The sequence below is a fragment of the Rhipicephalus sanguineus genome, chromosome 8 (genome assembly GCF_013339695.2).
Source record: "Rhipicephalus sanguineus isolate Rsan-2018 chromosome 8, BIME_Rsan_1.4, whole genome shotgun sequence".
NCBI lineage: Eukaryota > Metazoa > Arthropoda > Arachnida > Ixodida > Ixodidae > Rhipicephalus > Rhipicephalus sanguineus.
This window is the reverse complement of record NC_051183.1, coordinates 13,342,181-13,464,076: the sequence shown is the minus strand read 5'-3', so window position 1 is coordinate 13,464,076 and position 121,896 is coordinate 13,342,181. Positions and strand designations below refer to the sequence as shown.

The 121,896-nt window shown below is 47.2% G+C and overlaps 1 protein-coding gene across 1 annotated transcript; it reads right to left on the bottom strand.

The window, feature by feature from the left end:
- Positions 1 to 12,353: 12,353 nt before the first annotated feature.
- Positions 12,354 to 98,145, bottom strand: LOC125759701 (motor neuron and pancreas homeobox protein 1-like). Its single transcript, XM_049418762.1, has 3 exons — positions 97,697 to 98,145; positions 17,719 to 17,879; positions 12,354 to 13,656 (listed from the first exon to the last, which is right to left on the bottom strand). Exons 1-3 carry the CDS (start codon positions 98,136 to 98,138, stop codon positions 13,192 to 13,194), a joined length of 1,068 nt encoding a protein of 355 aa, XP_049274719.1. The 5' UTR covers positions 98,139 to 98,145; the 3' UTR covers positions 12,354 to 13,191.
- Between the last annotated feature and the right edge of the window lie 23,751 nt (positions 98,146 to 121,896).

The window sequence follows — 121,896 nt, the reverse complement described above, 5'->3', positions numbered from 1 at the left end:
CTATAGCCTTTTGAAATCTTGTATTTTTCGATGGCAAGCCATATAGCCTTCGAAAATCTTGTATTTTTCGATTTTTCATAGTGTGCTCATTCTTTGGTGCATTCGACTTTGGGACCACTTCAGCCTAAATGGCAAGCTGTAAGCCTTCGAGACCTTGTATCTTTCGATTTTTCATAGTGTGGTCATTTTTTGGGGCATTCGACTTTGTTACCACTGCAAACTAAATGGCAAGCCTTTTGAAATCTGGTATGTTTCGATGGCAAGAAATATAGCCTGTGAAAATCTTGTATTTGTCGACTTTTTATAGTGTGATCGTTTTTTGATGGATTCGAATTTGGGACCATATTCAGCCTAAATATCAAGCCTATAGCCTTTTGAAATCTTGTATTTTCGATTTTTCACAGAGCGGTTGTTTTTTTATGCATTCGGCTTTGGGACCATTTCAACCAATATGGCAAACCTATAGTCCTTGAAAATCTTGTATTTTTCAATTTTTCATAGTCCGGTCGTTTCTTGATGAAACGCCTTTGTGGGAACGACAGCGTGGGACCGCCTGGCCTTACGGTCCCATGTCGTTAGTTACGTGTCCCCTGCTTTTATTCAAAAAAGACGTTTGGTTTTTATAAAAAAAAGAGGCCCGCCATACCTTTAGGCCTTCATCTATACACGGAATATTTTCTTTGAAGTATTCACTAGCAGGCTTTATATCTACATCTTCATTACGGACAGCCATTCGTGTTTTCCACACGCTGTGCCTACAGAGTAGCATCACCACGTCGTAGGGCACACTTCCTGTATCTTCAAACCGTGAAAACCGGATTCCGAATAATGTTAATGGGAATTCTTTTTTAAGTGTCCTTTGCAGGTTATCCCAAAGGAAGACAGAGTCCCAGAAATCCAGGAAAGTACGCTCAATTGTTCGAGGTTTTTTGCAGATGTAACATTTTTCTCCTCAAGGTAGAAATATGCCCTTCTCTTTTAGCCATGGTTTGATACAGGAAGCGTGCCCGTATGTAACATGAAGAAAAAGTTTTTGTGGTAGCCCTCACTGGCATTCCTTTCACCCTCTTGAAAACATTCTTTTCATTCCCCCGGCATCTTGGAACAGGGCCCGGCATCTTGGAACAGGGCAGATAGCATCCACCAAATATCTGTACAACCGCTTTTCTTGTGTGACAGAACTCAAATATTCTAAAGAAAAGTGGCCTTTTAGGAGCCGATAAGCACTTATCTCAAACCAAAAACCTTTCTCTGACACTTCTGGTCCAGCGAATGACGTAACTACATAATCTAGCAGCGCATCACCCGGTCGCGTCTGGATGACACATCACAAGAAACCATTCTCGTCCCGCAGGAACATGAATCAAGCCACTATCTGTTTGAAAAATAGATTCAATAATCCAAGGCCACCCTTTTTCACCGAATGAAACAAATTCAAACGACTTGTACAGACGGAATCACACTTGTCGAGAGCGCCCATAGGGCCGCTTCAGCTGCCGTTTTCTGCAGAAATATACAAAAACCGACGCCGTAATGATATCTAGCATAGTCAGACTACATGCTGGGTCATTATCCTATAATTCAAGCATGAACGGAAGCTTGTAGCTAAAAGAGGTAGCAGCTGCGGACAACAACAGCGCCCATGCACAGCCACGCGCTCCGCCGCTCTACAGACAAGTGTGGTTCCGCCTGTACGCTCCTATTTACATCCCCGCACGAAAACAGCAAAAGTTCGGTGCATCTTCTGCACACTCATTCGGGACATACACAATACTTGCAACATTACACACAGTAGCTTTCGCAAATATTGAGAGGCTCCTGCCTCCGCACGTGGTTGTTTGTGCTTTTTTGAATCCGGTCAGCTTGTTCTGTCCACTGCGTCTTCGTGTCTTGGCAATGTCGTAAAGGCACGCCAAGATAACTTGCTGGGGTGTCGGTGAACGCTATACCTTCGAAAACTGATTGCCGACTGCTCCACTGGCCGTGCCAGGAGCCTAAGCTTTTTTGCCAGTTTATGGCACTAAAGAATTGTCAAACACATTTAAGCAGATTTAAGTGCCTCCCGAATGCTCTCATGATCTGTACAAAATAAGGCGATGTCGTCTGCGTAGGTTAGTATTTTCGCCTCTTGAGTTGAAAGACTATAGCCCTGGACGTTTTGGTTTTCACGTATCTTCAAACAGAAAGGCTTAAGAAAAATAGGAAAGGGGACACCCTTGTCGCACTCCCGATATCGCTCAGTCTTTTATTCATTATTAGTTGAGCGGAACATTTTTCATAAGCCATGGCGACACCACAATGAATGATTCCACCTGCGCTGATGTATTCTAACGTGGCCAGAAGAATGCTGTGAGAAACTGTCGAAAGCTTTTTCCAAATCAATCTGGACCATTGCTACGCGCCTGAGGCTCGCGTCGCAACACTCCAGTATACTTCTAGCGACGTGAATGTTAGTGAATACTGTTCGTTTCTTTATTCCGGAGGTTTGGCGAGGATCAACTGTTGTCTTAATAACAGACTGTAGTCTTTTCCCTGGTACCTTCATGTATATTTTGTAATCTACATTCCTGAGACTTATAGGCCTACATGCCTTCACTGACTGTAGCTTAATTGGGTCATTTGTTTTAGGTATTAGCACAACGTGGCTTCTTCTAAATGAGGGTGGCAGCTGTTCGTATGCTTCTGCTATAACACTATGAAGCATTTCTGCAACTTCCGTCTTAAACGTTTTGTAGAAGAGTGCTTCCAGCCCATCCGGTCCCGGCGACTTCCCGCCACCAAGGTGTTCTGTTGCGTCTAAAATTTCAGTAACTGAGGTAGGCCTTTCGAGTCCCTCTTTCACTTCGTCATCAACCTTTGGTAGAAGCGCCAGAAAGGTATCTTCGAACTCTTCGGATACCTTGACCTGTCTGCCTAACAATGTCTTGTAATGCTCAACAAAAGCTGTCTCGATTGTACCTTTGTCTGCCGAAAAAGTGTCGTCGAACAAGATTTCTTTACGGTTACTTGATGCATAACCGTTCTCTTCACTGAGCGCACGTTTTGTTGGCGCTTCCCCATGCCGTAATCGCTCCATTCGTGCCCTTACCTCTGCGCCTTGATAACGCTCCGCGTCCATCGCTTCAAGTTCGCTTTTGATCGTTCTTATTTCTGTACTAAATAATTCCGGTACAGTGCACTCGGCGTTTAGAAAGTAATCGAGCATGTTTTGTAATTCTTTTTCTCTTTGTTTTGCTTTGCGGCGTATCACCGTTGTCCTCTCGATAGCAAGCAGTTCAACTTGGTTTTTAAAATTCTCCCATACCTCCGCTATGTTTGATACAGCATCTTTTCTTATTGTTTGGATTTTTTCCATTATGGTTTTCACGAAGCATTCGCCTTTTAAGATATTAGAATTCCTTTGCCAGAGTTCGCAGGTAAACTTCGACCCATTGTACTTTTTCCCGACCGAACACATCACTATGCTGTGGTCGCTAAAGCTCGCATGTTTCACTGCGTAGTTCGTGACCATTGGCACAAGACCCGCTAACCCGGTCTAACCCAGCAAAGCTCTCCCCTTGGAAGTGAGTGTAAAAAAACTTTATTTCCACTTAAGATGTTTTCGACGTCAGCTAATTCAAAATTCGACATGATTTCGTGAAGCCCCATTGCACTGATATCCCTCGCATTCTGCACTCGGTTTTCCGGCATGTAAACACAATTACAACCTCCTAGAAGAACCACATTTCTGTCAGGTGTCAAAATTAAGGGTTAGCCACATAATCAAAAATGCATTTCTTTCCTGTACGATGTTTAAGCATATACACATATTATTCGCCAACATACATCATATAAATAAAAATCGCACAGTACAAACCGCTTATCCTGGGTTGTTAACACACTTTGTTCAACGATACCGACAGCATTACGCAGCATTATTAAACACCCCCCTGGCCTGCCCAGCGCATGACTTATACAAACATTATACCGGGATTTAAACATAGCAACCATTTTCGCTGTTTGCTCTTCACTCTCAATTTTTGTTTCTTTGACAGCAAGAACAGCTATGTCGTTTTCCAACAATAGGCGACTTAATTGCACATGTCGCTGCCGGGCCGTTAACCCTCGAACATTAAGCGGGGCAATACGAAGTGCTACATCTTGATTATTTGCCACGGCAAGGGAAGAGCAAGCTCAAAGCACATTCGCATAACGAATTATACTGCTGACAAACTTACATCATTCTGCTCTCCCTTCATGGTTGACGCATAGTTTGTAGGCCCAACGGTTGCGTTGCAAACTAACACTGGGGTCAGGAAGTTTTGCACGAAGGCCGTCCACAACCGTAGGTCGGCAAAAAATGTGGAGCTCCCCGAGACTCACTCATGGAATATATTTTGCCCTCAGGGCTCATTGGGTCTCAGAATCACCAAAATTTTCCTCAACTGGACTCACTCGGACTCAGACTCACTAAAATTTTTCTCAACCGGACTCACTGTGACTCAAGCTCACCAGAATATTGCTCACTCGGACTCACTCAGACACAGACTTACGGCTCGATCTGAGTCATCATCATCGTCATCAGCAGCCACATTATCAACAACGTGCATTCACGTAGTTACGTGTGCTGCCTGACAGGAGCGTGGTGTATATGCTTCGCTGCTTCGAGAAATATTGAATTAAGTCGTAGCGGGTACTTCGCAACTGTACTTGCATTATCGTCCCATATCGAGTGTTTACAGCGGTGCATGTCACGCACACAGACGCTCCTTCCCTTTTAACACGGTTGAGATGCTCACCCAGAAGCGAAGCATGGCAATCGAATGAGAAGGCGATGAGAACGGTAACGCTTTGCATTCCATTCTTCAGTGAAACATTCGACTTACGAACGAAGACATGGACAGGATAAGAAGACACATAACGACATCTGGCGTTGTGTGTCTCGCTATCCTGTCCACGTCCTTGTTCGGCGGTAGAACGTTTCACAGTATTCACCATAACCAACTAGCCCATACGTAAAAGCTTAGCGATATTCTACTGTTCAGGTCTCCTAGGTTTCGGAATGTTTCGTTCATCTCTAAAATTGGCCATGCGTGTATGTCTATCAAAAATAGTAGGCTCATAGCGTTGGGAAATCTCGAATAATGCGGTTTCGGAACGTTTCGTCCATATTTGTGGAAATTCGGGAAGACAGTCTTTTTTTTTCCACGAAATATTGCAAGCCTATTATAGCCTACGGGAAATATCGAATATTTTGGTTTCGGAATGCTTTGTCCATAATTGTTAGAATTCGTGAAGCGTGTACGTTTCACAAAATATTGCAAGCATGTAGCCGGTTCTCGTTCCTCGTAAGCATAACCGTACCAAGGATTCCGCCATCATTAAATATCTCTCCGCCTTTCCACCCCGTGAGAGAGAGAGAGAACAACTTTATTGGTTCGATCCGGCAAAACAGGGGAGGGGATAGGGATGGAGACTCTTGCGTGCCCGCTTGCCCTACGGAGGCGGGGGCCGTACTACAAGCCCGAAGGCGAGCACTGGCCGCCTAGCGCTCCAAGGGGAACGTGGCACGTGCTGGATCTTGTCTCTGTGGGTAATCTTGCCTTCGTTGTGATGCTCCGTATCTTCTTCCTAGACCTTGTGTCCACCCTTATACGTTGCCCCGCGAGCGAGACGACGTTTCGGGTTTCGGCCGGTCTAGGAGCTCGAGGACGTGCTGGACGACGGCCCGTTGAGTCTCGAGGTCTGTGCTGGTAATCTTATTGCCGATCTTGTCTGGCATCTCGATGTCTTGCGTGTTGGGTGCGGGAGGCGAGCATTCCCAGAGTATATGGCTCTGGGTGGCCCGTGCCTTCTTACACCGTTGGCAGCGCCGCACGCAAAATCCTACAAGCTTGCGGGGTGCTCATCCAAGCTGCGTACTTTAGGACTTATTGGAGATGCCGACCACACAGCCAAATAATGCCTCGTGAAAGCCGAAGCAATCTGATGCGATGCGATTTGATCGAAGGTCGATTGCCTCCACCAGGAGGTGCCCACCGGACCCGAGCCCCCCCCCCCCCCCCCCCGACTCGAAATTAAAGAGCACAAAATGACACTCGACCACACTTACCAGCCTGGATCCCATATCGGATCGAGGACGTGCCCCCCCCCCCGCCCCTGAAACAAATATCTGCCTACGCCACTGCCTCCACGTTTCAAAGCGCCGACTCATGCGCCTTGACACTTAGTAATAAAGTCAGCAGTTTCCTTCCTTTACGATTTTATATGCGTCAAATGAGCGACGCGGGAAACGTGCTTTACTTTCGGGAAGGTGATAGGACAAAAGAAAAAAAAGCAAAAAAAAAAAGCGCGCGAGCCACGATGTCCGTGTACGATCACTCTGCAGTGTTTGTGGAAAGCGCGTAGCTCGCGCACGCGCAGTGTACTTTATATATATATATATATATATATATATATATATATATATATATATATATATATATATATATATATATATATATATATATATATATATATATATATATATATATATATATATATATATATATATATATATATTAGATTCATGCTCGCGAAGCGGGCCTCCCTCTCGGGCGCTGGGAGGAAGCAAATGGGTCGCGTAATTTTATGCTCAGCGGCAATTTGTTGCGGATCCCGACGGGAGGGAAGGCAGGCAATCAACCTAATGGCCGATGTATGCCGGCTTTGCGTCTCTGTGACGATGCTGCTGGCAGGGCGGCTGGCGGTGCACTGTGTACACTTTGCCCAAGCATGACGTCACGAGCGAGCATCTTTTTCTTTCGCCCGCTCGCTCTCATCTGCGTCATTTCTTCTTTCGCCGCAGATATTGCGGACGCCAATCGTTTCTCTTCGGAAGGAGGTCATAAAAATGGGGTCGGGATTTTTGATGTTTTTTCGTGGCACGGAACGCACAATTTCTTTCGTCAGTAAGTGCGGTATATATGCAGTTGCTTTAGGCACCAGTCTTCTTAAACGCGACAGCGTTAAGGAGCTTGTGTCGCAGAAAAATCGTTAGCAGTGGTGAAAACTTGTGATCAGTGGTGCCAGCACATCTAGTACTGGCTACTGGCTGAACATCGTCCATAATGTCGGCCAGTGTTGCCAAATGACGGGTAAATGGCAGCTAGCGCTAGCGATAGAGTGGTATCTTGGACAGTGTCGAATTTCGCCATGTTGTCAAATTCGTCATCTTCTCCCCTCTGATTGTCCAGGAAGACTGCTACGGCCATTCTTATTGGCTTAAAATACCGCGATTACATAAATTGGTAACATGGCGAAATTTGACAGTGTCCGGAATAATATCCCTCGATACATACGACTGTATGATTGCTAATGACTGCTAAATGCTGTATAACGGCGGCTGGTGTTCGCTACAAAATGGCCAACGTCACCTAGTGTTGCCATATTATTCGTTAAACTATGGAATTAGAAATCATCATGTGACGTCACTATGACGTCACGCCACGCGATGACGTGATCACATGACATCTTCGCTTGGTCAAAGGTGGGCCGATCACGGAGGCAGTGCATAACCAGCTGAGGTGCAGAAAGCTTACAGTTACTCCACTTTTTGAGGCAGTAAGAAACCACGTGCAGAAATATGTCGGAGCGGTGCGAGGGATGTTCAATACATCGTCTGGGAAGAAGATGGGTTTCGCCTTCAAGTTGTCTTAGGTGAATTCATAAGGGACCCTGTGAGTTGTTCCTTCACTTTGCTGCACACGTAACGTGTTCGCGTTCTGCCCCACTTTCTTTAACCATAGAAAATTTTCGGTTGCCCGACGAAATGCATCTCCATGGCTTTTAAAATGGTCTTTAGTCTCAGGTTATGTACAGGTGCAGAGTGCCACACTCCCACAATGCTAATTTTTATGTGTTCGACATTCATCAAACTATCTCACTGTATGCGTCCTCGTTGTCAAGAGTGCCGGCTCTCGCTATAGCCAACACTTATAGACCACCAATAGTTGCGGAAGCGTACTATTCAATTAGTAATTTGGGCAAGTTGGTGATCACTGAACTTGTGCATCTTAGCAAAAGCAAAGCAACAATCGCAGAGACGTAAACAGGACTGGCGCCAGTGATGCAAAACGATGGCAATGCACATGCATGCGCAGAACCCACAGAGCGTTGTGGACAGCGCTGCTAACGCAGATAATTGCAATGTCTCTTAATATAAGTCTTTTCCTTTGCATGCAAAACTAGTGAAGCTGAGCTCACACATTTATCTGCTTCTAGACTGACGCAGAGAGGCTAATTAATTTCGTGAGCTTGCTGGGCAGCAAAGCTGTGCAAGATACAGCTGCCCTTAATGTCAGCAAGCTACTCAGCAAGCTCGCTGTTGCTCAGCTGCGAGCTCAGCAAGCGCGTCAAATCTATGAGGCTTCCTGAACTATAGTACAGAAGCATTTAAATCTGTGAGCTCACCTTCGCTGGTTTTGCATGCCAAGGAAAAAGCTCATCTGAAGCGACATTGCAGGCATATCAGCGCCGTCTGCACCTCCTTGCGGGTTCTGCCTATGTATGAGCATTGTCATCGCTTCACGTCAGTAAGCTTTCAGTTGATGTCTCGCGCCCGTCATGTTTACGAGCTCTTCTGTGATTGCTGCAGTGGCTACGGTGCTCGGCTGCTGACCCGAAGGTCGTGGTTTCGATCCCGGCCGCGGCGGTCGCATTTCGGTGGAAGCGAAATGGTAGAGGACCGTGTACTGGTCGATGCCACTGTACGTTAAAGAACACCAGATGGTCGAAATTTCCGGAGCCCTCCACTACGGCGTTCCTCGTAATCATATCGTGATTGACATGTGCAAGCCCAAATAATATTATTAAGATGCTCAAGTTCAGTTGCGAAACTCCGTTCCGAAACGCGGACATGCCATGAACAAAGTCGCGGATTACCTTGCAATGAGCTTTCCTGCTTCTACTTTGTCTATAGATAGAATTCATATATAGTGCGCAACGCGCTCAACAGTAGCACGTGGTTTGAAGATAGGAAATACTTATTTCTGCAACCTAGAGTTACTCTATATTCATCATGAGAATTTCAGCAAAAGACAAGGGCACAGTGTAGCGGACAAACGAGCGCTTAATGGTCCCCCATATACAATGCGTCTTTTGTGCCCGCTGAAATATGAAGCAACTCGCCCAACGCTCAGTTTTATTGCTCTGTATTCTACTGCAACCAATAAGGGAGCGCGGCGTAGCTTCGTTGGAGAGAGGGAATTGAAATAAAAGAGCGGAAAGGAGAGGCTCGAGAAATGAGTACCCGCAACACCGAGCGTCAGAATGGGGTACCTTTCTTCCTATTAGATAAACTAATGAGTACCTGATGGCGTTGGGAAACATCGCATTGCAGGCGGACATTCGACCGGCGCTCCTGCTTTTTCTTCCCTCCACGGTTTTAAGAATAAATAGCATTTGAAAAATACACCTTCAAAAGGTGCAGCCCGCGTGAGACTGTTGCCAGGCGTACACATACCTTAGTGCAAAAGGATGCAAGATTGGGCAAGTTGGTTCATAGTTTAAAGTAATGCAAAATACGGAAGCACAAGACAAAGAAGACCACAGGACAGGGCGCTTAACTAACAGCTGCTGCAACAGTTGTTACAGTTACAGTAAACTAACAACTACAACAGTTTTTGCAGTAACAGTGCACTAAGAACTACAACAGTTGTTACAGGACAAGGCGCTGAACTATACAACTAAGAACAGTTGTTAGTTTAGCGCCTTCTCCTGTGGTCTTCTTTGTCGTGTGCTTCCGTCTTTTGCCCTGCTTTAAACTAAAAAAAAAAAAAACTATAAAACTACATACCTTACGGTTGGTGCCGTCTCCATGACGGCCAATAGGTGTCTGGCGTGTTTTGCTTGTCGTACGCAAAAGCGAACTCTTTGAGATAAGAGTTTCTTCCTTAAAGGAAATTGTTGCGGGGGCGTCAGCTCGGGCAGCAGTCGCGCCCCACAAGTGAAGGAAACTGAAACACGAACGTCCCTATAGATGAATTTTTAATGAACAGGTTTATGCACAGTATGAGGTATATTAAAGGAAACTGAGTGTGTTCGTACTCGTCATTTTTTTTTTTCCAGAAACGATGACTCCGAGCACATTCGCTGAAACCACAGCCTACAAGGCGCCATCAGAGATCAGACATTCCGCTCAGTGCTTCAGGCTTTTTTTTTGTTTCTTTCTTCAATACAGGCCTACGTTTAAACAAAAAGACATACTTGCAACATCTGCTTGTAAAAAGGCTGTCGAAAACGAAGTTGGCAGTTCGCATTGTCCCATCATTAGCACTACGTGGCGAATATTGCACCGAAAGTGGCAGCGAACGCCAACTCTTTATCGATCAGTACGTCTACATAGTTTGCCTCGCTCTTAGTTCAGGAGATCACCGTTCAACACGTTTCTGGGTCGATCAAGGTGCGAAACAATTGCAGCTACAAAGTCGGTTACAATCTAAGAATGAATACAAGCCCCGCCCACCGAACTGCGGCACGCTTGCCATTCATCCGTACAAAAGAGTCGTATTAAGTGGTTTCCTTTCAAACCGTAAGTTCGTTTTCGCTGCTAATGTAAACACTACGCATACGAGAAATTAACAGTTTGTCATCCCTACTTAAAATAATACGTTTCCCGAGAAGTGATGTAGGAATCGTTGCTGAAATTTTCCAGGAAGTTCAAGTTTTTCGACCGAAAACCATGCAGCAACACGAACATGTGTCTGTACGTGAAAATTACCGACCTGTAATACGCGAAAGGAGCGTGACGTCACGGAAATGAGCAAGTACGATTGGACGGGGCATCATTGAAAATTCTCTCCGGGTGGGGCAGTGATGGCGGGGGCGAGGCTCACATTTTTTCTAAGGTTGTAGCCGACTATAGTATTGTCGCGCTGGAAATATATTTGATATTCTCCTGTGTTTGTGGCATATACGAGAATAAGGAATTCAAATCTTGGCAAAAAGGAAAAGCTGAAGGGAACAAATAAGCGACATTACATTTGATAGTTTTGTCAATATGCGAAGACACTGCTCCTATGCTTCAATGGTTGTCATGCAAGTCGTAATACAAAATTTTGCACATAAGCTTGTTTCGTACGTTGAGCGTTCTAAGAGTAAAATTATACTCCATGCAGAAATAACAGCCATCACGCAAACCCTGCATCATATTTTCTAACGTGACCTGTGTAATGAAAAGAAAGCTTATTCACTAATATTTGTCAGTTGTTTTCCCAGTAAGTGGCGTTACGTCGTTTACGTTCATTTAGGGACGCGAAATTGAAGCGCGCTATACTTCTTATTGCTCAGTCATTCATGCGCAGTGCTCATGTACCTAAACGAAGCGGTTACCTTATACCGATACCTGCAAACATGCATCTCGTCTCGTGGTACGAAAGCAACCTCATCCTGTTTCACTTCACATCAATTCGGGACAAGAACTCCACAACAGCACCGGCGGAATGCAGAAAGATCCAAAAAATGCATTAAAAGTGATGATCGAATAAATTATTTCTTTTCTACGCTACATTCGATCTTCGTTATACGCTCATCTGAATGGGCGTTCGCTCCTTGACGGAAGGAACAGGACGCGACTTCGGTGACACTTCAGGCCAACGCAAGCACGCACGTCAGGTCAAAGGTCATCTCCATGAGTTCAGTGTCGATGACACTGCAAAACGTGTCGTCGTTATGGGACGCAACGACTGTATCGTGACTTATGTGATTGGCCCAGCAAGCCCCGTTTGAAATTTGCAGCTCTCCCCTGCTTCTTCGACGCGGTTATGACTGTTCCGCGTATGCAGTTTCTCACAAGCCGAACACACGCGTACCCTCTCGGCGAGTTTAAAAGCCGTTTCGCACCATGCAGCTCTCTACAAAAATTTACAGGGCGAAACCAAGATCGGCGACTGCCCAGTTAGCACGCGAATTATGGGCAGTTGTGCACCGTTTCTAATTGTAAAAAATAATCGTAGGCGTGCGCACGGAGTAGGAGCAGGGGGTGCGGGGGGTGCGGCCCTTAATTATCAGAGGTGCGCCAACTCTGCACCTTACCTTAACTCAGATTTGTACCTTTACTGTTTAAAGTGCAGTGCTATGGACATGCAAGTTTTTGACGATAATGTCAGTCGAGGACCCTTCACACTGCATACCAAGAACTGTTCACTTCCCACCTTTATTCTCAGAAACTCGGGAACCAAAGGCAGGCCTTTCTTTATTATGTGGTTCGGAGATGTTAGCGCTTTTGTATAGCACCGGCTACACCTTTCACAGATAATAGCATACGTGATAATCACAGCAGCGAAAATACCGTTGTTAGAAGCACATCATAACTTCATTTTTTATTTTTGCTTTCATTGTGAAGCTTGTTTCCTTTCGGACTCGAAGAAACAAGAAAAGGGGGTGGGTGGGGGGACGGCGCTTCAGTGAAATTTTGACTCGCCTAATCGAGGACCCTGCGCACGCCTATAGGTGTAACGCGAGGAAATCTGGAAAACTCATGTTCCTGTACTCGTTGGAAAAGCAGTCCTGGACTTGTACGCCTCACAACAGTTTGGGCTCGGTGTCATAAGCACCTATACACACCAATTATACCGTGTAGTCTAAAAACACCATATGTCACTGTCATGATCGACGAGATAGGGAGAGTATAGAAACGACTAGAACCAAGGCAGCACTCAGCGTGGTGAAAAAAAAAAAAAACACAAACTTGGTCGTAACCTCGGCTGGCCGGACCAGGCGAAACTTTGCGCGCGACTAGTAACTTACCGAATGGGCGGCCTGTCGCTCGTTGCATTGACCAGGCGAACATTCCACCGCATTTAACGGTATGAGTGACCCAATCTTTCTTAAGCACTGGAAACGTTTCGATCAGCGACGCCTACGGTGTAGCACGACTCTTGACTATTCAGAGACAGTGCGCACCTTGCTGGGTGGACGTTCGCTAACTCATAACAGACTCGGAAATATAGGCTTAAACGCGGCCGCCAAAGTATTCCGTGGTGTCATAGTCCGTAATGAAAGCTTCAGGACATTTGTGAAAGACGGCGCCACCAGCCTCTCCAGACATAGCAGCGCCCTGTGAGATCGCGATGCCCTCTTCCGTGTACCTAGCCAGAGGGCTTGCACTTATATTTTTGCGTGTCGTGCTTAACGGCGACGCACTTTACGTTTCTCGCCGCCAGAGGCCTAGCGTCACACAACGTAAGGCCGGTAGATGAGGTCCGTGCTACGGCCCGTGGGCTGGGAACATAGCGACAGCGCCATATTGGAGTCCGCCATTCCCGGCGACAAATCAACGTCCGGCTCGACGTCACTGTTGGCGCCGCGCGACGACACACTCTCACTGTCCTGCTGATGGTGATGCGGCTGTTGCTGCTGGAGTCGAAGGTGGAGGTCTCGCGCCACGGGAGAGTCCGGGTAATCGACGCCGCTATTCAGAGGTAGCCGGTGCTGGGGAGGGGCGTGCTGCGGGTGCCGGTGCGGCTGCTGCGACGGCTGTTGTGATGTGGGCGGCTGGGCAGTTGCACTGCCCGTGGACGGTGCCGGGCTCTGTCGGCACTGGTCGGCGCCTTTCTCGGCTGCTCGTGCCTTGGCCTCCTGCTGCGCCTTCTTGCTCCGTTTCCACTTCATGCGCCGGTTCTGGAACCAGATTTTCACCTGAAACAGAGGAAACGGTGGCATTGAAGGTTGCCAAATCGTTTGGACGTTGTGTTTGTTGTATTAACGCTTAGGTGCCTTCATATACACATGCCGAAAGTTTATTAAGCGGGACGGCTATTGATATTAGCACTAAATGTGCGTGCTATATACGGACAGTGCAGTAAAAACAGATATTTCATGCGACAACAAAAAGTCACCGTTTCGCCCAAAATACGAAGAACAGATAGCGAGAGCAGCGCATTAAACAGCTATGCAATACAGGTTCCGTAGTTTGGCCGGTCCTCCCCGCCACGGTGGTCTAGTGGTTATGGCGCTCGACTGCTGACCCGAAGGTCGCGGGATCGAATCCCGGCCGCGGCGGCTGCATTTTCGATGGAGGCAAAAATGTTTGAGGCCCGTGTACTTAGATTTAGGTGCACGTTAAAGAACCCCAGGTGGTCGAAATTTCCGGAGCCCTCCACTATACGGCGTCTCTCATAATCATATCGTGGTTTTGGGACGTTAAACCCCAGACATTATTATTATTAGTTTGGTTGGTCCTCTCCACTGCAGTAAACACTGCTCTACCGATACATTAAACGAGGCCTCGGGGCCATGGCTACGGGCCTGCGGCCGCGAGTTCCGCGCAAGCGCAGTGAGTACCGTGCTGTTCGCGAACGGCTTGCTTCGCGATAATTCGAAGCAAGCACAGAAGTGAGCAAACGCATCGCGTTGCATCTCGCTCCTTCGAGATGACTCGAGCTGCAACATGATGAGCGTGGATACACGGGGCTCAGGCGGAGGCTGCGCACACAAAGCAACCTGCTATATCGGCTCGCATAGACTTTAGAACCGCCGCAGATTACTTGCAAGATAGGACGCCGCCATTTACGACTGTTGCTGCGAGGAGCAATGGTCTGGCCGCTCCCGACCGGGTTGACTATAGAAGCGAAGCCGCACGCTTAAGGCAACATTATCTTCATTTGATATCAATGTCAGTGCAGTAATGCTGTCGATTTCACTGTTGCAAATATGTGCTGCGCGGACGCCGTGTAGGTTGCACACACCAAATCGTTCGCTCGTACAACCGGCCGTTGACGTCGTTGCCTTTCTGCGGCGCTTAGTGCAGCAGTCTCTTTATTTGGTGTTGTCCGAAGAGAAACAATGAAATGCTTTCTTTTATTAAATGTGTCCATGAGAGGCTGGCATATCAAACGATGCCCGCTACTTCACTCTTAAGCGGCCAATACATAGCAAAGATAGCCTGCCTTAAAAAAACTTGGACCATCATCCCGAAGGGAACCCTGATGGGATGCGAAGCAGCAGCGGTGGGCACGGCGTTGACCCGGTTGAAACGGGCGTCGACGCGGGTGCTGGAAGAACGGTTTGAAGCGAAACTCGGTGTAGCGTTTACTCGAGTAAACGTTTATTTGAAACGCAAAGACACGGGAGGCTGGTTGGGTTTCGTGTAAGTTTGGCAAGACTTCGTAGTCGTTGTTTCTTCAGAGTCGAGACACGGGCGCTGGACCGGAGCAGGCGCGCGTTTCGCCTTGACTACCACGGGTGAAGCGAGAGAGAAGTGACACGTTCAGAGGTGTTGCGAGCGGGCGGAGCAGCCGGCAGCTGCGGGCGCTACGGCGAGCATGCTGCGGGTGAGGGAGAGAGTGACGTCAGCGCGCACATGCGAGGGAAGCGTGCGAGGGGAGCGTGACGTCAACGCAAAGCTGTGGCGTGACCTACTTGGCAACGGTCCAACACCTACGGCGAGGGGAACGCGTTGCGGCGCATTCGTACGGACGCACGTAACGTACGGCGTTACAAACGTGAGTCAAAGAGCTGCTTCGCATCTAAAACAAACAAACAATAAAAAAATCCAACCAGCTCCACTTCGCGAACTCTGTCGAAACAGCGAAGCTTATGCCCGTCCTTCATCAGGCTATATCGTACACTTATGTTTTTCAAGTCTTCCGTTCGTTGGCGCTTAGCTTCGGCTAGAGCACTGCACGGGCCGATTTTTCCGGCCCGGGCCCGGCCCGGCCCGAAAACGCCATGCACCGGCCCGCCCGAGCCCGGCCCGGTGTTCTTAAATGTGGCCCGTATACCCGGCCCGGGCCCGAAAGGTTTGGGCCCGGCCCGGCCCGGCCCGTTTCAGCTAGTTATGCCTTGAGCATAAAGGAGGCACTGTCCAACCTTCGGTTATTGTGAAGATACCTGCCGCACACAAGATATTTTTTAGAGATTGTTTTAGGAACTTCTTTCAGTGTCACGACTTTCACTGGTACTGTGCATACTTTCGGTTAATTACGCCCGTAACAGTCTTGCGAAATAATTGCAGAGCAATATAAAATATAATTAGAGTCATAGCTGGCTGTTTCATGTACGCACGCAGTGCTAACCACGCAATCTTATTTTTGCATTTCAAACGACTACAAAATATATTACCTCCATAAAGTGGGGAAAAAAAACATGGTAGACATCCTAGTTTGAGCCTACATCAATTGCATACGAGCTAGGGCTGTTGAGTAAAGTAGCAAGTCTCCTGCAAACTTTATCTATTGCACAATGTAATGAAAAAAACAAAAACAAAAAAGAACGGAGTGCCCTGACTGCCAGAAGATGGCTTGGTTATCGGAATATGCCTGGGGCTTACCCTGAAGGCAAATTTTGAAGCGGTTTCTCAGATAGAAGTGCTTTCATTCATGCATAGCCAGTGCCTAAGCGAAACGAGGTCCCCGCCATCTTTTACGTGAAAATTTGTTTTCATTGCGAAGTTATTTAAAACAAAACACTCGTGTAAGACGTGTGTACAGTAACGGTGTGTTGAATAAAGGGCGGTTTAAATAAAACTGATCAGTCTGTGTGTGTTTGTGTGTGTGTTGGTTATTCCCAGAATCCCGGATCGCTTCTCTAGCCTCATCACTCCAGTTGTGAGCCACACTCGGGGAAACGAGTGTCGCTATGGTCTGGCACCTTACCACTAGTAATGGGAAAATCAACAACGGTGTTCGCCCTGTCATAAGAGTCGCTCCGCATCTTGCACTTAAACTGCACGAAAAACAGCTCCTGAGATATTAATGGCTCACAAGTCACGTTGACCAGTCCACGGAGTCAGGCAGGCGGAAACAGGCGCCGCGGGCCTGCGAGCGTAGCTGCATACTCGAAAACATCGAAATGTTTCCCTACATACAAACGCGCGCATCTTATATACACTATCTAGGCAGTTTACCGTTGCTTTCCTTACACGGTACCCAAGAACGTCTTTCACTCACTATAATGGTGGAAACTTATATTAGGCGTTTCTTGAAATTACGTGCAGCATACAAACTGGAGCAAAATTGTCTTGTACTGTGCAATTTCTGTGCACGCCAATGCACTCCAGGTGGTTTTAAATTACCCGGAGCCCTCAACGACGGCGTCTCACATAGCCTGGGTCGCTTCGGGAAGTTAAACCCCACAAAACAACAAAAACAGCCAAACAACGTACACACGCAATTAATTATACAGATACGTACGAGACCCGGGCCTAATACGGGCCTGGCTCAGGCCCGAGCCCGGCCCGAGCCCGAAGGTCACGGGCCCGAGCCCGGCCCGGGCCCGATCCAACAATCTCTTACCCGGCCCGGCCCGGCCCGCGGGCCGGGCCCGTGCAGTGCTCTAGCTTCGGCCTCTCTTGCGCGAACGTCGCGGTTGGCTCGGCGACGACATGCCCGTTCTCGCGTCAGCTATCGCTGACGCTCTTGTCGGGTGGCTTCTTCATCTGGAGAATGCGAAACGTTCGTCATTTTGAAAGCGCAAACTCCGGAACACTGACACTGACAAGCTATTTTAAACTGCACTGCGCCTCACTGTCACCCCATCTTGGCGCGTTTCTTGAAGGTTCACGTCTCGACATTTTCCGCCCTCGCCTCTCGCAGCACACGCAGCTCTCCCCTTCCTACCAAGCCTCACTTTCGACACACTGCGAGGCCACGTAGTCAGCGCTACCACAACGTCGGGCACGAAAGCCTCGACTAAGAACAGCTTCGCTTACCAAAAAAGAGACAGTCGAGTATTCGTCGTGTACTTATTCATCATACTTACCTGTGTCTCGGTGAGCATAAGGTTGGTGGCCACCTCGAACCTCTTGGGCCTGGAAAGGTACTTGTTCATGCGAAACTGGTTCTCCAGCTCCAGGAGCTGCTGGCTAGTGAACGCCGTCCGCGGACGCCGCGTCTTGCCCAACAGCGCCGCCTGCGGCTGGCCTGCGCGTAAATAGAGTGTACATTACTGGAGTTAGGCGTCTTTCGCGTCATAGTCTTCAGCTTACTAGTAAGCTAGTAGTTGTAAGTAGTATAAGCTTGATAGCCTTCAACTTACTAGTCTCTCTTCTCGTCGTCACGTTGAATCTGTGAAGTCTCTTTATACTCTGATTCACTCAACACGATTTCCCGTGCTAAGTAACTACATCACACCCGCTAGGCAAACATCCACCAGACAACATCATGAGCTGAATATGCTATACACACCAAACTGTTGTGTATAAATACAGTTTTTTTTTGTCCGCACTGTAGAACTATGGAATGCTTTACCCGGCCATGTTAGATCTTTATCAATTGCTGAATTTATCATTTGTATAGCGCAGCAATTTCCGTATTTGGTGTTGACGCGCCGAGAGAAACAGTACGCGCGTAAACACTGTTGAAGCATGTCGAAGCGGCGCTACGCAGGCGACGAGGCGCCACGGGCTAATCCCACGCGAAAGACAAAGCACGCGCGAAAACTGCTGCGTCACCGAAGCAGAAGGCCTACACCACGTTGCAAAGGGAGCCTCCACGCTATACCGAAGCACTCACTGTCACTACTCGTTGGTGTCATGATGCACTACTTCGCTTCACCGCTCCTAAATGGCAGCACGACCCCTATCAAGAACAGAGTAAGAGTGAGGAGGCGTTAAGAAACAAGATAAGGCGCGTTCGTGACGCTTTCGCTGTATAGTACTTGTGTTGGTGGTGCAATAGAATAGTTATAGCGGCCGGCGCTTGCGGACCGTGAAGTTGCATGCAGGTTCGATAGCCGGACGAGCGCGTCGGCATAAAATTGGAAGTTTTCTTCATGACCTGTTAGCTTGCATTTTTACTGACGCATTTTCCGTGACGGAAATGATGTCATTGAAATCTTGGTGGACTCCGTCAGAGAACACTTTTATTTTAAAAGGAAGTGTGCAGCTTATATTGTTACGGGGAGACGTTCGATAAATTGCTTTATTTGCATTACACAAGAGAAAGTAAGCGGTATCACCACAACAAAGTTGGCGGACAGGGACACATCTCTCTTGCCTGCTACACACTTCAACAGCTTCTGATAACAGGCCATAACACTGTTGTGGCGAAATCTGCGACTCGCTGTAGGCGAATTTTCGACAACTTGGCGAGAAGTCCGCAAGACTGCTTGCCTATTTCGAATTCCATCCCGACGTCTGAAGCTGGAAAGCGAACTAAATAAAGCGTATACGGGACAACTGCTTGGCGGGGTGAAAACCTGCTTTCGTTCGAAGTTGCTGTATGCTGTTGAGTCGTCGTCGTCGCCTTGCAGCAGCATCTCTGTCCGGCCGGCGTGTACTTTGCTTCGACACGGTCCGAATTCTCGAGCACCGCTAGCGGCGGTGTATTATTGTCACGTATCGCCGCGGTCAGCAGCAAATGGTCCTGTATCCAGAACGAATCGCCCAACTTGAAGCGTCAGGGAAATTTAACACGCCGTCGTCAGTTTTTCCGTTTGACATGGTTTCGTTGGTAGAAAATTTCATCACCGCCCGCTCTGCAGACGGCAACTTGTGGGTGGGTGCTGCGATTGCGAGTTCTGGCGTAGCGTCCGCGCGAATACGGCGACGTGGGCAGCCTGCCTGATGTTATAAGTTGTGCTGCGACACCGCGAAAGCATCCTATATGAACAAACATCTACACTGAGCAGATGTAGAGGACGACTAAAAGACACCATACTTTATGTATTTTATGTTCTCATACGCAAGAAAAGAGCGCTTGTAGCCTTGAAGAAGTATCCCGAAGAAAAAAAAAATATTTTGTGAAAATATTGAAGATACACTTGATCCTGAGTCCTTCACTGGAAAAGCCCTCATCAGAAGACTCAGAGCCAGGCACAATTCTCATCTCTCTGCGGCGCTATATACCTTAAATATCCTGGGTGTTAAAAGCCCCCAAAGACGGCAACAAAGTGACCCGCCTTGGATGCTTGAAGTCGTTATCTGCGACCTCAGTATACTTGGACTGCAATCCAAGCGATCGACACCTACTGAAGCGTGCTGCCTGGTGCTCGAGCATTTGGAGGTGAAGTATACACGGACGATTCCGTCACAATAGACAATAACAGCTGTGCTGCGGCATATTTGATTCCATCTATTGGAGCGGCATGGTCTGGCCGCTTGGACCACCTAGTCTCTTCGACAGTCGCAGAGAGCGCATCTATTGCTGCTGCTCTTCGCAAACTGAAGAATGGACCCGCCCAACAAGCTGTAATTCTCTCGGACTGTAAGTCGGCAATGCAAAACTTTGTCGAGGTACTCCCACAAAGAAGTTCTACTGCCAGTCGCTATAGCATCACTGAAAGTCGCTACCAAAAAAGGCATCAAGGTAACGTTCCAGTGGACACCTTCACTTGTTGGTGCCAGCGGCACGAAAGAGAAGATGCCCTCGCCAATGAAGCATTTTAAAGACAACCGACAGTCAGAGCTCTTGCGAATCAGCAACTACCAAAACAGACAATTCGATGCGATTTTCGCTCTTTCTTTATGGAATTCGCCCCATCAGCCCCGTGTCTCAAGAGGCCTGCTGTACAGAAAAACACGATCGGCCTACACGCCTGCATGGTTATTTAAAGTAAAGGGTGCTTCTCCCTCGCTGTGCACTGAATGCAATGTAGTTGCGTATATACATCACTGCATCTGTATCGTCACGTCCAGCAAACCAAACATGCTGCGCCGGGCAAAACAAAACGGGCTTTATTGCACACGAGTATATACATATACAGGATTTCGAAGGGGCGTGTCTTTATGCCGTTAACAGATAAGCTCTTCGAGTAGAACGTTGAACAGATACGATGCGCTTTCGTGGCACACGTGTAGCGCTCGGCGCCCAAAATACGATACAGCATCTGGTCGTGTAAGCGTTTTTGTTCTGAAAGAGAGAGACAAATGGACAGTATGAAGAAAAGGGGGTTTCCACATGGATGCTGCGAACACATTGTGTTTCCGGCAGGTGTGCGGGTGATACGCAAGAAAGTGGCTTCTGTACTTTTACATCTTCTACGAGAGACAGGTTCAAGCGATATATGGTGAGCCGTGCTACATGGAAAGAGTCGCTCAGGCGGAGCAATTGCCGGCCAGGTCTGCCGGCCAGGTCTGCCTGTGGCAACACCACCACCACCACCACCACCTTTATCCCGAAAGCAAAATGCGTAACATTATTATTTTGTGTTCATAATTGCATGATGTTGTGATCGTGTTCTTTAGTTTATGTCTTTTTGTCTTTTGTGTTTTTCCTGTTCATGCCAAGTCATACAGAACAACTGAATTTGTACGTGTACATGGGAACTTATTTTGCTTACTCGTGCTGGAACATTTGTGACTCATGTGCTGTTGGATTGTATTGTGTTTGCAAATATCATGTCCTACTGTGTAATAGCTTTTGTGCCCTCTTTATTATTTTTTATATATTGAACATTTCGTTTGCTAAGCGAGAAGGAGTAACCGGTGCCGCTATAAAAGCAGCAACCTCTCCTATTTATCATTTCAAAAAAAAAAAAAAAAAAAACGTACAGAAGTATTGGATATACAGCTATGACCACCGTGGAAAGAACCTTACGGACCGGAACATGTGTGGTCTATACAAGATCTCGATAACAGAGCCTTGGGGTGCTATGCAGGATGACCCGAGTTTGGCGAAACTCGGTATCTTTCCGAGCTCTGGCGACACCCCCTTTTGAACAAGCTAATACAGTAAAACCTCGGTGATACGATCACGGCTCCTACGAATTTCGGGGTGATACGAATTTTTCTGTGGTCCTGGCCAAGGCCCATTAGCCTGCAATGTATTGGAGTACGGTTGTTGTGATACGAACGTACGCTAGCGCACAGGTACGAACAGGTGCTGCTCGCGCTGTCGCGGAAGACCCGGCAGTCACACGCGGGCGCGGGCATGCGCGCTGCGCGACCATCAACGGTGTGTCGTTGCCTCCGAGATAGTGCGCGCGAATCTTGGAGGCCTTTAGGCGCTTTCACGTTTAGATTACAGATGACGTTAAGGGCGCGTTTTTTTTTTTTTTTTTTTCGGACACGTTGACGCGTGCTCCTATGCTCGAGGCAGCAGATTCTTTGTACTGCGTTAACACGTGCCTGCCACGTCGATGCAAGCCATGTCCCCGCAATCAGACGTTGTATGAAACAAGACTGAAACTTGGGCTGCGGGTCCGTCATGAAGTCCCATGAAAGGTGGACGAAGACCCCAAGAGACAAAGCGGATGGTCTTGGCGAAGGGGGTGGCCTCTATCTATCGTGTGCAAAGCACTTCTTAAGTCACTTTCGCCGCAGTAGTCTGTTGTCATGCAGAAAAGCGTAGTAAGATTAGGAAGGGGCTACTAGCAGTCACGGGGCACAACACATCTGGTTCATTACTTACACACGCGCGCATACACCGTATATTTACGAGTACAAGTATGATCGTTGACGTCTAAAAACTTTACTGGCAATCATTCAGAGCTGTTCATGACGTCGCTGCGGCCCTGAGAAACACTAAACCAAAACGTATGCCAACTTTCTTTTCCCACATACTAATTTTCCATGTGTTCTGGTGACATGAATTTCGGATGATACGAATATTTTTGGTAACCCCGCGATATTAGTATCACCGAGGTTTTACTGTAGTACGATAAGGTGAAATCCGTCCCTCAGCGCGCGCTCCGTTCCATTGGTTACGATGGAACGCGGCGTCACGTCAAGGGCGGTCGAGAAGGTTGGGTGGTGTCGTAAAACTAGAGGCACCTTCTTTCGTCTGTTTGTCGTTCCCCTGAGTGCAGACGTGCACCCATGCGGGAAAAGTGGCAGAAAGCTCTACTAACTATATTTTTTATGTGTGCGCGGGCTGTTTGAATTCATTTTCAAGCGTTTAATGTCTGCAGCAAGTATCGTTTAGAATAATCAGCACTGTGGCCTCCGAGACTAGTTCCGACCGAGCGCCTTATACAACACCGCGGCTAGAGCTAATCGCCGAGGCCACGTGTATAATCACCATGGTCGGCCTGTACATTATAGCGCGTTGCTAGGCCGGCGCGCGCCCTCGTCGTTCTCTTCATCGTCTGCTCGGTCCCAGAGCACGTGCGCCCGGCTGATTAGCTAAATGGCTGGGCGGTATACCTAGCTAAGTCAGGACGTGCTATGACGAAGCTGATTAGGCCAAGTCTTGCTAAGGTCGAGCTAACTAAGCCACGTCTGACTAAGACCATGCTAATGAAGTCGTGTAAAGCTAACAAGGTAATTGAGATCATGATAAATAACATGACGCTAATTAGGAGCGTGTAATTAAAGCCAAGATAATCAGGACCTTACTCGCCGAGATCGTGTTAATTAGGATCGTCCTAATTACGATTATGCTAATGACCTCTGTACTATTCAGGACCTTGCAAATTAAACCTGTGTAATTAATACCGTGGCAATTAATACATTATTACTGTTAATTAACATGACGCTAATTATGAGCGTGCTAATTAGGATCATGTTCATTGGGATTACGCTAATTACCTCTGTACTATTGAGGACCTTGCGAATTAAACCTGAGTAATTAATGGCGCGGGAAAACATTATCAATTAATGCTAATTAACACGAAGATAATTAGGAGTGTGTAATTAAAACAAAGATAATCAAGACCCTACTCCCCGAGGACGTGTTAATTGGAATCGTGCTAAATATTAATATGCTAATTACCTATGTACTTAATTAATGTCGTGGTAATTAAAACATCAACAATTAAGAAAGGACTATTCACTATCATGTTAGTTAGGACCTTCCTAAGCAATAGCACCAATATTGAAACTGAACTGACGGTGATTACACCGAAGCAGACCAAGCAGACTGAGTAGACGAGCCACGTAAAAAGGTGGAAGAAGCTATGTGATCACAAGCTCCACCGATGGCCCAAGCCCTGCACAAGCACTGCAAGCTGAACAAATTATGCTATATGCAAAGAAGCTGCTGAGTAGCGTCCACCGCATGAAACACTTGACAGGCACACCGGCACTATGACAGTCACGAGTTGAACTGGGGCCTTTTTCAGAATCAACGAGTTTGTGCCCGAGTTCGCGCGTAAATCAATTTGATTGACAGACGCCCGCGGCGAAGAGCGGGTCCGCCCACCGCGTTTCCTTTTGCCGAGGAGCAGTACTCACGCAACAACGCCAGCGAGCGGCACGATTCATCTATGAGCTTAATCGCACAGACTATGCACACACGCACGAAGAACTAAAGGTTATATCATCACGTGACTACGGTGCCTCGCATTCAATTTCACCGCTCTCACGACGTACCACTCATCTATGAAGCAAGTGCCCCTGGTGGGATTTGCGGCGAGAAATGTTACTATTACTTGTTTGCGGAGACACTGTTTCTACCGATTCGCTAATACAAAAAAATGTTCGTACGTGTAATGTAAGTATAGCAGTAACCTGTCCATTTATTTATCTGTAATATTCCAGAGAAGCGAAACGAGCTGCACCAGAGAGCTGCGTGGTCGCCCTTGTTGCCTTCGAGAGTGGAAATTTTCATGCACTAGGTGGAACGAAAGAATATGCCGAAAGAGGACAAACGCCCACGAACACGCCCGTGGGAGGCGCGATCATCAGTTGGCAAAAAGATAGCGCGACAATCACGCTGACGTCGCTGCACTGTCAAAATGTTGACTGAGTGGCGGCGCTGACGCGTTAGCACGCGGTATTCCTTTGAAAACCGCCGCAAATGCCGCGCATGCGTTTGTGACGCCATTCTCGTTCTTTTAGCCGTTTTTATCAACGCTTCTATCGCGCGCTCCGCACTGTCTTCCTCATGACCGTCGTAGGGCGGGCTCGGAGCAAACTCGTGTGCCCGAGAAGCTCGGGCCATCCTGCATAGCACCACAGACAATTTCAGGTCGGTTCTCAAAAACGTGCGACATAAAGGAACGAAAGCGACAACACAAGTTCGGACTATCAACTGAAAGGTGAGGTAGTGACGTAAAAGAGATAGACACGAAACTTGCTGTAGAATCGATCTGTACATATTGTTAGCAAGTACTATAGCAGTCGTCAACGTCGTCGTTATCAGTTCAGCAGTCATCATTACAACCATTGCTATCATCGTCGCAATGCATAGCCGAGGGCTTTGGCCGGTCTTATCTGTACAGCACGCTCTCGAGTTGGCGTATATGCATTGTGCAAGCTTTCAGATTGTTTCTGGTGGGCTAATATCTTTAGCACAATCTTCGAACAACGCTTTCCGGTTGATTCTAAGTAAAAGGCGTCGCAAGTTGAATCACTGTCATAATTGTTGGGGTTTAACGTCCCAAAACCACGATATGATTATGAGGGAGGCCGTAGGGGAGGGCTCCGGAAATTTCGACCACCTGGAGTTATTTAACGTGCATTTAAATCTAAGTACACGGGCCTCAAGCATTTTAGCCTCCTTCGAAAATGCGGTCGTCGCGGCCGGGATTCGATCCCGCGACCTTCGGGTCAGCAGTCGAGCGCCATAACCACAAGACCACCGTGGCGGGTAGTTGAACGACTATCGTCGTATGGTAAAGGTGGGTAAAGGCCTTCAAGTTTAGCTTCGAAACATTAATAATTCGCAACGGTCGGCCAGTAACTACATAATGAATGGTTTTATCGGTGAGAAAACACTCAGACGCGATAAGTACAAATTTATCGCACAGTTTAGCGGCGCGATTCAGCTTGCCCGATCTATCTCGACTATTAGTCGTCATCGATACGCGAGTGAAGTACATGCAACCTGGATGGTTTTAGAACGAACTGCAGCAAAATGAGTAGATGCTCCGATATAAGATGATATGAGAGCCACGAAAGTATCGAGGAAGAATAATTTCATCGGAGGCTTATTTCCGAGAACAAAACTGAAAGCAAAAATATCGCCTAATCATCGCGGCGTTCGGAAGAACTGTACCTGCGGCTCCGCAATATGTGTACCTTCATCATAGTTTCCCGTACTTCTTCCAAGCGGATTGTTGAGCTCTGCACGGTTGGCCAACACACGAAGGCGCGTTTAAACGTTGTTCTTCGTTGTAGTCGCAGTCCACGCAAGAACTGAACACGGACCAGTGGAGCCTTCAAAGCGCGATGAAGAGCCTGCAGACTCGTCTGTAAGAGAAATGGCCCTGAGGAAGGTTACAGGAATACGACGTAAAAACTAAGAGCCGCAATGTTTCCAATCTTTTCCCGTACCGTAGTCGAATCAGCCTCGCCGAGCTAGGTTTCCCCTCCCGGGAATAAGAATGAGGAACTGAGGCAGAGAGGGTCACCACCGTACCCAAGCAGTGTATACCTGTTTCGCGAGCGATTGGATGCAAAGCGAAAGTGCAAACAGTGGTGCGCCCTCTCTGCGTGTGTGTGAAACACCGTAATGCTGTTCACCGGAAAGTTTCGTTCTGCTCGTCCGCTATCTACATTCTTTATTTCGGGCTGCACGTAGTCGCATCGCTGTACGCGCTTTCGTTTCAAAAGGACAGGAGAAAGACAGTTGGTTTGGAGCGGGTCCTGGTACATAACAAGACAAAGCGACGCAAGCACGAAAGAGAGGGAACAAGAAGTGGGTTTCCGGTGAGACGCGGACGACGTCGAAAGGGAAACGGGCCGAGGAAATCGCATTAGGTAATGATTACGTCCCCTTCCACGACAGAAAAGGGGACATTGAGGAAAGGAGTGCACGAAGGACGCCTACGGACCGACAGATATAGACGAATGTTCAGAGCCGTACAACAGTGGGAACAACACGTACAGAGCTACAGGGGGATATTGCGACGGTTTCTCTCGGTCTGTAATATGGGACTCCGTAGAGGGGACCTGGAAAATCGTAAACTCTCGCGAATAACGCGGCGAGCGCACAAGCTGAGGCAAGAGATAGAAAAAGAAGGTCGGGAGAAAACGCAAGGAACAACGCCACCGCAGCAGAGTTGTGTATATACGAAACTGTGGAAGAAGGCCCTTGGCAGAGCGACGCAAGACCGGAACAAAAGAGGACCCAAAGCAGCGCACGCGCAGAGAGAATAACATTGATGGCTTTAACACAACGAAGCAGAAAAGGGAAAAGGACGTCGGATGGGGAGAGAGTGAGTGAAGGTGGAAAGGGCGCTGAAGGAAGAAATAAAAAGAGGCGCCCCTGGCGAGCGCGGTAAACACAACCAAAGGTGCTTGAGCAAACAACGGATGATTGGAAGTCCCGAGGGAAGCTCGGGGGAGAAGAACTCGCCGAGCATTTTTTTTTGTTCCCCACTCTCATCTCTACTGTTCCCGTTTTCTGCACATAAATCGCTACCCACTTTCCCCATCCATTCCCTACACCGCTTCCCCATTTTCCCTCTCGCCTCCATCTTCCCTTAAGAAACAAGAAAAAAACTGCATTTTATTATTTCCAGTCGAGGCCTCTGTATGGAACGCGGGCGCCACCTAGGCGGCCGTATACCTCGAGCTGTGTCGTTCGAAAGCAACGAAAAGCTGAATGACGTTGTGCACATTGTACGCGCGCTTTGAGATTGCGTATAGGGCATGCTGTGTGTGGCGCCAATAAGAAATGGAAGAAGGCAGGGCGAAGCATGGCTCGCAGAGCTCCGTAGCTTATGTTCGGTTCGTAAAGAGCGGCTCTCTTTTTGAACTACAGAAAGTGCGTATTGCTACCGCGTCAGGTCGGATATCCGTATACGCAATTCTCCGGCTGTACTAAACATCGAGTGTTCCTCCCAGCGAACCTGTTAAGTATCAGGCTGAACTGTACGGGTGCACAGATCTTTCATGGTCGCCTTTTGTTGGTCTCTACAGCTGGAGGACAGAGTGAGGGTGCGCGAAGCACCAGGAACGAAACGCACAAAAATAGAAACAGATGAAGTGTGGAGAGTAACATAGTAGGCGAATAAAAGCAAGAGCGACGACGAGGACGACAAAAAAGTCGACGCGAGCGCCTCCTCGCCATTTCGCCGCCAAGTTATGGGTCGCTCGGGAGATTCGCGTAGATTTCCGCTGCCAGGCAAGAGCTTTCCGGCCCCACATTTCTTGGCTCTGTTCGCGAATCGGCTTCTTTCCTGCTTGGAATGTAAGCACTTTCGCGAAGCAATAGCTTTTTTCTTACTGCTATAGCTACTATCATCGCCTCATCTTTTATTTACTTGTCCTTTTCTTTCAGCGTCACTGTAAACAAGACGTCGTATATTTGTTGGGTTTAATGCCACATAAAGAACTCAGACTACCATGCGCAAGACACAAGATGTCGTACATGAAACATGACATATTTGCAAATGGTTGTTAAAAATCGGCTTGACTTTCTCTTCATCACTTGTTTCCTGCTGCTACAAAATCCTGCAGCCCCCTGATAAAAAGGCACTACGGTTTTATCGTTGGTTATTTACAGGTATGACAAAATTACGGTATTAGGCTCTTTATTTTTCCTAATATACATTAACGACTAACCTTTACACGTTTCATGTCACATTCATATGTTCGCTGAAGACTGCGTCATTTATCATACTGTTACTAATCCACCTGAGCAGCAAGCACTAAAACATGATCTTAACTCATGAGCATGGTGTAACCAGTGGCAGTGACACTTAACCCAACTAAATGCTATCCTTCTCGCGTCGTCAAAACCCTTTAACCTTTCCTTTCACAGTCGTTAACGTTGACTTGGGCAGAGTCGAATCCTATAAGTGCTTAGGTGTAACATTGTCATATGAACTATATATATATATATATATATATATATATATATATATATATATATATATATATATATATATATGGGGCGCATGTCACTAACATAATAGTGGGTGCTAACAAATCACTCGGATTGCTAAAACGACATTTACGTCACGCTCACAAATACTTAAATTTGCTAGCCTGCAAATCCATTATCAGACCAAAGCTTGAGTGTGACGCCGCCATTCGGAGCCCACCCCAGGCTTTTCTAACGACGCGGTACGATTTATTCATTCATCATAACCATGTCAGTGTGTCATTGTTCAAAGAAGAATAATCTTTATTAACTCTTGCACTTGGTCGCCGAATTGCCAACCTAACTCTGTTGAATAAGTTCAATTACAGCTGATATAACCGCCTAGACTTTATCACTGCTCCAGCCTGCATATCTCATCGCACCGGTCATGGCTCTCAAGTGACCCGTCCACGCAGCCGCACCAAGACATTTCCTGCCTCCTTCTTTTCCACGTGCGTCATCTGAATGTTTCAACCTTTCTCACTGCACTGCCGCCATTACCTGCCCGACTTTATTTCTACATTAGCTGTCGCGCAATTAACATATGTGGTTACCATTTGTATAAGTTATGCATATCCACCCCTTATGTAACACCCCCTAGAGGGGTCTTTAAAGAAATAAAGTGAAAATGAAAATAATTACTCTTAAAGAGTAATTAAGTTACGTTACAAATTCCTGTAATAAATTTTGAAGTATATAAATTACATTACAAATTAGAGGTGGACGAAAGTAATCATATTAAATTACTGCTATTTTTGAAAAGTACTGAAACTACTTTGGAAATACATTAACAAAATATACGTCATTCACACCCGACTCATGTTATTTACAGCACATATACATTGATATCTCAGAGATTACGAACACTGGCACCGGGAAAATTAACGTGCCTTTGTTATCTGTTATTTCCTGTCTTGGTCAATTTCTTACGCCATAGGACCCGCCTAGTCAAGAGTAATTGGGAAAGTAATTAGTAACTTTCTTGAAATTACTCGCTTCAGGTAATTCATCACATTACTAAATTACCAGCTCACAAAGGTAATTTATTACACGACATATTACTGCGCAAAAAAAAATCTAATTTCTGATAAGTGCAGTTAGCTATTTCAGCAGCAACTAATATAAAGGGGCGATGAAATCTTGCAAGTTAGCCATGTGATGGGTGAACTATACAAGTGCCAAGCCATCATTCACTAAAGCAAAGGAAGACATCCCAAAACTAAATAGCTAAAATGCGTTTCATATCATACGGCACACTATTTTTGTTGAGATTCTCGATAATGTGTGAGGGAGGACAGAATAAACACGACCATATCATCTGTGCTATGCTAGGGCGCAACATACCCATGTCGCGTGGTGCTTGACGGTACCTTCTATCTTGTGAAAGACGCAATTTGCAGCAAATTGGGAGAAAAATGAAATAACACGTGCAAAACGACACACGTTCCCTTATGCATTTGCCGAAAACGACTCGAAGGCGAAAACCTCCTCTTCCTTCTCAGTCGATCGTAATGCAAAGTGTGAATGATTATAAAACAAGGTTTACAACTATGAGTTGGCAATATTTTCCCCAGAATTGATTTTGACTACGATTACAGAAAGGCAGAAAGCTGGGCCAGTTGGAATGAATGCACACTTCAATCAGCGCGCAAAACGACGGAAGGCAGAGGACAAAGCTTAGGTGTCCTCCGTCTTTTCCCCCGCCAAATCAAAGGTATGCAACGATTACAATTTCCACTTTAGACTTATTTACGTAAATATTGAATGACGCACAAAATTATAAATAAACCTCACGTCCAGCTTAATAACTGCGGTACGTTGATTGTGCTAAAAAAAAAAGCATTTGCCCTCGATATACATGACGCATAGACAAACGCCAACCTCTTGCTAATGGTCGCAAATGCTTTCCCTAGCGTGTCTTCTGTGACTACGTTTAGCGAGCCCGATCCGAAGGTCAAACAGTGACGTAACGAACCGTACCAAAACTGCCGCATTCGCGCGTTTTACGACGCAATTTGTCTATACGCGCCACGGGGCTTGCAGCTCAACGATATAGTGCGTGCGCCGAAGCTTCACCGAGGCGTACGCGCCGATTTGCAACCGGCCTGCAGCAGCGTGGGTGGGAGGGGGCAGAAACGCATGACGTAGGGTGTTAGGTGAGGACGGCCGGGCGGTCCGGTGATTTTATCCCATTAGCTCTCCACTCGGCACCAATTAAAGCAGCCCGGACGTGTTTCCCTCGTCCCCGTCTGCTCCCCTCCGGTGGCCGCCATTCATCGCGCCGTCTGCCCCCGCTGCCGACCACGCGAATAAAACGCTTCATCGATGCACGAGCGTGCGCGACGCGTGCAGATTTTTCGCACCAGAGGGCGCGCGTGGCGCTTAACGAAGCGGGGGGCACCGCTCGGCAAACACAGATGTCGCCCCGCGGCGCGACGGTCGCGTTGGTGGTTGCGCCGTCTGGTGGCCACTCAGTGAAGTAGTAGTATAAGGGGGCTGTGACTCCACGCGGCTTTTCTGGACGCTGCCGCGCTTCAGCCCATGGCGTTACTTAATTTAAAATTTGCTTGTGCCCTGGCCGACAAAAAGTGCACGGTTTTTATGGGAATTAAGAATTTTACGGTGAGTCGGTTTCAGAAGCAGTCAAAGTGTAACATAAGGAGTATAATATAAAACTGCCATAACTACGAAAAATAAGCTTGAAGATTAACTAGTCTGAAAGAAAGCTCCATTACTGGAAGCCATTACGGCCATTATATTGAGGAATGAAGCCTCTTAACCAGCACTGGTTAACGATCGCTAGCACTGTATGAAGCTTGGCAACTGTTGCCCATACTTAAAGGGGGCATGACACCCAATTTTCGATCATAATCTGTGTTATGTGGATTAATCCTTGTGCATTCACAAATAAGCTGGTGAAATTTTAGCGCATTTGGTCGAACACTTAATTTATAATCGAATGTTTTTATAAACACGCGAGCGGCCCGAGAGTGAGGCAACACTGGTGCACTCGCGAGCCGTGACGTAACTAGCTGTGCAAGCGTCTGCATCTCGGCGAACGATATTGTTCCGTGGTCAGCTGCACGTGATATCGAGGTGCTTTAGCTTTCTTCAGCTTGGCACTGAAACTGAACGATTTGCTAAAAGAACTTGTTGTTGGGCTAGTTGGTAGATCATTTCCAAAACTTAGAGCGCAACCACACGACACATTCACACAACCACACACCCAGACGTACAGAGCGCTGTACGTGGTTGATGTCTGGGTGTGTGGGTGTGTGAATGTGTCGTGTCGTTGCGCTCTAATTAAGTTTTGGAAATGATCTACCAACTAGCCCAACAACAAGTTCTTTTAGAGTACATTTCTAGTACAGTGGGCCTGTCTTGTTATCCGTTAGAGCGCTGTACGTGGTTGATGTCTGGGTGTGTGGGTATGTGAATGTGTCGTGTGGTTGCGCTCTAATTAAGTTTTGGAAATGAACGATTTGCAGCGGCTGAAACTTTGGTAGGTGGTTCCGTGCTGCACATGACGTCACACGCGCCATTGCAAAATGGCGGTCGCCGGCGGTGGGCGGGGTTTACAGCCGGCGACTTCTAGGGCTTGTTTTGCACTGAAATATTCTTTTAGGGTCCACTTTTGAAATCTGTATAGGCATAATAGACCCTCTACTTCTAGTTTTCGCTGAAAACCGCAAATCTTTGGGCGACCGTTTCATGGCCCCTTTATGTTGGTTAGTGTTGCTGGAGCGTGACATGAACAGCTAATAATTGGTAGACGCGGCAGTTTCTCTTAGGAAAATCTGCCTCATTTTCCTTTAAGTTAGATTAAGTGGAAGTTTACCAAGAAAATTGGTTCCGTATTATAGAACTTGCAGAATTATATGAATCGCAGTTTCATATTTCATGACCACATTCAACGAAGAATCGGTATGACTAGGGCATAGAATATGATACAACGGATACAATCCACGATTTTTGTAAGCTTTTTAGTGGCAGTGGAGTTCTCTTGCACTGCCGCTTCACGAATACACCTCACCTCATTTTATAAGCCGTTGGAACTGGTATCTGACGTGTCGTTCTGATGATGATGGTTATTATTATTATTATTATTATTATTATTATTATTATTATTATTATTATTATTATTATTATTATTATTATTATTATTATTATTATTATTTTAAATGGACCGACAACTGATTTTTCTCGACCCAGTTTTTTACGGCGCGACAGGAAGCTCATCCTTCGTAGCGTTTGTAGCTGCAGTGGTTTATCCGAAAAGCACGTAGTTATTTTATAAGCAGTATTTTTCGATCTGAAAGGCTCCAAACACGCATGGAGGCTTGCTCCAGCAACGCTGAGAATTGACAGCGATGCCGCTAGCCCTTGTGAAAGATGTCGTTCTCCTTTCGCAGGAGTTACTGTAACTATACTTAACCACCTTTATTTTGAGCTTTCCAACCATTTTTGAAAATAGCAAGCTGTTACAATGAGATGTGTGGCTTTATACACCTTCCCGGTATTTGTACAGCGTTGTGTGCGCCTGCGCCCAAGGTTGGCTGCGCCTGTGTCATGGATGGCTTGTCCCGGCGTCGTTACTCTCTCGATACACAAGCCAAGCCAAGTAATCGAAAACGTAACTGTGCATATGCACGGCCGCACCGAGTAGCAGCGCGCGTCATTTCTGAGACGAAGTGTAGGTAGCAAAACTATGTCGCTCCAAAATCCTAGCGACCTGGAAACTGCGTGGACGGTTGCATGAGCACGCTGAAAAGTTGCTCAAGACGCGCTGACGAGCATGGGATCATTACGTCACGCGAAGGCAGCGCCACTTTAATGCATACTACTAACGCAGGTCTATATGTACATTATTATGGTGTAATACTTTTTAATATAAAGAAACGAACAATATTTCAATACTAACAAAAAAATCGTCGACCGCGTACAGCAATCAACGGTCACGTAGCCGTCTTCATCGGATGATTCATGTTTTTGCCGCCAGAGGCGCCACGGGTCATTTTTCGCGACTTTCAATTAAGAAATAAAAATATAAATCCATCTCTCACGAAAAAAACAGGGTTGGTTTGAGTAAGTGCAACTGACAATCTTTACATCAGTGGAGTCAACTCATTTCATATTCTGGGCACTTGTCGGTCCCTTTAATCATTTGTGAGCCATCGCTTTCGTATCTTTGTCGATGAAAATGGCCAGAAAGGTTTGGATAGAGCTGCAGTTCTTGATCGAGCTTTCCTTGGGTTCAACAACCTCTGGGGTTCTTCACACAGGCAATATAAAGACTATAGGAACCTTCGCCACTCGTGAAGAATGATCTGACTATGCCTTACCCCGCGCATGACACATGTTCGTTTATGAGCAGCAAGGTATGTGACCGTGGATGGCAACCGTTTCCCACCAGCAAGTAGTTATTCGGCGCTTTTAACGACCATTAGGCCATAGCACTCTAACCGCATTCGCATCGGAACGCGGGCAAAAACGTATAACTTGTCTTTTCTACAATCACCGAGGAAACACCTCCGTGACCATATATCGTGACGAAAATACCCCGTTTGTATACAAGTGAAATGTTTTCGTCACGATATCGTCGCCCGGCCGGCGCTTCTACCGCTTCTACATCGACTGCAGAAGTGGCACCTTGCGCAGTCCACAGCGTTCGCGCACGCTGGTGTAGCGATCGAACGATGAGACTGGCAGCTAGAAAAAGACGCGCATGCGCTGTACACGCTCTCGAAGTTGGCCGTTAAGCCGTCAGAAGGCTCAGCGATGCAAATTGACACGCGCTGTCGTTGTCTCTTAAAATTTTGCTCGCGAATGCAGGTGCTAAACAAAAACATTTTTATAGTGACCACCGACTTCATGTGTTCTTTAGATTTTTGTATGTGAAAAAGGGAACTACAACAATTTTTGTACCGTTATTTATACACGGCGGTGAACTTCGCTTGAGATGGACCTGTTCCGACGGCCCGAAGGTCAACCTTGGATAACGAGATATAGCTTTTGGCCGAAGAGCGCTATATCTCGCTGAAGCCGATACGGTCTTTGACAGGTTAACACACTTCGTGTCGGTGCTGGCCGTATACATATACATACACCCCTAACCCCGTGGAGATTATCTCGGACTCGGTTCACCCGCTGCTGCGACAGCCGGTCGGTGCTCTTTTTAAGTCGCACTCGGTTCGAGGCCCCATCTGGCACACACAGAGCGGGCTTTCGGGGTAGGCTTTCGCACCCGGTCTTATGCAGCTTATGCGAGCGTATGTGTTATCTGCTTGTCGCCCAGAAAATAGAGTAGTCGCGGTTGACAGACTCGTTTGCGACCTAACGGCACTTGCAGCAATATGGCCGTTCCGATAAAGCCGTTGTTGATCCGCGATAACGGTGGTATATATATTGACGGGTCGCGAATTAAGTGGCCGCTAAGGAAAAAGCGGTTGTTCATGATGGCCAGTGCAATAACAGGCTGGCCAACGCAGTAACAGGTTGCTCTACTCTCCAGCCAATAACGTATACTATAGCGTGAAGTATTTTCTGGGGCTGTTATACGCCGCCGGTAAAAGATTAAAAGTTTTAGTCTGCGCCCAAACAGTACCTTAGTCATTTTAATGCCTATGAGTTTGTGACGACAGCACGCGACAAAATACAACAACAACAACAAAAAACGAAGTCATAACCGCAGTCCAAGTACTACACAGCAACATTTTCTTCCAGCAGTCACGGTTTGACATTGAGTCCGGTTGCTTGGAGAAACCGCAACAACGCCCTCAGAGCGGCTCGTGCTGAAGACCGGGTAGGCCAGGGCCCTAGGATTTTGTTCTCCGTGAGAGGGCGGTTGTCCAGCTGGCCTAATGCGGCTGAGAGTCCCCTTTCCCCTTCCCACGTACAGGGTAGCAAACCGGAGACTGCTTCTGGTTAACCTCCCTGTCTTTCCTTTCTACCTCTTCTCTCTCTCTCTCTCTCTTTAATGCCTATAATATCTCAGCATTTTAATGTATCGATGCGGTGTGTAAAGAACATGGGCGAAAAAGAGGCCGAAAGAAGGGAGAGCAGCGCTCAGAAAATTTCGGGGGTGTTAGTTATGACCATAGGCGCTCGCAGGGTTCCCCATTAGGAGGGGGGGGGGGGGGGCTGGTTTCGCCGCAGTACCTCCCTATATGTGCGGAGTGAAGATTTTCACTCAGCACATATTAGGCATGAAATAACGTAAGTTTGGGCGTGTTGGTATTCCGTTGCAGCTTCTAGCGCACAACACAGGACAATGATGCAGGCGGTTGTCTTAGCGCGTTTTCACCCGATCCTTTTCTTGTGTTGTGCGCTAGATGCTGCAAAGATATCAAGCACTCGCAAATTGTCTCTTGGTGCTGTTTAGTGCAGCGTAGCCCAGGGTGCTGCTAAATGGCACAGATGGACCTCTCCTATAGAAATGTGTACAGTCTCGGTGTCACGTGAATATTCCATTAGCGGCCCAGCGGCGTTCACTTGTCGACGGAAGTGGTGCACTCGTTCTAATCGTCGGCGGCCGATCGAGGCATGCAGCTAATCAGCTCGCGTAGCTGCATGAGAAAATGGGGGGGGGGGGGGGGGAGCTCCGGCTGTGCCCCCTCGCGGCGGAAGGGCACGCCATTTCTCCCAGGAACAGGTACTCGAAACTGTCAAGCGAGAACAAACACTGCCGCGCTCGCTCCATAGGCGCCGACGACCTAGTGGTGGCTGGGGATCGCGCGATTTACGGCAGTCGAGACAAGTCGGACCGAGGCAAAGGCGAAGGTCGCGGTTGTTTGAAGCCGTATACGAAAACAACGCTTCCGTGTGCCGATCGCTTTCAGGGATGGGGTCGTTTCGTTCTTGGTGCAAACGGACTGCCGCCTGTTGGTATACAGTGATCAGGCAAAAGACTTCAAAAACTCAGAGGGTCCCTTATCCATCCGTCCAAGACGACTCGAAGGCGAAAGCCGTATTCTTTTTCTTCTAAGTCGATGTATTGATCCTGCCGCGCCTTCTGCAACTGTTTTGCAATGCCTCCAGGATTGGAGGCGTTGTAAACTTTCTGCACCTCATGCACCTTGTTTTGCACTGCCTCCGGGATCGGCCCACCTTTGAACAAGCAGCGGTGTCGTGTGATGACGTCATCATGTGACGTCATCGCATGTTTTTTTTTTTCATCACTCGGTGTGAAACTGGCGCCGCGGAATGCCGGTGGTCCATTTTCGTGTTTAATGAGGCATTTAAGGTTTCCGCCTTAACATGATAGGCGACACATGCAACGTATTACACTTCGTTTCTATTAGCAGTTATAGAAGCAAGAGCGTTACAACATGACCTGTGATCCTCGGTACAACATTCTGTGTGATCCTCAGTCACAATTTTTTGGAATTTACGACGTCATGATGACGTCATATGGTGACGTCATCCCGTGATGACGGTTTTCTGCATCACTTGTTGTGCTGGCCTCGCGGTGACTTTTCCAACGGAATCAGAAAAGTCGCGTAACTAGCCAGCCAGATAACGGGTCGAATACAATTAACTTCTTTAAACCAAAACTTTTTAATTAGGTCACTGGGTTATACAAAGCAATGGCAAAGTTTAGTTGAGAAAAGCACTCGACACCGTAAAAAGCGGTGCGAATTCTTGGGCTGAATAAGGCAGACTGAGGCGTGAAGTCCGGGCCTTCTTCGCGCCCTGGCACAAGGAGGAGGAGGAGGAGCGGTTCGTGGCTTCTCGCGCGGCGTCGCCTCGCACGTGGCGAGGGGTCAGCCCACAGTTCTCGGAACCATTAGTGACACCGAAGGCACCCCGCTGTTCGAGAAGGACGTCGCACACAGCACTAAACACACACTCACACACACAAACGCGCACACACACAAAGCCCCGCACTGTTCAGTGGGGCAAGGCAGGCAGCGCTTCAATACACTGCGCGCTCTGCGCGCAGAACACTCCCCGTCTGGTGTCAGCTCCCGTTGTACACCACTGTCACTGTATATCATGGCGACACAAGAAGCACAACCTCCGTGACGGGTCTGCAAAACGTCTTCACAGCTCCATTTCTAACTGCCTTGACCTCTATTCTTCGCACTCTTCCATCCGTGCTAGGAAAACTTTGTGTCACGACTCCCACAGGCCAGTCGCTGCGGGCGGCCTGGCTATCTTTTAACAAGATGACATCGCCTTTCTTTAGGTTAGGCTTTGCTTGTTGCCACTTGCGCCGTTGCTGCAAAGTTGAGAGGAAGGCAGTGCGCCAGCGCTTCCAAAAACCATTAGCGAGGCCCTGCACTTGTTGCCAGTGCCGCTTGTATAGGTTGCCTGTGTCCAATTTTCCAGGAGCTGGCGCGTTGTTCCCCTGTTTTTGTGTCAGGAGAGTTGCTGGAGTGAGAAGATAGGGATCTTCGGGGTCATATGATACGGGGGCTAAGGGCCTGGCATTGATGATGGCGGACACTTCCGCCATGAAGGTCGCAAGCATGTCGTGCGTAAGGTGATGGTGCCTGTTCTGAATGAGCATAGAGTCAAGGATGCGGCGTGTGATTCCAATCATCCGCTCCCACGCTCCGCCCATATGAGAAGCATGTGGTGGGTTGAATGCCCACGTGCAGCCGTTTTCGCTAAGGAAGTTGCCAACATCTGAACTATCGAGGCTCTTGGCGTTGATTCCTAGTTCCCTGCACGCTCCGACGAAGTTTGTTCCGCAGTCAGAACGTATCAGCTTGACAGGTCCTCGTATTGCCAAGAACCTACGAAGGGCATTGATGAAGGCTGTCGTGTCGAGTGATTCGATAACTTCAATGTGCACGGCGCGAATGCTGAGGCAAGTAAATATGACTGCCCAGCGCTTGCTGTTGGCTATTCCACCTCTTGTTCGGCGGGCAGCGATGGTCCATGGACCAAATACGTCAATGCCAACGTTTGTGAAGGGAGGATCCTCGCTGAGCCGGTATTTTGGAAGGTCGGCCATTTTCTGCTCTTGGAAGCGTCCCCTGAGCTTCTTGCATAAAACGCAACCGGACAGCACTGAGCAGATGCACCTCTTGCCTCCGATTAGCCAGAAACCAGCCGACCGAATGGCGCCCTCTGTAAAGTGTCTGCCTTGGTGTTGCACACGCTCATGGTAGTGACGCACAAGGAGTGTCGCGACATGGTGCCGGCCCGGGATTATCAGGGGGTTTCTTTCGTCATCCGGAAAGTCGCCTTTGTTCAAGCGGCCGCCGACGCGAAGCAAACCGCGTGCGTCGAGAAACGGATCGAGTTTTCGGAGTGGGCTATTTCTAGGAAGTGACTTTTGCTCACGAATGCAGTGTATCTCCTCGGAGAAAGCATCCTGCTGCACTGCCCCAATTGCGACAGTCTTGGCCCTCAGTAGCAGCTGCACAGCATCTGCCTCTGGCTGGGGCTCTTTTCCCCGCTGCCGTACTACGCGGATCAGACTGGCGACAGCGCGTTGTAGTGATTGCCAGCTTGAAAACCTACTGAAGCGGTTGGATCCGAGTCGTTCGTTTACGTTCACCTTGGTAACAAACGTGCTGGCCTCGGGCCTCAGTTCTTTGTCATGATCAGGATCCACGAGGACGAAATCCTGTGTTGCGGGATCTGTCTCATGCCGCGAAAGGAAGTCTGGTGCCGTGAACCAGTTCGTGCCCTTGAGCCGCGTCGCTGGCACCATTCTCGTGGCGTGGTCCGCCGGATTTTCGTCCGTGCGGACGTACTTCCACTGCTCCGGTCGCGTGCTCTTGTGAATGCGCTGGACTCTGTTGGCTACGTACACGTGGAACCGCCTGGTCTCGTTGAAAATATATCCCAAAACCACCTTGCTGTCTGTGTAGAATACAACTGAGTCCGGCCGAAAGTCTAACTCTCGTAGGATGAAATCAGTCATTTCAACCGCAAGCACCGCTGCACACAACTCAAGCCTTGGTATGGTGTGTTCTGGCTGAGGGGTCAGTTTGGCCTTTCCCATAACAAATCCAATGTGTTTGCCCCCGTCTACGTCGATCACACGCAGATATGCTACTGCTGCTACCGCTTTCGTGGACGCGTCCGAGAAGACGTGAAGTTCTTTGCATCGGGCCTCGCGTAGCGACATTGGTGCATACGATCGTGCGATTCGGAGATCATGTAATGCGTGAAGCGAGGTTTTCCAGTCGTCCCACTGTCGCCGCTTGTCCTCCGAGAGAGGAGTGTCCCAGTCGTAGCCTTCTGCAGTCAGCTCGCGAAGCAGATGTTTTCCTTGCACCGTGACTAGAGCTACAAAACCCAGCGGGTCGTATAGGCTATTGACAGTCGATAATACCCCTCTCCGAGTGTATGGCTTGTCCTGAAGTGGGGCCCGGAAAACGAAGCTGTCGTCGCGTACGTCCCAAAGCAAGCCAAGGCTTCTCTGTGTGGGCAATGGGTCAGCGCTGAAGTCGAGGTTTTGCAAACCTTTCGCGTGGTCCTCGGATGGGAACGCAAGCAAAACGTTCTGCCTGTTTGAGGCTATTTTGTGCAGCCGAATGTTAGCAGATGCAAGCATTTGTTGCGTCGTCTTTAACAGGCCAATGGCATCCTCTTCGGTTGGAAACGACTTCAGGGCATCGTCCACGTAGAAGTCTCTTTCGACAAACTTCTTTGCGTCCTCTCCGAACTGCTGAACAGCCTCTCGAGCTGTTCGTCGAAGCCCGTAGGTAGCTACGGCGGGCGATGGGCTGTTGCCGAAAACATGCACTTTCATTCGGCACTCAATTATCTCTCTGTTCAAGTCGTTGTCTCTGAACCAGAGAAACCTCAGGAAGTCTCGATGGTCCTCTCGAACCGTGAAACTGTAAAACATTTGTTGGACATCTGCCATTACTCCCACCGGTTCTTCCCGGAAGCGCACCAAGATTCCGACAAGATTGTTTGTCATGTCAGGACCAGTCAGTAGGGCGCTGTTTAGAGAGACCCCTTCGTGCTGAGCGCTTGAATCGAAAACTACCCTTATCTGATCGGGCTTTTGTGGGTGGCACACGCCGAATATCGGCAGATACCAGCGCTCGTCGTTCTCACAAAGTGGGGGAGCTTCCTCGGCGTGTCCGCTCACAAACAATTCCTCCATGAACCTCATAAAACGCTCCCTCGTCTCTGGGTTCCTTAGCAACGTTCTGCGTAATGAAAACAGACGAGAGAGAGCTTGCTGTCTGTTGTTCGGAAGCTTGCATCTCGGGGTGCGGAATGGAAGTGGTGCGACCCAGCTGTTGGTTTCGTTTCGAGCGAAATCCCTGTCCATCATTTCAATAAATTTTCTGTCCTCGATAGAGAGAGCACGCTGCTCATCTGAATTAGTGGTTTCAAATAGCCGATGGGAATGGATGCCTTTTGTGTCTGCCGTTACGGTTGAGCCTTGAGGAGGCGGAAGTTCGTCAGCCTTGGGGACCGGTGTTTCTTTAACGAAGAAATGATTGGAGCATGGCTCGAAGAGCGAAGGCCGTCCGTTTTCCAGCACGTGAGTCTTGAACACGTTAACGCTCGTTGCCTTCCGCGTGCGGTTGGCGCAGACGTCGCCCACGATGACCCAACCCAGGTCGAGTTTCTGAGCGTAAGGAGCGTCGTGCGGCCCGTTGAGAGTCCGGCGCACCTTGTGGGCTCTTAGTATGTCTCGTCCCAGGAGAAGCTGTATGTTGGCTTCTGAGTCAATGGGCGGAATCTCATTCGCGATCTTTCTTAAATGAGGGTAGCTCTGCGCAGCGTCCGGAGTTGGAATTTCGCTCCTGTTATCAGGGATCTCGTTGCACTCGAGCAAAGGTGGAAGCTGCAGCTTCACATCGCCGGCTAAGCTGTGTACACTGTAAACGAAAATGTACCCAGCTGGGAGGTCTTGGGGCATGATGCTCCCGCCTAACTCCGGTGACCTCTCCCCAACTCGAACACATCGGAATTTGCCGGAGTATATACGTTCTTTCACCGCCGTTCTCCTCCCGCGGCCGATGGATGGGAGGAAAAAGGCGCCCATTCCCTGAATATACTCCGGTGCACGTGCCGCAAATACGTCGGCGGCATCGCTCAGCGACGTTCATTGGCTGCTGGAGGAGTGACGTAGGCAGCCTCGCCGGCCGACCGGTTTCCACCAACACCTCCTAGGCAGGTTTTCAGGCCTGCGAGCAAGAATTTGACGACACAAGCCGCCGGCCGTCCAACCCGTCCGACGAGTTCGCTTGCCTTGCATTCCAATCCCCTGTCTCCCTAGTGACCCGGCCTGAAGCGCGTGTGTCCGCGTCATAGTGCAGCGAGGATTGTCCGAAGCCTTCGGCCGCGTTCGGAAAAAGGAAATCGTTCCATGCACCTTGCGGACATTACAAGCGACTACAAGCGTCAACGAAGGTTGTCATCTCATCGACAGCAGCAAGTTGCGGTGCCCTAATCGCGTGATGGTGCCGTGCAGCAAACGACACATTGTGATCTCGCGAGTGGCGAACAAGCGGACGGTCGCGGGTGCGGCGCAAACCTGGTGAGTGAGCTCTTGTTGAATTATCTGCGTCATTTTTCTCGAAAAGTGCTAAGATTGGGTACTGTTATGTTGATAACCAAAGAGATTACGAAGACTAGGTTGGCATTACAGGATGGCAGTAAAAAAAACCAGCGGAAATTTAGAAAACGCATTATTTGGACTAGGTGTTCTTTTTTTTTTAATATGGATAACTGCGGTAACTTAAACACAGCACTGTAATATTCGGAGCGCGGAGTGACCCTAGCGATATGCATTCATGGAAAACATCATAGTTGTGGGTTAATTCAATAAAGAGTTATTAAGTGATAAGTAAATCTAATTGGTAAAGAGATATTGTTGGCCTGGTTAGTATAAATAAAGGGTAATTTTTGTCCGCTTTCGATATTAATATACGCCAGGTCAGGGTCTATCATTAAGTGTTAATATTATTGATCTTTCATATAAACGGAACTAATAGGACATGGAAAACTGAAACCAGTATTAATTTTTTATATATTTAGCGAATACAGCTAGAGAAATGTGTTTGGTACAGATTTTTAGAACGCATATACGTGCTCATTTTGGCGAAAAATTATTTCATATGATAAGTGGCATCCGAAATATCAATGTAGGAATGTAATTGACACTTCGGAGAATGTGGTCCGTCCATAAAAGAAAGGGAGAGAGGGGTGTCGAGACCAGTTTGTGGGTATCGGGGAATGCGAAAGGAAGGCAGGGGTCGCTTGGCACAGAAACGGGTTGGGGGTGGAGGCGCGTACTAATGGCATGTGAGTGCCAGAAAGGAGCAGGCGCTAGCTACGGGGACGCGGTGCTGGATGTTGGCTGCGCTTGATTGTGCTCTCGTCGCTTGTGTCCTGCGCTGCCGAAAGGCCCCGGGAACCAAGCCCGAGCAGACAGGCTGAACTGCAGACGGCACAAACAGCTATGCAAACAGGGATAAAGCTGGGGAGTAGATCTAGTTCCATCGGTTACCGTCTGCAATCGCCGTCGCCGACGGCCTTGTTCGCGCACCGGCCGCCAAAGACGGCCCTCGTTGCATCAAGCTACATGAAATACATAGACTGAAGATAGCTGTTGAAATATTAGAATCCGCGACGCATCGAAAAGAAAATGAAAGCAAAACGGGAACGGGAGTTTGCGCGATGTACACCGGAGGAACAACATGTGCGATCGGCGAAGCATTGCGTAAAGAAAGCCGAAGATCGAATAAGAGACGTAGGGTATCCTTTTCAAATGTTGGGAGACAATGTTAACATGTAGACAGAATAACAAGGTTTTTAATATTCGGCAGATCCCACGCCTTGTGGGAATCGGTTTCATGCGAAGCAGTGAGCGAGGCTGCATTTTTTTTTTTGTTGGGCCAAGCGTTACGAGGTGGATCGACGTGTTTTTCTAAGTGCAGTAGTTGTGTACACATCGTCGTCTTACCAGGCAATAACTATTTTGAAAAATGTCCGTTACGAAAATTTTCATGACAGAGCGGGAGCAGCAAATTAAGAAAGGAAGGTACAACACCAACTTGCCTCGAAGCCTGTTTTGGAAAGCAGAATAGAGGAACGCTTTTCTTATGGAGCGGTCGTAAGCATAAAAACTGGAAGCGCCTAATATGCGGGAAGTAGGACGATAAGAACAGACTGAAATGCAACTGTAATAACCAGTAATGATATTTTATAAAATTAGCAAGTTAATCGGGAGAGGCATTCGTGATACTTTCATCGAGAGTACTGAAATTCGCTCATTACAGTGAAAAAGAAAGTTTTGAAAGACTGAGCAGAAGTAGAGGTATCGATTTATAATTGTATGGAAAAGTTTCGCGCGTTTTGCACTTTGTTCGCGGCGCGGAGGTGTGTTTTTATCATAGAGCGGCTGGCTGACACCAGAGTACGTGTGATGTGCTTCTTTATATTGACTTCTTTGTGATATTGTGTACTTTGTGTGGTCCGTTTAATTAGTGCTGCTCTGTCAAACTTTGTCGTTAATTTTAGTATTGACTATGCTGTAAGAACCTGGGTGTTCTCATGGACTGCCACCCTGCATTTAATTTAATGAGTATCTGTGGCTTCAGTGTCCTCAGTTTTCGTGTTTGTGGCATGACTTAGTTCTCATGTACTACTTTTTTGCTAAATTATGCAGGAAGAAATCAGCTGAATCCTTGCGTCGTCAATGAATCTGATGGATGGTTTCCGGCGACTACGCTTCCTTCGTTTGTTGTGCATTCTTTTGCAGCATTCTGGGCTTCATTTCGACACGCTGCGCTTAAAACTTGAGCGCTGTTGGTTTCACGTGATCTGACTTCTGCTTTGTATTTTGGTGGCCTTTTGCATATTTGTTTCTTGTATTGCTTTCCCAAATGCTGGCTCATGAACAGAAGACTGCAGCTTATTGTGAATAAATGAACTAAAAAGAACTCACGTGTTCTCTTGACTTTCATCAGCTAGAGGTGGATAAAAGTACACAGTGACTCTGCAGTGTTTTGATGAGAATTCCCTTATGTAACCAACGCGTGACATGATCAGCATAGAGTGAAGAAACTGTAGCAGCGAAGCAAAGAGAAGAATAAACCCGATGCATCTCGCTGAAATTCCGTCCGGACGGAGTAAGGAGATTCGTAAAATACTCCGGAGGTGACACGAAAAAACGCCGGATAGCCGGAGTGAAACAACGGCGAAAAATACTCCGAAGGTGCCACGCAGTCACTCCGGCCAGCCGGAGTGAAAGAACGGCAAAAAATATTCCGGAGGTGCCGCGCAAAAACTCCGGCCAGCCGGAGTAAAAGAACAGTGAAAAATACTCCGAAGATGCCACGCAATAACTCCGGCCAGCCGGAGTGAAGGAGCGGCAGAAACACTCCGGAGGCGCCACGCAATAACTCCGGCCAGCCGGAGTAAATGCTTTACTCCGGAAGTCCGGAGTATAAAAAACTCCGAATGGGGGGGTCGCTAGAGGACAAGCATTTTACTCCCACCTGGGAGTAATTTTTTTTTACAGTGTACGGAGAAGCCGTTGGCTGATCTTCCAGCTACCGCAGTGTTGCCTGAACAGGTGCGCAATGTGTACTGGACAGGAGTTCCGTTCACCCGGAAGTAATCAAGGAGTTCTGACTTGACCAGTGAGCGGTTACTTTGCTCATCCAGGATTACGTATGCTCTAAGCGTCTTGCTGGGATCAGAGTCGTGAGCCACATCCACCAGGCAAAGCTTTGCGCACGACTTGCTGTCATCGCTTCCACTCGCAACATGAGTACGTGTAGATGTTACCCGTCTCTCGGAACTCTCTGCTGCGCTCACGTTGGAGGCGGTTACACTCGAGAGTGATGAACTTGGCGATGCAACGTGTAAGGCTGTAGCGTGGTCGCCACTCTCGCATACGCGGCACCTCAAGATCGCCTGGCATTGCGCTTTGATGTGACTGTGCGACAAACAGCAGCGCATGCAGATTCCTTGCTGCCTGAGAAATTCCGTTCGTTCTTCCTGATTCTTCTCCCGGAAGGCGCGACACTTCTCTAAGGGGTGAGGCTTCTTATGGAGAGGGCACCATTTGTCCACCGAGTTCTTTGCCTGAGCTGGCTGCCCGTTTGGGATAGTGTCCTGACATGTATTCGCTGAAGTGGAGTCTATTTCAGTTTTCTTTGTGGAGACGGTTGCTTTCGGCCTTGTTTTAGAGTTCTCTTGTTTCCTTGCGCTGAATTCAGCTGGCGTATCGCGCGAAAGCTTAAAACTTGGGTCGTTCCTCATACCGGCTTCATCCATTATGAATTTTGAGAAGAAGGAAAACGGCGGAAATGCAGTCTGATGTTCTTTTTTGTATTTTGACCCTGCCGACATCCATTTCTCCTGCAGACCGGGAGGGAGCTTTGCGACGATAGCATTCACCCCTCTTGCAGTGTCAAGGTACCTGAGACCTGCCAAATGTGGGTCCGCCTTTGCAACTTCAAGTTCAAGGAGAAGATCGCTAAGCTCCTGAAGTTTAAAGGCATCCCGGTGAGACACCCTCGGGAAATCTTCGAGTCTTTTTAGCAAAGAGTCCTCCACCACCTCAGGGCAACCATAGGTGCCGTCTAGCCTCTTCCACACGGTGTTCAAACCCGCTGCAAAATCTTCCACGTGCACAGACTTGAGCCTTTGTGCCTGTGTCGCAGACCTTGGGCCGAGCCACTTGATAAGTAGATCTAACTCCTCCTGAGGGGAGAGACCCAGATCACGAGTGACACCTTTGAAGGACGATTTCCAGGCGCGATAATTTTCGGGCTGGTCATCAAACTTGGTGAGGCCACCCGAAACAAGATCCCTTCGGCACAAGAATTTCAGGACACCAGCCAGCTCCGGGCTTGAACCGTCGGGCGCTACCTCATGAATAGGCGGAGGTTGAATGACACGAACGCCCGTCGGACCGTTGTGAGCTACAGCAGCTCCTGAAAGGACGCTGTCATTCTCATCGCGGTTTGTCATAGAGACAACAGGTGGATGAGGCGACGGAAACCTCCCGACATTTAATTCTTCCTGTTGGGCTACATAGCTCGCAGTCCGTAAGGTTGGATCAATGGAAGGCATCACTCGTGACCTCTCCCCGCCATCCTGCTCCGCAGCTGCCTCCAAAGCATTTGCTTGAGCTTCGGCGACGGCTACTTCTTTTTCGTGATGCAGGATTTCTAGTTCGGCATCAATCTTCGCTTTCTCGAGGCGCATAGCAGCTTCTCTACGGCTGAAGGTTGCCCTGACTCTGACGGCGTCTGCCTGCGCACGCGCCTGTGCTGCAGCTATGCTCATGGTCGAGGAACGCGAGCGTCGTGACACTGACGAAGCTCTTGAACTGACCGATAGCGAGCGCTTCGACGCAGTTTCCTCTCTGAGGTTGCGCGCTTGCTCCGTGGTCTCTCGAAGCCTCTCTTTCACTATCATGTCTCGATCCGCGTCTATCGCACTTAACATGTCGAGCTCTTTCCGACTTGCCTGCGTCTCCGTAGCGGTCAAGAAAGCAGTGTACTTGTCGGAGATCTTCTTGTATCGCTCATAGCTTGAACGAAGCTGCGCAGCGATAATGTCGACAGCCTCTTCGTGCGCGTTGGATAGCTTGAGGATGGCCGCCTCGACGCACTCCCATGCAGCGTCTGTTCTACGGCGATGCTGTTCGCAGCTCGCTTCATAATTCTCTGTAGCTTTTGCTGAGAGTGTAGTTACTCTGCGCGGACGAACGTTGATCGCCGCAGGTTCGTGCTCTAATGCGGTGCAGTTCTCTGCGGTCTGCTCTGTCAGCTTGTCCTGTTCCATGCTTCCTTCACAACGTGTCTCGTGCGGAGCGGACGTATGTTGTCAACGAAGCTAAGCTGATAGATGTCATGGAATGAGCCTACCTTGTCGTTGCCCTTTGTGCCGTCAGCAGGTCATCACTGGAGCGATGCCGTGTCCTTGCAGTACGTGGTGGTCTTGAGCAAGCCGATGGTCTTGCTGTAGCGACGTATGCACTGCCGGCGGACGTGATGCTGGCGGCCGATGGGAGAAGACTTCGCTTTTTACTGTGCTGGCCTCGCGGTGACTTTTCCAACGGAATCAGAAAAGTCGCGTAACTAGCCAGCCAGATAACGGGTCGAATACAATTAACTTCTTTAAACCAAAACTTTTTAATTAGGTCACTGGGTTATACAAAGCAATGGCAAAGTTTAGTTGAGAAAAGCACTCGACACCGTAAAAAGCGGTGCGAATTCTTGGGCTGAATAAGGCAGACTGAGGCGTGAAGTCCGGGCCTTCTTCGCGCCCTGGCACAAGGAGGAGGAGGAGGAGGAGCGGTTCGTGGCTTCTCGCGCGGCGTCGCCTCGCACGTGGCGAGGGGTCAGCCCACAGTTCTCGGAACCATTAGTGACACCGAAGGCACCCCGCTGTTCGAGAAGGACGTCGCACACAGCACTAAACACACACTCACACACACAAACGCGCACACACACAAAGCCCCGCACTGTTCAGTGGGGCAAGGCAGGCAGCGCTTCAATACACTGCGCGCTCTGCGCGCAGAACACTTGTGTTGACGCCGCCAATGGGGGACGCCGACGTGGGATGCCGGTCAATTTTCGCGTTTGGTGAGGCATCTAAGGCTTTCGCCTCAAAAAAAAAAAAAAGGCTTCAAATATAGTCCTACAGAATCGACTTTTGTTCAGGCGAAAGCCTTAAAGGGGGCCTGCAACACAAATTAAGCGTGTCGTTTTCATCGCTGCTTCTGGAACTGTAGAAGGCACCTATATCATTGCGCAAGCGGCAACTCCGAAAACAAAGCGGTTTTAATTTTATTTCAACTGAGAAACCACTTAGATTTTGGACAATAGCGACACGCAAAGCATATATTTGTGATCGGAAGTGACGCTTGATCACGTCCCAGTGACGACTATGGCTGGCCGCTTTGATTTGCTTGAGACGACAAGTCGCGTGTAATATTCATATAGTCCCAGCTAGGTCGCCCTACTGTGCGCTAATAATGATAAACACATTTTTATACTTCCTCAGATACAAAAGGATTTCTGTTTTTAATATTAAAATTTGAAAACGATTGAAAAACGACGCTAGGTGCGCTGCGCAATGGCCACCATGAGGCGAGACTTCCGGTATGTTTCTATAATAGGTGCGCGATGGCTGGAGCCTGCCACTGACATCGGCGGCATAGTGAAATGCGAAAGGCAACGTTTTTTTCTCGTCGTCTGCTGGAATTTTAAAATTTGAAGACCAATAACTGCCGTTCCCACGCACATCTCAGTATTCAACACTACAAACACTCCAATGCTACAGAAAGCAGAAGAAAAAAATTGCAGGGCCCTTTTAAGTAGCTCGTTGCACGATGACCTTCACGAGAAGTGGGTGTCCGGCGAGCGAAAAAAAAGAAGCACGTGCGCTTTCTTTGAGCGAGCGAATAACGAATTATCTGTTATAACGAAGTAAATGAAAAAAAAAAAGTTTCGCCATTGACACAGTATGACAAATATACGTTTATAACGAATTTTCGAGCATAAAGAACTCACTTTCATGTCAGGTGCGACTTTGTTGTAAAGAGGTTTCACGGTATATGTACAGTGCTCAAGGATTAAAAGGGGGGGGATAAGTACTGCCCTTATGAAAATGAGTCTTGAGTGTCTAATGTCGACTAAGTGCGCTCCTAATGAGTCACTAGACAGACATTAGACCTGCAAAGCCTAATGTCGTTTAACATTAAGTGTACATCAGAGAGTCAAAGGACCATGTGCATTTTAATATCTGGTGACTGAAGTGTTCAGACTTTCAGTTGCCGTTCCTAATGTCAAAACGCGCACCACAACAAAGAAGTTAAATAGCCTTAATTGCCACCGTAAAATCAGTTTATCACAATAGACAAGTTCGTCTTTCAGAGACTACACGCAATAAACAATTTGTGTTGCAATGTACACAAATATCGTGTTTCAGTAGAATGCGTAAATATTTTACATATATCGCCCATGCACCGGCGATCGAAGAATTGCTGACGACTGCAGCAAGGTTTATTATATTACCTGCCGTATATATAGAAGTAAGCATTTCCTTATTTTTAAAAAGCATGAGTCGATCGCACATGCAAATGTGAACAGATATGATCAAGTGACACTGCGAACACTAGCTCAGGGGCCCGTGTTGCCCATTTGTCCAGTAGAAATTAACGGAGGAGAGTGGGGATTACCCGCACGGCGTCGCGAAGGATTTTAGGGGGCGGAGAAGAATTTGAACTGTGGACAATTGGTGACGTGCAGAAAAAAAGTTCGTTATTGTTGTGATAAAAATTAGGGACTGTTCTTATGCATGGTTCGTATTCATGGTGCACTTACATATATGTCCAAAACAGAATGTTGTTACGAATCAGAATGACGGTGGCCAATATGTTTTTGAATGACATTAGAGCGTCAAATGATTGATATGTCAAAAGTCATTAGACTTTCTTTTTGAACTTGTCTCACATTTTCATAAGGGTGCACGCACAATCGTTTCCACCGTCTTCATTTCGCGTCATATCGGCGAAATTTCGTCTGGAACACTTACACGATAGACAACAACCTTTAGCGGCCAGATTAGTTGCGACGTGACGTGGTTGCATTGATCGATTGAGCATACCGGTCGTCTTTGTCAAAGCTTTGATGTCGCGTTTCAACCCTTGAGAGCTGTACAGGCGAAGATGTCATGTTCGTGTCGTCTGCTGTAGTACTACTGCCACCTAATTCCAAAGAAGTACTGCGACGTCTAAATCTTGCATGTTTCTTCCCTTTAAAAGGACACAAAAAGCAAATAATAACTCTACCTGAATTGTTGAAATAGCCTTACGGAAACGTCGTAGTGCTTGTTTTGCGCCAAGGAAATGCTTAGTTTAGAATAAAATCACATTTTGGCGGTTCTCATACCGTTAGCGCAATTGAAACCACCCGCCTCCGAGAACGGTCTTCTGACGTAGCCATGGCCGCCCTTTACTGACCGGCGCAGCGGAGCGAGGGGCTTTAACGGATCCTAGCCCGCTGAAAACGGAAGTGGCGTCACTCTCAAGGGTAAAGCCAAGAAGTTCTCTTTTGCATGAATCAGATTGAGGTGCACTAATTGCATTTTATTCTGCCATGTACTGCACTGAAATGCTATTTTTTGCCATGAGTAGCTTGAGTACTTGCGATTAAATATACAGAGGCCCCACTACCTCATCGGGCTTGTACTCCACAAGTACCACTGCTGACACAATTATTGTCCTACATTTACCTTAATTTCTCGATTACTAAAACCCTGCTGTGTATAACATTGACGTTTTAGACATTGTCAAGCAATTGACCATTCACTCTGACACAAAATGTTATTTGCCTTTAGTGTCCTCCCCAGACGCCTCACCATCACCCACACGGCTCGTGAATTCACGTTGACCTCAGTAGGGATCCTTTGACAACCTTCCATGAGATTACGTCTAGCTACAAGTTGATTAGTAGGCGTTTTTCCCTTTCTAATGCTGGGCTCAACAGAGCCTAAGGAATCACTTTTAGACTCCTATACAGACAGGTACATATCTCTGCCCGCGAACGTATCGAAGGATAGAGCCGGACTTTCCAGACGAGTGTCTTCGTTGTGGCCTCGAGAGTTGCTCGCTAACTCACATGCTCTGGCAGTGCCCCGCGAATTGGGAGGGGGGGTGGGGCGGATTTATGTGACGAGGACTCGTGGCGGCGGAGTTTACACATCCCGGACCTAGGTCTGCAACTACTGGCTGTCCGGAGGGCTCGGGCCATCGCGGAGGGTCTTCACCTTCCGGTGCCGACCTGGGTGGAGCCGCCGACTGGTTGAGGGGGCCTTAGGACTTCCTTACACTAGTCTCTCTGGTCTTTGAATAAAGTTCTTTGCATGTAGGTATGTGTGCCTTTAGTGTCCCTTTAATAAAACGCTCAACACTGCTTCGTACGTTAGCTCTTATTTCACAGCAACTCGCTATGCTATGATATACTACGTTAGCTCTTATTTTCACAGCTACTCGCCATACTATACTATACTATACTATACTATACTATACTATACTATACTATACTATACTATACTATACTATACTATACTATACTATACTATACTATACTATACTATACTATACTATACCACGCTGACTCACGTTTTAACAGCAACTCCTTATGCTGTGCTATACTACGTTGGCCCTTATTTCACAGCAACTTCTATGCTATGTGATACTACGTTGGCTCTTATTTTCACGGCAGCTCGCTATGCTATGCAATACTACGTTGGCTCTTGTTTTCACAGCAACTCGCTATGCTGTGCTATTCTACGTTGGCTCTTATCGTTGGCGCTTATTTTCACAACAACCCGCTATGCTATACTATGCTAAGTTGGCTGCTGTCGTCAGCGCTTATTTTCACAGCAACTCGCTATGCTATGCTATATTACGTTGGCTCTTATCGTTGGCGCTTATTTTCACAACAACCCGCTATGCTATACTATACTACGTTGGCTCTTGTCGTTGGCGCTTATTTTCACAGCAACTCGCTATGCTATACTATGCTACGTTGGCTCTTGTCGTTGGCGCTTATTTTCACAGCAACTCGCTATGCTATGCTATGCTATGCTATGCTATGCTATGCTATGATACTGCGTTGGCTCTTATCGTTGCCGCTTATTTTCACAACAACCCGCTATGCTATACTATACTACGTTAATCTTATTTTCACAGCAACTCGTTATGCTGTGCTTTTCGATGTTGGCTCTTATTTTCCCAGCAGCTCGCTATGCTATGATATACTACGTTGGCTCTTATCGTTGGCGCTTATTTTCACAGCAACTCGCTATGCTATGCTATACTACGTTGGCTCTTATCGTTGGCGCTTATTTTCACAACAACCCGCTATGACGTTGGCTCTTATTTTCCCAGCAACTCACTATGCTATGCTATACTACGATGGCTCTTATTTTCACAACTCGCTATGCTGTGCTATTCTACGTTGGCTCTTATTTTCACAGCAACTCGCTGTGCTATGCTATATTACGTTGGCTCTTATTTTCACAGCAACTCGCTATGCGCTGCCGTACTATGTTGGCTCTTATCGTTGGCGCTTATTTTCGCAGCAACTCGCTATGCTATTCTATGCTATACTAAGTTGGCTCTTATATTCATAGCAACTCGCTATGCTGTGCTATTCTACGCTGGCTCTTATTTTCACAGCACCTCGCTATGCCGTGCTATTCTACGTTGGCTTTATCGTTGGCGCTTATTTTCACAGTAACTCTCTACGCTATGCTATACTACGTTGACTATTATCTTTGAGGCTTATTTTCACAGCAACTCGCTCTGCTATGCTATACTACGTTGGCTGTTATCGTTGGCTATTATTTTCACAGCAGCTCGCTATGCTATGCTATACTACTGTGGCTGTTATCGCTGGCGCTTATTTTCACAGCAACTCGCTACGCTATGCTATACTACGTTGGCTCTTATTAAGTGCGGAGCACTTTAGGGGCTCGGGCTGTCGTATGCTGTCATAGCTTGGCGTAAAGCAGGCACAACCACGCATAGCCATTTGTAACATATTGAGCGCGCGGCCCGCGCCAAGGAAAATGCTTCTTTCTCTAGTTCTTTGAGTGTCTTGATGATGATATTAAGTGCGGGGCACTTTAGGGGTCCATGCCGTCGTATGCTGTTGTCGCTTGGCGTAACGCAGGCAAAACCACGCATAAAAACAGAAAAAGAAGGAAGCAAGCGAGAAATAGAGAGAAAGAAAGAAAAAAATAGGAAGAAAAATAGAAATAAGTAGAAATAAAGAGAGAGAAAGAAAGGCAGAAACTGGGAAAGAGAAAAAGAAAGACAGAGAGGAGGAAAGAAAGAGAAAACCGAAGAGAAACAAAGAAGCCTGCCCAACTCCGCACTTCCTTCAGGCTTGGCACCACTGGTACGAGGCTGCCTTAACTTTTTTAAGGACGATAGTCTTTCTTGGAGAACTTAAAGGGGTGTTGCCATCAAATTTCGAGGCTATAACAAGCCTGTTGTGGGTTTCCTCTGTATGCAAGGACACTCCACACGAAGGGTCGGACACAGCAAACGTTTAGAATATATTTTAATTCACTTCCAAAGTGTACCTAAATGCCCATTCTCCTGATCGAAACCCATCGCTAGCGCGCCACCACTGACGTAGATCTGTAGGATGGGCAACGAAAGTTGTAGTGACACACCAAATCTGCTGTAGTAACGTGAGTGACCTCCGAACCTCCGCCACTTCCGCAACGTACGTACCGGCTTTAGTGAACTAGAATATATTCTAATTCACTATAGTACCGGCAAAGTATCGGTTGCTGCATCACTCGCCGAGTTTCGATCGCTTCCTGGCTAAGTGCGTCACAGCCTTGTTGGTTACGTGACCACGCCTCCTACACTTCTACGTCACTGCTCAACCTCGGCGCCCAGAAACCGAAACCGAAAGTTGTCCACATCAAAAGGCGATATTAAATTATTTAGCGAGAATACATGAATCTTAGTGCGTGCATCATGCTTCCTGGAGCTACACGAAACGCTTACAGCAAAGAACGCGCAAGACACAAATTTGGTGGCACCACCCCTTTAAACGCAGAAATTTTGGTCTGTCTTTCTGTTTGTCTGTCACCCGATTCAACCACCCGGCCAAAGTTTAACTACTTTCTGAACGCCCAGCCATCTTGAACTGGTATGGCCGTTCATACTTGTGAACACTGTCGATCAAAAAGCAAATATTACGCATATCTGAAGTGTAACATCAATACGTTAATATTAGGTGGTGGTAGCTAGAAAATGCACAGATGCGTAATTCTAAAGACTGTATTGTTTCTTATGTTCCGCTGAAAATGCCAGTGTTTCATAGGCTGTGCTGAAAATGCGAGGCTATGAGCCAGATGCGGCGGTTCAACATAGATGAGCAGGACTCGTATAGTACGGCCGGTACAAGGCTGTCGTCTTTCAACGACATTTGCAGCGAAGCACGCAGATACGCGGCCAATTTTTTCCACAGCAACTCGCTATGCCGTGCTATACTACGTTGGCTGTTATCGTTGGTTCTTATGATCACAGAAACTTGCTATGCTATGCTATATTACGTTATGAAGAATTCGTAAACGGTGGGAGCGCTGGAGCCGACGTTTCGACAAGTGGGCTTGTCATCTTCAATATTACATTAGTCCTTACTTAAGAGCATTTCGCTATGCTATGCTATACTACGTTGGCTCTTATTTGATTCTTCATAATATAGGTGTCTTTTCCGAGCTCGTCTCATTCACCGAGTTTACCGTATATACGTCAAACCGTCTGCTGTGTCCCATTCGGCTCGCAACAGACGGACAGGTCCCGTATATATACCGCTTTGCGCCTCCCCGTTGTGCACGCGCCTCGAGTTTCAGGGAATCACGGGGAAAGCTTTCCGCGACGCGTCCCAGCGGACGAATCAACAAGCGTCGGCGGCCGGAGAGACAAGAATGCCACCGCCGACGCGAGAAGAAGGCAAACGCGCCCGGCATTCCGCATTTATTCGGGATGCAGGAAAAACACTCCGGCCTCGTCGAGAGACACACACGACGCAGCAAAAGCATCAAAAGACGAAAACCTGCTAGACGAAAGTAACGCCTTTGGACCGAGCTCACCGCGGAGATGAACGCCTTTTTTCTTCTGTCTCACCCTTCCACCCAGCCTTCCTTCTTGGGGCCTCTCCCTAGGGCAGCCTTCGTCGCATGGGACGAGTGCCCGGTTAGCTCTCCCGTTTTCCCTTCCCTGTTCCCGAGACCGCGCGAAACCCAAGCGCGAATACATGCATGCGTAATACGGCCGTGACGGGAGAGATGCGCAGTGTTCACCGAGCAACGCGGCTTCGGTGTTTTTCGCTGACGCTGTTCGAGACGCCTTTTGGTTGCACGCGTTTGTCTCGCTTTTCGGTAGCCAGAAGAGTGCCCGAACAACGCTGCTGATTAAGCGACTTCACCGCGATTCATTCGCTCACGCGTGCGTGACGCATTTTGCGCCATTGCCCTAATATGGCGGTTAGCAATGATGGTAGAAGCGTGGCCTTCGCTATCAGCTCCCGCATCTAGCCATAACAACGGGAGAATGAGCTTTCGGCTGACCGCCGGTGCACGAATTGGGCTCTTGGGAACAATGTCGATGCGCTCGTGTTTAAAAACGTATACGAGCTATACTGTCTTCTAGGACGTCATGTTTGACGGCTTCGCCTGCTGGAACGAACTGAGTAACATTTCATGTACACCGAAGATCACCGTAATTTGCCAACAGATCCAGGGGGTGTACATGAGGTCACGTTCATATTTTTGCTGCACTGCACGTGCACGCGTTAACAGTGCACACCCAAGCTCGCCATTAGCAGCCTGTTCGCTGACCTACACCCCCCCCCCCCTTTTTTTTTTTCTTCCGCTTGCTCGAACGAAGCCGACCTATGTGCCGTATATCGACAGACGTCCGCACGCACCCACGGCCTAGCTTCTCGCACTCAATTTCTGCTCTACTCTGCTCCCCTTCATCTCCCCATGCCTCTACCACAACCTCGAGCATCGCGCTCGTAAACGCCGAGTGATCACAGAAGCATAAAAGAGCCCGCTCGAGTCGCGTGCCGGCAATCAGGCTCGGCATAACGGGCCCGTTTACATGGCCCATCTGTCAGGTCGATGAAATTTTGGGTCGCTGGGGGGATGGGGAAGGAGGCTCCCCGTCGTCCTTCTTTTCACCCTCCACCTGTGCCGTAAGGCCGAAGCGGGGCTTTCTTTCGTCACCCACCGGGCCGTCAGCATACAAGGGTGTAGCCGAGAGCGCGAACAACTGCGGTCTAGGCAGCCCCGCCCAGCCTCTCGCTATTCCTATTAAATAGTTAAATCAGCGGCTAACAGCGAAGGGTGCATGCGTTTGTGGTGGTGGTGGTGGTGGGGGGGGGGGGGGGGACCCGCTGATAGGATCCTGTGACTACTCTGGCACCCTCTCCGGGCGGAGGAGAGGGCGCAATAACTATTCCCCTCCCCTACTCCTCCCCCCCCCCCCCGTCGCTGCTGCGAGGGGGCGCCCCTTACCACATCGGAGCGCATCCCCTACGTTGGACGCCACTACTGGCTCATGAATTCCAATCGCTAAAGCAAGGCTGAGGAACAACGGGGTTGGACGGGGGAGGGTAAGTGGACAAGCGACTGAGATAGGTGGAGGGGGGGGGGGGGGAGGCGCAGCAAAAGCGCAGCCAAGCGTCGGAGCAAAAACCCCGCCGCAAATTCATTAGGCGCGCACCCCAGGCCCTGCTCAGTAACCCACACCACGCGTCACAACCCCTCCGCCACCTCGGTTTCCTAAGGGGGATCGAGGGAGTAGAGACGGTGGTGGTGGGCTTGCAGCGTTTCACCCAGCCGCTCGGTGGCGTGGCGCTCGCTTAACTTTCAGCAGTTGCCGCGAGCTGTCGTTCGCCTTTTGCCGCTGGCGCCGTGCAGCGGGGATCTCCCTCGACACGCCGACCCCCACTGACGCTTTTCGATTCGACTAATTGGCCACTCTTTTATTTTCACTGTCTTTCGCTTTTCCCGCCACCGAGAGGATTGCTCCCGGGGAAACCCCACTCCCGCGGATCCCTTGCGCGAGTCCTCGTGAGCTAATCCCATGGACCCCGGCTGTGCCGAGGCCTTTGCAGACACGGCGTCCATCGACTAAGTGGGGTCTTCCCCACACGTCCGCGGGAGCTGATGCGCGTGTGTATAAATACACACGGGTGCAGCGGGGGGACACAGTTAACAGATTCGCCCTAATCTCGTTTTGTAGCATTAAGCGGGACGCGCTGGTCCGGATCATCCGCCTGCTCTGCTCCCCATCGACACGCCCCTCCTCCCCCTCCTCGTACAATTCAATTGACGCAACGATGACCCGCGCATTGAGGTCTCGCCACGGTGACGCCCCTCTCGTGCTGTCGGTTAACTAACGGCGAGGAGCAATTGTCGCGGGCAGGTTTGCTCGCTGTCTCGCGTTGTGTGCCTTTGCGTTGTGCAGTGTGGCAATCTGGAAAGCCGCGTGCGACCATTCGTGCCCAGTTACCATTCGGGCACGCAATATTTTTGCACTCATTTGCTTCACCGGTTGCGGAGTGTGGTTTCTGGGTCGCTCGGACGTCAAAAGTGGAGGTTGCCACAGAAGCGACGCGGTGGGGCATGTGAGTGAAGATATAAGGTGCTTATAAGATATAAGGAACGAAGATATAAGGAATAAGGTATATAAGTCTTTAATTTCGTTAAAAACGAAGAAATGTTGCCCTACCCGATACGGTATGAAATGGGTTTAGAAGCACGGGAGATGTCCTTTATAGTAAGGAGTCTGACGGAACTCCGTCTATTCGGGCACAAACATAGTGAAATAAAAGAAAAGAAAACGCAGACCAAAGTAAAAAAAAAACAAAAACAAATTTAAAAGCCGTTTCGGTTCCAGCACGGGAGCCATGTCCACAATAACAGCAAACGGCGTAGTGTGCTCTTCTTAAGTTCGGGTTATCAAGTGTTGCAGGCATCGCTCATACACAGGGGAGGGAGGGGGGGGGGTATTTTCGGCATTTCTGTTTAGTGTGTGCGCAGTAATCTCAATGATTAAAGATTCCAAATGCACTCGCAGGAAGTGGCGATGATGCAGGTGTTGCCCCCAGTTGATCTTGTGTCCAGTAGTCACGACATTTCTCTTCATTTTCCCTTTTTAAGCACACATATATAATTACGGTTTCACTTAAGAACAGTAAAAATGTGGCAGAAATCACCGTAGGATGATTCTTCCATTTAAAAAACAACAACAACAAGATGTGCCATAATTCTAGGGACTACTACTAGTTGGATCTAGGTGCTAATGCTATGAGGTATGTAGTTACTGTCATGTTGCAGTGCCTCCGATATAGGCCAACGCTTGAAGCCGCATTTCTCGTAGCCATGCCGCATCCCTCGTATATTCACGCGTCTTCAGCATTACGTTCCTAAAATCGCAGTGCTGTCTTCCACCGCTCGCCTGTCGACTCGCTCGCCTAACGCTATATATACTTCAAATTCTTTTGCGGCCCCCTTCATCAACCACCTTACTCGAAACTGCGTATCTCACCGCACAGGTCATTCGCACCAGGTGTGGCGCCCACGTGCGTGAACAACTATTTTCTCGTTTTGATTCTTCCTACGAAGTGGCACACATTGAAACAGCCTTACCGAAGAAATCGTACGTTGCCACCACCTGCCCATCTTTACTTTTACAACGTCTGACAACGTCTTTAATGTACCCAATTCGAATGCTTTATATCCATATAGTTACGTGTCATGCTTCTTGCATCATATAAACGAAAGCATATCATATGTATGTGGCACACTGGAAGATTCTGTTGAGGACTGTCGCGGAATGTCCACAACATGACCGGCATAAAGACGTCCTCAATTGGCCGTCTTAACAGTTTTTTTTTATAAAAGAAGTGTTCGGACCCTCACCGTACGCGAAAGAGATTAGTGCTCTAAAGGTTGTAGGAGATTTTCTCATGGACAATAACTTTATAACTTGTGAAATTCTATATGTGGGTAGCAAGCTTCTTTTACTTCTTTTTTCTGTGATTCTTTCATGTTGCTTGTTGTTACTCTACTCCTATAACCCTTTCTTATTTTGTTGTAAACGTTAGATAACGTGTTTAGTGAATTGAAACCCTCTTCTTAGTATTTTTATTAGCTAAGATATTGCGACAGCCAGGCCTTCCGTTTGTCGAACTTATCATATTTCGCAGCTAATAGGGAAAATGGTGCTTTGCAATGCCACCGTCCTGTATGGAAATTCAACGTACGCGGCCTCCTTATGAGCTGTACAACAATCCACAGCGCCCCAAAGCAACCTCGAATGCTCAATATCAGGTAAATTTTCACGTGAACTTTATTACAGCCGCGGTTCACTTGTACCATCTCTTACTGACACAGATTGCTAAGAGACTTAATATACTTTAGGATACCAACAGCTTGCTTGTTAATAACAAACCGTGTAGTTAAAATATAGCTCAAAAATGCAATCAATAAGCTAACGGTATCGCATTATAACGCACCAAAAGCAACAAACAAATTTGCATAAAGTAGAAATGAGTGAGATCAGGATGGCATATTATGAACAAATGGGGGGTATATTTGTACACAAAATCAAAGCTGCGGCAAAATTTCTTGCTTCCTGATGGATAATTTGTGACAGGGAAAATGAAATGTTTAGCGTAAGTTTTTCCCAGCTACACAACTCACCCAGTCCGCCCGAAACAAAGCGATACAAGGGTTCCAAAGTGTGGCGGCAAATCTAGAAAAGGTACGTATTGTGGCGCCTCTTCGTACATGTTCATACGCATGCGCACTAACTACGGTAAACAAATGCTGCGCTTTCTATTGCCATTTCACTTGAATGCCGTATCACTAGCCGCCTGAGTGAAAATACACAAATGTATTATTCTATTGTGCTGTATTATTCTATTTTTCATTTTAGTCTTTTTCGCTCTTTATACTTTATTAGATTTCTCGTAACAATACCACGAACTTTTTTTTGCTCAATTTGTGCATTTTTATGTTGCCTATGCCACCTATTTGTAAAGGGTCATGGTCCTAGTCAAGCACACTATAGAGGTTTTTTGACCACGGCCTTCAGCATCCCGAATGTCGAAAATAAAGCTTCAAAGATATGAAGGGTTTGTCCAAAGTTCCACAAATTAGAAAAAAAATATCGCGCAGACAACACCAGATACCACACGACAGTTCGCGTAAGCGTCAAACATTGATTTGACATCCCCAAAAACAGTTCGCGCAAATGTCACACATTGATCGTCGCATCTGCTGCCATCGGGTTGATTACGCTCTATAACTCTGGCGCAGCTTCATTACGGGCCAGTTCTGACCGCTAGTAATCGAGTTGTACCGGTTGAGTAATTGGTATCACGTATAAGTGAAATCTGCCGGGCCAAAGCGACAAAGTGTGCGGCCTTTTTTTTTTTTCGTTCATAGATTCGATCGGCTGGCGCCCCCCAGACGTCGACCGCGACCGTTTCCTCTTGGCGCACGAAACGGGCAATCTGCTAATCGCCGGTTCGAGCTGTCTTCTCGCCATCACACTTCCTCCTCCTCCTCTTCTACTTTAGTACGCTACCGAGAGCTTGGCATGGCGCGCCTAATCTATCTTGTTATATATACACGTTTTCCCTATCTTTCCCGATTTCCAATGTCACGTTTCGTATTCTCCTTTCTTTGCCGTCCTTTTCCTCCTTTCTTCGAAAGGGCGAGACAGAAAAGAGCCATTCCGGATAGGTTTTCCACCGTTTGCTGATGCAGCTTGCCGTGCCTTCATGACCCTAATGCAGTTTCTCTATTAGTTGGTTTTTCCCCTTAGCGATTCCCCATTTCACTTCCTTCTTTTCCCGAGTTAATCTAGGGTATAGCATTCGCCGGAAACTAGAGAGAAAGAGGGAAACGGCAGCAGCGAAAGGGCGGTAGGGACCGAACGACGAGGGATCGGTCACCATCTTGGCAAGAGCGGCGTTTCCATGGCGACGGGAGTACAGGGAGGAGAGGCGTGGGGAAGTTGGCGAGGGAAACCGGGAGCGCAGAGGAGGCCTCGGAGGCGAGGACGAAGTATAGAAGACGTGCAGGAACAGGCAGGCAAAGACCGAGGGCATCTCGAGGAAAAAGAAAAGAGGAAAAGGGAAAATAACGGTTTTCCATCGGCGAACAAAAAAAAAAGGAGGGGAACCTCCCATCGATCCTGTACGATCCATGTATTGACGCCAGTGTAGCGCGTTTGGCGTTGAGACGAGACGCTTTTCCCGCTACCTCCCTTCTTTCACGGGAGGAGGTTGAAACGCCAGTCTTCGTCGTCGTCTCCTGCTCCTCCTCCCTCGGCTTTCCCCGTGTTCTGCGTTTCGTCCCCAAAACGCTATTCCCCATTTACCCTCCGCACCTTGCACTCTTCCCCTTTTCGCTGCCTGGATAGAGAAAACGTGATCGCAGACGCGAGCGACGAGCTCGGGAGTGTGGAACAAAGCGCGCACAAAGTGCGAAATGGATGAACGACTTTCCTGGCGGCGGCGAAGGGCTTTTGTTTTGTTTTCCCTCTTTGGCGCTCGTTGAAGAGATAGATAGATGGATGGAGCAAGCAAGGCGGGCGCCTCAGGGACACGGGTCTATCGTTCGCTCGCTTTCGTGCGCTTTCGGTCTTCGGAGGTTTTTATCCTCCCGATGTGTGAGGTAATTTCCTCCCGTTGGCCGATCACTTTCGGGGTGGGTCGTTCTTCGCTTCGTAAGCTTATTCTCCCTTCGCCGAGGAACTTTGACTCCCTTTTTTGTTAGCTTTGTTCTTTTTTCCACGCCGGCGTTTCCTTTCTCGCCCGCTTACTGGCTCACACATTCTCATTCTATACGAGCACATAGATGGGCTCGTTATGGAGTAAATGAGAACGTTCGACATTTCGAATACTGATCGAAGAATCGTTGTTACGCAACTCCAAAGCTCGAAGGCAACGAAACAAAGGGAATGATTCCCTGAAGACTCGAAATCATAAAGCGAGAAAGCGTGACAAGGACACACCATTACTGCAGCTGAAGATCGGCGCCGCCTTTCACTTTCCCAATGGCGATTCTCGCATAGTGTGTTCAAGTGAGCCGAGGACATTGAGCTTATTCTTTCAGTGTACTCTACTATTCATGCACTAAACGTCACGCGGTCCCTCAGGCATTCGCTTAAGACGACTCGAAGGTGAGAGCCACCTTTTTTTCTTCTCAGTTGATTGCAGGGGCGTAGCCAGGGGGGGGGGGGCTTATAGGGCTTCAGCCCCCCCCCCCGAAATTTTTCTTGCTCTCATACATCACCGACTAGGTGCGTCACCCGGGGGGGGGGGGAGTTATTAGGCTTCGGCCTTATTATTATTATTATTTATTTAATTATTTATCTTTTTCAGACCCTCAAAATGTTAGCAAAAGCAAGTTTGATATCGGGCTCTACACAGATGCCTCAAAAATGGATGATCAGACAAAACATCAACTGCAAACTTCTCCTTGGATTCCTCCGCCAGGCTACATGTTTAAGTCTATGATTGATTTGAAGCAGAAACGAAGGTTTCAGGTGGCTTGGCTTGGACAGGTACCGATGGCTTAGCTACTCAGCATTTCAAGAGGGTGCGTTTTGCCAAGTGTGTGTCCTTTTTAGCAGAAGTCAGGTTGGCAAGGGCCAACATGCGCGCACTGGGGCCTTCGTATCGAAGCCATTTCAAAAGTGGAAGCGCGCCCTCGAAGTCTTCAGGCACATGAAGCCACTAAATATCACACTGAAGCTCAGCTGGCAGCCAATAATTTTCTTCAAACCTTCTCAGGATGCGTGCCCAGTGTTGTTGATCAACTGGACCATGGCAGGCAAATTCAAATAAGAGAGAACCGAAGGAAGTTACAGCCTATTGTTGAGACAGTTCTCTTTAGCGGGCGGCAAGGTCTGGCTCTCCCTGGCCATAGAGACAGTGGTCCCATGGATTAAAGCACAGCCTCCTCTACAAATACAGGCAACTCCAGAGCGCTGCTTCGCATGCGAGCGGATTGTGGCGATACAGATCTAAAAAAAGCATTTGGAAAGTTGCCCAAATAATGCCTCGTATTTAAGTCCAGATGTACAAAACGAGATTATAGAGACCTCTGCTGCAATCATCAAGGAAAGCCTAGTCGCAAAAGTAAACGCTGCAGGCTGCTTCTCCGTACTTGCTGATGAAACGACGGATGTTGCGGGTATCGAGCAGCTTACTGTTTGTGCAAGGTACCTTAATAAGGATGCGAACGAAATCGAAGAAGTGTTCTTAGGCTTTGTGCCAATTCACGACCAGTGTGGCCGGGCCCTCGCCGACACCATCATAAGGTTCCTTATAGACATGGGAATTAACATGTAGCATCTCCGTGGTTAAGGCTACGATGGTGCAAGCTCGATGGACGGAAAAACGAATGGTGTTCAAGCTGCTGTTCGTGAGAAATATCCGGCCGCACTCTACACTCACTGCGCCAGTCACTCCCTTAATCTAGTTCTGTGTGCGGCATGCTCTGTCGCAGACATCCGAAATTGTTTTGGGACTCTAAAGGCGACGTCAGTCTTTCCCGTAAATATTCTAGCCGCTCACACGTTTTGCGAAAAATGGTAGGTTTGAGCTGTCCTGAGTCTACAAGGCAGCGCCTTTTGGGACTATGCGAAACGCGCTGGGTCGAGAAGCACGATGCAGTGCTTTCATTTGTGAGCCTCTTTGAGCCGTTGATCGCAGCACTAGAGGAGATTAAGTTTAACGGAAATGGCGAAAGTCCAGTGCAGGCAAACAGTCTAATGTTGGCACTCTTGTCACCAGCGTTCCTTGTAAGCCTGCGTGTGGCGGAGCACGTGTTAGCACTGACTTTGCCACTGTCAAGGAAGCTGCAGACGAGGAGTATCGACATGAGCGCTGCCATTGACGACATAGAAGTGGTACAGCAGACAATTGAAAATGACCGCAAGAACGCGAATGCTCCTTTTCTCAAAAATATTTGCACAAGTGCAGGCATTGACAGAAAAACTGAATGTGGAGATCACTAGCCGTCGTGCCGGTGTCCGGAAGCAAAAGCTTGGGAGCAATGCATTCGAAAGCGCGGAAGAATATTTTCGCTGAACCCTGTTCATTCCGTTCATGGACCAGGTACTAGCCCAGTTAAACCAACGGTTCGAAAAGCCCAGGGCACTTCTAAAGGACTTTTCAGTAATTGTACCATCCGCAATACTACCAATGCAAGATGATCGGGAGAAAGGAGCAGAAAATCTCCTGACCGTTCTTGCGCATGACGTCGAAACGAGGGCTGCTTTGGGAGAACTGCGACTATGGTGGACAAAGTGGGCGAAAAAGCAGCAAACCAGCGCCCCAGTACCGGAAACGATGCCCTCTCTCATTGCGACAGCAGGTTCTATCCGAATGTGTATTAGCTACTCCAGATTCTAGTCACCCTTCCAATGACCACTGCCAGCGCAGAGAGAACGTTTTCAAGCATGAAGTTACTTAAGAACTACTTACGCTCCACGATGCCTGAGGAACGCATGGTTGGCCTGGCACTTCTGTACGCCCACAGAAATGTCGACATCAGCGTGTCGGAAGTCATTGACCGCTTCGCTAAGCTTCCTCGCCGGGTCAATTCTGTCATTTGATACCGAGCAGGACAAAAATCAGCGAAAACGAAAGGAAAAGACACTGCTGTTCTGAGGTTCAGGTCAATGAGCCCGGACGTAATATTATTGTTAACCGCCTTTTAAAGCCGTGGGTACTTTGTACCTTTTAGCAGTCAACACCGCGACCTAACGAGCATGAGCTACGTCAAGACAATCATTTGCAGTTTTTAGACATTAACCTGTCATTAATCACTACACATTCGTGCTGGATGTACAGCCCCCGTGCACGTAAAGACCTCCTGCCGTACGAATCTGCACACTTGAAAACCGTGAAAAGAGCCATTGCGACAACGTGTCTCCGGTCTGCGTTGTTGAAGTTATGCGAGCACACCATGGACGACAGTTTTCAGGAGCAGATTTCAAGGCTGGTGGCAGCCGATTTCCCTTTGGCGGTCTTAACCAATGTGTCCGAATCTCTGCTCCGGAAGCTAAAAAGGATGCAGCAGGCAGCCCGAGGTTGTGCAGAAAAAGAAACCGCTGGTTCTGCCTTACATGCACAAGACTGCCCACAATTTGAAAAAGTTGCAAACAGGCATGACGTTCCAGTGGTCTTCTCGGCACCCTACAAGCTCTCGCATTTCTTCGCAAAAAGCCAAGCTTTCATGCGAAAAGAAGCACGCCCGGCCAGTTCTGCGTTGCATGGTGGGCATTGTTTACAAAATTCCCTTGAGCTGTGGCAAGTCGTACATAGGCCAAACAGGCCGCTGTGTTAATGATAGCCTTAGGGAGCATATATTATCAATTAAGAATGGTGTGGGTTCACACCAGCCGTTCCATTGTGCTTCGTGCGGCTGCGCACCACTGTTCGGAGAAACTCGTGTTATAGGACGAAGTAGGGAAACGTTAGCACGTGAGGTACTTGAGGCATATCACATACAGAGGAAGGGGAATGTATGCGTCACTGTCCCGTCGATCACTTTGTAGAAGAAGGAATGTCTATTTTTAGATAGCGCTGTGCGATACATTCCCAGGATTTGGGGACATCTGTGCGTGGCGCCATCTCTCGGCGGCAGCAGCAGCGTCCTGCCATAACTGAATGGGAAATACGCGAAAAAAGCTCATATCTCTTGATTAAAGCAAGCTATCAAAAACGACTCGGGGTTCTATACAGTAGAGACCCACTGGAACATTTTTGTAAAGTTGCAGTCTCGCACTGGCTTCCCAGGACAATTGAACATCGCCCATTAGAAACACATGGGGCCCCATTGTCAAATTTTAAACAATCCGGGAAGCCACGTGGTTTGTAGTGCCACACTGTAATTTTAACAGAATGTTCAAATAAGTCTCTGCTGTATAGAACCGGGAGTCGTTTTTGATAACTATCTTTTTTCGTCAGATATGATTTTTTTCGCCTACTTCCCATTCAGTTACGGTAGGCCGCCGCAGTAACCGACGACAGATGGCGCTACGTGCATATGTCCCCAAATCCTGGTCATGGTTTTTTCTGTGTGTGTGTTTTTTTTGTGCTTTGTGATAGTCGCTTGTGCTGCGCCCCATCTTTGTGCGCATATCTAGAAGCATATATATTTGGGTGATGTGAGAAAAATAAACTAGTTGACTAACGCCCTATCCTGTCTTCTCTTTTTTTCCTTGCTTGTCTCAGTTGCGCCACAAATATTTTATTAAGCTATGCACCAACTCGCCCAACGTCACACTCTGCTAAAACCTAATATAAACTTACAAATACGGGCATCAGGTGGACATTAACAGCCAATCGACAGCATCACCTTGTTCACTGAGAGGTCGGCATACGCGGCGTTACCAAACAAATTCAGCTATTGGGAAGCAGTACTAGCGGCACTGTTTGTTACTTTGATTTGTCGTTTTTGTTCTTCATTGCTTTTTGAACTAGAAGCGACAACCCTCTGTTGATATTGAGTGCACAATAGTGGTTCGCACTTTTAAAGCAGTTCTGAAATAGTTTCTTTCGTTATTTCTGCGCTCTTCCTTTATAGTTCTGTCCACATGGTGCATACGAGACAGCAGCTTGGCCCAAGGACATATCAGTTTCTCTGATTGTGCAGCATGTTCTTTTGCCTTATTTTGGGCCTTATGTATAGTGATCATTGCTTAGTTACGTATAGTGATTGAATATTAAAATGTACATTTGTGATGTTTTGTGTAAGCATACTGCGCACTGTTTACGGTGACATGTTTTGCCCGTATTGGAGGCGTACTTTCCCATTTTTGTTTTTCCCTGGCCACATCATTTGTGCAAAAAGATGAACATTTTTCGTAAACAATCTGCATTAAAATATTTGATCTCGTCCTGGTTATTTCGTGGACTTCATGTTTTTTGCTATCAGGCGCTTCTTCAGTTTAAAACTGATGTAGTTGCAAAGCTTACGTGATATTTGCCGTACTTCTTACACACACCAAAAAAAATTAAAAAATTGAGAAGATTGAAGACAGTTATCCCTCGAAAGATTTTACGGGCCTGCCAACATAATACTTTTATGAAAAAACACATTTCTTACTCGTTCTCGACAGTGCGCAGCATTCAAGAAGTGATTTGCAGCATGTAATACAAATTGTCACCGGTAATACATGTTATTCATATACTTAGTCGTTCAAAAAATTCAATGAGGAGGTCGCGCAGCAACGTGAGCCTCCTCCCCCCCCCCCCCCCCCCCCGAACAAAATTCCTGGCTACGCCACTGGTTGATTGTATATTATAAGAGGAGTGAAAGTGAACAACAACCCAACCGTCCGTCCACCGCGGTGGCACAGTGGTTACGGTGCTAGGCTGCTTCATGACCCGACGGTTGCGGGTTCGACCCCGGTCACGGCGATCACATTTCGACGGAGGCGAAATGCTAGGTGCCTGTGTACTGTGCGATGTGACTGCACATTAAAAAGCGCCAGACGGTCAAAATTACCGGAGTACCCTATTAAGGCACGCCTCATAATCTTATTAATGAAGGAAGGGAATTTTAATGAAAACCAGCAGATAATGAAGCGAAGGAAGGTATAGGAAACGTTAATCGTACTGTTTTAAGTGTATTGTAGTAATTGCGATATAGATGTGAGTAAAACCCAGAATATTATTATTACAACAAATGTACAGTTTTAACGATATGGCAGTAATTAAAAATAGGGAGTCCCCTCCTCCCGCATTATATCAGCTTGACCCCGCACCACCGAGAGAGCACGATTTTTGCACGTTTAGAAGGGAGGCGTCATGTATCCACCGGTCGAAAAACTGAAAAGGGGAAAACAGTGGACTTCATGCGAATATTCTGCGTGAAGGCCTGATGTGCTTCGAAATGCGCCTCATACAATGAAGAATTATGTTGTAGAACACTGAACCCGCTGTAAATCTTTGAAGAAGAATTTTCAACAAGCAGAATTACGCACAAGGTAGGGGTGACCAACACTACATGAACATCACTAAACCAGTAAGAGGCTGTTTAGACACATTTGTAAAACTACTTAGATCACGTGACAACATTTGTTTACTGCGTTATCACTAATGCAGCCTTCTTTTTATGTTGTTCTCTCGAATTCGCTGATCACTGGCGATGTGATGCTGACGTGTTGTCAATGGCACAAGGGACTGGCAATGGAAGGTCATCCTTTTCCAAGGGATATAATTGCCCTTGCGATCGCAATACGCGGGTACATTTCTCACGCGTGCCTTTTCGATTATAAATCACCTGGAATATGGCAACACGAGATCTTCAACAGCCCTTTCTAGGTAGCTGTTCCAACTCGTGATATGTCTGACCTTCGAAAACAGAGTGCTTGAGTCGAAACCTTCTCTCGTCACTATCATGGAACCGCTACATATCTCATGTTTTTGCGTGTTGTTGCCGAAGTCAACTTGTATCTTCACATTCATCTTTCATTTGTACAACTATCAGCCGTCATTGAGAATTTGTTGCGGAGTGATCCTATCGACTGCGCCAATGCAAAAGCTCTGTCTTAGAAGACGCATCGAATGTCGCTGTCGTTTGAATTTCACGTGCATGTGGTTGCATCTTTATTATTGAGCTGTTCATCTAGTTTCCTCTTCAAGTGGTCACCCAGTATCTTCTGATCGCTGTTTCGCATCAGAACCTCATCTGCTGTAAGAATTGGTCATGCGTCTCATGACTCGAAAAATCCGGCGTCCGGCTTTTACAACACGAACAGTTCCAAAATGGCGTCACATGACGTTGCCGTGTGACGTTATCAGGATGTCATCTATAACGGCGTCAGATGTCGTCGTCGCTTCGTCAAATGTGAACCGATCCCGGGGGCACTGCAACAGTGAGTGATTCTTTATTGCATTAAACAGGAAAGAACGAGGAAGAAGGTAGGAAAGAGGGGAGGAGTTCACGATAACTGTCTCTCAGTGAGGACACCTTAACCGAAACACTCGCGGGGGATGGGAATGAAGGAGAGAGCGTGGGGTAGTATAAAGGAAGAGAAAAAGAGAGAGAAAAGGAAAAAAAGGAAATAGTAAAAAAAAGTAAAAATAAAATAAATAAATAAACATAAAAAAAGAAGGTCGTAGCTCGCGAAGAGGCTGGTGAAGCGCTAGTTCACCGTGTCGAGCGGCTAGAAAAGACGCACGATCCGGTAAAACTGTAATGACGCAAAGAAGACGGGGACGAAGCGAAGACACGAACAGACAGACACGGGCGCCAGTTTACAGTTTTACCTCAAGTTATGAACCAACTAGCTCAGCAACAAGCCCTGTTGACGCACGATCCGGTTTGCGTCCTCCAGGAAGGAGACTAGGGCTGTAAGGGCAGCACGGCGGCGATCCTCGTGGCCGGTGGGATACAGGAAGTCCTGCAGGGACGCACAGGGCAGTCCGACGAGGCGGTACTCCGTGACGAGCCGCTTCCGTGCGTCATCAAGTGAGGTGCAGTATGCTTCAGGGTGGGAGGGGGCTGGGGTGAAGTGCAATGCAACCTACTGAGAACGTCAGAGTGAGTATCGTCAGAATCTGCGCTCTCCTCAACATTGTCTAAATGACTGACTTTTGTTTCAGCCTTTAATGTTTCTGTTTTTCTGGCCTCGTGCTGATTTCGTAGTTAAAGCAGGTTCTTGTTCATTATTCTGCTGTCACACTAATGTCTTCTATACATTGTGATGATCGTAAGTATTCGTTCTTTACCATGGCGGAAGTTTTCTAAACGGCGCATACCTATAACAAGTGTCGCAGCGCAGGCACAAAGAGTATACGGTACAAATTCCTCGCTGAGGTCGTGGGATGGGCAATATCTGCAGTGAGAAAAGGGCAATATCTGCAAACACACTGCGAAGCAGCCGTGCTATCTTTGGCACCTTGTCGACAACTGTGGCCAGTGTAGAGTGTATACACACTCGAAAAACTGTTCCGAGAGACGACGCAATCTCTGTGCTTGGCCGGTCTGAGCAATTACAAGCGCTAAGTGGTCGCTACAGCTCCATGCGTACGAGCACGAACGCACGGCCGATACGTCACACCGCGGGACACACAACGAGCGTCCGGACGACAGCGATTATCGCCGCCCAAACGACCCGTTTCGTAGATATCTTACGAAGCGAGAGAGGAAACGAGAAAACCGAGAAACGATATATAATCTGTTCAACAAGAAAAGCGGATAACATCTATCAGGAAAACAGAATAAGGACTGCGAATTGAGCCAGTATCCATGTATAATGAAGAAAACACAGCGCTAACGCAGACACGTGTCGTCAGTTTTCCTTTGTCCCTGTGTTAGTGCTGCGTTTTGTGTCATTGAGACACAGATGAATCAGCGTGTGTATATCTGATCCATGGTAAAATGGCAGCAGTATTCTAGAACTAGAGACAAAGACAGCAGTCAGTACAACGTCTGTAGTTCTGAAAACAAAAGAAAAAGAAAGCCTCCTGCAGGATAAAAAGGAGGCTATATTTATAGCGCTATCGATCGCCCTTATTAAGATTACACTATAAGAAAAAAAAAGTCATTTGACTCTTTTTTTAGAGTTGTGGCTTGTCACGTATATGATTCTCTTTAAAGAGACACGTCAGCTCTCTTTGTAGATCATCATACTCTCTTCGGGGAGAGGTGCGAGACCCACAAGAGAGTCAACGTGCCTCTTTAAAGAGAGTCACCTACGCGGCAAATCAGGGCCACCCACACACACATTTCTTTCTTAGAGTGTAGCCGAAAATGTGATGACTCGCTCCCAACAACCTCCTCCTGTTTTTCGCGTGTGCGTGTGTGTGCGTGTGTGTGTTAGAGAGACATAGAGAGAGAGATAAATTCCCAGCGACAAAAATTTATGGGGCATTCGTTCTACGGAAAATACAAAGTATGATGTTCTTCAATAGAAGATGTCTTCAAGATTCGTATGAACTGTCAGACTGATGGATAATAATATTAATTTGTCTTAATTATAATGGTTAGACTGATTGTGTATTAACGTCAAGGTTAGGTAAAAGTGAGAACAATTGGGATATTATAATAGTAGGCTTGAATAAAAATGGTTCAAACGTGTGCCAGTGGTGAAGCTACGGCGCAGATCTTGTCAAAAATACGTATGGGATCTAGAAAAAAAAAAATACGTGCATCAATATACCGGGCGTATATTTACATTATTCAGGCAGCGTATGCCCATAATAATTCACTCAGTCATCTCCGGCGATTTGGCTGAGCTAGACGCTATGTTTTCTACTGCTATAGAACTTAGACATCTGCTCGACATCCACATGCCTGCAGCTTGTCGCACTTAAAATGCGGGCCCTCGCAGAGATAACTGCCGATGTTACACGTTGTTTTTTTTTTCTTGCACAACACGTTGTGTCGAGTGCGCTGCCGTTGAAATGTTCCCCTCTCTGTTCGTCGCTCCCACTTGCTTAATCTGAACATCAGGCCCTCTTTCCATCGACACACGAGCGTTCTTATTCGGCACCATTGTCAATTGTCATCAGCATCACACTATAACTTGCTAAAATACTGCAAACTCGCCTCATGTTTAAAGAAAAGGAGTAAAATGAGCAGAATGTTGTTTTCAACAGGCGAATCTAGCCTCGCGATAAAAGTGCCTAAATTGTCTTGTTCGTATGGAATCTTCTACTGAGACGTAGTGCTGGCGAAAACAAGTAAACATCGAAGACACATTTGAAAACACACGGCCTTCCAGATGTCCAGTATACATGTGGAAACAGCATTTCTTTCAATCTGTTGTGCGGAGAGCTGTAGATTAAAGTGCGCGAAGCAAACTTGAGTAATGTGGCTGTTTTGAACATATTCCTCGGTACAACATAGTGGTGAACTGCCGCGCAGAAAGACGCAGGGACAGAATAGAAGACACGCGGTTCGAAGTTAGCGCTCGCCTGTCATCTCGTTTCTTACCACTCTACCAGACAGGGATGTAGCCAGATATTTTTTTTTCGAGAGGGCAGGGTTCAAGCACTTTTGCATGTATTTTCGTACGTGCGTTTGTATGTGTGCTTGTAAACACATGCAAACATTAAAAATTTCGCGGGCAGAAAACCCCTCCCCCCGACACCCTCTCTCTCCGCCCAACCCACCCCTGGCTACCCCTGGCTGCGCCAATGCTGCCGCGTGAGGCGGACATATAGGGCAACGGCGATCGCCCAGGTGTAATTTGGCCTGACAGGTCGTGGCCGTGCTTAACGGCACGTCCGCGACTTCGCGCGCGACTGGCGGCACCGAGTGGCTGTCGCCGGATAAGCCGTCGCTTGCGATAAACAGACCCTGAGAAGAGAGGTGCACGCCGTGACGCCGACCGCGTAATGCGTCAATTCAGCGTCGGCGTCGGCAGCCCAAGTGCACCGTCTGTGCACGGGTTGCAGGAGTGTAGCGTATGCGGCCGGGAAAAACTGGAAAGGGAGCGTGCCGGAGGCGATAATGCGTGTGTTCCGGGCGCCTATTAGCGATAAGGCGCGCGCGGCTATGAAGTCTCATTCAGGTAACGGACGTCAGCTTCCCACGCTCTGCGTATACACTTCACGCCCACGCACTTCATATTGCAGCCGTCTGTCGCCCCCTTCCCTCCCCCTCCTCACCTTTCCCCCCTCTTCTTCATCTCCTCAATCGCGCTCACTGTTTCTTTAGGTAGGTTATGCTTCGACCTGTTTTCTTAGACAAATGCGAATACAAAACTGAACCAACTGAGCATGTGTGTGCGTGGCGGCGTAATGCTCGTGGCACTCAAATCCAAACATGACAAATTCTGGGGTTCAACGTGCCAAAGCCACTATGATTATGAGGCACGACGTAGTGGAGGGCTCCGGAAATTTCGGCCACCAGGGATTCTTTAACGTGCACTGACATCGCAAAGTACACGGCCACTTTGGCAGGGATCGCACCCGTGTCTTTCGGCTCAGTAGCCGAGCACTCTATAGCCACTGTACTGTCGCGGCGGCCTGAAATCCAAGCAAGGCAGAAGTTCAGGGCAAGACAGAGGCTCGAAGGCATAAGAAATCGTTGAGCAAGCAATGTCGAATAGGGAACCTTGGCTCCTGCAGCATTCTCTGTGCAACTATTTCTCCTCATGCACTGTACAGAAAAGACGAGTCTTTGTGCAGAAAATTATCTCATGACCATTTTGCTGCGTCACATATAAGCACCCCACGTAAAACCACTTGCTTAGCAGGTTCTGACCCACTAGTTGGTGATAGACGATGTCTGTGAAGCCCGTGTGATGTTCTCATATATCGCTCGTCCTTCAGCGCCTGTGTATGTCCCAATCCTTCATATTTTGTGAACGTCTTTTTATTTTCAGGAGCAATCGTACACCGGCGTAAACAAGGTTACTTCTACAGTGATGACAATATCGCTGGAGGACCTATAACTTAACAGGATTACATGGCGTAATTTATATGACGGTTTGAAAAACAAAAGTTTCGCTTGGCTCCACAGAATAGGACAGATAGACGTTTTTGCAAACGAAAGCACCAATCGGATTATTCACACGAGGCCGAGCAAATGGCACACTTTCCGAACCGTTGATCACGTCTCTGAACAAAATCAAATTCCACCATATTGTCGATTTCTCCATCTTGTTAGCTCTGAGTGGCTGACAGGGTTGCTTATGCAGGCTCTCTGATTGGTTCAGCTCGCAGTTGAACAGTTGGACAATATGAAACCACTTGAAGGTGTCCGGAACAACACCCCATAGGTCGTCGACATAGCATTGAGTCGCACGAACACAAAAGGTCGAACGGTCCCTTATGCGTTTGGCTAAGACGACTCGAAGGCGAAAGCCATCTTTTTCTTCTTAGTCGACCGTATTGAACCCTCCCCCCCTCTTTAAAAAGGAAAAAAAGAAAACAAAAACGTTCTGCAGCCAACGTGGTTTTGCAGTGCCTCCGGGATCGGTCGAACTTTTACCAAGTCACGATGTCATGTGTCGACGTCACCATGTGACGTCACGTTATGTGCTGTCATGATGAACTTAAAGGTTGACGTCATTACACGATAATGATTTGTTGCATCGATTGTGCTGACGCCGCCGACGCAGATGGTCACGTTTCGCGTTTGATGAGGCACCTAAGGCTTTCGCCTTAAAAAGTGCCCCGGAATGTTGTCTTGTGCCTCCATTATACTGCGTAAATAGTCGTGCTCCCGGATACCAAACGGTGCTTTGAGTGCTGTGTAAGCTGACACTGTTAAGTTTTATCTGCATACGTGCGATGTCAGACAGTCCCATTTTTGGCGAAGGTGTGAACAAATTTGTCTGCGGGATGTACTCGCAAAACAATGGAGTCGTTCGACGTATCTTGACACGCAGCAAAGAGTGCGGTCGTTGCAGCGATAAGCAAGAACCGAGTGTTTTGTAACTGGCATTGTGAGAGTTCATGTCAGAGTATATGCACAGGCGTGAAACCGTGCTCGAGATTGTGCGCCTGCTGAAAAGTAAACTACATAACATGCGTGCTTGAAGTTACGCGCCAACTTTATAAGGATCATTCTCACCAGCGATGGAGGTTTAGACAACTAGTCCAGCACAGTGACTTCGCAAAGCGATCAGTCACAAATAGTTGCACATGGTTACTTCTTGCCGAACTAAGGATGGGAAGAATAAGGATGGGTTGGGGCTCATTCGGAAAGCATTATCAAATCATGAATGGTAATCTACCACTATCCCTCAAGAGGAAGGTATATAACAGCTGCATCTTACCGGTACTTACCTACGGAGCAGAAACCTGGAGACTTACAAAGAGGGTTCAACTTAAATTGAGGACGACGCAGCGAGCGATGGAAAGGAAAATGATAGGTGTAACCTTAAGAGACAGGAAGAGAGCAGGGTGGGTCAGGGAACAAACGGGGGTTAAGGACATCATAGTTGAAATCAAGAAGAAGAAATGGATATGGGCCGGGAACGTAGCACGTCGGCAAGATAACCGGTGGTCATTAAGGGTAACTGACTGGATTCCAAGAGATGGCAAACGCGTGAGGGGGAGACAGAAAATTAGGTGGGTAGATGAGATTAAGAAGTTTGCAGGTATTACGTGGCAGCAGAAAGCACAGGACCGGGTTGATTGGCGGAACATGGGAGAGGCCTTTGCCCTGCAGTGGGCGTAGACAGGCTGATGATGATGATGATGATGATGATGATGATGATGACTTCTTGCCGAAAGCAGCTGTTCTGGCTTGCTGCTAAATGCAAAATCGAGCAGTGAGTGATTGATCGAAAATGTGTGGGATATTTCTTTTCTGCATAAATAGTATCGTAACAGTACCACAAGCATTCCGACTGCTCACACGAGTTCGTGAAGAAAATGAACGATCATGATTGAGGCAAATTCGATTAGCAGAATTTGGCTAGTAAACCCTTGTGGGTTTGCTTTGTATATAACTCATTCCGTATATGTTTTGGTTTGCTTTGTATAGCTTCTCACTAAAGAACGAGTGCACTGAAATTATTCCTTTCCCTAATCCTGATTCAATTACCACAGTCATTCAATGTATTACGTCGAAAAAGTAAATGTACATGTAAATGAAAAGCATAAAAGTAAAATAGATCCGGCAAATGCCACGCATTGTGGGAATCGGTTTCAGCGAAGCAGTCAGCGAGTAGCAGCCTATGCTGCAATTTTTGGATTTGAGCCAAGCGCTACGAGGTGGGTTGACATGTTTATGTACTAAGTGAAGTAGTTGTGTGGATATCGTAGGCTTACAAGGCACGTCGACTACATTGGCGCTTAGAGGGTTGCGCATATGCTATATGGTCCGACGCAACGCGAACACTCACGAGCCCAGATATCTTTATAAAAACGAAGTACACGCTACGGTGCGATGATGTAGATATCGTACTTAGCATTCTTTATCGTATTCCTCCGTGGCCTAGAAATGTTTGAATATTGTTTGTCGAGTCATAAGAGTACATATGTATTTCATTACATTGTTATAAAAGCGGATAGCCAATACTGCAACCACAGTTGGCGTTGCCACGACATGAAGCCTGCACGCAGTTTGTTTCCAAAGCAGGCTCTGTCCAAGCGTGGCTCTGTGGTAGAAAAGCCGACCACCACGCAGAATGCCTTGTGTCGACAACGTCAACGACGACACCATATTTTCTGCGATACGGGTTTCTTAACGCTCTCGAGTTAGAAATTCTAGTGTGCTTCTCGCCATTCCTGAGTTGATATAAACTGTCAATCACCTGTGGCGCATACCCGAATACCACGGCCCGTGATATGCGGGTATGTGCCAAACGGGACTGGGGGAGAGGGTTTCATGACGTATGCGACATCCATGCCATAACCTGTCAGTCATGTTCGTCATACACTAATATCTTCATGTGCCAATTTTGTTATATACCAAGTTAAGGAGGCTACCACGAAAGCTCCAGACGGATAGATAGATAGATAGATAGATAGATAGATAGATAGATAGATAGATAGATAGATAGATAGATAGATAGATAGATAGATAGATAGATAGATAGATAGATAGATAGATAGATAGATAGATAGATAGATAGATAGATAGATAGATAGATAGATAGATAGATAGATAGATAGATAGATAGATAGATAGATAGATAGATAGATAGATAGATAGATAGATAGATAGAGAAACGGTCAAAGTTCCTCTGGTTCTCTAAGAAAAACTTCGCATTTAAAAATTACCCACGATTACGATATTTACGCGTGTTTTCATTTGGAGATATATTGAGACAAACAAATTCAGAGAGACATGTATGCACGTACAGTTAGAGATTAAACAATTAAAAAATTTTTAAAACAAAACTTAAAGGAATCAGCTACACGAAGCATCAAATATTAACCACAACAATTTTTTAGAAGTGGACAAAATGGGACATTAGGGATAAGGAAAACGTAACACTTGCATATATGTAAGAGGTCAGACTTTTTTGCCTATACTTTGTTTCTGTAAATCTTGGCCAAATCCGATGTTTACACCAGCACGTTTCCTGTATACGCTATATGTGAAACGTCCACTTTGTCACCGTGTTTTCCCGATGTGATTACGTTATCGGCCACAGTCAGAGGCATTTAGCACTGACAACGCGAGAATGCTCTTAATCTTCCCATCACCTTTAGTAGATTACCGTTTCGTCCCCTTCAACGTCAATCTATTCTCCTTAGGTGACACTTTGCAGGCACTTACGGCGCTTATCGCTTTGATGAGCGGATGTTGGAAGTTGATAGCAGATGCCCTAATGGAAACACACCTTTGCTTTTGATCATGTGTGCGACCTTACGTATAAGGGTGATACAGCCTGTCGACTCTGCAAGATTTATAAACATGCCCTATAGAAGCAAGGAAGTTTTCGCAGCCGAAGTGCTATCTGTCACTTAGCTTGGCGGCAGTTGACACCACCGGAATTCGTTATTTGCTGCGAACACTTCTTTATGGCTTGCGGCGCCGTCTCTTTCATAATTGAGATAGACGCTTGAAGTGTTCCCAATATGCTTCACGCGGTAAACAACCTGAAACAGGTGCGATGGGCACATTTCCATGCGAACCAAACTGGGCAGCAAACACCCGTCAGCCATTATTGAGCGCTCGAATAGGCTAGAAACCTTCAACCTATTTTACGTCCACTGCTGGACGAAGGGCTCTCCAAAGGACCTCAGATTTACCCTATCTTGTGCGCGCTCATTCCATTTTAGGCCTGCAAACTTCTTAATTTCGTCGCTCCATTTAACGCGCTGCGGTCCTCGGCATGCTTTGCCCGATATTGAACTGGCAGAGTGGTTGTGCGCTTTTCGTTTCAGGGGCAGCGGCAGACTGCTTGTCATAATTTGGGAATGCTTTCCCCATCTCTTGGTACCATTCCGCTGCTCTAACTGACTACCGGCTGTCTGCCCTGCGCATTAAGCAGTCGGCCGAGGTCAATTTCTTTCGCTTAATCTCAACTATAATCATCTTCACGGGTATGTGCCACTGTGCGGCCTTCCAGAAACTATCATCATCATAAACGGGTATGTGCCACAGAAACGGGGTAAATACCACTACTCACCACTGGTCCACCAAAAATGAAGAAGAGGTCAATTGATGAAGGGTGAGAAGGGGCCAACGAGGAAGAGACGGAACGAAATATGTAAAAGAGAAAGTGAAAAATTTTTGCCGAAAAAATTCGAAACCCCAGGCCTGCGCTGAAACCACAGCACAGTCACAGCGAAAGCTGGTAGAGCGGCGTTTCTAGAGTCCGTTGTAAGCTCTCTTGGGGCTACAATACAAGTACACTAGAAAGGTACCCACTACGCCATAAATCACAATTTTTGTGAAGTTGGGAAGCACCTACTAAGCCATTATTCGTCATTCTGCGGAGAAGCGAGGCACCAGCTACACGTCTGTAAGGCATTATGTGCACTTTGTTGACGCGACGACTGATGACGATGAAGAATTATGGCTCAGCCCTTTGTAATGGGTTGGAAGCTTTAAACCGCCCACCAGTTATGTAATTTGCATTGGGTGACGCCCGGTCGCTATTTCCATCTCCCGTCATGCTGTATAACATACGTTGACGTGGGAGAGACGGGGGGGGGGGGGCGAAGAACTTTACTGAGACCCCGAGGAAATGGATCATGCACTTATGGGCTTCCTTGGCAACCAATACAAGTGCACTTGCGAGGAACCCACTACGCTATAAATCATTGTAATTTTTGAGAAGTAGGGCATCAGGCACTGTGCCATTTTTCGTCATTCTACGGAGAGCCATGGTACCTGCTAAACGCATGTAAGGCATTATGCGCACTTTGTTGATGCTGTGCCTGATGACGAAGAATTATGGCAGAGCCCTTTGTAATGGGTTGGAAGCATTCAACAACCTACTCGTTGCGCAATTCGCATTGTGTGACGCCTGGTTACAGAATTCGCGTTGTACGACGCTTGGCGCTTATTTTACTCTATATGCTAATGTGGTTCCTTCCCGACATGAAGCCTGTAGAACCTTTTTGCAAAGCAGTTTCAAGCACCGGCATGGCTCAGATTTTTTTTAAAACGTCCTGTCCTGGGCCTCCAAGGTGTGGAAAGCGGTACAAAGGCACTGGTAGAACGCTTTCAACAAGATCCATATACAATTTTTTCTTGTTAACGGTGCCCAGGTACTCATGAGTGAATCGAGCACTCAGCATCCTATACGAAGCAATCACCTCTCGCAGATACCCGATTACAGGCCCACATATGTTTTCACATGACGCCACAATAAATCCTGGTATGAGTCTCTGTAGCCTCACTTGCATGACAGTGCGGAGAAAAGGGTCATTTTGGTCACGTAGGAAAATGAAACGCGACACAAGCTGTCGCAGAAACAAATGAGCTAAACCGAGCCCACCAAGCTTGACTGGGCGAAACAAATTCATACGACTGGTCCGCTCCCAGGTGGATGCCCAAATGAACACGGCGAAAATGCCGGTACTACCATCAGTTAAAACCTTATTCTTTCAATTGCACACAAACACGCTTCCTGTTAAAACTTGGCTTAGCGATAAAGGCTTCTTCATACCCTGGACAACCAATTGCTATTTATGTAAAAAACCAGAGACAATAGAACATGTTTTCCTGGACTGTTGGGATCCCATTTTCTACTGGGATGTGCTACAGCGCACATTAAAGAAAGAGTTGCCCCTCAGCCCGTATGGAATACGCTTCTTGCCGGTAGACGCATCAGAGGGCATTCCTTATGATTTATTTATGCTCCTGGGCCTCCACGCCTTGTGGAGAGCGAAAACGGAATTTGAACATGTTCACCAGGTTGTCCGTCCTGTTCGTGATCACTTTATTGAAAGCGTGGTGCGTTTGAGAAAGGTGCTTCGCACGCTCCCTGACACACCAGTGTGGATTTCTGTGCTCGATGAGTTAATCTGCATGAAACAATTTTAATCTCGTGTTGGCCAAAGCGTGGCCGACGCGTTTTATGTATGTAACCAGTGACTTCAAATGTGTAAGTCGGGAATAAAGAAAAAAAAACCGGCATGGCTCAGAGGTTGAATACTGGGCTCCCACGCAGAGGACCCAGGTTCGAACCTCGTTCCATCCTGAAATTTTTTTCTTTTCGTTTTTTCTTTCTTATTTCGAGCGATACTGGTTACGGACACCGGCGGCGGCGGCGGCGGCGGCGGCGGACAATTACGGCGCCAAAAACGGCCGGTGAAATGATCTCATAACCGCTTTCGCTGCAAAACAATTCTTCACGGGGCGTGATTCGAACCCGCGTACCCTCGATCTGAAGGCGAGCGCCCTAAACACTCGGCTATCCAAGCACACTAGCAGAGCATAGCATATGTAGTCTTGTATAGTATAGTGTAGCAAGGGGGTGGGAAAGGGAAGTGAGCGTGAGGAGGAGGGGAGAGAGAGAAAGAAATGCAGAAAGAAAAGAGAGAGACAGAGAGAACATCAACGAAAAAGAGAGTAAGAAGTAGAGAGAGGGAAAGAAAGGTAGAAAGAAAGAGGAAGCAAGCATCGCGTCGTCTATGCCGACCAGATATCGCACCACCTACAGGGACCATAGCATCACCGGGTCATGCCACGCATGCGCAGTAGCTAAGCCATGCCCACAGACTGAGACATCACGCGCAACTTCCGCTCTATAGTGCATAGCGTGGCTGCGACCGATCGTGTCCATATGGGGCGTCCTAAGAAAGTGCGTTACTACCGAGGAGGAAGCCTCGCATCTCGAGGCTAGACATGTCGATCGACGTGGAGTACGAGTCGCGACGGGCCCGTGCTTCGCTGTGCCAAGCTTTGTTGCAACTTCCGAAGAAGAAGAAGTTGCCATATTCACGCGCGGCTCCAAGCCTCGAGGGATTCTGCTTTGCCCGTTTGACCAGCAGGTCAAGCATGAGTTTTCTACCGCATTAAAGCCTTTAAGTTCTTTACCGAAGGCGTTTGTCTCTTCAAAGTGGTGCCGAAACCCGCCGGGAAGCCATCCAACGACGGCATCCACAGTAACCGAGGGCAGACAAGCGTCTATCTCGACCGGCCAATCGTCCAGACTGCCACGACTCAACCGACCACCGTCATGGACTCGCTTAAAGGCAAGCGCAAAGCTCATCGCACCCTTTTAACGAAGCTAGTAAATGAAATCGAGGCGGCTGTTTCAAATGACGGAGCAAGCTTGCATGATCTTCAGGTACTCGCAGACCGCTTGGAAGGTATCACCGGCGAGCTGAAATCTGTTGATCGGGAGATAGAGCCGTATTTAACGGGCACTGACAGTGAACAAGAATTCCTTCGTGCTGCCGAGTACATAGACAAGGCTGTTACTTACTCGTCCAAACTGAAGTACCGGATTCTGCAGTTGCAGCCATCGGCAGAACCTGCACCGCCAAACCGAAACTCTACCGCGGCGGATACACCGACTTCTAGTCACAGCATAAGGCTTCCTCGCCTGGAACTTTTGGGTTGGTTTTGGGTTGGTTTGGCATCCCGATACCGACAACCTATCGTTTTCCCCTGGACCTGTCCTCGACTTTGTGAAATCCAGAATTGACACCAAGCGCTTTATACTGCAAGCAACCGCAAGACTGTACGACCCACTAGGATATCTAGCCCCGTTCACTACCAGAGCCAAGATATGCTTTCAGCGCATCTGGAAGCTCAACGTCGAGTGGGACGCTGCTCTTCCGCCTTCACTCCTGAATGAATGGAAAGGGTGGTGTGATGAGCTCCCTATTCTCTACGGAATCGAGCTGCCTCGCTTCTACCTGCACGATTTGGCACCACAGGTTAAGAACAGCACGCTTCACGTGTTTGCTGATGCAAGCCCATCCGCTTACGGCGCAGTCGCCTACCTGTGCACCTTCGATTATCAAGAAGGGTCTTATTCCACAATCATTCTTTGTAAGGCTCGCATAGCCCCAATCAAAGAATTAACCCTGGCCAGATTAGAGCTTCTTGCTTGCTTAATCGCATCAAGACTGTACGAGCACGTCAATCGGTCCATCCCTAACTCCTTCAACAGCGTGTACCTGTGGACAGACTCTATGATAGCGCTTCACTGGATAAGAGGTGACAGCCATCGTTGGAAACAATTCGTACGACATCGAGTGAATGAGATTCAAGCTGCTACAAACATAAAGTGGTGGAACCATTGCCCAGGGAAGGAAAACCCTGCAGATATGATCACCAGAGGATCAAATGCTGAGCAGCTCGCATCGTCAGAATTGTGGTGGCATGGACCTTCGTGGTTACTTAAAGGCACCGAACACTGGCCACAGCAAGTTGGAATAATTTCGGACCTATCGACCAAAGAGGACAGACAACCATGCCACATAGAAGTGCACGAAGCACTGACTACACTGGCTACGACATCACAGTTAGCGCAACCGATTATTCCTGTCGCTAATTACAGTTCCATCACTCGTTTACACCGGACAACTGCCTGGGTCTTGCGATTCGTCAACAAACTGAAGCATGACAACAGTGCAACAGGATTTCTCACATCCCACGAAATAGCGAACGCTGAGATGTACTGGACGCGCCAAGTCCAAGCAGAAGCCTTTTCGGAAGAGATAAGGGCAATTCGAAGAGGTGAGCAGCCCTCCTTCACGTCACCTCTGCGCAATACCGGGACTTTCCTAGACGACACCGGAATTTTACGCGTGACAGGCCGTCTTCACTACAGTCAAAAACCTTATTCCGAGCGACACCCGGTCATCCTTCCGAAAAAACATCGTTACTCGAAACTCATAGTTTCTCAGCACCATCGCAAACTCCTGCACGCTGGTGTACGAGACACGCTCGTCCACTTACGAGAACAGTTTTGGATTCTGCAAGCACGACAGCTTGTCAAGAATGTCATCAATGAATGCGTAGTGTGTCGTCGTCAACAGGCAAAACCATTTCAGGAACAAACCCCTCCTTTACCTCCCGACAGAGTAAATGCAGCCGAACCATTTCAAGTTGTGGGGATTGACTTCGCAGGACCGTTATTAGTCAAGGTCACACGATCGTTCAAGAAAGTGTACATAGCACTCTTCACCTGCGCGGTCGTCAGAGCTATTCATCTCGAACTGGTTGAAGACATGTCTGCTTCCAGCTTTCTGCACGCCTTTCGCCGCTTCGTGTCCCGAAGAGGATTTCCTGCGACCGTATACTCCGACAACGCTCTCACGTTCAAGCGAAGCAAGAAAGAACTGCTCAACCTCTGGAAAAGCATACGGTCGGAAGAAGTCGCGAATACCTTTGCAAACAGCAAGATTGAATGGAAGTTGATTGTCGAGCGAGCACCTTGGTGGGGAGGATTCTATGAACGTCTAGTCAAGGTGTTATCAAGATGCACGGGCCATCCTCATTGCTCGATTCGCTAAGGAAGACATCATTGTGAAAGACCACGTCGAGCAGCTCATCGACTCACAACCCGTTCGGTCAACAGCAGATGTACGCGGATTGCGTCGCTTGTATGACGACATCGAGGCTAATATTCGTGGTCTCCGGGCATTGAAGATTACAGAGGAGTCGTTCTCAACCGTTCTACAACCGATCATCCTCCGAAGTCTACCACGAGAGCTGGTCCTCGAGTACTACCGGCGTGGCGAACAAACCAACGAACACCCGTCGTCCAGTGGAAACGACGCAGTAGGTGAGCAGACTTCTTCCGCATCGCAGAGCAGCCTACGATCTCTGCTTGACTTCATCAACAGAGAAGTGGAAGCACGAGAACGCTGCGAGTCCTGGAGCGTTGAAAACGGACCGAAACAAGCGAGCTAAACAAACTGAAGCAAGCAGGTCATACCAGAAGCCATTCAAATCGAGCATGTCGAAACAAATAGCACAGACTTCAGAGTACCACACACGAACTGTCTGTTTCTTCTGTAACAGCGACGAACATGCTACCGAACATTGCAAAGCCGCGCTTACCATCACAGACAAGAAGACCAAGCTTCAGCAAAATGGGCGCTGCTTCAGATGTACAATGAAATCTCATCTGGCGAAGGATTGCCACAGAAAGGTCAGCTGCCTTAAATGCCATCGACGACACGCGACAACCATGTGCGAGCCAAGCATCGTGAGTTCCAATTCTGAGAGTGCGGCCACGCCCCTTCAGATGCCAGCGGTCACGGGACAACGACTGATTTACCTTCAAACAGCGATCGTGCATGTGTCCTCCGGTCGGACAAGTGCTGTCGCGCGCATTCTTTTTGACGGTGGAAGTCAGAGAACGTTCGTGACAAGCCGACTTGCGAAACGACTCAAGTGCAAAACGACAGGCCACGAAAATTTGTCAGTGGGATCCTTCGGCGGCCATAACAACAAGCGAAGCTTCCGAAAGGTTACGCTGCACCTCCAGGGAACAAATGAAGTCTCAAGATACAGCATAGATGCACTTGTCATTGAGAAGATCTGCAATCAACCGGTTCCAGTGCTTCAAGGCGGCGAACTGAAAGAAATGTCAAACCACGGCCTTATAATTGCTGGTTTCGACTTGCCAGCCAGTCACGTTAACGAGACGTCAATAGAGCTTCTAATCGGAGCCGACCACTACTGGGAACTTGTGACAGGCCAAACACAGTCCTTAAATCAAGGTTTAAGGGCAGTGGAAACAGTTTTTGGCTGGACAGTTCACGGACCAGCGACAACCAACTTGACAGAGCTGTGCACGGAAGCCATGGTTCTGAACGTACAAGCTGGCCCTATACACGACGCAATCGAAAGGTTTTGGAATGTTGACTCCGTGGAAATGGAATCCCCACAGAATGAGGACGATCCTGTTCTGACATATTTTAAGGAGACCGTCAACCAAGTGAATGGTCGCTATGAAGTAAGACTTCCGTGGAAGACGGATATTCTACGCGATGACAACAAGGCCGCAGCACAAAGGCGGCTAAGTCAGATGACAAGGAGGCTTCTTCGAAACTCTGAGTTATTGGCAACGTACCACGCGGCCATCTCCAAGTACGCCAATGATAATATGGCCGAAGTGGTCGACGACACGGCAATCGCAAAAGGCCCAATATATTATATGCCTCACCACGCCGTGATCAAAGAAGACAGGTCAACAAAGACACGTGTCGTCTTTGATGCTTCTTCACATGCAAAGGAGCATATTTCGCTCAACGACAGTCTCCACAGTGGGCCCAACCTGAACGCCGATCTAGTTAGCCTACTGTTAAGCTTTCGTCGCCACCGCATCGCTCTCGTAGCCGACATTGAAAAGGCATTTCTGCAAATTTTGATCAAAGAAGACGACAGAGATGCCTTGCGATACCTTTGGTATGAGAAACTTGTCGTACCTAACGAGTCGCTCCCAAGGGTGATCACTTTCCGGATGACACGGGTGCCTTTCGGCACGACTTCAAGTCCGTTTCTTCTTGCGGCAACTATTCGGCATCATTTAGACAAGATGTCCACTGAGTACCCTGCTACCGTCGCAAAGCTGCAAGATTGCATCTATGTTGATGATATAATCACTGGAGCCGACAACGTCGATGAAGCTATCAAGCTCTGCGCAGAAACAACGAAAATATTTGCTGCCGCTGCAATGAAACTTCATAAATGGGCATCAAACGAACTAGCTGTTCTCAAGCACGTGCAGTTGAAGCAAGGTTGTGAAGAGCTTCCCGTCAGCGAAACACTACGTGTTTTCAAGGTTCTTGGGTTGGTTTGGCATCCCGATACCGACAACCTATCGTTTTCCCCTGGACCTGTCCTCGACTTTGTGAAATCCAGAATTGACACCAAGCGCTTTATACTGCAAGCAACCGCAAGACTGTACGACCCACTAGGATATCTAGCCCCGTTCACTACCAGAGCCAAGATATGCTTTCAGCGCATCTGGAAGCTCAACGTCGAGTGGGACGCTGCTCTTCCGCCTTCACTCCTGAATGAATGGAAAGGGTGGTGTGATGAGCTCCCTATTCTCTACGGAATCGAGCTGCCTCGCTTCTACCTGCACGATTTGGCACCACAGGTTAAGAACAGCACGCTTCACGTGTTTGCTGATGCAAGCCCATCCGCTTACGGCGCAGTCGCCTACCTGTGCACCTTCGATTATCAAGAAGGGTCTTATTCCACAATCATTCTTTGTAAGGCTCGCATAGCCCCAATCAAAGAATTAACCCTGGCCAGATTAGAGCTTCTTGCTTGCTTAATCGCATCAAGACTGTACGAGCACGTCAATCGGTCCATCCCTAACTCCTTCAACAGCGTGTACCTGTGGACAGACTCTATGATAGCGCTTCACTGGATAAGAGGTGACAGCCATCGTTGGAAACAATTCGTACGACATCGAGTGAATGAGATTCAAGCTGCTACAAACATAAAGTGGTGGAACCATTGCCCAGGGAAGGAAAACCCTGCAGATATGATCACCAGAGGATCAAATGCTGAGCAGCTCGCATCGTCAGAATTGTGGTGGCATGGACCTTCGTGGTTACTTAAAGGCACCGAACACTGGCCACAGCAAGTTGGAATAATTTCGGACCTATCGACCAAAGAGGACAGACAACCATGCCACATAGAAGTGCACGAAGCACTGACTACACTGGCTACGACATCACAGTTAGCGCAACCGATTATTCCTGTCGCTAATTACAGTTCCATCACTCGTTTACACCGGACAACTGCCTGGGTCTTGCGATTCGTCAACAAACTGAAGCATGACAACAGTGCAACAGGATTTCTCACATCCCACGAAATAGCGAACGCTGAGATGTACTGGACGCGCCAAGTCCAAGCAGAAGCCTTTTCGGAAGAGATAAGGGCAATTCGAAGAGGTGAGCAGCCCTCCTTCACGTCACCTCTGCGCAATACCGGGACTTTCCTAGACGACACCGGAATTTTACGCGTGACAGGCCGTCTTCACTACAGTCAAAAACCTTATTCCGAGCGACACCCGGTCATCCTTCCGAAAAAACATCGTTACTCGAAACTCATAGTTTCTCAGCACCATCGCAAACTCCTGCACGCTGGTGTACGAGACACGCTCGTCCACTTACGAGAACAGTTTTGGATTCTGCAAGCACGACAGCTTGTCAAGAATGTCATCAATGAATGCGTAGTGTGTCGTCGTCAACAGGCAAAACCATTTCAGGAACAAACCCCTCCTTTACCTCCCGACAGAGTAAATGCAGCCGAACCATTTCAAGTTGTGGGGATTGACTTCGCAGGACCGTTATTAGTCAAGGTCACACGATCGTTCAAGAAGGTGTACATAGCACTCTTCACCTGCGCGGTCGTCAGAGCTATTCATCTCGAACTGGTTGAAGACATGTCTGCTTCCAGCTTTCTGCACGCCTTTCGCCGCTTCGTGTCCCGAAGAGGATTTCCTGCGACCGTATACTCCGACAACGCTCTCACGTTCAAGCGAAGCAAGAAAGAACTGCTCAACCTCTGGAAAAGCATACGGTCGGAAGAAGTCGCGAATACCTTTGCAAACAGCAAGATTGAATGGAAGTTTATCGTCGAGCGAGCACCTTGGTGGGGAGGATTCTATGAACGTCTAGTCAGATCCGTCAAGCTAGCCTTGAAGAAAACCGTCGGACAGCATAGCCTCACGAAAGAAGAACTTGTCACGACTCTAACGGAAGTTGAAGCCGTGCTGAACTCTAGGCCAATCACGTACGTTTACAGTGACGTTCGAGATCCGGAACCCCTCACACCGGCGCACTTCATCACAGGAAAACGCCTGGTTTCGATTCCAAGCCCGAACTCGTCCGAGCTGCGCCCAGTGTCATCAAAGCAACTCAACCAATTATGGAAGCACAGACAGAGCAATCTAGAAGAATTTTGGCAACGATGGGCAAAAGAATACCTTCAAGAATTACGATCATCCCGTCAGCACAAGCCAACTGCGGAAGTAAACATTGGAGACGTCGTACTTCTTGAAGACAGCCTACAACCGCGCCAACTGTGGAAGCTAGCCAGAGTGACCGAAGTCCACGCTGGTCGCGATGAAAAAATTAGGTCATGTACTATCAGACTTGCAGACGGAACGCATCTGCAACGACCTACCAAGTTGCTCTACCCTTTGGAAGTTCACCGGCTTTCATGAACTTTGCTTTGCGCGGGGCAGGTTGTTGCAACTTCCGAAGAAGAAGAAGTTGCCATATTCACGCGCGGCTCCAAGCCTCGAGGGATTCTGCTTTGCCCGTTTGACCAGCAGGTCAAGCATGAGTTTTCTACCGCATTAAAGCCTTTAAGTTCTTTACCGAAGGCGTTTGTCTCTTCAAGCTTTGCGCGACGTAGTGCAAAGTGTCCGCATTTTTTTCGATAGGTCCGTCCTTTCGTGAACATTAAGACAGAAGTCACTTTGTCGCCATCACGAGTTCCTAAGAGGCTTCCCAAAGTAGGTCCTAGAAGAAGAAAAGCTCTTATGCAAGAGCACTATTGCGAAGGCAGGCCCATGTGTTTAAGCTAAAGTGTATTTCCGTATGTGTAAGCGGGAATTTCACACATTAGTTCAGCATCAAAACATGTCCGTGTTGCACAGAACAATAACTCCTTCATATTATTGCAGAGAAATCTGCCGTTCAGTTTAAAATTACAGGAGGATCTAGTTTATAATTCCAGAACGGTCATGTTTGGGTCTAGTTGTTGCATCACTAATGTGATTAACCTAGCGCTAAACACATACATCTAAAAATATATGTATGTTGTTTCTTCATGCCCACATCCTGTGTTTCGATCTAGGTTAGAAGCGTTAAATTGACAGCTATTAGAATACGAGTGTCGTTCATGCGAAGTCTGCTGAGAATAACCATCAAAGTGCACGTACACAATTTCAACGATTTGTTAGACTATAGGTATCAAATGAGCTCATATTGTTTAGATAGCATACGAAAATTCAGCATACGTCCGATGAAATTATACGAATGCATGCTAGAAAGTCAATATATGCATATCATCATGTGATTCATGTGCCGAGAGCAGACTGCAATATAGTTCCACAAACTGAACAATTTTTATCCGAAGAAACAGGAATGACGAATAATCTGCGTGATATGATTGCAGATGTCCTGAAAACACACTTATAGTTCCTGAGACAGCGGAAACATTAAGGAATTCCTAGGAAGCTGTAACTTTGATGTTTAGAGCCCCGTTAAACATATGTTCCATACTGTCGTGTAAAGGTTGAAAGGACACAAGCCCGTTCGGATGAGTAATTTCATGTAAGAGTATTTTGCGGCATTAGTCGGAGAGCGACATGTAGAATGTGCACAGAGTCCCACTTGTAAACATACGCGAACACCGACAGAAGCTACTGCGGGCCTGTAGTCGCTGAATTGACAAGCATGTGCTACTTTTAGTCAATTAGTCGATAATGGCCTATGTGCTAAATTTAAGGGCATTTCATGCACGTATATCCTCAAGTCGATATCATTTGATATAACGCACGCTGATTTCGCTATATATTCTCAAGAAAATTAAGAGGTTCATTTAACTGCAACATATGATTTAGCCATTGAAAAAAAAAAAACAATGACAAGAGATTTACAGCCGCAAATGCAAATTCACGCCAACGGTTCACGTGGGCCAGTCGATTATTCTTACTATAGTGAAACACCTAAACGATGATAGCTAAAAGTGTTACAATACATTCAGCCATGACTCTACAAAATGTAGCGCGCCTAAGACAAGAAAAAAAATAACAACGAAACTACAACGTCAACTTGACAGACGTTAAATTTTACATGAACACCTGCAGCAAAGAAAAAGGCCAAGTTTCAGATCACGAAGTTAAGCGCCGTATCTAGCTAGAGTTGTCGATTATTCATCGCACGGGGGTACGGGGCCCCAGAAAACCAAAGAAGGCGAACAGAGGTGCAAGGGAGACCTACGTATACTACCCACGTTGACTTACTGGTAGCATTCATGAAATGTGGCTTCAGATTTAGAAAAGTCTGCAATGGCAGCATTACTAGGAGGTATATATGTGGGAATTACTTTGGACATACCTATAAAACTTTATTAGATAAAGCAGAGGAACAGTCAAAAGCCGGCTTATAAATGTATGCCCACGCTGAAAATTAGTTTATCTAAAATTGTCAGCTAGCCTAATCGGACAACTTTTTTTCTTGCGGGTTCTTTATTTGTTGTCAGGTGTACCATTTTGCCTGTGCATGGCTGCTTTGTATAGTATCTAGCTCTTCTATATATGACCAGTGTTCACGATGAGAAATCGTTGAATAGGGAATGGCGCTTGAGCACAAATGGACTTATCTTCGTGATAACACTTGCGCATAATGTTTCCATAATGCCGCCATGTCTAAAGAATGTTGTCGCTTGATAACTTCAATTGGAGCGAGCTAATGACGAAATGTGTACGACGGCACTCACATTTTCGTGAACATTTGTGACCTCTGCTTTGCTATAAACATTATATCGACATGTGTGGCAGCTTTGCGATGGGTAAATTACAGCCGACCGTGAAGCTTGGTGCTAAGAGTATTTATAGATGATATGTTCATATACGATAAAGCACATCCCATTAACAAACAAGATAGAAGTTCAAAGAACGACGCAGGCTTGAAGGGACGAGAATGCCCTGACGAAGCCAAGTCCTCTTGTCAAAACGTTGGCTGCAGCGTTATTTCCTGTTCAAGAGTTTATCATCACTTCATGCCACTAACAGGTTCCTTTATATTAAAAGCTCTGATCTAAATACAAGAAGAATAGTTTTTCTCGGAAACAACTGATAACGCTTGCTTCATTAGGCGAAACTAAGGCTTGCACTTTAGGGAGTTACGTTTCAAATTATGTAACTTTTACGACATATTGTTCAAGTTTGACGAATAAAACAGCTACAGTATGAAGTTTACAACTCTAATTCAGCAATAAAATACAGTGACATTTCTGTAAATTTAACATCTTAATATATCTAAAGCAAATACATACATTAAGTAGTGAACAGAAATATGCAATTGCTTAGCGAGTTGGACTTTTGCGAGACCCTCGCAAACATTTTTTTAGGCAAGCTGTAATTTAAATCGCATTCATTTGATACAGAAGTTGCTTACAGGACATGAATGTCTGATTTCAGCACGTAGTTACGTATTTTAAAGGCCATGATTCTATTACTTTTTTGGAACTTACTAATGTGAGGTCATTTTTGTGAGCCATTCGAGGTCCTGAATAAATATTCTAGCTATCATAGCTAGGTTAATATGTTTTCTTATGAGTTCAGCAAATTTACACTGAGTTCATTGAGCGGTTGTCTAATGCTTATTCGTCTTGCATGAACTGGAAAAGGAAAAACCGGAAAGAGAAAAGAGAAAAGACACGAAAATCAAGTTGAAGCGAGCGGTTGTCTACTTTCTACATTTGACAAGCAATTGAAGAAAATCAGAAGGGTTGCTGCAGATAAACATAACTTCATAGAATAATATATCTCTCTTTTTAGATGCCATAAGCGCTGGTTAAAACTATTGGTTTTGATGATAAATGCGAAATAGTTCTCATCACAAAATTGTATGGCATACTATTTTTATGTTTATATATGAATCTATATATAATGCTACACTTCCACGCTACAAATGCTGGTATATTATTATTATTCAAATGTTTGTGACTCAATGTCAAAACTAAAGTTATATATTGCATAAGAATGGTAGCTTGAGCGAGTTGGTATGCGTTCATCTTTGTGGAACAGCGCTCACGAGACGACGACGAAGAAAGAAGGCACAGGACAGGCGCTGACTCGCAACTAAAGTTTATTAGGAAAGACACGCATATATATAGGTGATGTGCAACAACAAAACAACTAAAAAACACCAAAAGCGAAAAAGACCCAAACAAGTCTCAGGCAAGTAAAAGCAAACAAAGCAGGTATCATACTCTGCAGGTGCTGCAAAGGTATGAAAATTCTGAGTCACTCAGCGAAATCGATGGCATGCTAACACACATATCTCCTTTTCTTCTAATGTGGAACGCCTCGATCACTTCCCTTGCTACCTGTTCTTTATGATGCGATAAAATCATTGTGTCACAGAAGAAGGGTGCGCAGCCGCATTCGTGGCAATGAGCGGCGAGAGAAAATGGCTTTGTTTCTGTCAATGATCGTTCGTGTTCACGAAGACGAACATTAACGCATCTTCCGCTTTGGCCAATGTAAGTTTTTCCGCATGATAACGGTATTTGGTACACTATGACCTCCTTGCAATCTGTATAGTGGTAGGTGTGGTTAATTGCACAGTTGCCAGGAACACTTTCCCTGTCGTTCCTCTGCCTGTCAATGCTTTGCTGTACCTTTGCGCAAATGGACACCAGCTTATGAGGAGATGAGAAAACTACGTCAACGCCATATCTTTTGGCCACGTTTTTTAAAACCGTGTGCCACTCGGTGAGTGTACGGTATCACCGTGTACTTTCTTGCTCTGGCGGTCCGCTCATCATTCCCAGGCTGCGTTCCATTTGTTTTTAGGTGTTTGCGCATCTTCTCGCACGCTTGCGCAATTACGTGTTCCGGAAAACCCGCTTGCCTAAGTCTAACTACCTGTTCATCAAAGCTTAGTTGCAATCTATGCTGGCAGGACTTCTGCAATGCAGCACGGACACAAGAAAAGGCTAAACCGTGCTTTATTATTTTTGAATGATTTGAAGTGAAGTTAAGAAGTGGCTTCAGTGAGCGAGGATGGTAGCGCCAACAAACATGAGTGGGTAAAAATTCTAACTGCAGGTCTAGGAACTGGAGGGCTCCGTCCTTCATCATCTCAACCGTGAAGTTCAAGCCACTGCCGTTCTCGCGGAACACCTTCAAGATATTGACTGAATATCGACAATAATCACCAGCTTCGAACAGCACTAAATAATCATCAACATAGCGGAAAATATGTTGTGCCATTCCATCTAAACTGTACCGAGAAAAGGCTAATAAGGCTATTGAAAAGAACTTCGAAAAAGCGAGAGATAAGATGACTAAAGTTAAACAAACTGCCGTGAAGTTGCTGAATGCCATGAAGCTAGACACAATTGTCACCGAAGTCAAAAGGGCCAAAAACAGTTTCTTGCATGTATTCTTTGCCGCGAAAACGCACAAACCTGATATACCGTTTAGGTCAATTGTGACAGAGAGGGGCGCTTGGCAACATGCTGTGTCGGGATACTTGCAGCGGCATTTAGCTACCTTAAATGTAGATGATCCGTTTCGTGTTCCCAATTCTTCTGCCCTCGTAGAGCTCCTGCAGCAAAATAACCCTGGTAAATGTCAGGCTGTTAGTGTTGACGTAGAAGACTTATTCTACTCAATACCGCATGATGAATTAATGAGAAGTGTGAAAATGTGCGTATGTGATTTCAACGATGAACACGCCTTTTTTAGTAGTTGTCAAGTTCCTCTGGAATCCTTTCTAGAGTTAGTATCATTCTACCTGAAGTCCACATTTGTTAAACACGAAGAAGATCTCTACATCCAAAAGAAAGGAATTTGTATTCGTTCTAGAGTGGCGCCGATTCTGTGTGAAATATTTCTGAGCTTTGTGGACAGGAAGCTGGCACAAAGTTTAGATGGAATGGCACAACATATTTTCCGCTATGTTGATGATTATTTAGTGCTGTTCGAAGCTGGTGATTATTGTCGATATTCAGTCAATATCTTGAAGGTGTTCCGCGAGAACGGCAGTGGCTTGAACTTCACGGTTGAGATGATGAAGGACGGAGCCCTCCAGTTCCTAGACCTGCAGTTAGAATTTTTACCCACTCATGTTTGTTGGCGCTACCATCCTCGCTCACTGAAGCCACTTCTTAACTTCACTTCAAATCATTCAAAAATAATAAAGCACGGTTTAGCCTTTTCTTGTGTCCGTGCTGCATTGCAGAAGTCCTGCCAGCATAGATTGCAACTAAGCTTTGATGAACAGGTAGTTAGACTTAGGCAAGCGGGTTTTCCGGAACACGTAATTGCGCAAGCGTGCGAGAAGATGCGCAAACACCTAAAAACAAATGGAACGCAGCCTGGGAATGATGAGCGGACCGCCAGAGCAAGAAAGTACACGGTGATACCGTACACTCACCGAGTGGCACACGGTTTAAAAAACGTGGCCAAAAGATATGGCGTTGACGTAGGTTTCTCATCTCCTCATAAGCTGGTGTCCATTTGCGCAAAGGTACAGCAAAGCATTGACAGGCAGAGGAACGACAGGGAAAGTGTTCCTGGCAACTGTGCAATTAACCACACCTACCACTATACAGATTGCAAGGAGGCCATAGTGTACCAAATACCGTTATCATGCGGAAAAACTTACATTGGCCAAAGCGGAAGATGCGTTAACGTTCGTCTTCGTGAACACGAACGATCATTGACAGAAACAAAGCCATTTTCTCTCGCCGCTCATTGCCACGAATGCGGCTGCGCACCCTTCTTCTGTGACACAATGATTTTATCGCATCATAAAGAACAGGTAGCAAGGGAAGTGATCGAGGCGTTCCACATCAGAAGAAAAGGAGATATGTGTGTTAGCATGCCATCGATTTCGCTGAGTGACTCAGAATTTTCATACCTTTGCAGCACCTGCAGAGTATGATACCTGCTTTGTTTGCTTTTACTTGCCTGAGACTTGTTTGGGTCTTTTTCGCTTTTGGTGTTTTTTAGTTGTTGTTTTGTTGTTGCACATCACCTATATATATGCGTATCTTTCCTAATAAACTTTAGTTGCGAGTCAGCGCCTGTCCTGTGCCTTCTTTCTTCGTCGTCGTCTAGTGAGCGCTGTTCCACAAAGATAAAGTTATATATGTTGTTACACGCTGCATCGGCCTTCCTGCTAACAGCACGAATAATTAACAACAAATAAAGTTGGCCCTATGCTAACGCGTCATCCTGAGAATAACTTCAAATTTCCCATCATGCGCATGCGAGACATAACGTACAAAAAGAAGCCGCTGGTAACATATGTTAGCCTAGTATGTCATGGTGTGACACATGTATGAATTGCCATTATAGAATCAGAGTATTAGGAGAAACTACAATGTAGAGAAACTCACGAAGCACAGTCCTTTTTAAGGTTTTACATGTGTAGTATCTCCTTCAGCATCAACACTATTTGGCCATAACGTACAGCATTGCTGCGATGTCAATTTACCGTTTCTAAATCGTACACCTACAGCGGGAATAAAAGAGATAGGAGCATCCATATGTCAAGTGAATACAAAAGGTATCAGAGCGATGAATTTCATACAAATGTCAAATAGGCAAATGCGAATGAGCTGCAGGATACGAATAACTAGCGCTATATTTGTAAATGATCAAACACAACCATAAACAGTTTGCAGATGCAGGTGTGAATGTAGACAAAAATGGCGGATTTTGAGTGTTAGCCTAAATTAGCCTAAAGTGTCGTATCACCATGTACAGCCAACTCTAAAATATTGTTGACACTATTATTATTCAATATGAAAACACATATGCCACATTATGTTCATTGCCATTGGGGGTCCGTTGACAATGTGGTAGCGATTTTGCGTATCCAACAGAATCCAACAGAATACAACTTACGCAAGGAAGCTGACACCACAATTTAGAACATTAAAATATTAATCAATTTTGCATTGATTAAATCTGGGATTATTCATCAGACATATGTGTTATCACAGTTAGTTGTAAGATTTCTTGTGGTACAAAATTTTCAAAATTTCTCCCGTGAAATGAGAATTGTATATCCGGTTGTAATCCCCGATTTGACCAATCGACTGCGTGCACGTATACAGAACATATAAAGAGTGCGTAAATACAAAAAAAATATAGCATCCTGTTTTAGGGCCACGTATATAGGAAAAAGCGAAGCTATGAGACTCACGGTGGGCTTGTTTAGCGGTTGACATTGTGTCAGCGAGCATATGGAAGCATATACTTAGTGAAGACACATCTTTATCGTCGATTGTGATAATAGAATCTCCTAAGCACTGATATAACGTCTATATAAATGCCTCTACAAGGGCCACAGGTTTTTCTTAATTCGTCCCATTTGGTAACACAAAATCACATCTATAGAGTCCCTACAAAGACCATACAATGCTAGACAATGTACGGTTCTATCCGTTTTACAGCTTCATGCAGTTATTGTTTTGGATCATATAAACTGAAAGGTTATGCCTCGCGGTATGAGCCCAGCGCGACTTCAGTCTTCCTGAAATTCGTGCCAGTTTTAAGCTGCGTTAGCTTTTTGGGGTCGTAGAAATTTTGTTCTCCTCGTTATAGATTAGGGTCTCGAGTAGTAACATTCACTTGCCAGCAAACTCTCAACTGCAAAATGGTAACGCCACAGTAGAATCTTGTCAGTGTACAGAATAAAAGCAGTGCAAAGATTCTGGGTTAACGAAACGATTTATTTCACTGTAATGAGGCAAACGATAGGCAAGATAAAGGTTGGAGAAATGTCGCGCTTATCAGCTATTCTCGTGCCCCTTTCAGCGCATTATTTCGGTGCATATATATTGCGCTTTTTTCGATATCTATACTTCCTCCTGCCTCGTCTCTTGATACTCTGAATAAACAAAATTAATGCAACAAATATACGACAGAGCCCATTGGCTTTCGCTTTGGCATCGAAGTTTACTTGTCTTTAAAAACACTCACATACATTTCAGATTTCGAAGATTACGCTTTAAAAAATGTGCTCAATGTTATGTATCGCGATCACTTGAAAATCACTGCAGAAGCAAAATATTTTACATTCTTGTACCATGTCTGCGAAGCATACAACTGAAGTATGCGTTGCATGCATATTTCAAACACGACACGCATTCATTTCAGCGATTCATTTCATTTTGTGTGTCCAGTATCGACTGTGAAGTACAACGGTCTCTGAACTGGTGCTTTTCGACAGTGCTTCGAGTGTTTCGGCAGGTAGTATTTCGACAGTGTTTCGTACAGTACGCAGTCTTACTTCACACACCCTAAGAATCTATAGCAGCGTTTTAGTTATTTATCAAGAACTACAGTCCTAAAGGAGTGTAGCGACAACGAAATAACTATGGTTGCCCATCGGATCTGATGGGGTGCATTTTGTATAGTTTCTGCATTATGGGATATGTAAGTAAACATTTCTCCTAATCTGACTGCGCTTAGGCACATTATGCGTCATCAAAAAAAAAAAGGAACTATATTTATTGTAGTACGTTTTGTAATGCCTGTATGCCGCATTATGCCAAGTAATCAAATCTTGAAGGTGTTAACTTTCGTAGTGATAAGCAAACTCGTCTTTTGTACACGCGATTTTGTATGCGTGGTATACATGCAGCTAGACCTTCCGTTCAAAAAGCTATACAAGTGGCATCTCGGACGCGCTTGTTTGGATGCTCTATACGAGTTGATGATCCCCTGGCGAGTTCCAGCCATGGGTGCATAATTTGGGTCTTTTTATAATCTTGCCGTAAGTTTGTATCCCAGGAGACTACATATAGACTACATGTCAGCTGGTCAGCGTTTCTCAAGCTTTATACCCGTTAAAGATCGCCTGACTTGGGGCTGAGGCTTTCGTTATACCCCTTCGGTAGATTTGAAGAAAAGCAACGTAAGAGAGGCATGTCGCTAAATTGGAAAGAACACCAAAACTGACCTGACATGACATCACCCGGTCGCTGGTAAAAGCCCGCAGTCCTCGCCAACCAGTCTAAGGACACATGCGACTTGATTCCGTGCTCGGCCAGTGTCGGGTGAAAAGCACTTCCAGGCAACAGTCCGGGCAGCGCACCGGCAGGCAGACCCCCACCGGCGGCCTGAAGACCGTACAACGGATGTCCCGCCTGGAGCACAGGATGGTAGCCCGGAATAGCCCCCAAGAGTCTTCCGGCAGCCTGAGACGCGACCACGGCCGCCACCGAGACCGGAATGCTAGGCGGTGGCGGGCTGGCAGCGTCGCCTTCGGAGCAGCTGCCGGGCGACTTGGACGCTGGAGTCGCTCGGCCCGAGTCTCGCGCGAGCAGGGCTTCGATGCAGAAGGACTTGGCAGTCGACGCTGCGGCCGCGGCCGCTGCAGCAGCCACGGTCGTGTCCGCCATGCTGCTGCCGTTTCCGATCAAATCACTCCGGACACAGTTGCAATGCGCGCGTTTTCCTATGATCGGCACAATGGTTCGCCTGCCTTCGATGCAGAGCACACGCCCCGCCGCTCGACAGGCCCGATGCCTGACGTTGGGTTCTGTGGAAGATGTCCCTTACCTTCAGTTGTTAGATGTGATGTATGTATCCCTCACTCTCTATCTACAGAAGGGTTACACGACATCTCCGGCCTACAGTGCATGAGCGACGCTCGCAAGCGCGCGGGGAGATTTCGGACGCCGGTTTCACCCCGGCGTTTCGTCCTCTGCCGCGGTCGGCGGAAGGGAGAGCGGGGGAAAGGCACCGCGCTTCGGGGGGAGAAGGGCCGATTCCGCGATAGCGCCGGTCGCGGCAGCAGCAGAAGCCGGGCTGCTGCGCGTGTATCGGCGGAAGGGGGCGGCGCTAGGCCTAACCGCTAGGCCTAATGCGTTGCGGATGGCGCTGTTGGAGAGCGGCGCCGGCGTTTCGGAAGGCGGGGTCCGGGCACAGAGGCGAAGGGGAAATCGCGCGCTCTATCTTTTTTTTTTTTTTTTTGTACTGCGCTCTCCCATCTCCGCCGGCCCCTCTCTCTCGCCCTCGGCCTGCTCGGGCGCAGCTCTGTCAGGCGATTCGATTGCGGCTGGCACTGCCACTGCTGATGTTGGGAGGATTTGGTGCAACGGGCTCTCCCAATTGGACTCGCATCGCTGCTGCTGTCTCCAGCCCCATGTATTACGTGCAAGATTGAACCACTGGAGCGCGGCAGTTGTGTGGTCAGCAGATGGCTGGTTCAGCTAATCATTTTCCATACCCTGGTTTCATTACGTAATGTGGTTTATACCGCGGTGTAGCAGAATGCCGTGAAGGGAAAGAGGCGCGATAGCGTGCTAATCTCCGAAATCTGGTGACCGAATGGCGTGAAAAAAAGTCTGCGTGGCTGTAGGTTCACTGATAATAAATAAAGTAACGACGTTGCTTGAGGCATGTATTAACTCTGATAGCGTAGCTTTATAGCCAACTCACCATGGTTTGCTGTGGCTTCGACTGTGGTTCGTGGCTGCGTATGCTTGTATGTCGACAGACGTCGTTTTGTATACACGAAGTTTGTAAGCAAGCTGGTAAGCGCATCCCTATTCATCACGGAAAAGATTAGAAGAGCCACTCTTTGGGCAAGTTGATGATGAAAGTTCGTCTGTTATGTTAATTTTTCGTCTTTGTCTGTGTCGTTTCCGCGCTGTTAGCAGTTTCCAAAAGTATAATTACCATACAAACCTACAGCACATGACATCAGTTCATAGTTGTCTCAAAATACAATAAAGCCCGTTAATGAAACACCAAATTTAGAGTTTCCTTGATTTATTATTTTTTCTGGATTTATCAATTCGGTATGTGCCACTGGGTGGACCCTCTCCGGCCACTCCTCCAGAATGAATGCGTGCCATTGTAACAAGAGGTACAAACTGGTAAGTTTATATGGTAATACGTGGGCGCACCTGCAATCGAAAATTTTCCTCCTGCAACATTAGTCACACATCATGCTCCTCTTCATGAAATTGCTACGTAGGCGACTCGCATTGTGCGTATATTAAGAGATCGGAGGGCTGCATGTCAGCGAATTCATAAACGACGGTAGCAGATATCAAGCGAAAGAAATGGACCTGGGCTGACCTCTGTGTAATGTGTACAACAGACAACCGGTGGAGAGTAAGAGCAACAGAATGGTTACCAAGAGATAGGAAACGCGTTCGGGCAAGGCAGAGAGCTAGATAGAGTGACGAAATTAAGAAGTTCGCAGGTATCAAATGGAATCAGCTCGCACAGGATAGAATAAACTGGAGATCATTGGAAGAGGCCTTCGTACAGTTTAGCGGCCATGAACACGCTGAGAATGATGATGGTGATCCCGTGCGGTGCTTTCGCTTCAGGATGTGCCTCGCGATAAGCCGTGATAATGTACCTCGCAGAATTAAAGTTAATAAATATGACATTGTGACGAATAAACTTACACATTGCGTATAGTTAACATAGATGCGATATTTTTTTTCCCTGCATTCACACATATCTGCCGATTTGATGTCAGCCAAGTTATAAGCAAGTGTCCACATTAACAAGGACATGTAGCGTACATAAACACAATAGCTTTCCGCTGGATATCGTACATTTGACATTTTGGAGAAGCCTCCTCCGGACTGTGTGTCCGGAGCAGCACAATGTGGGCATTAGCCACCGATGCATTGCCCACTGGCATGGCACATGTCGTGTGGTGATAATATACGTGCTGCGTAGAACGAAAGTAAGCACATATAATCGCACACATCACCGATAGTTTTAAGAGAATATATACACAGTGCTTGTCTTCGTAATACCAGCTAGGGTCCATCATTACTTCTAATACATGGACGCTCACATGCAGATCAAATAGTTCTTCATTCAGTATATGCTTCGGTCTTTTTCTTATGCGCAGGCTAACTTGACGGTATAGTTTTATGCATGTAACCACATTAAAGCAATAAAAATTGACCGCGTATCTGTGTGCTTCGCTGCAAATGTCGTCTAAAGACGATAGAAGAGGCGCTGCGTGAGATATGGACGCCATCTGGCAATACGTCGGGAAACGTACCAGTTCAAGATGGCTGGCCCTTGGGCAAGTGGTTCAACTCTGGCCGAGTGGCTGAATCGAGTGACGTGCCGACAAACAGAAAGACAGACAGACAGACAGACAGACCAAAATTTCTCCGTTTAAGTATCCCAAGAAAGACTATAGTCTTTAATACGCATATAATTCAAGGCTATAATCACACCATGAAGCGGACGTGCGAATCTTGGTGTCCTTGCAGATGCATAAAATTACAGCAGTAATGCATGTTCTCCTCCGCTATGACTTGATTGCTGCCGAAAAATTGAAGTGTAAGGCTCCTCGGTTACTCGACTTCTCTATGTTCTGCATCATAAAGAAAAAAAAGACTTCCCTGAAATAAAACCTACCAGGGTCCCTATATGCATAGCCAAGACGACTCAAAGGTGAAAGCCATACAATGCGGCTATTTTATATCTTATATATTTATTGCGGTATTTTTATTGTCCCATATGTTAGACACGTTTGAGGTGGAGATCACAATTACTTTTATGAGTGACATAGTTCGTTTTCTATTCCTATATCGCTTCTCTATGTATAAGTTTCTCACACTTGTTCATGTGTGATGATGTGTTGGTTACGTAGATATGAGCAAGCTTTCCAGGCTCTTTCATACATTTCCAGTTGCTTAGGATTGGCAATAAATTGGTGTACGTTTACTCTGTTCATTTTTCTTCTTTTCTGTCTCACGTGCAAAACTGAACCTGTTTTATTGCTTTATTGTCCTGTTTTAACGCGATAGCGTTAGAGAGCTCGTGTCGCAGAAATTCCGGTGTCGGTGTCGGCACCGTTGGTTGTGAGCGAAAAATCGTCCGTGAGCGAAAAATCGAGAAAGAAGCAAATAAAATAAAGAATAAAACCTTCGGTCCCTTTGAGGATCGAACCCGGGCCGTTCGCGTGGCAAGCAGGTGTCCTACCACAAAGACACGATGTTACTTGCAGCTGCTTCAGAAAAAAACACTACATAAATGTCATGTAGTGAAGGAGTCTCCTTAACGCATTTTGTTCAGCAGGTGTCACGACAAAAACGAGCCCACTCGGCGATTTGTAGGCGCATTGGCGAGACCATCAAACTACGTCGAAAAAGGCCGGGATAGTGCAGCCATCGCTGCTAAAAACACACACGAACTTTCAAACAGCTCTAAAAATGGACAACTATGTCCATCTAGCGGAAAACATATCAAGCGAACGCTGGCTTTCTAGAGGAGGCGTTGATCAAGCAAACAGCAAACGCTAGATAATGTGCTGCCATCTGTGAGACATTGTGAGAAATATGTCTCGACTCTTTATGGCCTCCGAGATGGCGAGCGCGCGGCGTACATCTTGGAGGCCATGCGATTCTTGTTTTAGATCGAAAACCTCTACCATTTGCGCGCGCACGCACATGTGTATCTGTGTGCGTGTGTGTGTAACAATACAGATTAATAAGTATGCACTTAGTGGTTGAAGTGTGCACTAGGGGCCGGATTTCGCTATCGCGTTCAACTCTTAAACGCGAAGCTTAAGGGTCCTCCAATTTTATTGTCGTCTATGCTTTGCAATCTTCATAATTTTTTTTCTGTGATTTTACTCCTTTTGTTACTTATTTATTTTGATCACAGTACCCTCAGCGCCCGAGGGCATTACAGGAAAGGGGGGAGGAGAATACAATATTTCAATACAGAATACAGATGCTAACACTTGAACAATACAATCGAATAAAAAGACAATTCACTTTGCACTTATGCAGTACACAATCTAAAGTAGTTTCGTAATACGGTTTCGTACTTACACAACCACGCGAGTACATTACTGCAGACCCTGCAGTGAACTTGAAAATATGTCATACATGTGAAGTAATTTCTGCTACTTCTAAAGGCAACCTAGTCCTGGGAAAAAATGACATTTTAAATGCTTCAGTCCTGCAGCTTATTTCCTTTATCTTATTTGTATGGTCCAGCCACTGTGAAACATAATCCGGTTTGAAAAAGTATCGCCGGTGGTCCAGACCTGGTCGCTTATGAAATATGTTGTGAAAAAATTTCAACCTAAAATATTTCCTTCGTTTGGGTAGAAGTTCCCAACCGAGGGTTTCTTTTGCTTTTGAAACACTAAAATTTCTGGTATAATTGGAGCATACAAAGCGAACAGCCATGTTTTGAATTCTTTCTAAAGTGGACACGTCACATGCCTTCCACGGATCCCACAGCACAAGCGTAATCTAAGATAGATCGGACGTTGGGCATGTATACAGTTGTATCCTGGCTTCAACTGGCAATTTTTTTTTTTTGCGTTTCTGCGCAGGAAACCTAGAACACGTCCTGCTGAGTAAAATATACACCAAGATGCTTCTGTTCCTGAACTGATAGCAGCCTTTGAGTCTACAGTATGAAGTGAGTCACGGGGGGCCTTTTTCTTAGTGACACACATGTGCGCTGTTTTTTTTTTTTCATTAATATACATACGCCACTTTCCACACCATTCAGAGACTGTCGTGATCGTTTTGAAGAATAGTGCTATCACTAGATCACCGATCACTAGACCACTAACCACTAGAGCACAAACCGCGGTGGTCTAGTGGTTGTGGTGCACGCTCGACGGCTGACCCGAAGGTCGCGGGATCGGATCCCGGTCGCGGTGGCCGCATTTCGATGGAGTACTTATATTAGGAGCGCGTTCAAGAGCCCAAGAAGGTCGAAATTTCCGGAGCCCTCCAATAAGGCGTCCCTCATGATCACATCGAGATTTTTGGACGTAAAAGCCAAACATATATTATATATATATATATATATATATATATATATATATATATATATATATAGCTACTTTTGTAGCACCCAGCGCCAACGTAACCTATTGCACATCAATTACTTTGTTTTTACGTTTAATAACGGTCGCTGACCACGAAATCCTAAAAGAAGATATTTCCAAGTTTCAAATCACGGGCCATAAACAACAAACTATAAATTCTCAACGAACTTAGGAGTGCAGTGGACAGCTGTGCATATTTCCGAGGTACAATGTTAGCCTCTTGGAATCGGCTAGTTGGTTCATGGTAGAGAAAATCTGCAGCGCGAATAGACTAGGGCCAAAAATGACATAAAATCTGTCACTGGTCCTCATCAGCATCGCGCTAGTTCCTTTAGTTTTAACCTGCTGGCATGTCAGCGTTAATGATACCCGGAGCTTGCGGACGGTCCGGTATATAGGTGGTCTATTCCTTCTATAATGTTGGAGGGCCGATGCTCTTAACGGAATGGTGTCCATATTACGAAGATGTAGCATTACTCGAGACAGTACCACGTATATTTAAGGTAAGTTTTTTACATGGTGCCTCCGTACCATGCTGCCATCGAGGCTCTCTGAGAAGCATAGGCGTATACAGCCGCGGGAAAACGACTTCCGAGTATTATCTGTATGGTTTCCTGACCGACTACAACTTTTATATTCGCTGCGAACTTCCGTGCGCAAGGAATAGCATGGAAAAAGAGGAATGCTTAGATGCAATAAAACTAAATAGTCTTACAGGAGTATATATCTAAGGAATACTGTTGCAAAATAGGCTGAAGTTGGAATAAAGCTTGATAGTACAGACATATCGGCTGCAAATATACGATATCTGCGTTTGAACAGTCGCAATATTGCTGCCTGTAGCAAGGGATTAGTTGTGAAAGAATATGCTCGGCGGCACATGCAGCGTATTACACTTCCTTTGTGCTAGCAGTTATGGAAGCGAAAGTTTGTGACTCAATGTTATAGCTCACTCGCAATTTATCTTGACAAATAATAAAAGTGTGATCAAGTTAAACATGAAACAATGGTGAAACAATGTACACAACAAACAATACAAGTGTGCTTGCTCTCTAATAAACTTATATTACTGGTCAAATGTCACTGTGGTGTTCTTCGCGGCACGCTGGAAGAATAAAAAAGAAATGACCAAGCAATTACTTTAATCCTCCTTTGTTTCCTGTTTTAATTTGCCCGTAACGACTGATACCGCTTGGCGACATTTCAGCGCAATTACTTTTCCTCACGTACGCGCAATAATAATAATAATAAAAGCAATTGAAGAACGTAATGCCCGCATGAGAAGTGAAGACCGCGATAAAAGACAGCGCAATAAACGAAAGAAATATCGATTCCCTGAAAACGACGGCAATTTCAGCCGTCTTCACCGATAAAAAGCATCTAACTGTTCCTGGCTCTGGTCTTAGAGATAGATTGTATACGGCCTAGCATGCGATCAAGATTTCCAGCGCGCCTCGTTGACGTTGCCTTCTCGCCCGGTGCGTGGCTTTCCCTCTTTCCTTCTCCACCCATAAATCACCGGGATCGAAAGAAAGAAGCTGTACTTCGCGAAGAAACGGCGAAGATGGGAGAGAAAACGCTAGTCAGCCGGCGCTGAAGGAGAGAGAGAGATAGAAAAAGCGAGCGTATTCATTTCGACTGCTGTCAACGTCATCAAAAGCGCGCTTGCGCTCCGATACGAAACAGCGGACGCGCCGAAACAATAAGCGTAAGATGGCATGAGAGCCTGGAGGAGGAGGGCTAAGGAAGAGGAGAGGAATCCGATGGGATGACGGTGATGTATCGCACTAAAAGTCGCCCCCTCTTATTTCTTTTTACCTCGGCTACGGCGCATTCGCTCTGCTCAGCGCTGCATCGCGTCCACATAAATAGCCTCGGAAAACGACGTTGGAATGGCGGTGGTGATGACGATGGAGAAAAGCGCTGCTTTCGCGGCGGGCGCGTACCAGGCTAAGCGAGGCCTGCAGGTCTTCCACCGCGAGCGGACTGCTCCGAAGAGCGATGCGAGCGGGACAGTTTTGCCGAGAGGGTCCCTTTTTTGGGTGAGTGCGAAGGCGATAGCGGGGCATGCCGTGCGGCCTGCGTGGCGTCATCGACCGGAATCCGTTCTCCACCGGAGCAGAACAAAAAAAGAAGTGTAGGGTGGAGCGTCTGTGTGACGTCACCCTAATGTGGGCGGGGCTCCCTGGGAGGGCGGAGCTACGTGCCTTGTTCGGTCGCGGCGGAACGATAATACCCGCCTCGTTTCCAAGATGGCGGCGATTAACGGTTACGGCACGCAGACAGGAGGGAGAGAGAGAGATTTGCGAGAGGGAAGCGAAAAAAGAAAAGAAAGAAAGTCGAGAAAAGGGCGAGGAGGGCGAACGCGCAACAAACGACCATCACAGCGCCGCGTCTCGTCGGCTGATTGTTGCGGTTGGCACTCTTGAACACACAGATCGCCGAGCCTTCTGACGCGATTAGTGGGGGAAGATATATACTCTTTTATCGGCCGCGTCGATAAAAAGGAAAAGAAGGAAAGAACCCGATTAAAAGACGGTGACGTCATCTGGTCGTTACTCGGCGCGTGGTCGGATATATGATGACGTCGCCTGAAGGGCTGCTCTTTATTTCGTTTCGTGCTGTAATCTGAATAGAAGTGCACAAATATTCCAAGTTCCTAACACGCATCAAACATTTCTGCCTCCAATGGACAGTATTCGATTGCAGTGACTGGTACATAATTTTCTTTCTCACACACACACATATATATATATATATATATATATATATATATATATATATATATATATATATATATATATATATTATGCGTTATAACTTTTTTGTTAATTAGGGCACGTCACCAACCCATAATGGCTGGCGATGAATGAAAGGGCTACTACGTTCCTAAACATTGTGTACAGTCAACCTGCTGTTTCCCTGGATAGCAATGGCCTTTCCTGCCAACCTCCGAATCCCTATCCATGAAAGAGGCTTATGTCCCTAAGTTCCGTGCTTTGAAGAACTATGTTATGTAACAAACGATTATGCTTAACCGCTAACTCCGAACTGTCATGCCGCAATGACGCCGAAAAGCTGTCATGACTCTTTTCAGTACCGTATTCTTGGAGCTGTGATGCGGCAAACAACTCTTAAATGTGATGATCTGAATGAATGGGCTCCATTTCGAGCCTTTGATTCCGCCACTTGCTCCGTTTCTGAGCTCATGCTCTAGACAACGTATTCCGGAGAGTTGTGCCATGCTCTATAGACAACTTTCTCGAATCATTATTATTGACACTATATACACCATGACTCAAAAGGCTATGGTCTGATCTGCCATGCACCGAATCACTGTGGTCCACTCTATTAGTACGCCGTGAACTCTCGTGCCTCAAGAATTAACGGTAGCCCTATATGTGCCGAAGAGGTGTGCCTTGTTCCGAGCCCCTAACTCGAACTATTTTTTGGAAGTGTACCACGTCTCAAATGGCCGTGATCTGATCTGCCTTCCTCTGATTCACTGCGTGGGGGCTCAAGACCCTCCCGCTTCCGACACCTGCTTCCGAAGCCCCTGGATCACAGTGAATCTAAGCTTCTCCACCAAATATCACACAGTATAGCAATACCCACTTATTGGATGTGATAGAGGGGACGGTGCACAACTGCCTTCCGTTCAGTTCAGCTTAATACCTTAAAGACCTTTGCAGGGGGGGGGGGGTGCATAAGGGACGGTTGCATTAAAAACAAATACAAAACTGCTCTTTGTATAATATTTTCATTGGCTTTGTTGTCTGTTAGTTCTAATTAATGTTGTGTCTGGAAAAGAAAAACGAGCCCCTAAACTTGCCCTTCTTTCGTTAATATGATTGTGTGGCACGCATCTATAGGGGGCTATGGATTAATTTTGACCACCAGAATTTCTTTTACGCGCGCCTGAATTTAAGCACACCGGTCATGAAGTATACCTGCGCTCACTGTCCAAGTTAATGTGAAAACGCACGAGAGACATTTAATGCGATCAAGGTGAGCGCATCTCCATCATAATGTTACGTAACCAGGCGAACTTTCGTCAAACTCTTGACTATACCTGAGTAAACGAGTGTTCTGGCATTTTGTCCTCCTAATTTTATAAACTATCATAATCATCATCAGCCTGACTGCACCCACTGCAGGGCAAAGGCCTCTCTCATATTTCGCCAATCAGCCCGGTCCTGTGCTTCCTGCGGACATGTTATCCGTGCAAACTTCTTATATACTGTCATCTGCCCACCTAACTATCTACGTCCCCTCGCGCGCTTGCCTTCTCTTGGAATACAGTCACTCTTAATGACCAACTGTTACATTGCCTACGTGCTACATGCCCTGCCCATGTCCATTTCTTCCTCTTTATTTCGACCAAAATTTCCTTAAGACCCGTTTGTTCCCTGACCCACTCTGCTCTCTTGTCCCTTAAGGTTACACCTATCATTTCTCTTCCCATGGCTCATTCCATGAATAGACTATCATATTGCTATGTATTTACGTTAAGCTTATTCTTTGCGCTTCATCACGCGATACCCTCTCCCTTTGTGCTAAGTTTCTGTATGCCAGATAAAACAACAATATTCTGCACTTCATTGTCAAGCAAACTGGTTAGTGTTTCTCACATGACACACAAGTTATGCATACGTTTTGGAGGGGCATCGGTAAACTCTCCCACACGATACCGGTGATATGCTTTACCACTTACGATACAGCATCTTTAAGTATACGTCTAGAAATGCACAAACTAACAAGGACACAGAAGAAACAGGGTGAAAGCAGGCTGATAACTGCCACCTACAGGGGCAAAACCTCTGTCTATACTCTTTCGGGAAATGAGAGATATAGGGGAAATGAAGATATTAGGAAAGAGAGAGAAATACTGGTATAAAAGCGAGGCTTCCAACGTAACCTACCAGATTGACCTAACGTTTACTTATTTTTAAATAAGTGATACACTAGCGTATGCCGATATTACTTGCTCGCATGGAGAGCAACTGAAGTACACCCTTGTCATTGGATAACATTGCTACTCCTTCAGGAAGGGGTGCAGTCAGCGTTAAGTGTTTATGGACTATAAGACAGGAGAAAAGGCTGAATATTCCCACTATGGTTCGGCAGGCAGCCTTGAGTCTGAATTTCCAGCCTTTTCTAAAACGTCATAAAAACATGTACAGTGCAGTTTGACCGAATGCAGTCACGAGTTGCTGGGAAATTCAAACTTTTCTCAGACCTATAGTGGTCTCTAAACTTTTGACGCCAATTGTACGTAGAGGAAAGGAACATAGGCGGAAAGAGAAATGGTGGCATAAAGGCGAGGCTTCCGACAAGATCTACCAGATTGACTTAACGCTTATCTATTCTTAAACCAGTAATATACTAGTATATCCCGATATTATTTGGCATGCCTGCCTGCTCATATGGAGAACGACCGAACTTCCTCCTGGATATTGAATAGCTTGGCAACGGGTGGTCCGCACTGATCGCTGCCGTATATGTGATCACTGCTCGGTAGGCACCGGGTCTTGTAACGAGCCGGCTAATCGTCGCACCGGGAGCATCCCTGAGAGGTGCGCTTACCCGCACATTCGCTTACGACAGGCAAAGGCGCACTTCGCTCGCTGCCGACGCATTAGCGCGCGCTCATGCGCCCTGGTACGGGATGCTCGCCTCGGCGTCGTTAATGTCCCGCTGATGCAAATGAGCACCCGTTAGGCTTAGCTCATTAGCAATTAGCGAACGTTCCCCCGACTGCCGTCATTAGTCAGGCGCTTTGGGGTAGAGGGAAATGGAGGAAGGAAGGTTCGGTGAGCCCGCGTGCCGAGCGACCGACTACCGACATGATTGGAACAGTTTGTTATCATTTAGCAGTTATATGCTAATCAAGCATCGCCGCTCTGCCCCCCCCCCCTTTTCCTAATCTTTGTTCCTCTTGGGTCTCACGGACCATGCGTGGGCAGTTCGTCGTTTTTTTTTCTTTCGTATACGATGGTCCCGGCGTACATGTTATCGCTCTTCTGCGCTGCCCATTGCAGCATGCGGAGTTTGCTTAGCCGCATCATCAGCAAACGGCTTCAAAGCCCCATATTACCGGAGCGTGGGACACCAAACTAAACTTGACAGAAATGGACAAAAGATACAGAAACGCACACACGCTTAGTTCGTTAGTTAATTCGGCTTTTATGGCGCAAAACAAGCTGAGGCTATGCTGCGTCACTGACAAGGTGTTAAGGAATGGACAGTGAAATGACGCAGTGTGAAAGGTTATTTAAAAAGCCACATTCTTTTAGAAAGTTCAGCACGTCAGGCAAAGGTGATCCCCTATAGAAGCAGGGTATAGGATGCAAAGGTATGTGTTGTTTGTGTTGCTGGCCGAAATATTTTCGCCTCAGCGTAGCCGTATGGGGACATGTGATCAGGATGCGTATAACTGTACACTCATGGCAAATAATGAGTCGATGCGGATTGTTGAAATAGCATTCCAGAAACCTCGCAGTGCTTGTTTCGTTCTGAGGAGTTGCTTATAGTTTGAAAGAAAATCACGTTACAGTGGTCCGCATGTCGTTAGCGCAGTTCAAACCACCCGCCTCTGAGAACGGCCATCTGACGTAACCATGCCCACCCTTCACTCGATTAACTGCCCGACAGCCGGCAAAAACGGAACTTGCATCAATCTCAAGGGTAACACGAAGAAGTTGCATGAATAAGACTGAAATCCACTTGTATTTTATTCCGTCTTGTAATGCGCTGAAATGCTCATTTCTGCCATGGGTAGTTTGAGCGCTTGTGATTAATTGTGCTGATGCCCCATAGTCACCGCACTATAGTGTTCTATAATAACAATAATAATTGTGGGGGTTTTACTTCCCAAAACCACGATATGAATATGAGGGACGCCAGTGGCGGGCTCCGGCAATTTCGACCACTTGGGTTCTTTAACGTGTAGCTGACCGACACACAAAGACAGACGGCATGGCAGTCCAGGGACGTTGTCTCGTCGAGTTTGCGATAGATGGCGGGACGCGCGACGCAAATATGGCGCTACGCATGGAATTCGCTGTGTTCTGGTCTATAGTCTGACGTTCAGCTAGTGTCGATGTCGGTAGGTGAGCCATGGCAAAATTAATATCAAAATATCACTTTAATATCAAAATGAAGTATCTTATCAGCATTTGTTGAGCTTCACACTTGCTCAGAGCCGTCTTTGTATACAGGAGATTTGCATGGCAGTGTAAACTAATCTCCGAAAAATGGTGTCAGTACCCCTTTAAGTTTCGTACAAATTTATAAAACCACACAATCTTGGCCAATCTCCTAGTGGTTGTGAGACACAGTGAACAGCCCCTTGGGGCGCAACAGTCCACACATGTGGACACAACCTGTGTGGACACAATATATGTGGACACAGAGGCCGCTGCCTCGTGCCGAGGCCATTCCATCGCACTATACCAGTTTTTTAGACTATGGTTGTCAAGAAAGAGCAAAATACATTGCGCATAAGATGAATGGAACCTTCTGCATAATCAGCCTCAATGTGCTGCGTAAGACTGCAGCCGACCGGTTTGGTGAAAGCACTACAATGTTCGACGGCTGGGTCGACGTGCCGCGTCCAACGTCAACAGTATTATTTGTCTTTTCTCTAAATGTATATAACCAAAAACTGATTGCGCATGTATTTTGAACCTACAGTTTGATTTTTTTTTTCATGCTTAAGTGGGGCATGACTGACTGCAGAATAAGTGAACGTTGCATTGCACGTTAATTAGGAATAACTACTAAAGCTCGCAGAAAACATATTTTTGAAATGTAGTCGAGCGTAATTCGCGCCCGAAGGGGATAGGTGAACAAGAACAACTAGACTGAGCTCGGGACCATGCAACCTGCTTTGCAGCGTTCTAGAAAAATGCATTTTACAATGCACTGTTTACTGATTTGTCGTCGACATTATTTTAGATTTCCGTAGAGTTTCTCTTTACAATGTTAAAGATATATACGTTTGTGGATGTGCTTTTGCGCGCTCTAAATAATAAGGTATGATGACTTCAGCGTGACGCAATGCATGGATATTGCTCCGCCACCTTGCAGAATAGAAATTCCACTTGGCACACGGTGTAATCTACATGATCCGGCGAAACGGAGCAGGCAATGATGTGGAATTACCGTTTCATCGCGTTCTTCTCAATGCGATCGAAAACGGTGCTCGGCTAAAACTCTCTCTAATGTAGCACTGTGGCGCTCATTTTGCAGGCGCAACTTCGTAATAAAGTTATCGAGAAGCTCAAGAAAAGCAAACAAGATAAAACGCTTCGGGGCACTATCGAGAAGGCCGAAAATCAGAGAAAAATGCAGAGTCATTTCTCTCGCCGAACACTGTTGCCCATGTTCACAGGCGGCAGGCAGAAAGCTCGGATCCGCGGGCCAGTTTTTAAGAATCGATAGTGAAACTGTCTTTCAAGTGAAGACGGGTGCTGCAGACGAGCGCGGCGATCGAGAAGACTTCCCCCCAATCTGATGCAATGTGTTCTTCAGTTTGTTTCGCAGACGCAGCGGAGAACGGCTCAGAATCGAAGCTAATCTGATCGCTCGGTGCCGGCTCGAGTACTTCCTTTGAGCAGTGGCGGCGGGCGAAGCGCCCGCGTCCAGCTTACAAGGCGCCAGGACCGAAGCCAAGCCCAAAGGCGAGCCAGCACACCAGTATAGGGTCTCGCGCTCGCAGCGCCATCTACAGCGAGGACGGCATCGATTGCCGCGGGACAGCTTCTCGCGCGCGGCAAGCAGCGCGGTTCGCTTACGCCCCGCGAAAACCATGCACTATTGGTGAAGCTGAACTGTTGAAAAAGCCTTGCATTCTACTAATCTTATATGTTTTTTTTTTCAATATACGACCTTTAGGAGATGTTATCTCCTTTGAATGGCGCCGCGGCCACTCTTTCACCGAAAATTCAAGATAGTGATGCCATGGAGCCACGAAAAAGAAGCACGCATATACAAGCTTAAGCATGGGTTACAGTAACCTAATACCACTAATCTTCTCCCGAAGCCAGCAGCAATGGCCACATTGTAAGGCCCCGGCTACGTCACTTGGGCGTGCCATCTCATGAGTGCCAACCCGACAATCCCACACCCAGCCGTACAACAGTGGGAATCTTCGCAGTCTATAGCGTAAAATAACGAGACCAGCTCAATCTGACCAGCTCGTCAAAAGCTCCACCCATGCCCAAGGCCCGTCGAACGACCCTGCCGTTTTTTTTTTTTTTTAATAAACGTTTTCACTCACTCCACGAAGGCCAGTCACACGGACACGGAATATGTTGGCAGTGATGTCGGTACTTCAGTCGGTTTCTTGTTAAGAATTCGCAGGTGTCCAGTTTATCGAACTTTCCCATAGTGTCGTAACGGAACACTGTGAGGGCGCAAGCAATACTTTCGATATGGACACAGGGAGTTAACACATAGACACAAGAAGTATCGCTTGCATGCAGCGTTATATCACAGGACGAATAAGATTTACTGCAAAAGATTGTTCGTATATCACATATTGGCGCGGTCTGCATTAATGATACAGTGCAGTACCATGTGGACATTGTTCGCATATCCATGGGTGTGCTACTGCATGTAGCCAATTAGGAGGTAGCATGTAGCAGTGGCAGTGCACTTAAATGGATCTTAAACAAGCTCTGAAAATACAAAGAACGCATGCTTTACTCTTTCATTGCTTTTCCTGTCTTTTTGGCACAATTCGTAACGCAAGCAGTCTGTTCACGTGAGGTCATGAGGACCTATATAAGCTCTCGTTTAGTGCCTATACGAGGGATATAAGTTGTGAATTATCTCCTATATAACTGCTTTGCCATGGAGTCGCACGCCCGTATAATGCCTTAACTCGCGTGACTATCGTGCGCGATCAAGTGATTTCACCTCGTTTTGTGCGTTTTCGCCTGCGCAAGCGGGGATAACAGAGTATAGATGGAAAGTGCGAAATCCAGCGCTTAGTGCTGAAATTGTCCACGTATTATATGAGGAAATAAGTGGCGAGGAGAAGAGGCCTGTAAGGGCAATGAAGGCGAGAAATAAACGACTCTCCCGTCTTTGAACTCTGACTGGTTTAGGGTAAGATCCTAAGACTGCGCAATGGGATATTATCAACGCCGTAGTAAAGCACTTTGGAGCCTGGCCTATATAGACTTATTTAGCGTGCATCAACAGCGAGGTGCGCCAGTCACCTCCCTTCGCGTCCGGGAGTCGAATCCACGACCACGCTTGCTCAGTATGAATAGCATCACCATAGATCACCGAGGCATGTGTGAACGTGTAGGTGCGGTTAGCAAACAACGCAGCAGAAATGTACCGATGTCAGTTACCTCTAATGCGAGCATCCTAAAGGGGACGCAACGACACTCCGTCAGCGTTGTGAATACGCGTCTATACAGCGTTTTCCACGAAGCTTCTAAGGTTCTACGGAACACCCATTAAGACTAGCAAAAATCTTGCTATTAAGCAGAGTCACCAAGCTTACATTATGACTCCTTAAACAAAACGGAATAGCAACAAATAAATGTCGATATAAGGTAAAGACAGCACATGGTTTCCCCCATGCGCAATCACACAAAAACAGCTAGCCTAATAAGGAAGAACTATACTGGGCGAGTGGCTTTGGATCCTTGAAGGGCCCTGAGCCACCACACGGCCTTCAGATTACGTGTATCTGTTCAGACACCGCAGGGCCATGGCACAGGTCCACCGGTTCACACAGCCAAGCCGTGTGTCCGGTTCCTGCGACACAAGGAGCTTCCCATTCCTCCCATACATGTCCCGATTGCGGGCTGTTTCTGTGCGGGGGATCGGCAGGCAGGTCAATGTGTACATAACGCTTTCCCAAAGCCGCCACACACATCAGCCGAAGAGAACACTAAGAAAATATCGAGTAAAAAGGGCGTCTTTTTGTCCCACAACAATAATCGTCATTTATTTTGCCTTCCTTTCCTTGCACTATCGCCGCGCGCCCGGCACTTTCTGGTCCCGAACGACATGCGCGCTATCAGCGTGACATAGCGTTCTTGGCAGGAAAGTGGCCAGCGCCGAGTTTTCAAGAAAGGAAACGCAAGCAAGCCAGATGACGATTATTGTTGTGGGACAAAAAGACGCCCTTTTTACTCGATCTTTTCTTAGAGTGAACGGCTTATCTCGCCAACGGGCAGTCATATACATATAGTATAGGTCTCCCAACAAACCCAAAATATACGTCGAGGAGAACCTCGTAAACATTACCGAATGTGTGTAGGAAACAAATAACAGTTACAACCATACCTAGGAATATGAACTATGAATTGAACAAAGAAAGAAGGAAAGCCAGGGGCCAGGGCAGAATCTTGACATAAACAACACGGAAAGAGCCCAAACGGAATCTATGCAGATGCCGCCGGGGGAAGAAAGGGCATATACACCCGGGTAGTCAAAGACAAAAATTTATAATCATTATTCCGTGCTGCGCTATAACATCCCCATTCCCATCTGAGGTGGAGGCAATGGAAGTTTATTTCACAATACTGCAGGACTAACAGGCCTGCGGTATTCTCTGTATCAAGCTGCATTAAGTATCAATAGTATGGATAAACAGGTCAGGTCATCGGCAATCCTCGCCGATTCTCATGTAGTATACCGACCCATATGGCGGGAATGCTGCCGAGCAATATGTGCGAAATCCTTGAAGAGTCCCCGGAGAAGAAGTATTATCCGATTTGGTGCCTCAGACACAGTGGACTTGAACGGAACGAGATGGCGAGCTATGTGGGTCGAGATTTCATCAACCAAGAAGGTCGATCGACCATCTCAGTCCCGGAATACCACTCCGGGTGAGATTATGGAATAACAAAGTGCTGACAGCAAAATTTGTGCCTCTGATGAAGAATTAAGCGGGGAAGAGGATACTGATCTAAGAAAAATGCAAATCGGGGTTTCCCCTTGTCTGACGCGCCTACATGCCATCTGTATATTTGAGAAGACGGTCACCTGCCCTTGGTACGGGGACCCCTGACCCACACGCATACATGGGCCCTGTATTTACACACAAAGATCAATTGGAGTCTATTCTAGAACATTTGCCAAAATTAAGGATTTTACTTCGGAGCAGTGGGAGATGCAGCTGCCCAGCCCGTTCCTGGGGACCCAAAGGGATATCCTGGAACAAGTCCAACAGGCGGCCGAGGCCAGTGGTGCGCTGGATCTGTAGTTCCACTTACCTTCGGAACGACCCCATTCCCCTCTACCTTTTGTTCTTTTTTCCTCATAAATTTATCTATTCATACATTAGACGTGCACTTTTTTTCACTTCGACGAAGCTACTTGATGAATCCGCGGCCGATCGTTTTAAGTCGAAAGCCTTAGATGCCTCATCAAACGCGAAAAGTGACAGTCGGCGTCAGCGGCGTAAACACGAGTGATGCAAAAAATTATCGTGTGATGACGCCACCCTATGACGTCATCATGTTGTCGCATAACCCGACGTCACATGACGACGTCATCACATGACATCGTCGCTTGGTCAACGGTGAGCCGATCCCGGAGGCACTGCAAAACTACGTGAAGTACAGAAAGCTTTCGGGAAGGGGGTGGTGGGATCGACTGAGAAGAATAAGATGGCTTTCGCCCTCTAGTCATCTTAGGCAAATGCATGAGGGACCGCGTGACTTTTTTGAGGCATTCTTCCCTTCGTCGCTATTATCATGTGTAGTGATGTCAGCAAATCAGCTATCGCTGTTTCGGTTCCCACGTTCCTGCGAGTGATCGATCCCAAGCAATCTTACCATTACCGAGCTATGGTCTGTCTCGCACGCGCATAGCGTAAACAAGCGCTGCACTGTTTTCAGCGAGGGCGAGTTGTATAGACCGCCCGTCGGTCGTCATGGAATTCCCAAAGCGTACCGAGATCGTAGGACAGAGTTTTTCGTCGTTCAATTGGATTAGCATCGAATTAGCCTTCCTCTCGCAGGCCGAGCCCTGGTGCGACCCGAGCAAGCAGTGCGTGCCCAGTGTGTATACACAGATGGGCTCAGCGGGCGAGTCTCCCCGCTCCGCATGCGTGGTTGTTTTTGTTTCACTCTATCAACGGCTCTTGTTTCAATCGCTATTTTATTTTAATTGAACACTCAAAAGTCGATGCCACGCGACAGCGTAGTTGGACTCAAGTTGCGTTTCTGCCCTCCGGGGGTGGCTCTGACTTCGACGCTCGAAAAGAAAAGAAAACAAAAGTGAAAGAAATGGGATTTTTGAACACCAGGCGGTCTGAAGAACGCGAGGGCCTCGACAGTGCGGTGTAGGTTTAATGGATAATGTAGCCCAGTGAAAAAGTTGGAACTGGGAGGATCAAACGCGAGACGAAACTTTTCGAACGAACTCGGCTGCCTAATTTTTAGAGCGCAGCTTTTAGGCGCCCGTTCCCACGTTGAGCTGCGTCGTCGTCGGCGGCGTAACCGATAGAGCGAACGAGGACGATAGAGAGCGAACGTGGAGCGCAGTGACCAATCCCTCGTGCCTGTTCGCGCTTCTTGTGACAACGCAACGCGTGCCTCTCGCGCACGGGCACGAGAAAGTGGGTTCACATGCAAGGCTTGGGAGCAGAAGACGTGCGTGGGTCGAAGGGACACTTTGTGTGTGGAACGCTCTAGCGGACTCTTAGATTTTGTATCTAGTTTTCCGGGTACAAGTTTGCCCACAATAAAGAAGATTTAGGTCGCTGCTCCTATAGGCATCTGTTCCTGCGTTGAGCGGCGTCGACGTCGTCGTAACCGGCAGAGAGAACGAGGACGAAAGAGAGAGAACGCGGAGCGCAGCGGAGGATGAAAGACGGCGATGGCGATGAGGAGGGAACGACAGTGGCGAGACGACAGGTTCCGCAGTGGCCACTCGCGGCGCCACAGTAGTGCGCGCTGTCGTGCGGTCGCCAATGTCGTCATCACTAAGGTATGCAGTGAGGGCGTCCACCGATATCATATATGGCAATAAAGCGCTGCATGAACAGAGGCCTGTCTGCGGCGGCTGTTGTGGAACGCTCCCACTCGCTGCCTTTCGCGGTCTCCCAGTTAGTGAAGCAGTCGCGCCCCAACTTATCGAAAAATCAAAACGCCTAAACAGCTGCGCTCAGATTTGGCATTAGACAGTATTGTAATCGTCGGTGAATTTTTTTAATGTTCAAGTTTTCTGTTATTTAAAGCAATAGATGTGAAACGGCCGCTAAAAATAATAAAAAATAATGTACCGGCCACCGTGGTCTAGTGGTTAAGGTGCTTCACTACTTATTTATTTATTCATGTACCGTAAAGGCCCGAGGACATTACATAGGGGGGGGGGGGGTAGTAGCATACATACATAAAACCAACACTAACAATAAAGTAATAAAGAGTTTGAAAATATAAATAACATCGTATAAATAATAAAAATCGCAGAGAAGTAATTAAAAAGGCAAAACTACACTAAAATGAAAGCGTAACACGAGAACAAACGAGGCTGGACATTTCTATCCTAAACAGTAGTCAAGTGACCGAGTTATACAACAAGCTATATAAATCACAAAAGCAGATGTACATCTGAGTCAGTTATACGAGGTCATTCAGACACCAAGATGAAGCTTTAATTTGTGGGTGAATTTTTCGTGGTTTTTTATACAGACAATATCGTTAGGAAGTTGATTCCAACCGCAACTGAACCGCAGGTCGCGGGATCGAATCCCGGCCGAGACTCCCGCATTTTCGATGGAGGCTGTTATGATCGGCCTGCCTGGCTTGGCGCCGCTTTGACGCATGAGACGTTGCGGCTAAGACTACCCTGATTTCTTCCGGGTCAGCGGTTCCAGAGATGCCCCAAGAGCGGCGACAACACGAAGGTCGTTCGTCTAATATTCTCAGGTTGTCTGCGCCCCTCGTAAAACCCTTTGGGCACGCCTGACCGACTGACAGATTGTCGAGGCGGCTTGCTTTGTCGTCAAGGTGCCCCGGACAAAGGACCCAGCGTCTGGGAACCGTCTGCGGATGCATTTCCCACGTTCTCCGTGGCGCCTTGTTGCCGCTGTTTCCACAATTCGTGGTCTGCCTCGCGCATAACCATCATTGCAACAGACTACGAAATTGACTTCCACGTAAGACTCAACGTCTTCGTGCTGTGCCGTGTGTGCGCGGTGGGCAGTGTTTTTCCCTCGCCATGGGACGAACTGGATGTGCCTCTTTCTCCTTTCGTGGGTTGGGAAGGAGGCGGCGTTTCACCTTCCTCTTTTGGGGGCGGAGGTGAAGATGGAAATTTTCATTGGACTGTCCTGGCCTCCATTGTTTTTTCCTACAGGGAACCCTGGGAAGGCCAGCACATAAAATGCGAGCGCCGATGCGCTCCCGACAAGCTCTCACAAGTTCTCTCAAGCTCTCACGAGCTCCGAGAGCTTCCATGATGCTAACCCCATCATGTAGCAACACGCTACCTGTAAATAAACGTTACTGTTAACAGCTCCGGGCTCCTCTCCTCGACATCTCCCCGGGTCTCTGGCTGGCTCCGGTCCTCTGGGCAGACCCCTGATTACATCAACTGGGGGCAGCGGTGGGATGCTGCTGACAACTGGAACACCTCAACTGGTTAGCAGCAACGGGATGACCCATGCTTGACTCGGGCCTCAACTATATGGTGAGTGCTTGACTTTCTTTGAGTTTTTCCAGGTTTTAGCTTTTGATGTTTTCTAAATCTGTCTGTAATCTTCTGTGCGTATAGGCTTCGTTGTACCGCTACCATACGTCACAGCTATTCACCATTTTAGCTTTCATGTTCTAAAACTGGCAGTGTTTTACCGTGCGTCTAGGCTTCGCTTGTTCGCTACCTAACGTCACGGCGGGTAGAAAGTCCTCACTCGTGAAGACCATGGAGTTGGTAAAGAAGCTAGAGAGACCAGACCTCTTACTACTGTGTGAAGAGCTGGGAATTAAGGTTGGGAGAGAAGAGAGAGAGTCACAGCTGATTAAGGCTATTCAGGAATGCGGGGCGGAGGATGACGAAATTGAGGAGTGCTGGGAAGAAGTAGAAAAAAGGCAAAAAGAGGCCGAGAGAACCAAAAAGTGGGCCGAGGAAAACGAAAAAAGGGCCGCGGAAGTACGTAGGAGGGTGTCGGTAAAGGCGGTAGACCTTTTGCAGCCGTTCGAAGTCGGCTTGGACATCGCACTTTTTCTTGTGAATTTTGAGCGGGCATGCGAGGATGCCGGAATCCCCCTCGAAAGTTGGCCACGAGAATTGCTAACACTTCTCCCGCGCGAAGCCGCCGCTGTGATAACTAGACTCAGCAGAAAGGACGCTGAAGCGTATGACAAGGTCAAAGAGGCGCTGTGTAGCAATCGTCGCTTGTCACCAAAAGCATTCCGACAGCGTTTTAGGCATACGCGCAAAGCTAGGGAATCAGACGAGACCACAGCCGTAGCGAGTAGCTCAAAAGAGAAGCAGAAGGCGTTTGAGGCTAGAAAGCCGGTCGTCTGCCGCCGTTGCCAAGAGCCTGGTCATCTTTCGTTCGCCTGCCGAAAGCCTAGGAACGTTCTCTCTTTGGTGGACAGCAGCGACATTAAAGGAGCAGAGAGCGCTAAAGATCCACAGGTCCATAGCCAGGTAGAGATTGTGGGATCGTTCGGACTACCCGTTACTGAGGCTGCCGGGTCACAAAACCTGCCCAAGCATACTCCCTCTTCGAGTGACTCGGATATGCTTCTGAGAAAGGGCCTTTGTTTTGGTGACCATACGGCTGAATCTCCGACGAGTCCCACAGCTTGTAAGTCCGCTCCGGAGATGAAGAGCAGCGAGGTTGAGGAAGTCTTAAATGCTGCTGATCCACGGGTTGAAAGCCACAAACAACGCGCGAGTGGCGAGAAAGAAACGATAGTTGAAGAGGAAAGTGTGCGTTTTCCGGTAGCCCGCGTGGAGGTTGAAGGAGCGTTCGGACTGCTCGAAATGAAGGCTTCCGCGTCACAAAACCTGCCTAAGCATTGTCCCTATTTGACTTCGAGTCACTCGGAGATCCTTTTCAGTAAGGACCTTTGTTTTGGTGACCAGTCGGTAGAAGCTCTGACGCGTGCGACAGTATGTAAGTTCGCTCCTGAGATGACACGTGGCGCGACTCCGCAAGTGTTAAACGCTGCTAATCCACAGGTTGATAGCCGCGTGGAGATTGCGGGACCATTCGAGCTACCCGTGACTGAAGCTGCCGGGTCACAAAACCTGCCCAAGCGTTATCTCTATTTGACTTCGAGTCACTCGGAGAGGCTTTTGAGCAAGGGCCTTTGTTTTGTTGACCACACGGTGACAGCTTTGACGCGTCCGACGGCTCGTAAGTCCGCTCCTGAAAAGAACAGCGCAGCGCATTGTACGCGGAATCGGTCGAAGGATGAATTGATGCGCAATCATCGAGACAGTAAGCGCGAGACAGCTGACGTGCAGGTTGATGCTGATGAGCATCGCAGTCGGACGAAAGGCTCCAGAGTTTGCACCAAGAAGCGGGCAAAAAGTAGAAAGCGTCCGAAAGGCAGAAATGCAGCGAAGAACGCAACGCGTTCGAGAAAGGGCTTCAAACGTGGGCGCAAAAAGGCGAGAAAGGTGCGATTGTCATCATTGACAGGTTTCTACCGCATGCGTCCGAGCCGTCGAAAGAAAAAGAAAAGAGAAGCGCATGGTTCGCAGAAAGGGTCGGAGGGCAAAGGAGCTTCCCCATGTTCCTTTCGCGGAACGTTGAAATGGGTGCGACACCGCGAGTTCGGTGACCTTGGCGAGGTGGCAGGAGGCGACAAAGACAAGTCCGCTTCAGGGAAAGTAGTGAGGTTCGACGAGGGGGTGATTAACTTTCATGCGTATCGTACACCCCGCTTGACGAGAAAGGCCTTCTGGACGCGACCACCGCGAGCGCGCCTGAAAAGTTGTTCCCCTAGAACCACTACAACAAGTTGTTGAGCAACAACTGTTAACTTTTCATGGAATCTCGGCTCAGGATTTGCGGAGAGAATTTTTTTGTTTGTTGATTTTAGTTAGGAATTAGTTTTTCTTGCAGTGTTCGCGACTCTTGACGGTTTAGTTCAACTAGTATTGAACATTGTTTTCCTTAGCGCTCTATGGTTTTTTTTTTTTTTTTGGCCGATATGCATTCTGCAGTTAGCTATCCAAAGGTTAGTGACACGCATCCGAGCGAGTTAAGGGCTTAAGAGATGGGTGCCCTGAATAGGATTATGACAGCTGACTTCAAAAAGAGTTGGTGGCATTTCCGTTGCGTGTCATATGTGGACGCAGTCTGTCCCACGTGTTGG

What these genes read in the sequence shown, in the direction of transcription:
- LOC125759701 (XM_049418762.1), bottom strand. Translation starts at nt 98,138, where the DNA reads ATGGCGGACACGACCGTGGCTGCTGCAGCGGCCGCGGCCGCAGCGTCG. An exon ending in ACCGGGTGATGTCATGTCAG is followed by an intron (nt 17,880 to 97,696) that starts GTCAGTTTTGGT and finishes ATTTACGCGCAG; the next exon opens with GCCAGCCGCAGGCGGCGCTG. An exon ending in TTATGCTCACCGAGACACAG is followed by an intron (nt 13,657 to 17,718) that starts GTAAGTATGATG and finishes CCTCTGTTTCAG; the next exon opens with GTGAAAATCTGGTTCCAGAA.